The sequence below is a fragment of the Monocercomonoides exilis genome (genome assembly GCF_001643675.1).
Source record: "Monocercomonoides exilis strain PA203 chromosome Unknown scaffold9-1957334, whole genome shotgun sequence".
NCBI classification, from domain to species: domain Eukaryota; phylum Preaxostyla; order Oxymonadida; family Polymastigidae; genus Monocercomonoides; species Monocercomonoides exilis.
Window position 1 is genome coordinate 1,138,801 of NW_027150554.1, and position 137,746 is coordinate 1,276,546.

At 35.9% G+C, this 137,746-nt stretch overlaps 38 protein-coding genes across 38 annotated transcripts; 19 read left to right on the forward strand and 19 right to left on the reverse strand.

Annotated features, from left to right (window-relative positions):
- Positions 1-5,433: 5,433 nt before the first annotated feature.
- On the reverse strand, positions 5,434-6,205 carry MONOS_16528 (uncharacterized protein; the record flags this gene model as incomplete). Its single annotated transcript, XM_067869431.1, has 2 exons — positions 5,434-5,919; positions 5,972-6,205. 2 exons carry the CDS (start codon positions 6,203-6,205, stop codon positions 5,434-5,436), a joined length of 720 nt encoding a protein of 239 aa, XP_067732508.1.
- A 3,950-nt stretch (positions 6,206-10,155) lies between these two features.
- Positions 10,156-11,179, reverse strand: MONOS_17204 (uncharacterized protein; the record flags this gene model as incomplete). The annotated part of the gene is made up of 2 exons (XM_067870101.1): positions 10,156-10,472; positions 10,966-11,179. 2 exons carry the CDS (start codon positions 11,177-11,179, stop codon positions 10,156-10,158), a joined length of 531 nt encoding a protein of 176 aa, XP_067732509.1.
- Positions 11,180-12,468: 1,289 nt separating this feature from the next.
- MONOS_17205 (putative Glycosyltransferase family 25 (LPS biosynthesis protein)) lies at positions 12,469-13,394 on the forward strand. Its single transcript, XM_067870102.1, has one exon. It carries the CDS (start codon positions 12,494-12,496, stop codon positions 13,175-13,177), a length of 684 nt encoding a protein of 227 aa, XP_067732510.1. The 5' UTR covers positions 12,469-12,493; the 3' UTR covers positions 13,178-13,394.
- Positions 13,395-15,825: 2,431 nt separating this feature from the next.
- MONOS_15854 (uncharacterized protein) lies at positions 15,826-16,290 on the forward strand (the record flags this gene model as incomplete). Its single annotated transcript, XM_067868755.1, has 2 exons — positions 15,826-15,930; positions 16,015-16,290. 2 exons carry the CDS (start codon positions 15,826-15,828, stop codon positions 16,288-16,290), a joined length of 381 nt encoding a protein of 126 aa, XP_067732511.1.
- A 9,842-nt stretch (positions 16,291-26,132) lies between these two features.
- MONOS_15222 (uncharacterized protein) lies at positions 26,133-27,079 on the forward strand (the record flags this gene model as incomplete). The annotated part of the gene is made up of 2 exons (XM_067868088.1): positions 26,133-26,526; positions 26,631-27,079. The coding sequence occupies 2 exons, from the start codon at positions 26,133-26,135 to the stop codon at positions 27,077-27,079; spliced, it is 843 nt and encodes a 280-aa protein (XP_067732512.1).
- Positions 27,080-27,396: 317 nt separating this feature from the next.
- On the reverse strand, positions 27,397-28,666 carry MONOS_15221 (uncharacterized protein; the record flags this gene model as incomplete). Its single annotated transcript, XM_067868087.1, has 3 exons — positions 27,397-27,527; positions 28,022-28,219; positions 28,567-28,666. The coding sequence occupies 3 exons, from the start codon at positions 28,664-28,666 to the stop codon at positions 27,397-27,399; spliced, it is 429 nt and encodes a 142-aa protein (XP_067732513.1).
- A 782-nt stretch (positions 28,667-29,448) lies between these two features.
- On the reverse strand, positions 29,449-31,016 carry MONOS_15220 (uncharacterized protein; the record flags this gene model as incomplete). The annotated part of the gene is made up of 3 exons (XM_067868086.1): positions 29,449-29,682; positions 29,759-30,173; positions 30,388-31,016. 3 exons carry the CDS (start codon positions 31,014-31,016, stop codon positions 29,449-29,451), a joined length of 1,278 nt encoding a protein of 425 aa, XP_067732514.1.
- Positions 31,017-33,402: 2,386 nt separating this feature from the next.
- On the forward strand, positions 33,403-33,668 carry MONOS_15219 (uncharacterized protein; the record flags this gene model as incomplete). The annotated part of the gene is made up of 2 exons (XM_067868084.1): positions 33,403-33,409; positions 33,466-33,668. 2 exons carry the CDS (start codon positions 33,403-33,405, stop codon positions 33,666-33,668), a joined length of 210 nt encoding a protein of 69 aa, XP_067732515.1.
- A 39-nt stretch (positions 33,669-33,707) lies between these two features.
- Positions 33,708-34,085, forward strand: MONOS_15218 (uncharacterized protein; the record flags this gene model as incomplete). Its single annotated transcript, XM_067868083.1, has 1 exon — positions 33,708-34,085. One exon carries the CDS (start codon positions 33,708-33,710, stop codon positions 34,083-34,085), a length of 378 nt encoding a protein of 125 aa, XP_067732516.1.
- A 234-nt stretch (positions 34,086-34,319) lies between these two features.
- On the forward strand, positions 34,320-34,706 carry MONOS_15217 (uncharacterized protein; the record flags this gene model as incomplete). Its single annotated transcript, XM_067868082.1, has 1 exon — positions 34,320-34,706. The coding sequence occupies one exon, from the start codon at positions 34,320-34,322 to the stop codon at positions 34,704-34,706; it is 387 nt and encodes a 128-aa protein (XP_067732517.1).
- A 226-nt stretch (positions 34,707-34,932) lies between these two features.
- On the forward strand, positions 34,933-36,708 carry MONOS_15216 (uncharacterized protein; the record flags this gene model as incomplete). Its single annotated transcript, XM_067868081.1, has 2 exons — positions 34,933-35,616; positions 35,827-36,708. The coding sequence occupies 2 exons, from the start codon at positions 34,933-34,935 to the stop codon at positions 36,706-36,708; spliced, it is 1,566 nt and encodes a 521-aa protein (XP_067732518.1).
- Positions 36,709-37,958: 1,250 nt separating this feature from the next.
- MONOS_15215 (uncharacterized protein) lies at positions 37,959-38,483 on the forward strand (the record flags this gene model as incomplete). Its single annotated transcript, XM_067868080.1, has 1 exon — positions 37,959-38,483. One exon carries the CDS (start codon positions 37,959-37,961, stop codon positions 38,481-38,483), a length of 525 nt encoding a protein of 174 aa, XP_067732519.1.
- A 4,611-nt stretch (positions 38,484-43,094) lies between these two features.
- Positions 43,095-43,517, reverse strand: MONOS_10595 (uncharacterized protein; the record flags this gene model as incomplete). Its single annotated transcript, XM_067863056.1, has 1 exon — positions 43,095-43,517. One exon carries the CDS (start codon positions 43,515-43,517, stop codon positions 43,095-43,097), a length of 423 nt encoding a protein of 140 aa, XP_067732520.1.
- Positions 43,518-45,929: 2,412 nt separating this feature from the next.
- On the forward strand, positions 45,930-48,092 carry MONOS_10594 (uncharacterized protein). Its single transcript, XM_067863055.1, has 3 exons — positions 45,930-46,014; positions 46,093-46,187; positions 46,311-48,092. The coding sequence occupies exons 1-3, from the start codon at positions 45,954-45,956 to the stop codon at positions 47,583-47,585; spliced, it is 1,431 nt and encodes a 476-aa protein (XP_067732521.1). The 5' UTR covers positions 45,930-45,953; the 3' UTR covers positions 47,586-48,092.
- Positions 48,093-53,732: 5,640 nt separating this feature from the next.
- MONOS_10593 (uncharacterized protein) lies at positions 53,733-59,304 on the forward strand (the record flags this gene model as incomplete). The annotated part of the gene is made up of 1 exon (XM_067863054.1): positions 53,733-59,304. One exon carries the CDS (start codon positions 53,733-53,735, stop codon positions 58,464-58,466), a length of 4,734 nt encoding a protein of 1,577 aa, XP_067732522.1. The 3' UTR covers positions 58,467-59,304.
- Positions 59,305-59,595: 291 nt separating this feature from the next.
- On the forward strand, positions 59,596-60,249 carry MONOS_10592 (uncharacterized protein; the record flags this gene model as incomplete). The annotated part of the gene is made up of 1 exon (XM_067863053.1): positions 59,596-60,249. One exon carries the CDS (start codon positions 59,596-59,598, stop codon positions 60,247-60,249), a length of 654 nt encoding a protein of 217 aa, XP_067732523.1.
- Positions 60,250-60,312: 63 nt separating this feature from the next.
- Positions 60,313-60,840, forward strand: MONOS_10591 (uncharacterized protein; the record flags this gene model as incomplete). The annotated part of the gene is made up of 2 exons (XM_067863052.1): positions 60,313-60,331; positions 60,386-60,840. The coding sequence occupies 2 exons, from the start codon at positions 60,313-60,315 to the stop codon at positions 60,838-60,840; spliced, it is 474 nt and encodes a 157-aa protein (XP_067732524.1).
- A 492-nt stretch (positions 60,841-61,332) lies between these two features.
- Positions 61,333-62,079, forward strand: MONOS_10590 (uncharacterized protein; the record flags this gene model as incomplete). Its single annotated transcript, XM_067863051.1, has 1 exon — positions 61,333-62,079. The coding sequence occupies one exon, from the start codon at positions 61,333-61,335 to the stop codon at positions 62,077-62,079; it is 747 nt and encodes a 248-aa protein (XP_067732525.1).
- A 2,512-nt stretch (positions 62,080-64,591) lies between these two features.
- MONOS_10589 (uncharacterized protein) lies at positions 64,592-65,521 on the reverse strand (the record flags this gene model as incomplete). The annotated part of the gene is made up of 1 exon (XM_067863049.1): positions 64,592-65,521. The coding sequence occupies one exon, from the start codon at positions 65,519-65,521 to the stop codon at positions 64,592-64,594; it is 930 nt and encodes a 309-aa protein (XP_067732526.1).
- A 7,036-nt stretch (positions 65,522-72,557) lies between these two features.
- On the reverse strand, positions 72,558-72,902 carry MONOS_17206 (uncharacterized protein; the record flags this gene model as incomplete). Its single annotated transcript, XM_067870103.1, has 1 exon — positions 72,558-72,902. The coding sequence occupies one exon, from the start codon at positions 72,900-72,902 to the stop codon at positions 72,558-72,560; it is 345 nt and encodes a 114-aa protein (XP_067732527.1).
- Positions 72,903-77,705: 4,803 nt separating this feature from the next.
- Positions 77,706-78,450, forward strand: MONOS_10588 (uncharacterized protein; the record flags this gene model as incomplete). The annotated part of the gene is made up of 2 exons (XM_067863048.1): positions 77,706-77,864; positions 78,178-78,450. The coding sequence occupies 2 exons, from the start codon at positions 77,706-77,708 to the stop codon at positions 78,448-78,450; spliced, it is 432 nt and encodes a 143-aa protein (XP_067732528.1).
- Positions 78,451-78,525: 75 nt separating this feature from the next.
- On the forward strand, positions 78,526-78,942 carry MONOS_10587 (uncharacterized protein; the record flags this gene model as incomplete). The annotated part of the gene is made up of 1 exon (XM_067863047.1): positions 78,526-78,942. The coding sequence occupies one exon, from the start codon at positions 78,526-78,528 to the stop codon at positions 78,940-78,942; it is 417 nt and encodes a 138-aa protein (XP_067732529.1).
- A 3,849-nt stretch (positions 78,943-82,791) lies between these two features.
- On the reverse strand, positions 82,792-84,242 carry MONOS_10586 (putative Capsular polysaccharide synthesis protein; the record flags this gene model as incomplete). The annotated part of the gene is made up of 2 exons (XM_067863046.1): positions 82,792-83,639; positions 84,098-84,242. 2 exons carry the CDS (start codon positions 84,240-84,242, stop codon positions 82,792-82,794), a joined length of 993 nt encoding a protein of 330 aa, XP_067732530.1.
- A 3,082-nt stretch (positions 84,243-87,324) lies between these two features.
- MONOS_15251 (uncharacterized protein) lies at positions 87,325-87,664 on the forward strand (the record flags this gene model as incomplete). The annotated part of the gene is made up of 2 exons (XM_067868116.1): positions 87,325-87,399; positions 87,461-87,664. The coding sequence occupies 2 exons, from the start codon at positions 87,325-87,327 to the stop codon at positions 87,662-87,664; spliced, it is 279 nt and encodes a 92-aa protein (XP_067732531.1).
- A 2,860-nt stretch (positions 87,665-90,524) lies between these two features.
- On the forward strand, positions 90,525-91,022 carry MONOS_15252 (uncharacterized protein; the record flags this gene model as incomplete). The annotated part of the gene is made up of 1 exon (XM_067868117.1): positions 90,525-91,022. The coding sequence occupies one exon, from the start codon at positions 90,525-90,527 to the stop codon at positions 91,020-91,022; it is 498 nt and encodes a 165-aa protein (XP_067732532.1).
- Positions 91,023-92,144: 1,122 nt separating this feature from the next.
- Positions 92,145-92,486, reverse strand: MONOS_15253 (uncharacterized protein; the record flags this gene model as incomplete). Its single annotated transcript, XM_067868118.1, has 1 exon — positions 92,145-92,486. One exon carries the CDS (start codon positions 92,484-92,486, stop codon positions 92,145-92,147), a length of 342 nt encoding a protein of 113 aa, XP_067732533.1.
- A 230-nt stretch (positions 92,487-92,716) lies between these two features.
- MONOS_17207 (uncharacterized protein) lies at positions 92,717-93,213 on the forward strand (the record flags this gene model as incomplete). Its single annotated transcript, XM_067870104.1, has 2 exons — positions 92,717-92,827; positions 92,890-93,213. The coding sequence occupies 2 exons, from the start codon at positions 92,717-92,719 to the stop codon at positions 93,211-93,213; spliced, it is 435 nt and encodes a 144-aa protein (XP_067732534.1).
- A 1,970-nt stretch (positions 93,214-95,183) lies between these two features.
- On the reverse strand, positions 95,184-96,497 carry MONOS_15255 (uncharacterized protein; the record flags this gene model as incomplete). The annotated part of the gene is made up of 3 exons (XM_067868119.1): positions 95,184-95,531; positions 95,885-96,009; positions 96,116-96,497. 3 exons carry the CDS (start codon positions 96,495-96,497, stop codon positions 95,184-95,186), a joined length of 855 nt encoding a protein of 284 aa, XP_067732535.1.
- Positions 96,498-108,483: 11,986 nt separating this feature from the next.
- Positions 108,484-109,137, reverse strand: MONOS_15986 (uncharacterized protein; the record flags this gene model as incomplete). Its single annotated transcript, XM_067868890.1, has 2 exons — positions 108,484-108,627; positions 108,823-109,137. 2 exons carry the CDS (start codon positions 109,135-109,137, stop codon positions 108,484-108,486), a joined length of 459 nt encoding a protein of 152 aa, XP_067732536.1.
- Positions 109,138-111,530: 2,393 nt separating this feature from the next.
- Positions 111,531-112,625, reverse strand: MONOS_15985 (uncharacterized protein; the record flags this gene model as incomplete). Its single annotated transcript, XM_067868889.1, has 1 exon — positions 111,531-112,625. One exon carries the CDS (start codon positions 112,623-112,625, stop codon positions 111,531-111,533), a length of 1,095 nt encoding a protein of 364 aa, XP_067732537.1.
- Positions 112,626-113,588: 963 nt separating this feature from the next.
- MONOS_12625 (uncharacterized protein) lies at positions 113,589-115,169 on the reverse strand (the record flags this gene model as incomplete). Its single annotated transcript, XM_067865260.1, has 1 exon — positions 113,589-115,169. One exon carries the CDS (start codon positions 115,167-115,169, stop codon positions 113,589-113,591), a length of 1,581 nt encoding a protein of 526 aa, XP_067732538.1.
- A 52-nt stretch (positions 115,170-115,221) lies between these two features.
- MONOS_12624 (uncharacterized protein) lies at positions 115,222-116,867 on the reverse strand (the record flags this gene model as incomplete). The annotated part of the gene is made up of 2 exons (XM_067865259.1): positions 115,222-116,465; positions 116,630-116,867. 2 exons carry the CDS (start codon positions 116,865-116,867, stop codon positions 115,222-115,224), a joined length of 1,482 nt encoding a protein of 493 aa, XP_067732539.1.
- A 1,013-nt stretch (positions 116,868-117,880) lies between these two features.
- Positions 117,881-118,656, reverse strand: MONOS_12623 (uncharacterized protein; the record flags this gene model as incomplete). Its single annotated transcript, XM_067865258.1, has 2 exons — positions 117,881-118,270; positions 118,642-118,656. 2 exons carry the CDS (start codon positions 118,654-118,656, stop codon positions 117,881-117,883), a joined length of 405 nt encoding a protein of 134 aa, XP_067732540.1.
- Positions 118,657-122,797: 4,141 nt separating this feature from the next.
- On the reverse strand, positions 122,798-123,217 carry MONOS_12622 (uncharacterized protein; the record flags this gene model as incomplete). Its single annotated transcript, XM_067865257.1, has 1 exon — positions 122,798-123,217. One exon carries the CDS (start codon positions 123,215-123,217, stop codon positions 122,798-122,800), a length of 420 nt encoding a protein of 139 aa, XP_067732541.1.
- Positions 123,218-124,957: 1,740 nt separating this feature from the next.
- On the reverse strand, positions 124,958-126,100 carry MONOS_12621 (uncharacterized protein; the record flags this gene model as incomplete). The annotated part of the gene is made up of 1 exon (XM_067865256.1): positions 124,958-126,100. The coding sequence occupies one exon, from the start codon at positions 126,098-126,100 to the stop codon at positions 124,958-124,960; it is 1,143 nt and encodes a 380-aa protein (XP_067732542.1).
- Positions 126,101-130,290: 4,190 nt separating this feature from the next.
- MONOS_12620 (uncharacterized protein) lies at positions 130,291-131,323 on the reverse strand (the record flags this gene model as incomplete). The annotated part of the gene is made up of 3 exons (XM_067865255.1): positions 130,291-130,433; positions 130,670-130,760; positions 130,976-131,323. 3 exons carry the CDS (start codon positions 131,321-131,323, stop codon positions 130,291-130,293), a joined length of 582 nt encoding a protein of 193 aa, XP_067732543.1.
- Positions 131,324-131,356: 33 nt separating this feature from the next.
- Positions 131,357-131,744, reverse strand: MONOS_12619 (uncharacterized protein; the record flags this gene model as incomplete). The annotated part of the gene is made up of 2 exons (XM_067865253.1): positions 131,357-131,679; positions 131,732-131,744. 2 exons carry the CDS (start codon positions 131,742-131,744, stop codon positions 131,357-131,359), a joined length of 336 nt encoding a protein of 111 aa, XP_067732544.1.
- A 2,602-nt stretch (positions 131,745-134,346) lies between these two features.
- MONOS_12618 (uncharacterized protein) lies at positions 134,347-135,927 on the forward strand (the record flags this gene model as incomplete). The annotated part of the gene is made up of 1 exon (XM_067865252.1): positions 134,347-135,927. One exon carries the CDS (start codon positions 134,347-134,349, stop codon positions 135,925-135,927), a length of 1,581 nt encoding a protein of 526 aa, XP_067732545.1.
- Positions 135,928-137,746: the final 1,819 nt, after the last annotated feature.

Sequence of the window (137,746 nt, forward strand, 5' to 3'; positions counted from 1 at the left end):
TTTTTGTATTTTATTTGAGTGATTTTTTATGATAGGGTGGTTTTTTTATCCGGACATTTTTTTTATCCGGACAAAAATTTAAAATTAAAATATCTCAAACAAATTTTCAATATAAATAAACATAAATGTGAACATTTGTGTATTTGTATGCATGACATCTATTCCTATAGAAATATTTAAAAACAGCGCTGAATAATTTTTGAAATAAATAATTACTTTTTTTGAAAATCTGACTTTCAATGAATTTTTCTCCGTCAATAAAACGATTCAATTTATCTATTATGGTCATCTTTGAATTGGCACTTTTTTCTTTATTGGCACCAAAATTATATGAAATGAAAAAAGTTAAAAACACATCAAAAAAATACAAAGCTCGAATCAATTACTCTTTCAACTTTTCTTTTTCCATTGTCACGTTCAAAGGGGTCAAATTCATCACTTGTTTCATCGTCATAATTCTTAATTTTTCTGGTTGTCCTTTTCGCTTTTTTTTCCAAAGACAATTCTTTTTCTTCAATTTCCTTTTCTTTTTCTGCATTTTCTTCAATTATCATCTTGTGTTTTTCATTGCACACATCCCTTTCATCAAGGAGTTTTTCTTTCGTGATAGCTTTTTTGAAGAAGTCGAAACAGCGAGAGTGTTAAGGAATGGAGTATTGAAAAGACTGAAGAAGCTTCATTTGAACCGATCCAGAACCATTGCTGAGGACTCTGCTGTTGATGAATGCTTTTTTAATGACTGAAGGGGTAAATGCAGTGTGAAGGGCTTGTGGGAACACATCTGCAACAGCTGTTCTTTTATCAGATGAGGAGGTGGATGATGGGGAGCTGTAATTGTTTGAAAGCTCCGACTTCAACATTGCAAATATTCCTCTGTTCAGCTTCTGTGATATGTGTGTAGTATGTGGAACGAAGGTGACAACGTCTATTTCGGCTTCCTTTAACTGTCTCCATATCGTTTGATCGACCAGTGATGAGTGTGAGTCAAGAAAAACAAGGCGTTGATGAGATTCTTTAAGTATTCGCTATCTTCTGTCAATGATAGCCAACAGTGGAACTGTTAAGGTGTATTTTTTGAATGATGTTTTGTCCATCCAGCTGTTTGTGCTTGGCCAAATGTCAAGCAACGGCGTAAACAGTGTTGTTAGTTCTTTTGGAAGAGTTGTGCTCAGCCACAGTACCACAGACAGAAGAGAGAAACCATCAGCAGCTTTTCTAGTAACGACAATTGCATTCTGCATCCGTTCGGCAGTCTTTTTGAATCCAGCTTGTTCATCCTGCAGAATGAACAACAAAGCCACGTGTAGAAGTTGGAATTCGAAGCGAAGATTCATCTATATTGAAGATTAATTCTTCTGGATATTTGTTTTCATCGTGTAATGATAGTAATTCTGTATACCACGGCTTTAGGATTTTCTGACAAGACGCTGCAAATCTGTTGATATCAACTTTCTTTGGTAGCGAAGACTTCAGTTCCGGATGTCTCTGCATGAAAGCGTAAACTGTCTTCAATGTGACTGTCTTTTTCTTCTTTTCTTCATTTTCTTCTTCTTCACTATCGTTAATAATATTTTCCATCTGAATACAAATGAATATGCAATTCAAATGGGACAAAATATTTTCCTTCAGGCATTTTCATTGAAAAATTATGCACCTCTGAAGATCTTTTTGTAATCAAAAAATATGAATAAAATGGGTTCATTTTTTGAAATACATATGATGTCACACAACATAATGTTATTATATCAATGGCGTTTGCTTTCAAAAATGAAAATCAAATTTATTTGAAATCTGGTTGAGTTTCAAAATGTAATAAGTGAAACAATTTTTTCATGCTTTGTGCATAAAAAGCTTGAAAGTCCGTATTTTCCCCCAAATATCAATTGCAAACCAGATCGCGCGCTTTTCGTAACATGAGGCTTGTCCCAGATCGAGATTCAATTGAAACTTCTTCCAAGAATTGATTTTCTTTTTCACCGCTTATAATTGGTGGGCGCCCAACTTTTGCAATAGGCCTGCCGTTTTTTATTGCTTAAACAGCATGCAATAATGACTTCTTGAAGATTCCACCGTATTTAACTCCATCTACCAGTCTGATGATATTATCATTCACAATGTGTGCAATCCTTTCCAATCTTGAACTATATTTTCTGTAACGTAATGTAGACATTGCTTCCTTCAGCCTCTTCTGCGCCGCTTCAGCTTTCTTTTTCACTAGTAATTTCATATAAATATATAAATATACATATATGCATATACATATGTCAAAATTTTTTTGAAAAGTTCCATTTGTAAAATTTTCATATAGAATTAAATATTCATATTTCGATCAATTTTCTGTTCTCTCTCATGAAACTTTACAAAAATAGAAATAACACAAATCAAAAGATTTTGTTTCAATGGCAGCAAAATATGGTGAGTGAAAACAGAAATTTGAAAAAAATATGATATTTTGTATTTTTTGAAAATTAAACAAATGGAACTTTTCAAAAAAATTTTGACATATGTATATGCATATATGTATATTTATATATTTATATGAAATTACTAGTGAAAAAGAAAGCTGAAGCGGCGCAGAAGAGGCTGAAGGAAGCAATGTCTACATTACGTTACAGAAAATATAGTTCAAGATTGGAAAGGATTGCACACATTGTGAATGATAATATCATCAGACTGGTAGATGGAGTTAAATACGGTGGAATCTTCAAGAAGTCATTATTGCATGCTGTTTAAGCAATAAAAAACGGCAGGCCTATTGCAAAAGTTGGGCGCCCACCAATTATAAGCGGTGAAAAAGAAAATCAATTCTTGGAAGAAGTTTCAATTGAATCTCGATCTGGGACAAGCCTCATGTTACGAAAAGCGCGCGATCTGGTTTGCAATTGATATTTGGGGGAAAATACGGACTTTCAAGCTTTTTATGCACAAAGCATGAAAAAATTGTTTCACTTATTACATTTTGAAACTCAACCAGATTTCAAATAAATTTGATTTTCATTTTTGAAAGCAAACGCCATTGATATAATAACATTATGTTGTGTGACATCATATGTATTTCAAAAAATGAACCCATTTTATTCATATTTTTTGATTACAAAAAGATCTTCAGAGGTGCATAATTTTTCAATGAAAATGCCTGAAGGAAAATATTTTGTCCCATTTGAATTGCATATTCATTTGTATTCAGATGGAAAATATTATTAACGATAGTGAAGAAGAAGAAAATGAAGAAAAGAAAAAAAGACAGTAACTCTAAAGACAGTTTACGCCTTCATAAAGCGCCATCCGGAATTGAAGTCATTGCTGCCAAAGCAAGTTGATATCAACAGACTTGCAGCATCTTGTCAGAAAGTCCTAAAGCCGTGGTATACAGAATTACAAGCATAACACGACGAAAATAAATATTAAGAGGAATTAATCTTCAATGTTGACGAATCTTCGCTTTCGATTTCCAACTTCTTCACGTGGTGTTGTTGTTCATCCCGCAGATGAGCAAGCTGTGTTAAAAAAGACTGCCGAACGGATGCTGAATGCAACTCTCGTTGCTTGAATAGCCGCTGATGGTTTCTCTCTTCTGTCTGTGGTACTGTGGCTGAGCACAACTCTTCCAAAAGAACTAACAACACTGTTTACGCCGTTGCTTGACATTTGGCCAAGCACAAACAGCTGGATGGACAAAACATCATTCAAAAAATACACCTTAACAGTTCCACTGTTGGCTATCATTGACAGAAGATAGCGAATACTTAAAGAATCTCATCAACGCCTTGTTTTTCTTGACTCACACTCATCACTGGTCGATCAAACGATATGGAGACAGTTAAAGGAAGCCGAAATAGACGTTGTCACCTTCGTTCCACATACTACACACATATCACAGAAGCTGAACAGAGGAATATTTGCAATGTTGAAGTCGGAGCTTTCAAACAATTACAGCTCCCCATCATCCACCTCCTCATCTGATAAAAGAACAGCTGTTGCAGATGTGTTCCCACAAGCCCTTCACACTGCATTTACCCCTTCAGTCATTAAAAAAGCATTCATCAACAGCAGAGTCCTCAGCAATGGTTCTGGATCGGTTCAAATGAAGCTTCTTCAGTCTTTTCAATACTCCATTCCTTAACACTCTCGCTGTTTCGACTTCTTCAAAAAAGCTATCACGAAAGAAAAACTCCTTGATGAAAGGGATGTGTGCAATGAAAAACACAAGATGATAATTGAAGAAAATGCAGAAAAAGAAAAGGAAATTGAAGAAAAAGAATTGTCTTTGGAAAAAAAAGCGAAAAGGACAACCAGAAAAATTAAGAATTATGACGATGAAACAAGTGATGAATTTGACCCCTTTGAACGTGACAATGGAAAAAGAAAAGTTGAAAGAGTAATTGATTCGAGCTTTGTATTTTTTTGATGTGTTTTTAACTTTTTTCATTTCATATAATTTTGGTGCCAATAAAGAAAAAAGTGCCAATTCAATGATGGAATTTTTTTATGTTTTGACGAATTTTATTCAATAGATTCTGTAGGAATATCTCTTTTATCTTTCATGTATTCGACTTCATTGAAAACTATATTTTGATTTGATTAACTGAAAAATATGAGAAATATATTCAAAAAAGAATTATTCTTTACCCTTTCCTTTGGTGTGATTTATAAACCCGAACTTTTTTTTATTTTTGTTCGAAATTAAAAAAAATATTTTTTCAAGCTATCATATTTTGATAATAAAAGTTGATATGATTAATAATAAACATAATCAACAAGTTCTCTCTTCATAATTTTTCTGGAATTTTTATGATTTGATTCATCGTCCAAAACATCATCATTCAAAATGTCTGATTTGTGAAATTTTCTTTTTTGGGCTTTTCAACTGCGAAAAGTATTTATTCTTCGTTTTCTTTTTTCTTTTCTTTTCTTTTTTCCATTCTTTAAGAAATTTTTGTTCAGTGATAATTTTCCAAAAAAATCAAACCTAATTGTTCTCTTTTTCAGTGTCACCGAAGGTTCCTTTGGAAGTGTTGATATAACTGAATTCCGCTTTTTTTAAAGCACGCCGCTTTTCTTGAACGAAGAAACAACTGTTGCTGGAAGAAATGCTGTCTGAAGAGCTTGTGGAAGAACGTTGGAGATGGCCTCACGTCGAAGAGAAATGGAAGAATCTTGAGGCACAAAGTGTAGAAAGTTGATGCATTTTTTGAAGACTGAAAACACACCACGATCAAGAGGTCGCGTGATGTATGAACTGTGAGGAATAAAAGTGACGACGTCAATGTTATTATCAGCAAATTTCTGACATATGTCAGGCTGAGCCCGAGAAGAGTGAGAGTCCAAAAGGAGAAGACATCTCTCATTTGTTTTCATTAATGTCTTCCTTCTTTCGATGATTCCAGTTAATATAACCTCTTCTGCGTGTCTTTGAAATATGCTTTCTGTCATTTATCCTTTGTTGTTGTCCCTAACATCAATATATGCTCTCAGAAGAACTCCCATTTCATTTGGTAATTTGTGGAATGGCCACAATACAACGCTTTTGAGAGAATATCCATCTGCAGCAGCTGCGACAACCAACGTGGCATTTGGCATGTTTGTGGGTGTTGCATGAAATCCAGCTGGAACTCCTGTAGGGTGAATCACCAGAGTTTTGAAAGAATCCGATAAGCGGAGTGAAGATTCATCAGTGTTAAAGATTAAAGAAGGTGAATAATGATGAGAATTGTGAAGACCCTGCAGAAGCTCGTAGAAAGGAAGAAGTGCTTGTTGGTTGGATACTGAAAGACGTTGGATATCTACATTTCTTGGCATGGAGGTTTTGAGCTCTGAATTCCTTTTTGCAAATAGATATGGATATGATTTTAACACACTGGCGTTTTCATCAACATCAGTTTCTGATCGGCTTTTTTTGTCGGAAAGGACGGATTCCATCTGAAAAAAATTTATTATGAAAAACGAAAGATAAATAAAAGTGAAATCAAACTAATTTTCTTGTTCTCTTGACATTTAAACTTGTTCCGGATAAACTTTCGATTTTTATAACTCCAACAATAACATTTTTGTCTTCTTCATTGAATAGTTCTGGCCTGCCAGGTTTTGCAACAGCTCTGCCGCTTTCAATTGCTGAAACTGCTCTTATTATTGCTGAACGAGAGAACTCTTTGGTATTTATTGCATCAACGATTCTGACATGTCCGTCAACAACAATACGTGCCATGCGTTCTAATCGATTTTCAATTCTTCGATATTCGAATGACGTCATTTTTTCTCGAAGTATTAACTGTCCACGTTCTCTTTTGGTTTTCACAATACTCATTGAAAAAATATTCTGGTAAAGATCTTTTTTTTAATTTTTTTTTCAAAAATGTTTTTTTTTGAAATGAAAAAAATTAAAAAAAAATTACGATCAAATTCTAACTTAATGAGCCCCGTTGCTATAACCAAATCTCCTCAGGGGAGGCACTAATCAGAAATGGAGGAACTAACAACCCCATCTCCACACCACACCATCAGAGATTAGGTATTGTAATTTAATCTTAATTTCTGACTGCTGGCTTTTCCTTATATACGCAAAACTATTAATAAAATATGAAAAGTGTGTTGATGAGACAAATAATTATAAAAATGTTCGGGAAAAAAAAAATTCGGGTTAATAAATCACCCTATCGTTTTTTTCATAAAATAACTGTTCTTCTTATTTCATAACTTTTTCTTGATTGAATAAGAAATTATATCTTTTCTCAAAGTTTACAACTTTTTTCAATTTCTTTACAACATATCTGTTATCTTATATGAAAAGTACCGTTTTGTCGTTTTTGTCTTTCTTCCTTCTTTCGTCCATCGTAAAGTGAAGAATTGGAATTAGAAACAGGAATTTTTGATTCTTCATTTTTTCCATGGAACATAATGCTGAACTCTAAATTCTTCGAAAAAATTTCAATTTTCTTCGGAAATTGAACTGTTAATGAAAGAATGAAAAGATAAATGGAGATTTTTCTATTGTATATTTTTAGAAATCCAGTGACTGTTCAATATTCATTGTATTCATTCCTTGTTTTCAAAATTTCTCTTGTTCATTGTTCATTGGTTGTGTATTTTGTCTTCTTGATGATTGTCAAATGAGTTATATTGGAAGACGAAACAGAAAGAGCAATATCAAAAAAAAAATTAGCAATTATGTTTGAGAAGAAACAACCAAAGGGTCAGTTTTTTAAAGAAAGCGTTATTTTATCGAAATTCACATTAGTTCACAAACTCCCCATTTATTCCATCATCTTGATTTTTCTTCTTCAACAATCATCCTGATAAATCTATTTTTCAAAGTAATATCTGAAAAATAAAGATGGCCTCTCAATTTTTTTGTGTTTTTATATCCAACATGCTTCAGCAACATTGAGGATTTTTCAAAAGGATATTTGTTAAATTCATTCAATTTGTGATTTTCATCAAATTCTTCATTCCAGAAAAATTGCTTCAATTCTTCTTTGACCATATTCTTCAGCATTCCATTCATCTTCTCCTTCAGCAGACTTTTTTCTTCTTCTGAAAAATCCAGTTCAGGAAACATTTCTTTAAAAAAATCAAATAATTAAAAGCAGTCTTCAATCCCTTGAATAAATCAATTGCACGCATGTTAAACTTGTTCCATATCTATCATCTCCTATATGGGACAGAATTCTTGCTTTGATGAAAAAAACAAGGATTTGTTCCAAACTTTTTCAACTTTCATATCATAACAACTCAAACATTCTCATACAAAAATGTTTAGAAAAATTAAAAAAAAATGAGTAATTTATTCGGAAACTCTGAATGGAACAAAATTCATAAAGCAAAAAATATTGTCCCATATGTTCAAAAAGCAATGTGAATAGAAAGAGTTTATGATAATCCATTCATTGAAAAACAAAGGAATGAAAAAGAGAAAAAATGGATGAAATGAAAATACTGATAACAGGCATGAAAAAAACCATAGCTCACACCACTCTTTCATGCATTGTAATTCAGACAAGAAAATATTACGAAATGCAAAAGAAAATTCTTTCAAGTTCTTTGCAATAGATGTTTTGATCGAATAATTAACAAGAATCTAGTTCATGAAAAAATGACTACATTTTGCACAGTTGCTGTCCATATTCTCTTTCCAAACTCAATCTGTTTTTCTGAAAGGCGGAGACAGGACTCAATAACTATTTGACAGATTCTCTGGATTAAAGAATGGGGCAAATGGAACTATCTTCATTAGGTGAGTATTTTTATTGGCACCAGTTTTTTTATTGGCACCAAAAATTATTTTCATTATCTTCATTTCATTAAAGCTCATAAAATCTGTTTCATAACATAAGTACAATAAACATATAAAAATTAAGCTACACGTCAAATATTTTTTCAAAAAACATTCTCAGAAAAACGATCTAATAATTTTTAACTTTTATATTTCGATCAATACTTTGCTCGTATTTTCTTGACTGATTGTTGTTTCTAGTTTTTTATCACGGTATTTACAAAAACAACTGTATTTTCCGTATTTGTTACTTATTCATTATATTTTGAATCATTTATTTAAGTGTATTTTTGCATTTCACCATTTTTGTTAAAACATGCAAGATTAAGTGAATGTGTTAGTTTTATTGATTTTCATGAAATGTATTATATTTAATAAGTTTTTTAAACAACATATTATTGATAATGGATAACTTCCAATTTGTCAATTATTTGATAAATGCAATACTTTTAAAAGCATGATCCTTTGATTTCTTTTTAATTTTGAATATATAATCGTTTTCAAAACATGTACGATATTCAACAAAGATTATTTTACCTATATCTTTTGACATTTTTTGACAAGACAAACACATTCACTTAATCTTGCATGTTTTAACAAAAATGGTGAAATGCAAAAATACACTTAAATAAATGATTCAAAATATAATGAATAAGTAACAAATACGGAAAATACAGTTGTTTTTGTAAATACCGTGATAAAAAACTAGAAACAACAATCAGTCAAGAAAATACGAGCAAAGTATTGATCGAAATATAAAAGTTAAAAATTATTAGATCGTTTTTCTGAGAATGTTTTTTGAAAAAATATTTGACGTGTAGCTTAATTTTTATATGTTTATTGTACTTATGTTATGAAACAGATTTTATGAGCTTTAATGAAATGAAGATAATGAAAATAATTTTTGGTGCCAATAAAAAAACTGGTGCCAATAAAAATACTCACCTATTATTGGGCATCAAAGAATACAAACAAAAAGTTTGAACTTTTTTCAACTTTATTGTGATAATTGATTGGACGCGCATGTGATAAAATCAACACATCAATTTTCAAAAACAAAATTTTCATCATCATTAAAAACGTCACATTAAAGATTTGTTCAAATTTTGTTGGAAATATGCAATATCAAAAATCCATTTTTTTTAAACAAGGAATATTTAGCTCAAAGAAAACAATTCGATCAAAACAAAGAAACACAAAAAGAAGTGGAAATGAATTTGTTGGCTTTGAACCATGTTGGATATTCTGTATGAGCATTTCAATTTTCTTTTTGATATAGTTTATTATTCCCCCCTTTTTTTAAAAAGGAAATTGAACAAGAACTGTTTATGAGTGAAATCAAAGAAATTATCCAGTATCATCAGGAATATCACAATCTCACACGACTTGCCTATCAGTCTGCTTTGCAAATTGTGAAAAGCAGATTTTTCTGCAATGGATCATTGAAATTTATAATTGTGAGTTTTCTTCGTTTTGTAAGAAAGGCAGCAAGAGAGTTGGAAGCTTTGATGAAATGTGCAAATTGGAAGAAAAACGCTGATGAATATGAAAAAAGAAGGAGAGATGGAAGGAGAAGAGGAGAAGAGGAGAAAAGGAGAAGAAGAGAAGAAGAGAAGATGAAGATAATAATAATGATAACGTTGCGGTTCAATTTGAGTGCAAAGCAAAGACTGCTTTTGCAAAACAGATTTATTCCACTTACAATATTACCTTCCACATTCTCCCTTCCCAACTCCCATGTGCCTGCATCTGATCATGTCTCTCTCTCTATCTTCTCTATCTTCTTCTCTTTCTCCATTTTTCTCAACTTTTCCCACTTCTTTTCCCATTTCTTTCATCTACTGCTTCTCCCTCACTCAAATTATTCAGCGCCAAACTTCCACCGTTTATGCAACGATTAAAAGAAGAACCAGAAGCAGAACCAATGGCAGAGGAAGTGATGTTGTTGTATTTGCTCTACCACCAGTCCCTGAAGACGATGTTCCCCTCCACTGAGTATGCAACGATTTGTGTGGTATCCTTCCAAATGACTGCACATGATGATAGAACTTGCTGTGTTGGTGAGACAGTTGCAGGGTGGCATGCACATCAGCCTCGCCTGGAAGTGTCACACTGGCAAAGGCAGAGGTGCAACCGAAGCAGTCGAGCAGCCTAAACACAGTCGCACGCCGCAGCTCAAACTGTGCTGAAGGAGCAAGAATTGCTGGAAAACAAAAGCTTCATTGACTCTGCACATGTACGGGGAGTGCGATTGCGAAGGAGAGTTGACTGCATGAAGCATCGAAGCGATTGTTTCCGTGGCCGTTGATGATGATAATGATGATGATATAAAGCAGCTTGTGGTCAGGCTGTGAATGCGAGAGGATCTGAGAGCGATTATATTGGACAAAGTGGAGAAAGCTGGAAGAAGAAGCTGGATGAACTGCTCTAGCAGCAGGAGAGACAGAAGAGGAATGCCATTTGCAAGACGTGGGAGAGCTTGTATGAGGGGGCGTAGTGGGAGAGAAAGGATTGGAAGGATGCAGGAAATGGCTGAAGAACAGGGCCGGAAGGAGAATTGGCGCATTGACAGCTTTGAAGAAGACTGCCACCTACCCTGCCAGGTGATGCGTTGCAATCTGTTTGTGAATGAGAAGGGAGGCTGAGAGTGCGAGAGTGACTTGACGTGAGCGAAGCGAATAAGAAAGGTGCCAAACACTGGAATGCGGAAAGGCTCATCATTGGCTCAGAAAAAGAAGAAGTTGAAGATTGAGATGGATGTGGAGCATGTGCTGGTGGTGAAGATATCATTGAATAAGAGGGAGAAGGAGGAGGAGAAGAAGGAGAAGGTTGCAAAGTGTTTTTAGACGAGGGAAGAGGAAGGAGAATGAGATTTAATGATGCATCTTCAGAAGGCAAGCAAAGATGCATCAGATCCAAAGTTTGTCAGAGATTGTGAAGGGAGGAGGGGGAGGGGGAGGGGAAAAAGAAGTTTTGAAAGAAGCATTGAAGAAAGCAGAGAGCGAAAAGTGCTTGGAGAAGACGAAAAAAAATGCAAAATACAAAAAAATAAGAAATATAAAAAATTTGAAGGATTTGTAGAACACGACGATGAAGGAGATAGAAAAGGGGATCCAGCAGAAGAGATTGATTTGTGTTGTGGAGGAAATGGCATTGCGACAGAAGGAAATCAGAGTGCTTGTGGATTCTTCGTTATCAAGGCAGAGTGTCCAAATACGCTTTTGAGGGTTGGAATAATCCGACAGAAGCTGTCAAATTCTGATCGATGCGAAGTCAAAATCGTGAGAGACTTGCTTGAAAGTTAGTCGCATCAGCACCTCATGGAGTTGACTGCAGTTATCGCTTTAAGTTTTTGTACATCAATGCGGTTTCAATCATTACCTCTAAAATCATTTGGCCTGTTGTTTTTTCTTCTGAAAGTATAATTCGAGAATCATTCATCTCTTTTTCCTTCTCACTGCAAGAAAAACCAGCTTAAATAAAACTTTGATGCACCTGAGGAACAAATGACTTGTTAGAACTCATTTTGACTGCTTTTAAACCAAGCAAACAACGATTTCTTTCTCAAAGCAAAGCTACAAAATTTATTTTTTCAACAATCATCCACTTGTCGCTTGATTCTTGGCCTAGCTCATAAGTTGGACAAATAATGTTTTGCAGTTTCCGATTTTTGAAAAGAATAAGGAGTCAAATGGATTTTCATCAAAGAAACCATTCACAAAGGAATAATTGAAGTTTTCGATCGTGATCCAAAAAACTCAACATTTATCTCATTTTCCCTGTACGTGCATCAAGAAGATTTTTATGTGGTCCATAAAATTGCTCTGCAATTCAACCATTCATTAAAAAGATTTTCTTTTTTGAATGAATGAAAAAAAACTTCTTGTGGGTGTCATGAGCACTTTCCATCTTTTTCGTTTGCTTTTCTCCTGAACATGTTCTTAAAAACTATTAAAAGAGATTATTTTCATGTTATTATTTCTTATTGATCGAATATGCAATTTGTCATTTTTTATTTTTCGCTTTCATTTATTTTGTTTTTGTTTTGTCATATATATTCGTATGAAAGCCACCACACGCAAATCACATCAAGTTATGCTTACAGATTTGATTGGCACATGCTTGGTCATTGCTTTTATTTCTTTTATTTTGATTCAATATTTTCTTGATCAACGAAAACAATCAACACTATCTCCAAGACAATGGAAAAAAAAGATTGCAAATATGCGCACTATTGTTATAAATTTGGAACGAAGACCTGATAGAAAAAGACATATGGATTTTCAGTTGAAAGATACTCAACTTCAATACGAATTCTTTCCAGCAGTTGATGGAAAACTTCTAAATTCGACTGAATGCACAAATGAAAGACTTTCATTTTTGAGCCGAATACATCCTCGCACGAAATTCAATTTTACAGACGCTTGCAAAACATTGAGTCCGTATTCCAGGATATATGGAGTTATTGGTTGCTGGCAAAGCCATCTTCAAATATATTTTGACATCGTTGAAAGGGCAAAGAAAACAGGTGTTGATGGGCCTGTTCTTATTTTGGAAGATGATGCAAATGTTCCTGCAAATTTGAAGCAAATACTACTTAATTTAATGCCTCAACTACCTGATAATTGGGATGCATTTTTCTTGGGAAGACATCATCAAAACTGCTCTGTAAATGTGTCTAAAGATTTGTGCAAACTTGATATGTTCTGGGGTGCTCACGCTTATATTTTAAACGGAGCAAAGGCAGCAGAGAAGTTGATAAGTATATCCAACACTGAAATGGTACAATATATTGACGTAGTTTGGTTGTCGTATACTGGAGGCTATTTAAATTTCTATACTGCACACGGTGATCAGATTGTTAAGCAAGACGATGAAGTTCGTCTGAAAAGCGATATCAAATTATAAAAAAGCAATCATCTGAAAAGAAGATTTATCAAACATTTTCTTTTTATAAACAGAGAAAGTTAGATAAAGTATTTATTTTTTTTAACATTTCAATACATAGATTTTCTATTTTCTATTTCTTTTTTTTTGTGGGGAAGGAAGATTTAACTTGTCAGTTGACATTCAAAACTTATTATTTTCTTCTTCTTTTTAATAGAAAAATTGATGAACAAACAGATTTATATATCAATTTATTCATAAATCTCAATTCACCACCATTATTATTATTATTTATTTTTTAAAAATCTCTTGAATCATTAAACTTTAAAGGTTTTGGAAATTACTGAAAGTTATTCACACTCAACCGTTGGATTGGGACGGAAAATTTTGCTTTCAAAAATTTGATACACTTTTCATTAGATGAATTGTGAATAGATTTTTTTAAATTTTAATAAGCCAGATTTATACAAATGAACTCATGTTTATCCGAATAGATCATGTTTATTTGAAAAAACTGAGTTCATTTAAGATTGACTGAGTTCATTAGAGAAACTAAAAATTGGATAAAAAACAAATATTTAAAATTTTATTAAATTGATTGAAAAAAATATTAAAATATTATTTGCATATTAATAATGCAGTTTTGGAAATGATTTTTGATGTTTTCGAAAAATTCTTTCAAAGATCAAAAGGATCAAAACTTTTTTAAAACAATAAAAATCCTTTTTCGCCAATACATAATTCAAAACACATCAATATTACATTCGTTAATTATTTAACTTCTGTGCATGCAATCTACATGTTTTAACATGCGTTTTAAATTGAAAAAAAGAAGAATTTCGTGTGCTATGAAATTAATAATATTCTTTTAATTTGAGATAAATTAGTCAATTTAAAATTGTTGAACGACAAATTGAACTGCCTCAATATATACGCAAACAATTTGTTTTAAGACTTTGATTGGTTCGATAACATTAAAAGATTGATAAAAACAACCGGCCAGTATTTGAAATTGATAGGTTCATATTTTTATTAGTACCCCGTTTTTTATTAGATCCTAAATTTTTTTTTCTCAAATTGCTTCATATAGAAGCTTATACGCAATGAGTATAATTTTAAAACAAATGATATATTATTATAAGGTTGTATACAAAATATTTTTGAAAATCATTTCTTTAGACAAAAGATCTGAATTTTTTAAGTTTTATTTTTTGATCAATGTTTTGCTCGTGTTTCCACGAGTTTCTGAAACCAAGCATTTTCCTTGTTAGCATTGTTTTTAAACTTTTCTTTTTAACATTTTTGATTATTTTATAACATGAGAAACTCTTTTTTTTTCACTAGTTTTCACACCTCTCCTTTTTTTTGTAAAATTGAAATTTTGAAGAAATATGTTGTTGTTTTTTGAATTAATCATACGTGCATGATTTGCAAATTAGTATATCAAATAATTAATGTGATGAAAAATTGAATTAAAAAGTATTTATATCAGAAAATGAAAAAGATGATATTTTGTATTTCTCGTTTTATTTTTCATACATACATAAAATTCAAAGAAAGCTAAAATATTAAACATTACATAAGATAATGCATCGTTGAAAAACAAGCAATCTTATTAAAAACAATTTCCTTTGTTGATATTATCGATTTTCAAAAAAAAGGAGAGGTGTGAAAACTAGTGAAAAAAAAAGAGTTTCTCATGTTATAAAATAATCAAAAATGTTAAAAAGAAAAGTTTAAAAACAATGCTAACAAGGAAAATGCTTGGTTTCAGAAACTCGTGGAAACACGAGCAAAACATTGATCAAAAAATAAAACTTAAAAATTCAGATCTTTTGTCTAAAGAAATGATTTTCAAAAATATTTTGTATACAACCTTATAATAATATATCATTTGTTTTAAAATTATACTCATTGCGTATAAGCTTCTATATGAAGCAATTTGAGAAAAAAAAATTTAGGATCTAATAAAAAACGGGGTACTAATAAAAATATGACCCTATTTTTTTTTAAAAAAAGATAATAAATCAAATAAACAAGTCTTCATAATTTCATTGAATAATGAACAGAGTTCAAACGCTTTTCTCTTTCTATTTGAATAAGCTTATTACACAAGCATTTCTTATTTCATTGTTGTCCGCCTGTCTGGAACATGCGAAATGTTTTTCCGCTCATTCCAAGCCATCAAAGCCGAAAGTTCCATTCTGATTGATTCACAAGGCAGCAGAATTGATTTTACAAATGTTTCCGTGAGCAACGTGGAACTGAAGTGTAAAAGTATTGTTGCAGTGTTGGCACAGACTGAGTGGAGAATCAAGTTTAAAAAATTGAATGAAAGTGGCAGCCAAACAAAACAACTCAAATGCTGTTTCCTTCACTCACTCCTCCAAAGTGCTCCTTCTGAGCCCTCCATCATCAGCTGAATCTTCGGCTAGTCTTTTAGCGCGTCTGTGCAAAACACTTCAATCAAGAATTGTGGAAGCAGCCAGAGCGAAAGTGGAGGAGGAATGATCATGAAATAAAACGAGGGAGGGTTTTTTGAGTGTCGTTTTTCTTCCGACTTGGGGTGTTTCTGCAAGGAAAGTGGAAGAAGAGGCGCAATATTCCTGGATTGCTCATCGATCGCGAGCGATGGTCCTTTGCCGTTCCTCTTGGAAAACACCTCGTTCATGAAGAACAAAACATTTGTTGGAAGAGACGTGTATGTGAAATGCGCGAATGAAAAAATCCAAATTGGCACCGAGCTGTTCGAGATCGATTTCAGAGCACAGTTTGTTCGGGATCTTGCCATGTGGGGATGCACTGCATAAAACAAGGTTGAAGAGCAAGATCTCTTGCTTATCGTGATTGAATGCCAGAGTGAGACAATATTTGCATCTTCTTCAACTAGCAACGCATCTGACATACGCCAGTGTGGTGCAATGAGCAAACCGTGCATTTCGCTGAATTCTACGCTGCCTCACATCATTCCTTCTGTTTTCAGCAATTTGCTGATTGACAAAAGCGCTGAGGTGACATGGGAAGCAAGCGCTTGCGATGTCTCGATCAAGTCGCTGGATGCGGAAGGCGCCAGAAGGAATGTTGTGCTGAACAGCAGCATCGGAAGCAAGACGAAAAGCCTTTGTTCGTGCTAGTTGCGAGTCAAAATCGAATTTCTTTCGTTTTTGTTTGGAAGAGTTTTTTCTTCTCTTAACTCCAGCTTATTATCCCTTGCCAATGGCAACTTGTAGATTGCAGACACAATATTTGCTCAAGAAGCTTCTGGTGGAGGTTCTGAAATTTACCTGAATTGCTTAATTGTTGAAATAAGTGGTAGAAGATTGACGATGTCTGACTGAACTTTTGCCAGCCTCTGTCTCAGTTCTTCGTGCCTGGCAACAAGTCGTGGACAATATTTCTCGTGAACATTTCCGACATGAATTCTGCTGTGTTGTTGGACTTCAGCAATCTGGTGAACCTCTCCATGCAGCAGGTGCTTATTTCCAGTTGCGCACTTGAGCAATTCGCCTTTCTCATTCACAGCTGCAAAGACTCCCAGCTGCAGAAGGTTCAAATCAGAAATGCAGAGAGCATAGCAAGCTTGATTGTGTTTTCCTCAGACGGTTCAGAAGGTTATTCAAATATCCAGTGCTATCACTTGGAATTCGATGATACACAAGTGTCAAGGGAATCTTTTATTTCTGTCGAATGCCAACAAATAAATGCCGAGATGAATTTCTTGGTCATTTCCAACATGATGCTTGGAGAAAGACGCTCTGCGAACATAAAGTCAAATACTTCGTTATTCAAACTGAAGCTGTCATCGTTTCAAAACACAACCCGATATTTACTTATCCCGTACTGCTTTGCGTCTTTATCTTCGTCTTTGTTGCTGGAATTGGAGAACTGCTCGAACAAAAAGTGTGCTTCGCCATCTGAAAAAGGGAGTATTGTAGCGTTGGCAGATTTGGCAGATGCTAGCATGTCTTCGTGTGTGTTTGACGGAGCAGCAAGCGCACCAGAGTTGAGAGCAAACGACGAGCGATAAGAAGAGCTGTGCCAGTGGAGCGGATCGATGGTTGATCTTCAGAATTGCACAGGAAGGATAATAAACACGAGCATTGCCAACTCGTCGAAAAGATGGGTTCCTGTGTTCTGTTGAAGCACCTGTGTGCAATTTGCATTATTTGTCAACAACAGCCGAGTGCAGTGGGTTATTCGTACATAAGGAACAATTACGCCTGCTCTGACCATGCGCTTTTGAATATTCATAGCCTGAAAATCGGGGATGGCTTTCTTCCGAACATTTCGATGTGGATTTCCACCAGTTTGAGAACATTGGAAAAAATAGCTTCAGAAAGAGCATCTCGTTCATCATTCAACAGCTGAATTCATGATATCTTGTTAAGAAGGCAATGCCATATCCCTGGATCTCATTGGCTCTTCGTTCATTCCCTGGCACTAACTCCTCCAGAATGATTTTGTCAATTAATCCCTCCACAGACTCAGAAATATCCGCTGTAAGTTGAACTTTTTGAAAATGAAACTTTAATCCGTGCAGTCATCCCAGCCTCAATCGCAACTTCGGTGTCTGACAATATTGAAGTGGCTGCAAGACCATGCCAAAGAGCTCAAATACAGTGCATCAACTGCACAATTTCTTTTGAAGAACAGCAGTGAAGTTTTATTAAAAACGATGAAAGAATTGCTGAAGGAAGAAGAGAAAGAAAACCGTCTCGATCATCGATTGCAATTGTTATCACATCGATAATTCTTAAGACGCATTTGATTGGATGTATTATGTTTAATGCTCGTTGGAATAAGGTTTCGAATGAAGCGGAAGATTTGAGACAGATAGTTGATGATACAATAAAAAAGGTTCTGAATGCATATGAATGTTGACTATAGAGAAATCGCCAGACCATCAAAGGAGGAAAGCGGAGAAGAATGAAGAAAAGCGGAATATTGAGAGGCTTCGTGAAAAAAACTGATAAATAAATGTGTAATCTATTCAGTCAACGGAGAAAGTGGTAAAGATGAAAGCCGCATCAATCTGCTGATTCGACTGAGTGCTACAGAATTATACGCTTTGTTGGTGTGGATCACTCCACGAACATCAACAGAAACAAATTTTTGTTTTTTTATATTTAATTATACAGATATCAAATGAAAAACATAAAAGTTGGAATGGAATAAAATAATGATAACAAATTGAAATTTGCATTCATTTCTACCTCTGTTTGTCAAATAAATTTTTCTTTAAACATATATCTGATATTGTTTAAGAATAAAGAAAAATCTCTATTTTTTTATAGTTTTTCAATTTTTTTGTTGATAAAAAAAAAGATAAAATACAAAAATATTATCTTTAGTCTTCATAACTTTTTCATAAAATATTTATTTGAGCGTATTGCACTTTATTCAAGTGTCACTCGACCATTTTAAATAACAAGACTTCATTAAAGAAAAACCCAGTTCATTCAAATGTGTTGTATTTTTTCGAATAAAAAGAATCTGTTAACAATTCATCCATTGAACATTATGGTTAGAGGGGACATATCGACTGGTTCAAAAATAGTCTTAAAGAAGATATTTTGCTTTTCAAAACTCACTTTTCTGAACGTTAAAATTCTCAAATAGGAGAAACATTCGATAAAAAACTGAAAATTTTTTATATCTAAAAAGCGATTTTTGTCAAAAATTAATGCTCAAACCCCAAAGATAAATTAGAGAGAATATTTCTTTTAGGTTTTCATTTCGAAAAAGATGGTTTATCCATTGTCAATGTGTTTATTTGTGTTATATTTGACGAAAACTTTTAATTAGATCAACTGATGAGGGTTGTTTTTTAATTTAAAGTGGTGTAGTTTTCAAAATAATAATTCCTGTTGGATTCAAAAAATAGGTTTTCTCATCTTTGAATCACTGTAATTCGAAAACCACTTCAGAAAAATCATAATTGCATTCATAAGTGATAGTCTAAATATATAAAAACGAACAAATCGAAAAGTTTTTCCGGTCGTTATCTGACCACATACCAATATTACTGTGGGTTTAACCTTTTTTTTTGCTTTTTAGCTTTTTCAATAATTTTCAGTGATGATAAGGGTGATTATTTTTGAAATCATATTATTTCATTCAACAATTTCGGTGCAAAAATATTTCAAGAATATCAATAAAAAAAAATTGAAAAGTGAAAAGGCTTATTGAATCTATTATAATTTATGATTCGGTAAAACCGTATGTTTTTAAAACAATTATCATGGTTTTTCTCCTTTGAATCAAAATTTTCTTTCAAAAAAGAACAATCATGGAAAAATCAACACCCCGAAAAAAGATATGATTTCAAAAATAATTACCCATAATGAAAAAAGAAATTTCTCAACCATTTGATGTTTTAAAACAAAGATTTAGAAATATTCAAAAACGTAAACATAATGGGAACAAATCACACGAATAAAGAAAATGATCGATTGAAACTTTTTTTATGATAAAAAATTCATTGAAAAAAAGAACTTATGAGTCCTCTGATTATTTCTCTTTTGTTCACGACAAAATAATACAGATTTTCAGTCCAAACACAGCCAATATAGTTTTCAACGACATATCTAATGCATCACCTTCTGATAACTTTGAATTAGTGAAATCTTTGCATTCATCAATTTCAATTCATTCTCCAGCAAAAGATTCGTGTCGCACAATCGCGTTTATCACTCCTTTTGGAAAAACAAGAGTTGATTCAATATTGGATACTCCTCTTGAACAGAAAACAAAGCAAAAAGGCAAACCTTTATCGATTGATGCCAAAGAAGAAGAAAAGCTAGTCAAACCATGCATTCAAAAAATATGATGAAGGAGATCTATTTCCACAAAGGACATTTCTCGATAATGTGAATCAAACTTTTGAAAAAAACTTAACATACAACTACAGTCGCTATTTCCTGAAAAGGTGTCAGTCTAATCTTTATGAGCAAATTGCAACTCCATTTGAAAGCAAACGGTATGTTGTAACATAAGACAGTGGATTAGAATACAAAAATAAATTGACACAAAAACTTGAAGGAATTAGAGCAGAGCTAATAATCTGTATGGACGAGACAGGCGTCCAAGAGAATGTTGATTCAAAAAAAAGGAGAGTGATTTGCCCAAAAGAAACAGGCAAAGGAAGTGCAATATTCAAGGTTCTTCGAGACAACAGATTAGTATCTGTTATTGGTTGTATCCCATAAATTGGATTTTCCGTTAAACCGATGCTGCTGATCAAAAGGCAAACAATTGAAGAAGATACGAACTCAAAACTTATTTTAGGAATTGATTTCGAAATTTGATGGGGCATAGTGTTTCACTTCATGCATTTTTATTGAAAAATAATTTTCCTTTGATGAACTTTTTTAAATCAAAAAACACAAAAAGAATAGGTCCATTTTTTAACATTCGTGAAATGTTTAAAAACTTTGTGTTTCGATTTCAACGATGCCTGTTTACGGATATGAAAATCTAATATGTTTTTAAATCTGAGAAAGTGAAATTAAGTCAGGAGTTAAACAATTTTTTGAACTTTGAGCAAAAAAAGCTTGAAAGTCCGTATTTTCCACCAGATCATTTTCCAAAGGCTGCAGTTCATCTATTGCGTTTGCTTATTGGATCAACGATTGCTTTTTACCTCACATAAATAAAATAAAAACAAATGTTAACGAAAAAACTCTATTTCTGGATGATGGACATTCTTCTCATTCTTCTCAAAAAGCAATTAACTTATTATTAAATAATAATGTTGATTTGTTTTTTATTTTAACTCATTCTTCACATTTATTATAACCCTTTGATCTTGCCACTTTTTCCATTTTTAAAACAGAAATTCGAAGTCTATCAACAATCGTGCCATCAATAACTCAAGCAAAGCTAGTTGATAACATAGTGCGAAGCTATCAAATGGCTACATATCCATATTTTTTTCGAGCAGGATTTCTTTGAGCAGGAATATCTATTAAATGGGTTAATTCCACTTTTACTGGTGAATAAAACAAAGAACATATCGATAAGCATATTAATCAAATGAATTCAGAAGACAGATCGCAAGAAATTGCAACTGAAAAGCTTACAATAATGAACACGAAAAATTGGATTCATGGATTTCTGAAAACTCAGACATGCTTTCCAAAGCATGAAAGAAAAAAAGAATCAAAATTGGATCTGATAAATATTCGTTATTCACGAGAAAAAGAGAAGATCAATCAAATTCAAAGCGTGTTTTAATGAAACGAAAGAACAACAAAAAATTCAAGTCGAAAAAAGATAACACGGAGAGAATGGGAAATAATGAAAGCAACAGAAGAAAAATCAAATTCAATGAGCAAAGAGGTTACATTCTCCATTCCGATGACACTGACTGTGATAGAAAAAAAAGAAAGATTTTCGAATACTCAAACGAAAACAGCTGCAAGCATGATAACCAATACCAATTTCAAACCAGAGACATAACTTTATTATTTACAAACCAAACAGAAACAGAGACAGATGACAACGATTGTGAATATTTCAATGACAACGATATGAACATCAGTTTGGAATTGATAAGCGATGAAGAAACAGAAAACTGTGAAAGTGATGATGATCTTGATCAGAAGGATAATGAAAAAAGTAATTCTGAGCCCAGTGATGAATGCAAATGCCCCGTATATCACACAAGAAGCATTCGAATTCAAAAATACTCCAATGTCTATCAAAATGACCTTGAATCATCTGAGGATGACATTTGATAAATGAAAGTTGAAAGAGAAAACTTTAACGAAAATAAATCATGTTCATTAGATATTTGTGACTGGCAACAAACTGAATAGACAAACATCGAAGCTATGTTCGTGAACAGATATCAATATCATTCAGAATTCATAAAACAGTTGTTCAAACAAATAAATGTTAGTGTGTTCTTCACAGTCTTGATTATTTATGATAATAATTTTGCACTTTCTTCTTTAAAAGTTTCCTCTCTTTTTTTTTCTTCTTTCCCATATAAATATTCTATTTGCATTTTGACAGATGCTTCAAACAGTTATTATAAGTGATGATGGAAGCCCAAAAAACAAGATAACAACGAAAATTGATGAATTCAATTTTAAAACCGATTTGTTAAAGAAACTTCAAGAAAAGTGTTGATCAACACAAATTGAGGAAAACAGTTTACAGTGTTGCAAGTTTGAAATGGTTCAAAACAAATAATGTTAATGAAAACGATTTTTTCATTAATTTATTTAGGGTGATTAATTAACCCTTTTTTTTTTTTTAAAAACCCGGACTTTTTATTAAAATTCATATATCTCGACAAGTTTCAAAAATTAAAAAATAATAATTCATATATTCATGAATCAGAATATAACACATCTAACCATATTGGAATTTTTATTTATTGTGTTGTATTGATGAATAAATAAATAATTTTTATTTTTGAAAATCCGACTTTTGATGAATTTTTCTATTTTAATGAAACGATTCGATTCATTTTTTATACACGCAACTTAGTTTTTCCATGATGTAAACAATTCTGGTTATTTTTTATTTTCCACAATTTGCTCTTTCTAACGGAATGAAAATCTGTCATTTTCAAAAAATCACAGTCAATGGGACAACTTAAAAAAATATTTTTCATTAAATGCAAAAGCATCTAACTAAAACTAACACTTGCAGTTATGAATATAATAATTATATAAAATTACCACAAAGTTTTATTTGAAAATGATTTTGTAGGGATTTTCAAAAGTTATTTGTTTTTTCTATTGATGGTTTTTTTGTTTATTTTTTTTTGAAATTTGAATAATATTAATTTTTCAAAATCTTCGCTGAATCATTTTCAAATATAACTTTGTGGCAATTTTATATAATTATTATATTCATAACTGCAAGTTAATTCTATGTGACATGATACGAAAAAAAAGAAAAAACTCAAAAATGACAGACATGATATTTTCAATTTTTGTATTTTTTTGTCACTTTTATAAAACAAGTGAACGTTTTTAATAACTTAAAGCATTTTTCGTTTTTAAACGTTATGAGTTTATTTATGTTTTTGCATCATATTTTGCTCAACTTTCCATGAAAATCAAAACACTTTCAAATCATTTTTTTGCAAGTGACAAATTGATCAAATAAATATATTGTGGTTTTGTCACTTGTCAGATCTGTCATATTGTCATTTTGTCATTTTTTGAGATGCACATTTTTTTGAGAAAAAACAGAAAAACCAAAACATTTTATTTGTTTGTGAGGAAAATTCTCATTTGTCACATTTTGATCTGAAAATAAAGAATAAATTTTGTTTGATTATTTTATTGGGTTTTTGTTGTTTTTTAAGTCTTTTATAAAAAGCATTATTGCGTACTCTGTTCTTGTTTCAGTTTTCATTTAACAATTTTTGAACTAACAATTGAAAAAATATCCTGTTTTGAGAATTCATCATTAACATCAACATTTTTTGTTTGTTATTTGTATGAAAGCATGAAACACTAAATGTTATGCTGAATTACACTTTATCACTTTTGCTTTCATTAAAAATCTTTCCAAACATTGATTGTTGTATAACATTTGACAAATTGCTAAGTTTACTAAAATTATAATAAATAAACGTTCAAAGAACAATTCTTCATTTTCAACCTAAAACAAATAAAAAAATATTTCTTTTTATTGAGAAATAATTTTTTTTCTATTTTCAAATAATGTCGGAATTTTTTTAAAAAAATTCGTTTATGAAAGAATATATAGGTGATTTTTTTTTGATATGGCTGATCCTTATTGAAATCAATCTTTCGTTCGAGTTTTGATCAAATATTTTTATATCAATACGGTTTTGAAAAAAAATGAGTTGAAATATGAAACACTTAATGTTTGAGATATTGATATTGCAAAAACAAATTTTGGCAAAAATCCCATTAAGAAAAAAATTTTGATCAAAACTCGAACGAAAGTGTGATTTCAAAAAGGATCAACCATATCATAAAAAATTTCGACGTTTGATCACAAACTAATTTAATAAAGGGTTGGATTTATTAGAAAAACGAAAGTGATGATCATTCTAATATATTGATTTATAAATAATTATTATTAATTGCTTATTAATGTTTATTTGAAATATATAGTTTTTATTTCATATTTTGAGAAATTGATAAAATTTCTTCAAATTTTTTCGATGATTTGATAAACAAAACAAAACTGAAGCTTTCTGAATAAATAAACATGATAACAATAACTGAGATAACGATTTAAAGCAATATCTTAAGTAAAAAACAGTTAAATAACATTATTGAAAAAGAATAGAATGAGATAAGTCGAAATCGATAAATATTAAATGAAAACATTCAATTTTCAGCGTTTCATCATCTGAATAGCTAACATTCATTTTCAATAGTCTTTTCTCCTTCAAATGCGTCAATTTCTTGCACTTCTGAAAATTTTGAGATTTGTGTTTCCTCTTTTATTCCTTTTTTTTAATTTTATTGAAGCGTCCTGTTTTTCGTCTGAAAATGTCATCTCCAATTCCCTTCCCAATCCTTTCATCCTGGGCACTTTCCATATGAATTCGCTCTCACAACTCGATGGTCAGCCTGCACAACTAGATATCCCACTTTCGTTCATTTTGATTCTTTTCCACTTCCTGCCCTGAAAACAACACAAAAACATTCAACAGATAAATATTCATATATAGAAAAATAAATAAAGAACAAACTACCCTTCGATTGTGTTTTGCCAAACAGTATCATTTCCACAGCCATCATCATTCAAAAATTCAATCTCTTCATTTCAGTCTCAGAATGGTTGAATACAGCATTGCATCTTCTTCACAAAATACATTGTTTATCTCACTGGAGAGTCTTCTCTGCCCGTACACATTGTGGTGGATGTCCAAGGGGGTATTTTCTGTTTTTGGCATGATCATCTCCTTTAATAATATTCTCAACCATCCAAAGCAATGTTTAATGTTAATCTCATCAACACCAGGCACAGGAGGGATATGGGGCAGAGAAGAGATGGAAGAGGATTATTTGTTGCAGGGAGTGGTTGTTGAGTGTTTTCGAGAATGTTTATAATACGAGAGGGGTTTTTTGTTGAACCAAATTTGGAGAAAAGGTGGCGGGGAAGGATCAGGTAGAAATATAGAGAATAATATGAATAAACACAGAGAGAAGTGACTGAGGATGATGAATGAGGGTTTATTGTTGATTGGAGAAATGAATTTTGAAAAGAAAGAAAACAGGGCAAAAGCGGGAAAGAAGAAGAATATTCTGAAGTGTTCAAATGGAAGAGGGGTATTTTTTATGAGAGGAGAAGAATGTTATTTGGAAGAGAATGTGAATTCTGAAGAAAAGGAGGGGTTTGATATTTTCTGAGAAGTTTGTGAGCTGAATGGAAGAGGAAAAATAGAAAAGAAAAGAAATTGAGAAAAATCTTCATTTTTGTTTCTAAATGGCTAAATTTTTTTGAAAAGTGATACCAGATCAAAAATCTGACCCATGGAAGGAAATTTTAAATCATTCCGTTTCCATAATTCTAATTAAAAAAACTAACTTTCACAACAATGTTTGTTGGCTTACTGCAAACTTCTAAATGAGAAAAAAATATTTTGAATCAAAAAATTATATATTCTGTTTTGTGATCAAAATTCAAATAGCTAATAAACAATGAATATGTTTTATCTTTTATAAGTTCATGTTGGAATCACTGAGTTCAAAAATGTTCAAGGTTTTCATGAAACAGTTTTTATTGAAAACTTATTTTTCAGTTGATAATTCTTATTTATAATTGAACTGAAATTTGCAACGCACAGAATAAAAAATTTTTTTTATTCTCCAATTAGAGTTTCCACATGTACAAGTGAGCAATGAAACAGGAGCTTTCAAGCAAATAAGCGATTTTTGTTGCAGCAGACGTGGTGCAATTTCTGGTAATTACTGCGCATCTGATTGAGAAGGAGCTGATTGGCGGCCAAACGAAGAAGCTGAAGAGATCAATGGCTGAAAGACAGATGAACAAAACGAATGTCAACGAAAAGAAAATAGAAGACGAAGACAACGCTTTCAGTGCATCAATGAAAAAGGTAAAGAAAAGCAAAAAGATAAAAGACGAACAAAATGCAGCAGCAGAAGAAGAAGAAAAAGAAACAGAGGATGATCAGCTATATGTGCCACTCAAGTCACTTTCAATACTAACTGTGCTGCGTTTGCAGAGGGAGTCCCGGATACATTCGGAAGATGCTTCGTCTTTAGGGGAAGAAAAAGGAATGCAAAATGACTCAAATGGAAATAACGAAGCTATTCTACCTGCAAGTTCTAATGGAATGGCTGCCTTCATCACATTAACAGAGGAAATGGAACAAGATACAGACGAATCCAAGAAAGCCGAAAGTGTGGATGAAGCATCAAAGCGTTTAGCTCATTCCAATGAAATATTCTCAAATCACCAAATTTTTTTGATCTGGTTATGAATTTGGCACGACAAAATGCGAAAGAGTCGCCTGTTTTCAATCTGCTCTGTTTGATGAGTGAAAGAGTGAGCAGAAATGAAGAAGATGATATATTCAATGTTGATCAATTTGAACAATCTAATCCATCTGAACAGACATCTTCATCATCTTCATTTTCATCCTCTCCTTCATCAACACAAACTTCTGTTTTTGTGTTGCGCAAAGCTCCTTCAGATCTCACTCGATTTGTTCCTCCTTCAACCACACTCACACAAGATGCTCCTATTCCTCCCTTCTCTTCTCCTTATTATTTGTATCAGCATAATTTTAACTTCAACGAAGAAAATCCAAACACTCATCTCTCTAATCTCTGCATGCAATCTCAGTTAAAGCATGTTTCTCAATGTTTTGAAGCTCCCCCACAAACATCTTCTTCTTCTTCTTCTTCTTCTTCTTCTTCTTCTTCTTCTTCTTCACCTTCTTCTTCACCTTAACCTTCACCTTCTTCTTCTTCTTCTTCTTCTTCTTCTTCTTCTTCTTCTTCTTCTTCTTCACCTTCACCTTCACCTTCACCTTCACCTTCTTCTTCTTCTTCTTCTTCTTCTTCTTCTTCTTCACCTTCTTCTTCACCTTCTTCTTCTTCTTCTTCTTCTTCTTCTTCTTCATCTTCTTCATCATTATCATTATCATTATCATTATCATCATCATCATCATCATCATCATCATCATCTTCTTCTTCTTCTTCTTCTTCTTCTTCTTCTTCTTCTTCTTCACCTTCTTCTTCACCTTAACCTTCACCTTCTTCTTCACCTTAACCTTCACCTTCTTCTTCACCTTCACCTTCACCTTCTTCTTCTTCTTCTTCTTCTTCTTCTTCTTCTTCACCTTCTTCTTCACCTTCACCTTCACCTTCTTCTTCTTCTTCTTCTTCTTTTTCTTCTGCTTCAAGTCATTCAAAGAATAAACAGTCATCAAAATAAAATTTCCCCGTTCAGGGAAGTTAAGCTTTTTTGGGAGAAAGTTCTTCAATGCGGTTTGAAAACAGAAATATCAAATGAAAATGAAATGAAACATTTCAAATTGACAGAATAAGAAGCGGAAGCGGAAGTGGAAGCGAAGAAATCAGATGGAATTACAAACACAAATACAAAAATGAAAAAGAGGATAATGATGACAGCGCAGATGTAAATGTCATCAGGGAAATCCAAGGGTCGATTGCATATAATACACACTTTAAGAACAGCAGAGTGTTGTTAATAGCGATCTCTTTCTCACTCGAAACCTTCTCGTGCTATACTGAAAAAGTTTTAGAAGAAGATAATGATCAAAGGATAACAAGAAATTGGCTCCTTCTCCCTTCCAGTTCAATGTCATTGTGTTCTGAAACAAAACCACTATTTGCCATTCCCACAACAGCAGCCCAATACTGATCACACATTCCATTTCGTTCTTTCCAGCTGCAGCCCCACCAGCTCCGCAACCTGTCCAATCATCCACAATAGCTTCCGCTGCCCTTCTTTCTTCCACACAGCCGACTGCTTTAACTCCATCCACCGTTTCTGCCACACCTCCATCCCTGTCACTGCTCCTGTTGATTCCACCGAAATTACCAGCACACAGCTTTTCAGAGCCGTCTACAGCAGTGCAAAGTACAGACTCACTGCCTTCTCAACAGTGCTTTTCTCAGAAGGGACAAAGGCTCTCGTCGGAAAGCAGCATCGCATACATCTGGCTTCCGTTATTACAGCTTGATGAAGTTGCATTCCTCATACACCCACAGCACAGACACTTAATATGGAAGATAGCATCAAAACAGCCAGCACGCGTCTGAGATGATTCTCAAGGACAGCGCAAATGGAGTCGATGGATAGCGCACGCACAGAAGATACTCAACTTAATCGTTCGCATCGCATCAAAAAGCCACACCAAATGAAAATGATGTTGCTGAAGACGATGAAATCTGTGAATTGCCACTGCATACAGCATCTGACTGGGTTTTCATCGCCTCTTTCGGCTTCACTGCTTATTCCTCTGGAGTTCAGTATCAATCCAAGAAACGCAGAAACGTATACCACTCCCATCTTTGACAATATCTTCTCAAACTCCCCAAAAAACATTTTGATCTTCTTCTCCGCTGCACTTTCAAGCACCATGTCGAAGAACAGGAAGAAAGACAGCTCGCTTCCTAAAGACTCCTCCGTCACATTCTTCACAGTAACCACACCTCTGCAAATTTTTTTCGGAACAATTCCACTACCCAAATCATCGCTAAAAGCACTGCCTCTTTCTTCTATTTCTCCGAGTGTTTCTCCCCCCAGTCACATATGCACAAAATCCCCATGGGCCTGTCTTGGAAGTACCACACCTTCCCACACAGCGCTGTCATCGATCAAATCTGCCAATATCTTTTCTCTAAATATTCCTTGGATCGTTGACAGCGTTCACAGCAGTTTCTGTTTCAGTCCTGTATTTAGCTGCTGTTGACTTCGCTGAATCGGTACAGACATCAAATTTATGTGCAGCATCCGAAGCGCACACACCTTTTCGTACGTCATTTCCCCCAACGATCCGGAGACCGTTCTCATTGGACTGACATTTCCCATCAATCCCATCGATAAAGATAACTCACATAATCATTTTTCCTCTGCCACGCCTTCCCTTCGGATACCCAACCAGCCGCTGCACTGTCTCTTCAAATAACGACGTTATTTTCTTCTAACCCTGCTTCTTTTATGCGCAAGAATCATTTGCTGTTTATCAATCACCTTCTTGAACAAAGATTTCTTCTAGCTTATCACTGCTCCTTCGCTTAAAACAGCACCATAAGTATCTTCGTTTTCTTCTCCATCTTATTCATCTTCTATTACTCTTTTGCACACACTCCACCACCACCACCATTATCCCCAGCATAGTTCTTCTTCGAACTCTGGCTGAACCCAGATCTCGTCCCCTCTCTTCCACCACCTCCTCCACCACCGTTGTATGTATCTCCCAGAACAATCGCCCCATGTCGCACTTTCACAACAACACCTTTCACGCTTGGGTCTGGCCCACACATCACATCGCTGCCATCCTTGATGACCACTGTAAATTTCTTCTAGCACTTTTCAAACAGACGCGACTGAAGAATCAACGAAACAGAAAAATGGAACCATCCCAACACACGCAGAAACCAACAAAGAAAGCATGGCAAACGGAACCTCCGAAACCGTAAGCTGCATCTCGCTGTCCCCACCCACCAACCCACACTGATATTTCTGCTTCTTCTTATCATTCTCCAAACCCACATCAGTCAACTCCACATTCTCCTTCATGGCAACCAGCTGCTCATGCAGCTCCTTCACTTCCTTCACCTTTGGGTTGTGCTCCTCGCTCAGCTCCAGAATTATCATCAGACTCATCCGGATGATCTTGCCCTTCTCCTGCAGCTGCTCTGCCAGCCCGCTCGTCCACATCAATATCCGCCCGTTGTCGAATATTTTTGCATCAGCATGAAGATCTCCGAATACTGCTTCTCCATCTCCTGCTTCGCCTCCTGGTGCTGCTCCTTCAGCTCCAGGATCTGCCACCCCAGCCCCTCCTTCTCCACTGCCATCTCCTCCACATGCCCCACGTTCTTCTTACCCGTCTTGCTAAGCGTCTGCGCCGCATTCGCCTTCGTCCTCTCCAGATCTTCCTTCTTGTTCTTCAGCTCTTCCCCACTTCACACACTGCAACCTCTCACCCTATCACCTCTTCGTTCAGCTTCACCACCACACTCCTCGACTGCATAGATCACCATATCTGCAGTGAAGGGTCAAACTGATCGTAGATCGACAGGAACGCATTCACATCTGCAGATGCAAAGATCTGCTTTCCCTCTGGATTCGTTCCCACAGACGCTGCAAGTGACGGAAGCTGCACCACCAGCTGAACCAAAAGCATCGCAGAAAGTTCCACATCGTATGCACACACAACACCTCTATACAGCACAGCTTGCCGAACCTCAACATATCCCCACAGCATTTGCAGCGCATACCCAACAGTCGCCTCTGGCACCACAATAAGCAGCCGCCTCTCGATGTAGTTCATCGCTCCTACCGAAGTGTATGACGCCACCGCTTCAGAGGCATCCAAAGGGTCAATCGCAGGTGATGAAGATAAAGATGAAGATGAAGATGGCTTATCATCTCCTGCCACCTTCATCTCTTCGCTTCTCCGCCTCCGGAATGGCGAAGTTGATCGGCGTGCTACTCCTGTTGAAGAAGACGAAGGCGCCGAGTGAAAAGAGGACTGCTTTGCTGCCCCTGCCACAAGAAGCTTCTTTAGATACCCAACCATGTCTGCCAGCAGTTCAACCGGAGGAATAAGCACAACTTCCACATTCGGATCATAAAGGCAAATCAACTGTGAATTTTCGCAGTATTCGAGCGATGGAAATTGATGGAGCATGGTTTCTTAAACCGATGAGCTAAAATGAGAAGAAAAGGATGAATGAAAAAGTAAATGAAAAGAAGAAAGCTTAGAAAGATATATTTCAATGTTTGATTCATGCATGAGAAACTATTTTCTATTAAAATTTTACATAAAGTCAATTTAATGTGAAATTTTATGTTATTCCTCTTATATATTATTACATTGATGATTGCACCTTACAAACAACATTTTTTATATGTTTCAATTGCAATGAGAACTGTTTCGATGAATATTTCCCGTTTTGAAACTTGTTGAAAAAAAATCTCCACTTCAAGCAATATTTAATTTATTTGTGTTCCTATTAATGAAATTGTTTTTAGCAAGAAAATGGGACAAAATATTTCACTTCAGACATTTTCATTGAAAAATTATGCATCAAAGATGTCATTTTTGTGGTCAAAATTTTTGAAAAAAATGGGTTTATTTTTTGATATTCGTGAAATGTTGGAGAACTTCATGTTTCAATATCAATGATGTTTGTTTACAGTTTCGATAATCAAACTTATTTTGAAATCTGAGTAAAGGTATTAAAGTTGTGAGTAAAACAATTTTTTCATGCTTTGTGCATAAAAAGCTTGAAAGTCCGTATTTTCCCCCAAATAAGCAAAAATTCAGATAGAATTATCGAACATTTGAAATGAAAACCAAGAAAACAATCACATTTTTCAGCTTGTCTCAAATATAAAGAAAAAGATTATTAATCAACACAATTAGTATTTAACGGAAAAGATATATTAGAAATCTGCCTTATTCCAACTTAGACTTTGCAGATAAGAGTCAAAAGAATCAATGTCAGATAATATTCATTTTGTTATGGGAACGGAATGATCAACATTTTTTGATCATTCATGATCTTTTGTGGGACAAAATTAAAGTCGAGGAACTTTTCAAAAAAATTTTGCCAAATAAAGGGCAGAACAATTGCAAAAAGGTATAAACGGACTGAGGATGTCATTTTTCATCAATTAATTTCATTCAGACTTCCACAAATATTACGATGACGATTATGTTGCATATGTGAAATCAACTTATCGAAGGAAATATTTGATCCAATCAACGACTTCGTACAAAGAGTTCTCGTCATTTATTTCAGAAATGTTAGTCAACTGTTTTCGCATTTCTCAACCACATTTTCTTCTTCTTCTTCCTCCTCCTCCTCCTCCTCCTTTGCTCGCCTCATAACTCACACAGCAGCCAATGAACTGAGTGTGAAGGCAAATTTGTTTCAAGAGGAGATTAACAAGCAATTGGAGTTATTGAGGAACACAACGAGAAGAATGACACAGAAAGTGCTGGAGAGGAATCAAGCAACTTCAGAGACGTTTTTAAAAGGAGAATATTTTTATGAAGCGGAGTAGAAATGGAAGGAAGATGAGAGAGGATGGAGAAGGAAGAGGGAAGGACAAATGATGAGAAGAATAAAAAGAGAAAAGACGAGTTCGAATCAGTTTTATTCATTGATTATTGATTTCCTCCTATTTCATTCCACGTTTGATGAAGAATCCAAATCGAAAAGAAAGGACTGATGTTTTGTGATGATATTTCAGTTGAAGAAAAAGATAAAGTGAAGAAAACCAATTTCTTTCATAATTTAAAAAGTCATTTAATCGATTTGTTGAAACATTCTTTTTGCAAACTGTTTCAATAAAGTCTTTCAAAGTGTTCTTTATTAATTAGAATAGTTTAGCAAGTTGAAAAACTTGATATTTTTATTTAACAGTTTTATTTTTTATTTTTCACATGGTTTTTTCTTGATCAATAAATACATTTTTCGCTGAAAACATAAAAAGGTTTGGTTTTGTTTTCATAAGAGTAAAGCAAACAATGTTGTGATTATATAAGTCCTTTTCTTCTCAAAAACCGATATTTTTTGAGATGATCTTAAGTTCCACAATTAAATTTATTTTTTAAATTTTTGACTTTTTATATGACATCAAAAAAAATCAATCATATTAAGTGGAATTTTCAAATTCAAAATCGCGCAAATAGGACTGTTTGAACTTAAGTTTCTTCAGAAGGTTGTCAGATAAAAACTGATTGTGTGAATCACTTTCAATTTTTCCTTTCTCTGAGAATAAAAATTTTGAAATGAACTTTCACCTATGTTTCAATGTTTCTTTCATTTCTGGAGTATTCAACCAATTTTGAGAATGTGACTTGAATGCCCATTTTCAGAATTCGTTCTTATAACGGAAGAATCATCCTTTATTCAGATTCGTTTATATTCTGCCAAAACATGCATCTTCGCTTCATTTGCAAAGTTTGTCATCTGTATGAGTGGCTTGTGAAATATTCGCAGTCGAGCGAATCAACGAACGCAAGGAGCAGGTTTGCTCCTCAATAATGAGTATTAATTTAAAGAATGGGTGGTTTAAGATCAAACTTCGCCAACAATTTAATTTTGTTCACATTCCATTGTCCACAGGCAGAATGACTCAAGATACTGTTAGAGTGCCAAATAGCGAAGGCGAGGACAGAGGATTTGATCTTGCACATAGGCTTTCAAGGGTAGAAGACATGATTGAAGAAATCACAAGAAGCCAAACACTGTCAATGCAGTCTGGAGCTACGGGGATGCTGCCAATGAGAAAAGTGAAGAGGGAACGAGCAAGGAGAAGAAGCAGATAGAGATCGAGCGAGTCGGAGTCGGGGGTAGATTTGGATGACATGATCGCAAAGCGGAAACAGGGAAAGCGTGAAAGATTAAGTCGCACATATAGCTGGATGAAGAGACGAGAAGATGAAGAAGATAGCGACTGTGATAAGGAGGAGCAAGATGTACTGGACGAGAAGGAAGGAACAGAAGACTTTGCAGGAATATTTCCCAGGGAGTGGTTGACTCCCCGGAGACAAGCGAGCGAACTGAGAATGTTCATGGATTTCTGTAAAGCTGGATCAATCAGGATGAGAGATGACGTACTGAACACATTTATTCCGGAGATCGAGAAGGAATTTTTCACGGGACACACGGATACAAGCTGGAATGCGCTGGCCAGAACAGCCATCACAACAAAGGGGAGAAGAGATTCACCGGAAGCAAGTTGAGCAATTGAAATCCTCCAGCCGGTTCTCGAATCGGGCTTTGAGGCAGCTAAAGCAATTGCATCACTAACAGTGAAGGAACTGGAGAAGGTGCACCTTATGGAAGAGGAGAAGGAACGATTGAGAGGATTATTTTGTGCATATGCGCTTATCGCCGACTGTATTAGCAGAATTAACCTACTGAAGGTTATCCCCCAATCGGGTTGGGAAAGCGCGAAGGGCTTTTAAGAAGGAGGAATGTCCAAAGAGGTGCCGGATAACCTGAGGAAGCTGGAAGAGAGCACCAGATTTTTTCAAGCGGAGGGAGATGCAACAGGATACGGTGCATCTCCCGATTCCACAACGGGTTTCGGGCCCGCAACGGCCAGAAGTGGGCTCTCTGGAAGTTTCAGTTCGGGCAGGAATGCACAGAGATTCGAGTGCAGAAATCTCCAGAAACGTGTATATGGAAGGAGCTTCACGAATTTCAGGGTAATGAGGAGAACACCCCAGTTTCAGGCACAGTTTGTCCCAATCATCACTGGAAAGCCAGCCCCTATCACTGGATTATTGTTACCAACTCCCCCAAGGATTAAAGGAGGGACAGCTACGGAAACAATAAGTGGGGCCAACAAGTGGTCGTAAGAGTAGAGTGAGAAGAGAGAGCAGCGCTTTGCCGCGAGACAGAGATGAACAGAAAGCTGTCGAATTCAGAAGGAGTGACAATACTACAGGAAGTCCCATTCAAACGAGAGATAGTTACAGGAATGGAGCCCGTGGAAGTTTGCGAGAATATCGAAGAGGCACAGAGTCCGTTCGATCGAGAGAAAAGGATAAATCAAGAAATCTCGAGAGACCACGAGATGGGAACATGGAGAGAGAACACAGAAAAAGGCTCAGCACATCTTCGTTAGACAAGACAGAAGAACGATCGGAAATCCGGGAAGGAAAAAGAGAAGGGAGTCTAGAGAGCTTCTGGGACTGCTATCGAGTCCCTAATTGGGAGCACACTGGAGGTGCGCTCGAAGATAGCTATCGAAGACACTCTCGAAGGAGAAGATTACACACAGATGCAGGTTGGCCACATGACGCCAGAAGTGAAAAGGAGTCAAGCGATTGGATCACCGAAGGAACAACTGCCTGGGAGGCTAGCGAACAGACTGAGCGAGTGGAGGAAGATTGGGGGAGACAAACTTGTAAGCCGTGGTATAAAAGCTCGATGGAAAAGTCCCCAGTCCCCAATCTCTCTCGAGGAGAGAAAACACAGACAAGAGTTTCGGGGAACAACGGAGATGACAAACAATTATTCATCCCTCTTGGAGGAGGAGTTGAAGGAAGGAGTGGTGAAGCCCATAAAGGAGTCGGAGGTGAAGTGGTTCAACCAGACATTCATGGTGCGAAAGAAAAACGGAAAGTGGAGGAAGATCCTGGATTGCAGAGCTCTAAACGAGAAAGTGCAGGGAAAGCACTTCAAAATGGATTCCCAGGAAACAGTGGTGGAACTCCTGGAGAAGAGCGATTGGATGACCACTCTGGACATATCGAGTGCATACCAGTATGTAAAGGTGGACGAGCAATTCAGTCCCTATATGCGTTTCAGCTTTCAGAATCAATGCTACGCTAACGTAGGGATGCCTTTTTGAGCGAAAGATGCTCCCAGAGCATTCACAAAGATAACAAAAAGGGCAGCCTCGTTCATCAGAGAAAAGTGGAAAGTCAAGCTAGTAATTTATCTGGACGACATTTTCCTCATGCACTCAGACAGGGATGCATTGAGATTGATCTCACAGGAGATAGCCCAGTTCCTGAGAAATTTGGGCTGGATACTGTCGGAGGAGAAGCTGAAGCTAGAACCCGCAAGGAGCGTGGAGTTTTTGGGATGGAGTTGGAATTCAGAGAAGATGGAAGTGACGCTCCAAGAGAGGAAGAGAGTGCTGCTGCTAGAGGATATGCGAAAATGGATAGCACATGCAAAGAAAAGGAGTATACAAAAGACGAGAGACTTTGCAGCACTCCTCGGGAGGCTGAATTTTGTGAGGTTACAACACCCACCAGCGAGCTTGTGGATGAAGCGTATGAAATACTTGCTAAGGCAGGCAATAGCCCACGGGGGCTGGAAGGGAACGGTGATAGTCAACCCAATGATTCTGGGAGAATTAACACATTGGAGGAAAACCCTGCAGGAGAACAGACCAAGATGTCTGAGGAAGAGAACAAGGCCAGCAGTACTTACAACAGATGCTTCAGAGCTGGGATGGGGTACAGTGTTAACAATACCGACAGAAAACAGAAAGGAGAAGATATATGTCCACGGAAGATGGACCCTCCAGGAGAGTGCGTTAGCGATAAACGAAAAGGAGTCCAGAGCAGTGTTGAGGAGATTACAGAGAAAGGGAGCATGAATGAAAGAACAGAGGATGTACCATATTTGTCTGAAGACAGACAATATGTCCACAAGATGGACAATACAGAAGAAGAGGGGAGCGCCATCGCTCATTCCAACACTGAGAGCATTGGAGAAGAAACTGAACAGCCTGGACATAATAATACAGACGGAACATCTCCCGGGAGAACAGAATATGGAAGCAGATGCACTCAGCCGGATGGCGAGAAAGCCGGACTACACACTGAAGGGGGAGAAAGTTGAAGAGATATTGCAAATAGTCGCACCGAGAACACTAGATATTATTTCAGTACAGATTGCTCCGGTGCTCTGCAGAAGTACTTGGAGACTATCCTCCGTGAGAAGGAAGAAAGAGAGAGGAACACCAGAAGACGACATAGTGCTAGTCCACCCGTTCCTGAGAAACATTGGACGAGTGATGAAAGAGAAGATGAACGAAGCTCAGAGGGATCTGACGATTCTGATTCTACCAGCCTGGCGGGGGCAGACCTGGTCCCCGCTGCTGCAGCCTGAGCATTTGACAAAGACCCTGGGGACCTTTCAGGAGTGCATGACACCGGGAACGAAGATGAGAAGGGAAGGCTGGAAATTACCCCCAGGAGAGGTAATAAGCGTTATACTGGAGAAGAGAATATTCAGGGGAGAAACCTCTTCTTAACATGGGGAGAACACGTGGGAGCAAAAGACATAGCAGCAGCAATACTGAAAAACCAGAAGAATGAAAGGGATACGTGGAGAGCGCTACGAAGATTTAAGCAGTTTCTTGATAGAGAGAGCATGGATGATACCGACCCCCTCACAATTAGAGATTCCAAATGGATTTTGGCAGAGTTAACTGGAACGCTTTCAAACACTAACCTGTCTTGTGTAGTCATTTATCAGACAGTACGGAAAGAACTGATTTCTGTTTATCTCTTCAGAGAGACGAAGATTGATGGGAAGAATATAGATATATTTAAAAAACTTATATGGGAGAGAAGCCGAGAAAGGGCAAGCGATGCAAATCAATGTGGGACATTCCAATAATCACAAATTGGGTAAAAGCTATTTTCAATATGACAGACCCATAAACACTTCAGAAGAAAGCCCTCATCCTCATTATGATCTTTGGAGCGTTAAGGCCAGCAGAGCTGGAGAGAATGAGAAGTGATACAACGATATTCAAGGATAATACAATACTTACGCAAGGACAGATCAAAACGTCTGGAGGTGAGATTATCAAAGTTATTTCAAATAACCACCAAAACCCACGTATCGATGCAGTTGAAGCGCTCCAACGCTGGATGGATTTTTCAAAGACATCTTTTTGAGACAAGCATATCTGATTTGACATAGAAGGGAGTAGACCTGATAACCTGCAGAGGATCAAAGAAGAATTAGTGGCGGTCCTGAGAGAAAACTGAATACCAGACACATTTACCGCAAACTCGATAAGACACGCTGTGATAACACATTTTGCAAGACAACAAGATGCAGATTGGAAAGCAATCAATATGTACGCGAGATGGGCGCCAGGTTCTAGAGTAACCCAGGAATACTATACCGCGTTACCGGTGCCAGACACAAATTGGATCCTGGAGACAATCGGTGGATCAGTACCCCAGAGGGGAGAAGATTACAAGCCAGATAAGAGTGGAGATTCGAAGGAGGGTAAGCCCGAGATAGCAGAGGCAAATACGAAAGATCGCACTGAGAAATTACCAAAATCTGGTATTGAAGAAGGGAAGAAACCTACGAGAAAGCGATTAAAAAGAAGAGAGAGTCTTCTGAAGGATGGAGGAAAGAAAAGTGAGACGGTTCAACCTCGATGTTCTACACCCCGACAACCGAGTCGTCAGAAGACACCCCCCATAATCCCCAGCAGCATCTGTGAGCTGACTGGAGAGAAGGATACAACTCCACTGAAGAAGAGAGGCAAAGATCGGAAGAAGCATAGTGGAAGAATCATCGTACAGATAGGGAATGACATTGAAGAGGTAAGGGCCAAACCGATGTCGCCTCAAAGATATCCCAAGTAAGGGAGGGAGAAGAGACAAGGGCCGCACCTTCATCCGCAGTCCCTCCAAACATCCGCCTCACTAGACAGTGCTAGGAAGGGGGTTTTAGATCACATGCACTGAGATAGGAGGGATTTCGAGACTCATTATCGAGGAGCAAACAAGCTTCTTGCGTTTGTTGATTCGCTCCATTGCGAATCAATAAAAACGCAGTGAGACAATATTTGCTCCGGAATAATACGAACGCGGATGGATAGATGATACGCGGATGGGTGCGAGGAAGAGCGACATGCTAGTGAGAGGATGGCGAGAAAAAAGGGGAGAGACAGAGAAAGAGAGAAAAGAAGATCAGACGCCAGAAGTGGTTTCTGCACGTCGAAAATCTGGAAAGACACAAATAGAATGAACAAACAGCTTTAATCAAAAGCTCTCTCCTCAACACGATAACGATTGTTTTTTACACAGAAGAATCAGATTGGTCTACATAGTGCGCGATGATAGGGTTTGCTCTGACGATGCAACAGAGGAGCGGGAGGCAGAGCATAGTACACGCAGTTATCTTTTCCACGCCTCGCGAAAGCGAGAGTGGTTTTTCTTTCTGCTCCAAGATTACTCGCCTCACCGGACCCCTGCACTGACTGCAGAAGACAGCTCCGAGGGGCAATGTCCTTTGCCCTCTGGTCTTCGTGACCAAGGCAAAAGGCGAAGTCGGTGGTGAAGTGAAGCGGATAATGCATTATTTCATTAAACAATTATCAATGTTATTGTTTTGAATTTGATCTCACCCTTTTTTCCACGTCATTTGGGAGGGCGAAGTTTTCACTCAAACCACCCACACTTTAAATTAATACTCATTATCTCGGAGCAAACCTGTCTCACTGCGTTTTAATTAAAATAAATAATTTGGAAATTTCTCTATCGAAAAAAACAAAATACAATCTTGAACAAGAATGCAACCGTTTTTCAATCAAAAACATTTCAATCCTTTGATTTTAAAAAAACGTCAAGTTGATATAAGTTTTTCTCGGTCATTTCAAAATGACTGGGTTAATTTATACTTCGTTGTTGAAACTTGAAATAACACAAACAATATGAAAAGATCAATTTATTTCACATTATACACCAAAAATTATTCAAGATCGAAAAAGTTTAAAACAACATTGAAAAACTTTAATTCAACATCGAAAATTATTATTTAAAATCGAAAAAGTTTAATTCAAAATCGAAAAAAGTGAATTAGTGCAGAATTTCAGTTAAAGTCAAAACCCAGGAAATTTTATTGAAACAAATGTTGATAATTACTATTGTTTATTTATTGGAAATGTTATTCTTTTTTTTTAACAAATGTTTTCTTCGATATAGGTTGATATCAATCGATTCTTTTCTCATTTTAAAGATTGAAAATGTTTTAATTTTTCAGTTTCCAATGCAATAAATGAAATACAGTCTAAACCGGATATTATCACATCTGTTTTTGCACGACTTTTTGTGACTATATCCGATTGTGATTATAAGCGATGTGACTTAACACAGAAAAAAATGATATTTGATTTTTGAAATAATTAATTTTGGGTCTATTTTTTTATATTTGAAAAAATTTGACAAATACACATTTTTCAATAGAAATAAGAATTTTTATTGTTTTGTTATGTTATTCAGACTTATTTAAACATTATTTTGAAAAATGGATTTTTTGAATTTTTTGATCAAAAAACCGATTTTTCAATGAAAAAATCACCCATCATAATTAAAAATGTGACTATCTCTTTTCAGCACTGTGATTATATGCGATGAAAAATGAATGAAAAATAGGCCAAAAATGTCGGTGCATGGAAAAATGTGACTATAAACGAATGTGATTGTATTTGATGTGATTATATCCGGTTTAGACTGTATTTCAATATCTTAAAAGAATAATTCATAATCGAAAATTAATAATTCAATTTCGAAAATGAATATTTTTTAGATTTGTGGAATGAATAACTTGAGTTTTGTGTTTTTAATTCTATTAATTTGATTTCATCAGTTCACTTTGTTCTTGAGTATTTAAAAGATGATGCATGTCCTTTATAAAAATTTCATACGTTTTGATTGAAAGTATTTTATTTTGAAGTTAATTTGAAAAGAAAATGAATTCATTTTTATAATAAACATTGATGATTTTAATATTTTTACCAAAGAAGAAAATTTTTTTCTATTGGGAAAAAAAATTCTAGTGTTTTTTTACAATAAACGGGATTTATATTTAAATATTTTTATTTTGATATTCGAAAGAATGAATTTTTTTGAAATTTCTATCATTTCAGTGATGATTTTCGAAAATGGAAAAAAAAATTCAAAAATTGATTTGATTCATATATCTATTAAAAAAAACAGTTATTTAAGGATTAATATTTGATTGATTAAAAAACAACTTGAAAATTTCTAAAATCCATTCTCGAGATAAATTAAAATTTTCGGTTTTTAATGAATTTCGAAACTGAAGTATTCATTTTCGAAAACGAATTAATAAATTACGAAATCGAATTATTAATTTTCGATTTTGAATTATTTTTTTTCGAATTTGAATTATTTTTGGTGTATCAAGAGATTTGATAATTTATATAAATTGAAAAAATGTTAATGCTTGAAATAAATTATTGAATATTATCTTGATTTATAAAATTATAAATGACATATTGTTTGAAGGAAAAAAAAAAATACTAATTTTTATCAAATAAACTAATTAAAATAACTCAAAAATTGTTTAAATAAATGCATCGTATATTTTTGTGAAAATAAAGAATTTTGAAATAAAACACCAGCAAACATAATGTATTGAGAAAATGCACAAGAAATTTTATTGTAGATCGAGTACGATAATTGAATATAGAAAGAATTGAACAAATTTTAATAAATAATATCAACTTAATTAATAGCTGAATATGTATTTATTTGAATCAAAATATTAACTACAGTAAGTCATTAGTATAAATACCATATAAACAAAGTTTGGCTTATCATTGAACAAATTAAATACCAACAAACTTTAAAAAAATATACAATAAACACTGCAGTTATAGCCCCATTTTTGAAGCTTTTAAAAGTGAGGCATAACAAACAATAATAGAATAAATTTCATTCCAAAAATAACAGACTGTAACCTTTTCTTTTGGAACGTTCGCTACCAAAAAAGCATGCTTGAGACAAAACAGGTATCTGGCAGACGTATTCATAAAATTATAGTTGTAAATTAAAAGAAAGATAAATTGTTATTAAAGGCTTCTTGAAATATTTAATGCAAACCTCTCTCGCAAGTTGTGGTTGAGCTTGCCAATAACTTTTCACATTCTTATGGTTATGATCAAATGTGAAAAAATTATTTTGTCATGTGAATCACAAATATTTTTTAACACATATTGATTTTTTATTCACATATATAAAACAAATCGTGATATGATATTTTATTTTTATTGTTATCTTGTTTTCAATATTTATTTTTGGATAATTGATGAATTAAACAATTTTTATGAATACGAATGTATTAGCGTTTTTGATTAAAAAATATAAATAAATAATAATAGGCATAGTCAAATTTTGAATGAGAGCTCTTCGTTCTTTGTTTGCAATAAGTTATTATTTTTTTCAAATTACACAAATATTTGCCAGTTCCAGGTTTGCCACTGATGGTGATCTTCAAATATGTATATATGAATTATAAAAAAATGGTTATTAAGTTTTCATTGCACACTTATTTATTAAAATAATGTTGAATGAATTGCCAATCATCATATGAACATTCAACATTTTATTTCTTGCGATGAATCAAAGATTAGGAACGTTTCAGAAGTTCAACATGCTTGAAACGTCACGAATGGTTTGCAGATGAAGAAATACACTTGCAACAAGACAAAGAAAGGAGAGGAAATAATTAAAAATTGAAAGAAGTACATTGAGAAAAGGAGGAAAGGAAGAAACAGAAATGGGAAATGCCATTTGTTTCCATTTTTTTTTTATGGATAGAGGTAAAGGGGCAAACAGAAAGTGAAAAGGATGCAGCTGATACTGCTAATTAGAAGAATATTTTTTTGTAATGAAAAAGGAAATCATATAAAGGAAGATTTCAATGAGCATTTATGAATATCTAATCACAAACCTTCATTATTCTTAACAACAAATAATCTCATTAATTCACTTCTTCATCTTCCAATGCATTTCAATTTCTTCACACAACTTCTTTGACTTCATTGTTGTTGTCATCGCCTGTGAATATCTTCATTTTTTGTATCTGAATCAGAGATTGCTGGAGAAATGAAATGGAAACAAAGAAATTTGTTTGAGAATTGATACTTTAAGCGAATGTTGAAAATGCATTTTATTTTATTTTATTTTTTTCGAAAGGGAAATGAAGAGAGGCAAGAAAATTCAACAAAAAAATAAAACTTTCGGATCCGTTTTTCATCTGAAATTGGAGCTTCACAGACTTTCTGCTTTGAGATTGGAAAGGCAAACATTTGTGCCTTCATTGAAATGTCTGCAAAGAGAATGAAGGTTGCTGTGAATTTGTCATTTTGGCCAGCCGAATGAGCAGATGACAGCAACTGCAGCGCTCACCAATTCTGAATTGATCTTCTCATTTGTCTCTCAACAAATTCATCTGATGAAAGACCAGAACGTTAATTCATTCACAATTAGCATAACTTCTTCATCTTCTAATTTCAACCAAACTTTTAAAGAAACCTTGTTTAATCCTATTCCCATCGATCGATAACGGAGAGCTTTCGCAGCTGGTTGATCTTTCTGATCCGAATGTGGATGTCGTGTTTGTGTCACCGGTGAAGCTGTCGGCAGACGTGGTGGAATACCTGAAAAGGCTTCTTTAAGCCGAGGCAGTGCAGCAGTCATCTCTTCACTCAGCGCCTTTGCCTTCTTCCCCTTCTTTTGTTGGAACAGCTCGCCTGACTGGTTCCCCATTCCTGAGGCGGAGAAGCGAAGAGAAGAAATCTTCAGAGAATGAATAGCCATCTTCATCTTCATTTTCATCATCAGCACACGCGATTGGCCTTTCTGATGCATCTGTAGCAGTGTTTTGTTAATTTTTATCTGCAATAAATAACATCGATAGAAGGCTGCGGATAGTAGAATCTGAAGAAAACGGAGCGAATGAAAATCACAGATTATCGTAACTGATGGAGCAACAGACGCTTCGAGGGATATCTAGTGGTTCGGTGGGCTGTGATGTACGGGAGTGTTATGTGTGTATATAATGTGGTGCTTTCGACGATGCTTTCGGTTCCGCTGGTGGCGCAGCTTCCGTCGCTTTCAGCGTTGGCGGGTACGAAGTCGTGGAGCAAGCGGATCTTTGCATCGGCAGATGTGAATGCGTTCCTGTAGATCTACGATCTATTTGACTCTTCACTGCAAATATGGATCGCCGCAGTCAAGGCGTGTGGTGGTGAAGCTGGAAAACGAAGTGTTAGGGCGAGGGGTTGCAGTGTGTGAAGTGGGGGAGATTGTGGAGAAGTGGCTGAGGATGAAAAATTGAGAATGTGGCTCTTTCTCCTTGAGTGATTGATCCAACAATGTTGGGAAGGAGAAGAGGATGAAGAGAAGGAGAGGGAAAAGAAGAAAATGAAGAAAATGAAGATGTCAAATTGCTCATGTATTTTCATTATTTCAAAGGAGAAAAGATGACAGTGGGCAAACAATTGTTCTCTTTATCGTTTGCTTATCCTGCATTCCAAACTCTATTTGATTCTGTTGTTGAGCCACAATTCTCGAATGGAGATTGAGTGATGCTGTTTACGCTAAAAAACACATCATTTCCTAAGCCATTTGTTGCTGTGTTGCTATCAAAGAAACAGAATGTGATGAATTTCACTCCACTCATCCAAGTGAAGGTGTTTGTGCAGCACAGCCCAGCTCCACCATAATTGGCAGAGGCAGTCAGATTGTTATTTATAAACTGACAATCATTAACCAAAAATTGAATTGGCTTTGCAGAAGGAGGATTGCCAAATGTTAAAGAACCTGTTGAATCGCCACCAGAATTTGAGATGCACTTGCATTTCGTGAACAGGAATTGGCAAGTTGTGGTCATGTTATCAAGCCTGAAATACCATCCAGTTCCAATACTTCCTGTTATTGAACAACTTTCCACTCTGTTTTCTGAGAATGAATAAACAGAATTTGATCGTGGACTTGTTGCATTGACTGCTCCTCCTTGTTGCGCTGTGCAACTTGTGAAATTAGATTTCGTGATGTTCACATTTGACAAACATATGCAGCATAATGCTCTACCATGATTTGTATTTGAACATTCGTTGAATGAGCAGGAAGTGATTGCAAGATTTGCATTTGCACAATAAACATGAAGTGCACCGCCATAACTTGATCCACCAGTTGAATCATTCCATTCGCACCATTCAAATTTATGGCTGCTCTCATCAAAAGAAGTCAACCTTTCAAGTCTCTTTCTATCAGTTTTATTTTCCAACATGATCCACAGCAGCATTTGGAAAAGAGCGTGTTTGATGGAGGAAAGATGAGTTGAAGGCAGAGAGAGAGAGTTGGATGAACTGTTGAGAGAGAGGAGAGGATGGCTCCATTGATAGCATTGCGAGAGCATTGGAAGAAAGAGAAAATGTTGCAAAAAGGATCAGGATAAGGGGACAAAGAAGAAGAAAAGAAATGCAAGTTTCTAAGCTGCCACGTAGCATTAAGTGCACTTTTGCAGTTATTCATGTTTTAGACAATGAAATTGTTCGGAGCATTTCACTTTTCCACTTAGCTTTTTTTCTCCAAATTAAAATTGCATCACCTGTGCATTCCACAACAAAAACATATAAATGTCAGTGAAAGTGGCATTCAACTCACAAATTCAATTTATATTAAAAATTTTGCAAGCTTTATTTGACGTTGTTATGTTTCATTTCCAATGAAAAAATAAAAGATAAAAATTCATGAAAACAGTTTTTTAACCAATAAAAGCAACATATCATGCTTCAAAAATTTAAGTAGAATGAAGAATCGTATTTATCAGATGGATTTTTGGTAAGATTTCTTCATTATTATGAATAAACCAACTTTTTTTGATAAAAACTCACTTAATTTGCAGAAAAAGAAATTGCATCAATTGTGAATGAAATCCATTTTTCATCTTCTATATCAAATGTTCTTTATTTATAAAAAATGTTCAACAAAAGCTTTTCTTTTAAACAAACATTAACGCCACAAAATTAACAATCATAAAAGAGAATCATTTTGTATTCTGCATTGTTTCCATCAATTTCAAAAAATATCAAAAGGAGCAATTTTTGTTGTTGTATTAACAATGAAAGAAACAAACTAAAAATAAAAGAAAACCAGAGAAAGAAAATTATTTTCAGAAACAAAATTTAAATTTCTATGGAAAAAAAAATATCCTAAATCCAAATATGTTTCTAAATGAAATTCAACGATTTTTATCAGTATTATAGTTCAAAGATCAAAAAGAAATCCATTTTTCTTGTGATGAAATTGGATATGGAAAGGGGGGAAGGTGAAGCGACTCCTTCTCAAGTTATATTGATGGGTTTTTATTTTTTTGATAACTCTGCGATTTTCTTCTGTTAAAGTGAAAAATCTTCTTAAATTATTTGTTATGAAAAAGGAGGAAATCTGATGGATGGCTGCGCCTGCATTGGACAAAATGAGAACCCTGAAGATGATGGCAAACTGCAGGCTGAGCAATGTGCAGAAAAATATGTGTGCTTATTTCTCGATTTATTTGAATGTGAATTTGTGTTTTTGATGTTGGCTCGTGGACATTTTTGAATTGTTTGCTAACTTAACAAATATTTTGCTATATGTTCTGCATTGAATCAACAGATGGATGGGACGCAGTCGTTGATTGCAAACGAGGAAAGTTCGAGCGCGATAGAGCTGAAGGAACTTGCTGAGCAAACAAATGATGGAAGAGGCATTCAAAATGGAGCGGTTCCAGCAAAGAGGATTGCGTCGTTGGACATATTGAAATCGTTTGCGGCTCTGGCGGTTGTGCTGAGCCATGCTTCAATATGGCAAAGGCACCAGTACGATCACTACATAAAAAGCAAAAAACTTTCATACTGGATTTGGGCAAATCTATATTGCGCACTTGGGCGTATTGGGACGCATATGTTCATGATGGTGACAGCGATCATCATGCTGTCTCCGAAAAGGCTGAATGACAGCGCAACAAGCACGATGAAGTATGTGATTAGGCGAATGGTACAATACTCGTTGTGGATAATCCCGTACAACTATAAAAAATTCAAAGGCGCAATGAAGTTGGAAACGCCGTTCAAGAGAATGCGTCAAATACTGTACATCTTTATTGTTGATGCTGGTATGCTTTGGTATTTGCAAATTGCTATGAGGATGCTGATGCTTGTGCCCTTTTTGAGGCAGGCAATGAAATCAACGAGCCGGAAAGTACTTGAAATGACAATACTATCTATTTTTATATCGCATCATGCACTGTTCATTTTTCTGATTGTTATGCAAATAGGGGAATCTGCAGATGCGTTTGTAGCGATGTTTCTGACGTTTCTGTTGGGGTATTACTGCTGGACGGTGATGGAGTATCAGCGCAATCCATCGGCAGCACATCCGAAATGGGTAGAGGAGCCGGGGTATCTCCCAATTCTGAGGAGAGTGAACTGGCAGAGCAAAGTGACAGCGTTGGTGGGATTTGGGGTGTTTGTGTTTGCTTCATTGTGCACCTGGGGGCTGGTCGTGCTGACTGGGCATTATGCACATAACATGGAGTTTTGGAGATTTTTCGGCTATAATGGGATGTTTACGGTTTTTGCGTATACAGGGTTTGCGTGTGGGATTTATGCGTTGACGAGCAGATGGAAGCCCACAAGCAGATTTGAAAAGTGTGTGATGTGGTACTTCAGTTCGACGGGGTCGTGCACATTGGGGATTTATTTACTGAATGAGTTTGCAATCTATAGGTTTGTGGCAGATTATCTGTTTCCGGAAGTGCTGAAGAAGTCTTTCTACGATGTGAACCCATTGTGGTTCACTCCGCTTCTTTGTGTGAGCGTGTATTTGACAACATGGATTGTGACTGCACTTTGGCAGAAAATACCTTTTCTGAAAAAGCTGGTAATGTAAGATGCTGTATTTGAGAAAACAGCATTCCACAGAGCGCTTTTGAAAAATGATTGAACATCACATCTGTGCATATTCGATCTTTTATATATTCAATAGTTTCAATCTTTTGAACTTTTATTTTTGTAGTTAGAATTACAAAATGTTAGATTATTCTTTTCTTTAGTTTTTATATTGCTCCTATAGTTTTTATGATTTTGCTCTTTTCATATTAATTTGTGTTTGAGCTACTCAAGTTAAGAGGAGCTATTTTGTCAGTATTATCTCACGTCAGTTATGCTTCGTTTTAATTATTATTGTCAAAATTCGTTTTATTTTAAAGTCATTTGAATTCATTGCACTCTCAATTGCAAAAATATTTTGTTTGAACTATCTTTTTATTATTATTATTATTCGAGATAAATTAGATGTGAGAGTTTCATTTAAGGGGGGTGAAAGAAGAATTTAACTTCACCTCTTTTGATCACACACATTATCTAAATATACGAATAATTATTTTTTCTTTGAAAAGCTTAATTTTTGTTTTTTGTGAGTCATGTGATTAACAGTTTTCGTGTGATTATCGCAAGGGTTCGGAAAAGGGAAAAAAGTTTGAGTTTTCATCGATTATTTTTATTTGTCACATAATGATAAGAGTGAAGATGTTTTTACACCATTAATAACAGGTATTTATCCAAAAGATCTTTGAATCCATTAATTATCTATCAATATATAAGTTGGGGAAATGATTATCTATGTCTATTCCAATGTGTCAATTCAGGCTCCTCTGACTCTTAAGTGTTTGTATCCCATTCGAATCTGGTGAAAAAAGGTGAAGTGAGGAAAATGCGCTTGAAAAACAAATTGCACTTGAAGAGAACAATTTGAAATGGGTTTCAAACTGGGTTTTGGGTTGGTATTGCATTTGGAAAATATCCAAAGTTAATTCAAAAAAGCGTGAATGAAAACTCGGTTGGTTGAGAGAAAAAAGAGAATGAATATTTTCTTTCACATTCAAAAAGCAATCTTTTTGATTTTCAAAAAGACAATAATTTTCCTTCTTCTCTTTGATCTGAAAGTTTGCAGTAATCTGGTATTTTGTATTGTTTTTTTCATTTGTGACTTTCCATCATTTCTTTTCGTCTTTGTGATCTTGTTCGAATAATGAACTGGAAACATTTTTCTTCAATGATTTCATTCTCTTTCTTTTCGTTTTCATTGTTCGTGGCGTTTTCCTGATTTTTGTGGATGGATTGAGACTCATCATCATTTGGCTCTTCGATATGGACTGGTCGTGAGATCTCTTCGTTTGCTTTTTCTGTTTCAAAGCATACTGGAAAATATGTTTGTTTTCTGATGGGAACAATGGAATCTTTGACGTCTTGGGAAATTGTGGATTGATGAACGTTGGAAGAGTGTTGTATTGTTGCATTAGTCTCTCGATTCAATGAAATTATCTATGACAACATGATATTAATATGTGGAATTATATTTGAAAAAGCTCAAATGTTTTGTTTTCGAATCAAACTGAAATTTTATATTTATATCAAATTTTTGTTTTCACTCACGAAACTTCACTAAATTAGAAGGAGTTTTGTGATAATGCTATTTATCACTTTCGTGTGAAGTTTCTTGAGCGGGAACAGAAAAAAGATCATTGCAAGAAAATCATTTTTGTTTTCAGCATTAAACCTTTGCGATTTTTCAAAAAGAATAACACTTGTTGGATATGAAGAAAAGCTTGACAAATGTGTTGATTCTATGGGATAATCTTGTGAATTTTGCCATATGGGGGAAAATTGAACTTTCAAGCTTTTTTTGCACAAAGCACTCAAAAAAAGTTTCTCTAAAAACTTTGCATATCTTTTTCAGATTTAAAATAAAACTGGATTTTAATTTAAGTTAACAGGCATCATTGATTTCACAACATAATGTTTTGAAACCTCATACGTCTTTCAAAAAATGAACCCATTTTTGTTGTGTTCTTTGTATAAAAGAGTTAATGAAAAGAGCATAATTATTCAATGAAAATGCTTGAAGAAAAATATTTTGCCCCAATTAATCTTCATTTTTTTTCTATAAAATAAATATTTTTTGAACAATTTCATATTTTCAATCCAGGTTTTCATCATTCAGGGAATCGCAAGTTGTCGATAAAACAACTCAAACAATAAAAAAATTAAAATAACAAGAATAGATCACTGACCCAGTTAAAAACTCCGAAGAAAGGGTGAAAAATTTGAAGGTTGCGTTTATTGACTAGTATTTGATTAAAGACAAGTTTTGAATAACAAAAATTTTTGATTTTTGATGATATTTTTTCTTATATGATTTTATTATTGATTTTTTGTGATCCAGAAAAAAATATGTCTGAAATAAAAATTATACAAATTTATATGAAAATATTTCTTCATAACGTCATCAAAAATTGGACTTGCCAAAAATTTGTATTTTTCATTTCACACACTTTCATATCATTTTCAATATTTTAACTTTTTTGTTTCGAATTTTAGAAACACGTTTTATTTATCTAGAAAAATCAAAAAATGGAACAATTATGTGAAAAATGGGAATGTTAAAAAATGTTTTCGTGAAATGACAGTTCCTGAAAGGAATAAATATTATGTCTTTGACAAGTGATCCACATTCTTTAGCGAAGATGGAACTTTGGATTGGTCTTTAAAAAGAGTTCTGAAAGAAAAGCATCCACAGCACAGAATTCACCGAAAAGAGTTGAAAATGGAAAATGATGGAGAGAATTTTCACTCCCGAACCTTCAGAAAGTATGGAGAAAAAAGATCAGTGTTCAAAAATAGAACATTAACAAAATCGATGAATGAACTTGGAAAATTTTGATTGATCACATTTCTTTTGTGGAAAGGAGTTTCAGCAAAGCATTTTCATAAAATGATAGGAGTTTATTATGCGGTTGTGAGTTATTGGTGCAGTGTATTGAGAGGTGCCTGTGCCGATCAAATGAGCATTGATTCAATTGTGTTGGGCAGGGAAAGAAAGATAGCAGAGTTTGATGAATGCATGCGGAGAGGGAGAAAATATAAAAGTTGGAGAAGAAAAAAGAAAACATGAATCTTTGGAGAAATGGAAAGAACGAACAACTTTTCAAAAATTAAAAAGCTGTGCGTTTTTGTTGTTCCAGATCGTTCTGCAAACATTCTCATTCCTATTAAAAAATCTCACATTCTTCCGGGAACAACAATAATGTGTGACGAGTGGAAGGCATACTCCACTTTGGAGAAAATAGGATACATTTATTAGACAGCTTGCCATAAATGCATTAATAGCATCTTCTTCTGGTTCTTGTACAAATACCATTGAAAGATTGTGGTCGTATTTGAGAGGGTTTCCCCCATGCACGTGATTAGAGAGAGATATCTTAGAGATTATTCAGCTTTTTATATAGTAAAAAACACTCTCAGAATTTATTTTTAAGAAGAAATTGGAAAGAAAATTTATTGGAAAAAAAAGAAGAAATGGAAGAAAAAGGTGAAATTGAAAACAAAGATGAATCCGTTCCAGGTCTGGATGATAAAGCATACATAGAATCGTCAGATGTGGAATCTGATTACAAAAGCAGCAGCCTTAGTGTTTTGATGGAACAAATGCATCGCATTTGACAGATGAAGAACAAATTATATTTTTTTTGAATTTTTTTATTTTTTCTTTTCTTTTTTTTTTTTTTTTTGAAAAAAATGATATCACTCACTATCACATTTTTTGAGAAAATTAATAATTCATTTTCAAAATTTTTGTTTTATTTAATAACAAAAAAGTTAAAAAAGCTTCATTATGAATCGAGATAACTTCAAAAATTATCAAATTGTTTTGTCCGATATTATGTCAATTTTCCAATAATATGTGCATAATTTATTGCAAACTCAATGAGACCAATTATTTTCGAAAAGTTAAAGAAAAACTCAAATACCCTTTGATAAACTCAGAATTAAAAGGTTATTTCAAGAATTATTAATCATTTCACATTTCATCCAATAGAAGGCCCTTGCAACAAGGAAATTTTTAGAGAATAGTGCCTGTTGAAAGAAAAGGCTTGCGTTAAGTTTTTCTTTTTTTTCTTTCTTTTCTTTTCTTTTCTTTTCTTTTTTTTAAGAGAACATCAAACTGAAGACAGTCTAAAAGAAACGAAAAAGAAAATATAATTTGTGATTTTTTAAAAACAAATTTATGAGGATGTTGCGAAACAATTGGAAATGAGAAAGAGTTTCACTTTAAATTGAAAGCTCCAGATAAAAATAAAGACAAGCTCGGTAATGAGCAGAAGACCCAAGAAAATTCAAAAATAATGAAAAATAAAATTCTCTTTGGAACTTTTCAAATAAAAAAGTCAACAATAAACTTTCATTTTCTCTCATTCAACAAATACAATGCATCTTCCAAGATAGCTACAATTCCGTGCTCACAAATAGCAGCATGAAAAAGAAAACAAAAGAAAGTCTCTCATCTTCAACTTGCTCAAGCAAATTTTAATGAATTAAAGGTTGTAATTACTTGAATTATAAGAATTGAAAATAAGCGCTTAAATCAGCTCCATTAGCCTCAAATGTTAAATCTCTTCAAAATGAGCAGATATCGCAGGTTATGCAATAAAATTAGCCCTCTAAAAACTGTGACTGCAAATATATTATTACTTAAGTTTTGCTCAAAAACTTGCAGTTTCGTTGACAAAAAAATGTTAAATAATAAAATTATTAATGCAAAGAAAACATGCCAGAAAGTTTTGATAAATTTATCTTCCATTGTCGATTTTTTCTGAAAAGAAAATGAGTATTTTCCCATCAAAATATCATTTGCCAAAATAACCGAGTTGTTGCAAATGAGAAGGTGCAGTATCTTTCAAAATGCATAAATTGATGACATGTATTCCATTTTCACGTATGAAAGTCGCTTATGCGCAGGTAATATGGATAGGAAATGAATTCATTCGTGACTTGATGAACAGAACCACAACTCGAAACTTCATAGAAAATAAACTAATTGCATGCAATGCCTTTTATGTGCATTTGCTTTTGAAATGCCAGCATTTATACAGCTAGACCATTCGCAAAATGCACTGCCCAAAAACCACAATTATTTGGTTCTTTGAAATTACCTGCGTCCAAGGCAGCCAAGTCATCAAAAAATATCTACACCTGATTTTCCTTTGCAAATTGCATCAAAAGCACGAAGGAGAAAGCAGAGAGGCATCATGTCACTCAAGAGAGAGCAGAATGAGTTTGAAATAATTTGATAAGCACCATAACTTTCTCATCTGAAAATGAAATCAATTGAATCCCATCCAATGAGCACCTCTCAAAATGCATACCAAAAAGAGTGACGTTTTTGGAATATTTTTTGCAATCCAAAAATTGTTGTTTTGCAAAGCATTATTCCAAATATCCCCTTTTTCTGTTTTCGTATTTTTCAAATAACCAGGGAAATACGAATATAGCAAACTTCTATCTGGTTTGTACATATGTATTTTTAATAGTCTCACGATATTTTGAAGCCTTTCAGTCATTTCTCAGCGTAGCAGAAGTGTTTTTGTAATTTTTTGCTTTTTAAAAAAATGGCAACTGAGACGCTCAATATTGCTGGTACAGGTACAATTAGATGGCGTAAAACGAATTGTGCTGAAATAAGTGCTTTAGACTTCGTTGTTGGCCCTTGGGAACCAAAAAGAAATTCAAAATTTCCATTCGGGTTCAGAGTGTGCTTATTAGATATCTCCGCATGATAAAATTACCAGTAAAAATCATGTCCTACGATGCCCAATTGCGCTGCATGGTAGAATAAGCACCTGAAAAGTTCCCAGCTGAAAATGGATTGAAACGAATGTTAAAGTCAGGATTATATCGAAGTAATAGGCAAATATATCAAATTTAACAAACATAGATAAATACACATTTTATCCGTTCCTTTTGGAAACGACCATTCATCGGAAGCACAAGTGGAATTGGAGTTTTCAAGACAATAGACAAACAACAGAAAAGATAGAAAACAAGGCAGAAACAGCCAAACAGACCTTTTCCTATGAAACAACCATGTTCCCTTGTATTCCATTTGGTTTGATGAAGGCAGAGAAGGAGATAAATCTAATTAAAAATCGAATGAAAAAATGTTTAATTTGGCTTAACAACTTATTACAGAGCAAGATCGATGATGAAAAAGAAAATTAAAATCCGATCGGATGCAGCAAGAGGATCGCAGACTGCACAGTTAGCAGCGCCTGACAGCGGAGTCGGAGAAGAAGAGGGTGAAGAGGCAGTGAAGGCGGAAGATCCGTCTGATCAGAGGCGTGTATTTTGGATGAAAAGGGACAGAAAAGAGCAGCAGGAAGAGTCAGATCAGCAGATTGGGGAACAGAAAAGAGCAGAAGTGTTGAAGAAGGATTTTTGTGTGGGTAGAGAGAGGGAAGTGAAGGCGATGGAAGAAGAAAAAAATGGAGAGGGAAATAAACAAAATGAAACAGGGCTGGAAAAGGAAAGGAGCAGAGTAAGGTTTGAGGATGGGCTTGGGAAAGGGGGAAATGAAGGGAAAAGCGAAATGGGAAGGCGAAAAAAGGCAGAGGAAAATTGCGATAAGCAGCGTAGAAAGGTCTATAAATTTAAAGATATTGGATTTTTTGGTAAGCCAAGGGAATTAATAGCCCAGGAAGAAAGCGGCAGAGGAAAGGAAATTGAAGGAAATGAACATACAGATAGATTAAAAGGGCAGATTCGGGGTTGGAAAAAGGGAAAGAAAAGGGAAGATGAAATAAGTTTGAGGAAAGATCAGAAGGCAGAGAGGAAGAGAAAAATACGGCCAGAAGAGGATTTGGGAGCGGATTGCAGACAAAATACGGGGAAAATGGAAGAGGAAGAGGAGAATGGAAGAATAGGAAAGATATCATCATCACCATCATCATCTTCTTCTTTGACCTCGTTTCATTTAACTAATTTGTATTCATCTGCTCCGTCAGATGAAAATAATGCATCTTTTGTTGCAAAAGAGAAAAAGAGAAGAGAAGAAGGCTGGTTGGACAAAGGCAGAACAGCAGAGACTGTGAGGGAAGCAGAAAAATGGATGGAAAAAGCGAAAATGGAGAAGATGAAGATGATTGGATGCATCTTTGAAGAAGAAGAAGAAGAAGAAGAAGAAGAAGAAGAAGAAGAAATTTCGAGTGAGGAGTCAGAATCGATAGATTTGTGGAGTTTTTGTGGAGGAATAGCAGAAGAGGACAGTTTGTGGGGAGAAGGAGGGGTTGTTGCAGTGAGAGGAAGATGTCAGATGAGAAGGGAGAGAACGAAGAAAGGAAGAAGGAATATGAAAATGAAAATAAACACGAAAAGGATGAAAAAGAATGCGCTCAAAGGAAAAGGCGAAGAAGCGAATGAGACGAATGACACACAACAGCCAGCTCACACACAGACATCTTCACCTCAGACGAGCAATGGACACAGCCATCATAACCGTCTTCATTCAGATTGGAATGCGTCTTCTTCACTGCAGAGTGGAGGAGCATCCAGAAGAGCCAGAGGAGATGAGGAGGAAGAAGAAGAAGAAGCTCTGTTGGCTCCTCCTCAGCCAGACAGCACACAACAACAGCTTCTCCTGCAGAATCAGCAGACACAAACACACACCTCAACAACAGCTTCCACATCTTCTTCGTCTTCTTCGTCGTCGTCTTCTGCTTCTGCTTCTGCTTCCTCTTCTGATTGCGCTGTTTGTGCTTCATCTGTTCAGCCAGAAGATTCAAATCAAATGGCAGATGAGCCAAAAGATGAATATCTTCAGTCAAATAAGCATCCCTCTTGTTCAAGAAGAAGAAGAAGAAGAAGAAGAGAAAGAGATAAACTGAATGAAGAGAAGATGAAGAAGGCTTTTGAGAGACATGAAGAGAAGATGAAGAAGAAGACGAAGGGGATGGCGGTGCTGCTGAAGGCTACGATGGAGGAGAGGGTGCATGCGGATAAAGGGGAAGTGTGGGGAAGGAAGGGGAAAGAGAGAAGAGAGAGAAGAGAGAGAAGAGGAAGAAGAGAGAGAGGAAAGAAGGGAATGAGGAGGCATGTTTTTCTGGCAGAAGAAGATTTGAGCAGATTTGAGAGCGAAAAGGGGGAGGAAGAAGAGATTGGGACATTCTGTCATTTTGATGGGAGAAGATGGAAAGAAACAGGCAGCAGAGCAACAGACACAAAAGAAGATACAAAAGAAGAAGAAGAAATAGAAGAAATAAGACAATCACATTGCCACTCCGAGGAAGAAGAAGAAGAAGAACAGGAAGACAAGACTCTTCTAATGGAATCAGCTGATTTGGAAGACATTTTGAGAGAGGAAGATGATTGTGCTAGTGTAGTACCAGAATATTGCCTCAATGAAGAGGAAGGGGTAAAGGAAGAAGAAGAAGAAGAAGGAGGAGGAGGAGGAACAGAAATGAGAGGGCAAAGAAAAGCAGATGGATACTTCTGTTTTGGAGGAAGCTCTGTTTTGAATGAAATTGCTGAGAAGAGAGAAGTTATAGATGAAGAAGATAAAGAAGAAGGAAAAGAAGAAGAAGACGAAATGAGAACTGGCAATGAAAGTTCCACTTGTGCAGATGGATTTGCATCGGAGGTGTTCCAAAGGCTGGTGGCTGAGTTTGCGTGTGCAATGCAGGGGATGGCAGCAGAAGGCGGAAGAGAAAGAGAGAAGGCGAAGGGAGCGGAAGAGAAGAGCAGATGGGATGAGATGGCTGTGCAGGGGGTGTGTTTCAGAGGAGAGCGACTGCATCCACTTTTGGTGCAGAGCACTCAAATGGCACTGGAGTGTGTGAAGAAGTGGATGGGCGTGGAGGCATTTGTGGAGAGGGGCAGACACACAAACAGCTCAGAGGACGAAAAGAGAAAGACAGCACTTTCTGTGAAGACTGCCTGTTTGCCGTTTGAAATGCATCCACTTGTGTTTGGAGTGGACATGGGCACAATGCCAAGCAGAGCGAATGGAAACAGCAAAGATTTGAGTGAAGTTCTGGTAATGCCATTGAAGAGCATTCCCAGTGATATTGTTAAGCTACACACGCTGTTCTGGCGGCTGTTTGCGTATCTGCCTGAAATGGAAGAGATGGAAAGAGGAGGAGGAGGAGGAGGGAAAGTTGAAGGGAAAATAAAAGGGATTCGAGTGATTCCGTTCTCAGAGGCGGTGGGTGCGCTGGGCGAGGCTGGGGCGTGGAAGCTGATGCGTGTGTGTGGAGTGATATGGGAGGAGTCAGGAGTGCTGGAGAGGATGAAGAGAGTGGAAGGAGATGATCTGTTTGTGGGGGATGAGAATGAGGAGGAAGATGAGGAGAAGGAGGAAGAGGAAGAAGAAAAACCAGATGATAGCGGACACAGTGGAAGGGGAGTTTTGAGGGAGTTGGAGAGATTGATGGAGGAATGTGAGAAGAGGAAGGAGTGCGAAGAGACAGGGAGAATGCTAAAGAGGTTGCACTGGCTGACTGGGAAGATTAGTAAGTTGGAGAGAATGCAGGAAAAGGAAGGGGAAGGGAGCTGGGTGAGATGGTGGAAGAAAGAGATGGAGGGAGATGCAGAAAGAGGAGAAGAGATTGTTTTGGAGAGGTGGAACAGAAAGAGAAAGGAGGACACGAGAATTGGAGCAAGCGAAGAGGAAGAAGAAGAAGAGGAAGAAGAGGAAGAAGAGGAAGAAGAGGAAGAAGAGGAAGAAGAGGAAGAAGAGGAAGAAGAGGAAGAAGAGGAAGAAGAGGAAGAAGAGGAAGAAGAGGAAGAAGAAGAAGAAGAGGAAGAGGAAGAAAAGGAAGAAGAGGAAGAAGAAGAGAAAGAGGAAGAAGAAGAACACGAAGATGAAATCCAAAATGAACAGAAACTTGAACAGACAGAGCAATCTGATGCTCAATCAACAATACGTGCTTCGATTCCATGGGAAGAGCTGAGATTCCCGCCAATTGTGAAGGTTCCGATGGAAGCATGGCGAATACTGAAAGTATATGGGAATGAAGAAATGAAAGAGATGGCTAGGCGCAGAATGGAGAAGGAGAATCAATCAACGTCTCTTTCGAATATATTGGACACACAAATGACTCAAAGACAAGACGCCACAAGCACTTCAATTTCTTCAAGTGCTTTATCTCTCGATGATAGTTCATTTCTATCATCTTCTTCATCCTCTCATCTTTCATCATCTTCTTCGACATCACCTTCTTCTCCAACAACATCCTCAGCAACTTTATCATTTGAACATTCAAAGGAGGAAATAACAAAGGCGATGAAGGATTCCACATGGATTGATCTGCTTTCTCAACAATCTCCTTTCGAACAGTGTGAAGGAGAAGTTGGAGAGATGATGCCATTTCTGCTGATGCCACCGATTGTAGCTCTTCAGAGTGTTTGTGGAGAGAAAGGAGCAGAGAAAGGGAAACTTAAGCCAGCGTTTGTGGAGATGCTGAAGGTGATATGTGAAGAGAAGGGAGAAGGAGAAGAGAGGGAGAATGAACAGGAAGGAGAGGGAGAGAGAAAGAAGGTGCCTGAATTTGATGTGCAGAGTGAAATGCATCTTCAATTTTTGAAGAAAAATGCTTCTTCTTCTTCTTCTTCACAGGACGAAAAGGAAGAAGAAAGGAAAGCAGACGAAGAGAAAAGAAGGAAACATGAGAGATTTGATGAGGACACGAAGGCTGTTGTGTCAGCTGCATTTGGAGTTCGAAGGAAGAGAGTGAGTGAGTGGATGCACATGTATCGGTGGAAGCAGGAGGAAAGGGCGAGGAAGAGGCAAGAAAGAGAATTGAGACTGAAACAGAGTCAGAAGGAAAGCGCATCAACAACAGAGAAGAAAGACGATCATCAGTTTGAATTGGAGGATTTGGAAGAAGATGATGAAGAAGGTGAGATTTCAGAGAAGGAACAAAGAAAGAAGGGAAATTAGAAGTTTTGATGTTTTGAGAAAGAGTAAGGAAATATTGGCAGATATTTTATTTCTAAGTGTTTTGTATTCATTCTGCAACATTTGAGATATCTGAAGTTCTTCTTCCTCATTCTCTTCATTCTCTTCTTTTTCTTTGATTGTATTTTTTTTTCCTGCTTCTTCTGTTGAGTTTGGGAGATTATATGAATTTATTCACACTCATTTTTTAGGGATACATCAACAAGGAGAGGAGAGCTTTTCTTTTCTTTCGAAGAATTGTCTGTGTGTTTTGTGTTTGTTATCCCTTATCCATCCACCTTTTCCATTTTCTTGTGTCTTCATATGCTTCATTGAATTTCTTTTTTTGAATTGGAGCCCATATTCATGATTCTTTGTGCAATATTTGTATTTTTCATTTTTTTGTCCTTCTTTTTTATATTGTTGCTATGAATGTTCCTTCAGTGCAGCTCATTTCTCAGCAGAAGTTATGCAAGTGAATGTGCTTTAATTTAATTGCCCAGTGTCATTTTCTTGAAATTGAATTGTTCTCATTTGTTAAATGCGGATTTCGTGCTATTTGTTTTATTAATCTGATTGAATGATGTTGCTAAATTATATTTTTGGGGTTCTTTTTTCATTTTTTTCTTTTTGCCTTTCTTTCTTTTCTTTGTCCTTTTCTTGTTTTGATTTGAGATACCTCATCGGATCATGCTTCATTGTTCTTGTTCTCTTTCATCGCTTCATGCCCAACCCTGAAAACAATTTGCTGTTTTTAATGCAATAATATAATTCCAAAGTTTCATTTCGAAAATGACATTTCATTCATTGTTAAATTAACAGAAGAATTAACAAACTTAAAGTCAAATTTTCTTATTTTTTCCTCGGATTATTGAAATTTCTTTAATAATGGAATTTTGTCAGATATTTATCATGATGTGTGTTTTAAAAGTTAACAAAATCTTTAAAGCACCACCTCTTCAACAAGAAAAAAAAAAAAAAAAAAAAAAAAAAAAAAAAAAAAAAAACAAATATTCATGTTTTATTTCAGAAAAAATCCAAAGTATTCATCGAATCATAAATAACAATTATTATTGTGCAATTAATGTAACTGTAAATCTTTTATTGTTTTGAGAAAAGAACATCAAATTGAATGATTCTTTCGTTAGTGATATTACATATTGTGCTTTCAGTATATTCAACAGATGCAACTGAGGCGTATGCCAAAAAAGGTGAAGAAGGAGGAAAAGGAACGTTTGCTGAACCTGTTGGAACGATAAGTGGTGCATATGCTTTATTTGATAACAAAGAAAGTGTATCAGGAGATGCAATAAAAATTATACATACAGCTGATGCTCTTCCAGCAGATCATGTTGAATTTGCAAGAGACAATGGAATAAAAATTGTTGGAGTGACCGATGATGGTGAAAATGAAGCAGAAGTTGAATTAAATTGTGACGCCAAAATTGGAAGTGATTTGTTCGTATGCAAGAAAACAGTAACATTTGATCACGTAAAATTCGGTTTCCCATTTTCATTGGATGTAAATGAAGATCCAGATAATCCTGAAAATACAGAAAAGAATCAACAAGGAGAATCGTTCTCGTTGATTGTTGAGGATGCAAATACAGTAGCTTTAACAATTGATAAATGTAAATTTATCAGACCAGGGACAATAGGAAGCGAAGATGTTGCAAAAATTCATCTTGTAAGAGTTGAAGCAGGAAAGTTTTCAATGAACACTGTTGAATGCACACATGACACCAATAAAGTGACATTTTCGGCTACTCCGTTTTTGATTGATTGAGTAACAGAAGTTAAATTGACAACATTGACATTGAGCAAGATTTCATCGAGTACAAGTGCTGCGATGAAAATCACAAGTACAAGTTAGGTTGAGATTTCATTGGATACATGCACATTTTCAAAATGTGCATCAACAGTCGATACAACAAGCGGAGCATTGTATGTTAAGAGCGAACATATTGACAGCATATTCACTATTGAGAACAACGGTATTACAAAATTCGATGGTTGCACATGTGCAAAAGGGAATTCAGGAGGTCGATATCTGGAAATGACAGCAATAACCGAAGCAACTCAATTATCATGGCCCGAAACAGGAGATAATTTGGTATTCACTGGATGCACAGCAGGAGATGATGATTCCAAAAAGAATACAGGAATATATTTGGATGTGCCAGATGCTCTTCACAGAGCTATTGCTGCAGCAATGAAGATGAGCTTTGCTGCAGGTTATGTAGTTGGAGAAAATGATTGTGTAGTTGCAGCGAAATTTGGAAATGATGATATTGACTTCACTGCTAAATATTTCGATGCAAAGCCGTTAGAAGTGTATGTGATGAAAAGTGGAACCGGAGATGGAACAGAGTATTAGAAACCTTTGAATAGCTTAAGTGCAGCTTATACAAAAGTGACTGAAAATCAAAGCGAAGGAGGTTATATTATCAAAATAATCAAAGAAACGAGCCAAGATAATATTCTTTCTGCAGAACATGTAGAATTCAACAAAGAAGAAGGATTAATAATTGTTGGTGTAACCAAAGCTAATGAAGAAGAAACAGAAACTGAAGCAACACTTGCTTGCATAATCGAAATTGGAAAAGATTTATTCACTTGCAACATAAAAGTCGAGTTTAGAGGAATCTCCTTCTTATTCCCAATGTCATTGGATGAACCCAATTCTCCAACTCCATCAAAGAATGATCCCTAACCAGTTAAAACATTCTCATTGTTTGTTTCAAAAGGCGAAGATGCGAAATTGAGCATCAAAAGCTGAAGATTTGTTAGACCAGAACCTGTTGCACCGACAAATGATGAAGAAAGTTCAAAAATACATCTTGTGAAAATTGAAGAGGGTTCACTATCAATGAAATCTATCGAATGCAAGGGCGATAACGAAGTCAAATTCGAAGAATCATTGTTTGTTATTAATGGTGCTTCTTCTATTGAATTTGATACAGTTGAGATCAATAAAGTGAGTGTAACAAATGGAGCAGCAATTATCATGCAGGATGCCACTGATAAAGTTTCGAGTGTTAAAATAGAAGGACTGAGCATGAACGAGGTGAAATCAGAAAAGGGATTGTCAGCAGGTGTTAAGATCAAGATGGTTGATAGTGGTTCAAAAGTGGAAATGGGAAAAGATAAGAAATGTTCATTCAAGTCGTGTGTTGCAACAGCAGGTAATGCAGGAGCAATTTTCATTGAGATGAAAAAGGCAGATGATCATTTGAAACTTCCAGGGGAAGGCAAACTTGAATTAGCAAACACGAACAAAGGGAAAGATTCATCGGTGGCATCGTTGTGCATCATTGCAGAAGACTTTGATGACTTCTGCAAGAAGGAAGGTTCGTTTGAGTTTGCGAAGGATTACAACGATGGTAATAAAGGATGGATTGTGGGAGCAAAAGAAGAAGGTGGTGATCTTGAAGATGTGTATGAGAAATACTTGAAGAAAGAGGAGCCGAAAGAGGAGCCAGAACCAGAAAAGAAGAAGTCAAATGCAGGAACAATTGTTGCAATAGTTGTTCCTATTGTGGTTGTGGTGATTGTTGTGGTTGTGGTGATTATTGTAATTGTTGTTGTCAGGAAGAAGAGGTCTCGGAACTACTAAAAAATGGAGGAGTGAAGTCAGTGATTGTTGTTGATGCACAATAATAAAAAATGTTTAAAGAATTCTTTTTCATTTTTTTTAAAATTAAGTTAAACCCGTGATGCTGATGTTTTGATTTTTATTATGCTTGTTTGTTGATTACAAACATGCAATCTTTTATCTGTTTCCTTCTTTTCTATTCTTTTCCTTTATCTTTTGATAAAATTAATTTGTTGGCTTTTATTTATGGCAAATTGCCATACACTATTATCATCATTGAAGCTGTAGACAATCTTTGATGAATATATTAGCAAAACTTTTCAACAAATATTTATTTTTTGAAATCCTATTTGACTTATCGTGCATTTGTCGTTCAATAAAAAGTTTGCGATTTTTCAAATTATCTTTTGATCCTTGTTGATAAATAAGAATGTCTATTGAAAAACATTTTAATGATAATGTTCATTGAAAAATATATGTTGAAATATATTGGCTTTTAAATGAAGAGGAATTCAAAAATGGCTAATGTTGATTTGAAATGAAAGTTTATTGTTGAAATATTGAATATGAACAAAATTTATTTATTTATTTATTTATTTGATTTAATGAAGAATGAATAATCGAACGAAAAGTGATTCTTTTCCAAATTGATTTAAATATTCAATAAGATTGTTCAAGTTCTTTATCTTTCCATCTATTTTGTCCATCAATTTAAAGCACACATAAATTTCTTTTCTTCTTTTTTTCCCCCAGTCTATACCTAATTTTGCTGATCTATTTATTTTGCATGATAACATTCCTGAAAATTGAATTTGCGAGGAAATCTAATTCTTAATTATTACTGATCAAAAAAAAAATTTGAGAGAGAAAATAGATATCCAATTTCTTCTCTTCATATTTGAGAGACCACTGCTTATTCGGAGCTTTTTTTCTGCAACTCATTTGAGTTTCAGCCGTTCGTGTTTATTCTGAAATCTCAAGTCTTTGCAACTGGGCTCTTGTTCTAAAAATGAATGTTACTGATTCCTGATCCTTCTGCTCGCTTTTTGAAGAAGATCTAGTCTGAAACTCACTTGATTTTCCCTGGAAAGTTGAACTGCTTTGCTCTTTTCGACTTTCACAGCGGATCTTTGTGATTCTTCAAACATCTGACTCTATTCTTTCTATTGATTCGCCTTCAGACTCAGCCTCTGAATGAATTTGTGTGGAAATTTCTTCGTTCGTGTTTTCTGATTCTTCATTTTCTGAGTGGCTTCCTTCTCTTTCCCTTGCATTCTCATTCATTATTGCCAAAATAACGTTTGCCATTGATTTGGATAATCGACTCTTGAAGGAATGCTAGACCAGCGTGTTTGTCCTTGGTGACAATCGTGCCAACTTTGCAATTTGAGCTGGTGGAATATCATCCATTGTTAACTCCGACAGAGTTGCCGCTTTGAGAAAGAAAGGTGTGAATTTGGTTGGAATTCCTGCTTCTTCCATTGCATCCTTCGCCAGCCTTCTTATTCCGGAAACTGTGAGTGGCTCAAAGGTTTCTGTGTTAAGCAGCAAATGGGAAGTTCTGCTATTCTTTGTTTGAACAATTTCCCATAACGTTCAAATTGCTGAAACTGGGCAAATGAAAGGTACTTCTGACAGAAAGTGAACTGCGATTTCTGTTCTGGTATTTGATGTTTTTAAGGAGGTATCCAATTAAACACCATCCTCTGTAATTCTTGACTGGGACATGTTCACCCTTTCCAATTCGGTGAACCTGCAGGCCGAGAAAAGCATTGTTAGAGTAATAACTTTGTGTGTAAGTGCTTTGAAAGTTAAATCGATATTTGGTCCCAGTTCATGATAGTATTTAAGCAGTGTTTTTGGATTCCATATCTCAGGCACTGTCTTCTTTCTTGTAGTGTCAGTCCTTCTGAACGATCGAAAAAAAATTCTTATAATTGGAATCTTTCCCAAGGCTGTGTTGAATGCGAGCAATGAGAAAAAGGAAACCACTCTTCTAATCATCTGAAGCACAGAAACTTTGACCCCTTTATTCTTTAATGATAAAAACATATCTGCACATTTTGCAGTCCACTCTGGTAGATTGTCTGGTATTTCTGTGTGCGAATGCATAATTTCCATTGTTCAGCAAAATGTGCAAATCCGAAAAGGTATCCATCCCATGTGGATTGTGCAACGCCTTGTATGCATTGCTCACCACGCTCCTCTGAAATCTTTCGTTCCTGAAAAGCTTGCTTCCACTACTGTTGACCTTTTCTTTTGAGGTATTCAGAAGAATGAGCCTGAGCTTCCCAGGAGGAAGACATACTCATGCCTTCTTCATTGATGGGCCTTCCAACAGTTTCTGGTTGTTGTAATTCAGCTTCCGACTGGAGAAGTTGCCGTTGTGCAAAAGAACTTCCCAGTTCTGGCCTCTCCAGTTCGGCAGGAGAAGAACAACTTGAGCTCTCTCCTGCTGCGATTTCCGAATAACCATCGGAATTAGCGGAATTGGAGGATGAGCAAGAACACATTCCTGACGCCATGGAACTGATTATCCGTCTTCGGATATGCGGCTTCCGATGATGCACAATCTTTTCTCTATATGATTGTGTTGAGGTGCGAATGCATCGACTGTTGGTCTGACTTTTGTTAATGAGAGAATTCTTCGGAAAGCTTCTTCGGTTATTGAATAATCCCCTGCACTTATCAATCGAGACAGTGAATCCGCTCTGCTGTTCTTCTGCACCGGAATGTGATGAGCTCTCAGATGAATTCCCATCTTCTCTTTCCACGTCCACATCCTGCGAAGGATTGGCCTGAGGGTCTTTGCAGTTCTCCACCGATTGATGTTGAAAACAACAGAGCTTTTTTCCGACCTCAGTGAAAGTTGAGAAAATAAGTTTGTTTTGATAATCTGTGAGAAATTGCGGAGTGCCAATAACATAAAAAACTGTTCCCTGAAATTTGATGATTTGTTGTGAGCGTATTTGTGGAACTTTTCATGCCAGTCCAGAATTCTGTTGTTGATTCGAAGTGTCGCCACCATAGCTAGCTCCGATGCATCAGTTGTTTGTGTTGCCTGAGGAAAAAATAATGGTTGGAGTTGTCGAGGCTTGTTCAGGTTCAGAATCCGTTTCCGTTCCCGTTTCTCCTTCAGCACAGAGGCATTCATCATCATCATCCAGCTCCATCCTGTTGTCCTCACATTCTTCTGGAACAGACAATGCAAAACCACCATCAGGAGTGATGCGTCTTGTCTGATAAAGCGAACTGCATTTATCTTCCCAATTAGTGAAGCGAAATCTTTTGTACGAACTTGTTTGGCCTTGACGCTCTTTTTCTCCCAGAGACAGAGGAGAGCTGCAAGAGAAAAAGCTTTGTCTTTTTCCAATCTCGCTGTGAACTCCTCTGTATCACAGTCGAAGCCCAAATAGGTGAATCTCTTCGTTGGTTCCAACTGGCATTTGTCCTTGTGAACCATTAGTCCCAAACTTATTAGGAACAACATCATTTGGCTCTTTATTCTTATTAAATACTCATTGTCCAGGTGGAGTATTATCACATCGTCGAGATATGCAATCATTCTCACGTTCCATCTTTTCTTTGTAACTCTTGTTTCCTTCCTCAGAATCTTTGTGAAAATTTTTTGTACATCCATAAATCCAAATGGCATTCTTTCGAATGAATAATCTGTTCCTTCGAACATGAAACTGAGATACGGTTTCAAATCTGATGAGACGGGGATGAGGTAATATGCTTGAACCAGATCCAACGTAATTGCATGATTGTCTTTCTGAATGAGGTGTTCTACAGTTTTCTCGCTCTCGCATTTTAAGTGCAAGCTCCTCATTGCAGCATTTAGTGGATGACAATCGAGGATCTGACGCCAGGCTCCTGACTTCTTTTTGAAAAAAAACACATTGTTTCTGAATTTGACCTGATTCACAGAACTTTAGTTGATTATGCCTGAATCCAGTTGTTCCTTTAGCACACTTCTGAAAGCTCTCCGCTGTTCCTCGCTCATTCGCTTTTCTCCATCTTCCCAAGCTCTTTCTTTTAATCTTTCTTTTGCTTTTTTGTCCTTCCAACAAGCATGTGCTCCAAGTCTGATTGATTATCCTCCCTTTATCTTGTCCCATTCCTGGGAAACAATGTAGTTCTGCCTCTAATTATTATTTGAGCGCTTATTAGCATTTCTTGTCTCCCTCGGAACACACTGAAAGTCCCCTGCTCCATGTCTCCGCTGTCCTTCTTTGGGTGTATCGAAAATGTGGTTGACTTCGAGGCGTCCGGGGCCAACTTCCAAAAAACCGCCTTCAACTGAAGCCCTTTGCCTGCGTTGTTCTGTATGATGATCTTCCGACATTATCTGTTCTCTTTCGAAAATTATCCCCTCTGTGGAATTTTGAATTTGCTTCTGTTCAACACGAACCTCCTCCAAAATGTCTTGTTGCCTCTTTATTAATAAGCATCACGTCGTATCTGCCACCATCTTTCAAGCGGCTGAAAACCCATATCTGCCTCGGATCCGAGCTCTTCTGGCTTTTTGAATTATCTGAGTCACTAGTCACAAAGCATCTTTTGTTATCTCACGAGTTAAATCTGGTTTCGTCTTTATGTTCTGAATGGATAATAACATTGCTTTGTTAGCTGGAAATAAACATCTTTTTGCCTACTCGCCAGCCTTGTCCAATGCGTCGCGATACCAGAACTGTGACCTTACTGCTACCGGTGGGCAGAGATATGGAATATCGGATATAAATTTATTTTGATTAAGATCTATCAATATTATCGATATATGTGCATCTGGTGGTTGTTATCATCTGGTATAATAAGTTGGAATAGGTAATGATAATCAGATAGAGGTCATGAGGAGATTGCTGATATTCTTAGGGGTTATCATGATTAGATATTCAGTGATGTTCAATAAAGAAGGAGTTATTGATAGGTGTAATCGAGATACATCAATAGCCGATATACCATATCTCCAAGGAGGAAAATTGGCTATAAGATTAACTGAAAATGTTCAAGTTGGTAAATTAATGGTAAAATTGTATGTTATCGTTGGTGAAATACATGAGTTGAACATGAGTTGAACATGTGATGTGAGCGTGGGTGAAATCGCAAATATAAATAATTTATTTTGTTTTTTGTTTTACAGTGAATGGGTCAGAAGAAGATATACGTAACTGTGGAAGAAGCTAAAGCGGCTCAATAGAGACAAAATTAACAGTTTCAGGAAAAACGCAGGGAAGAAACTAAGTATTTCAACGAACATGTATCTGAAAAATAGAAGAAGTTGATTTAGATATTGAGGAGAAAGCTTATCGAAAGTGATGAGCTGTTTGATGAGTTGATAGGAAAAGTTAATGGTTAAGTTGAATGCGTTTATTTTTTGTTGGAAGAGTTTATGGTTGCTTGCCTGGACCGGGTTGACTGGGTAGTTATTTATGATACTGTGGCATGGAAATATTGGGTTAAATCTCCGAGCTTTTCACCTGCACTGGGTGCACCTGGTCAATTTCATTCTCCAAAATATGTGGGCAAACGGGCAAACTGAGCAAATTGGGAAAAATACGATTAATATGCAAATAGATGAAATATTACAGACTACACACGTTATTTGTATCTACAGTTGAATCAAACAGTGTACACGTTGATGTCATGGTGAATTGCCAACATCTATATTTTTCACAAAATTTGGGGCTTGTTTTGGTGTATTTACTTTGAAAAAGTGTCAATCGGTAGACCGGATACCGAATTGTGGAAATATCGAGATGCTTGGGGAAGGTAAATATTGGCTAAAATCTCCGTGCTGGAAGCGTGTCCTGGTGTCCTGGTGGACCGGATCTTTTAATTTCATCTGAAAAGAGCTGCCAACATGCCATTTCTTCCAACATGGGTGTTTTCCACCTTATTTGTCGTGCTTTTGAGGAATTCTATTAATTTTCGATCATGTTGTCATCTTGCCACATTGCCACATGATATCGTTGATGGAAAATAACAAGTGGCATACATCAGTTATATCGTCAGTGGAACACATCAGTTTGCAACTACGTTGCTCAGGAGACTTTGCCTCCGTTGTCATTATTTCAGGAAGAAATTTTTAATTTTTGATGAGACAAGTTACTTGTCACAGTTTGTTCCGATATGATTTTCAGTGAAATATCGTTTATTTTGCATTAAAAATGATGTAAAAGTTGTGAATAACAGGTGAAAATCGTTTCAAAACACGTAATTGTCTGCACACGCAGCACAACACATCGATGACAGAAAGTGATGCTGTAATGATATCTTCCTTTGCATCCGTTGTTGGAATAGCTCTTGTGTTGAAATTGGAGAGATCTTTTTTGAGGAAATAACAGAGAAGTTATTCATTGAATTCATAATCGAAAGAACTTGTGAAATCCTTGAAGAATGTGAGATTGTTCTTTTTTTTTGAGTTACAATTACAGACAACATATCTCCTGTCACCAATTTCATTCTTTACCGGGTATGTGTGATTTGTCACAAATATGAAATTAGCTACGTTCTCGGCTGTTCTTCTTGGCTGATTCTTCTCATAGATTCTGATTGTCGAATCCGTGATAATACTCTTCAATGCATCAAAGAAAGCTGTTCGATCATCTCCAACATTCTTCAATTCGTTAAGTTCAATCAGTATTTTTCCTTCAACGATGGAGTTGAACTGTTCTGTCAGTTCTGCAATTTCTGTGACATTTGGACATGAATATCCTGCTTGCAGTTCAGCAAGTACTTTTGTCCAGACATTCTTTCCAATACCTTGCAAACCTTTGAGAACAAGTGTTGTTTCTGCTTTTTTACCAGGATTATGAACAATTGAAGCAATCCAACAGAGGATGCATCGATAGAGTTCTTCGTTATTGTTGGCGATAACCTCTCGTGTGAAATCCAAAATGGTTTGACGATTTCATCGTTTTGTTCATTTGCCATTTGGTATTTGAACCCATGGAATAGGGAGAATATTAGAGGGTTATCTGAGAAGAACTTCATCTCATCGATCGATAGAACATGTGAGTACTGTTCGAAAGCTGCCTCAACTGTGAGAGTTTTTTTATCATCATGCCAGAGTTTTATTGTTTTGAACAGTTTGTACATTGCTGATTTTGTCTTGAATGTTATCGAATAACAAGAGGAGTGAATGTCAAACTCTTTCACAATGAATTCCATCCTTGCTTCAACAAACCTCAGAACTTTTGTGAGATCTTTAGCGACTTCAGACAGTGGGGAGTATTGTTTTTGACAAGCGTTATCCCTGATTGCAGAGAATGAAAACGATGAGTTGAGATATATTTCATGAACAGTGATCTCTCGTGGAGGTTCTTCCTTTTGCTCATTCTCTTTTCTGGGAAGGGGAATGATCATGTCGTTGTAATATGTTGGATTCCATCTCTTGACAACCTTTAGTTGAACAAATGGATGTGACTTGTGATTTCTGTTCCTGTTTCGTTTCTCTTCATAGTGAGTGATTGCATTTGATGTTGGAGCATCTATCTCTTTGATTTGAGTAAACCTGAATGACGTGCTGACTTTTGACGTGAAATTTTCGAATTCTGACGGACTTGGAAATTCCATTACTTCACCGTAAATATTTTTTCTAATTCTCTCATTGTCTTTTGAAAGTGTTAATATTATTTTTATTCTAATAATATATCCTTTAAAATAATTAATAAATAATATCTTTGTATTTTGTTTTTATTTTTGATCACACAAATAACTTGTATTTCACTGACGTATTAGTCATTTGAGGAATTTAAAATGTCATTGAAGGTCACTGACGTCAGCTTCAGTCAATAAGCAAATGGAAATACTGTCGAAAGGTTTTCAAAGTGAATTGCCTGACGAGTTGGTTTCGAGCCTCAATAACCCTCTAATTGTTTGCTTTTCAAAAAATGCATTTGATAAAATATATTATTTTGTATTTGATTCATTGCAAAAAGAAGCCTATGAAACAATGAAAAAGAAAATGGAAAAAGCGAAGTGCACTTTTTTTCAACTACAAAAACGCATTAACTCAAAATATGGAACAGGATAACGTCATATTGGAAAATGAAATTCAAGATTCATTTTTTGTAAATTTTTCCAAGTGTTCATTCATCCAAAAAAGAAAAATGAATATATATCAAAGCTCAAATTTGAACTGTTGGAAGATAATTAATGGATCACTTATGAAATTACGGACGAAAATGGATGTACAGGGAAAGATTGTCACAAGAATTTCCTTTGCCCTGTATCCAAGGATGGATATGCTTGTGGTATATCAGGAAGGAAGAATTATTCTATTACTAAACATCACAAATGCGATTCACTGAGTTTTCGAGAATTTTTGAATTTCAAAAAACAGATAGATTTACCCATAACCTAAAGTTCTCAAGAGCGCTCTATATCATTTGAACGAGATTGTTCACCAAAAGAATTGGAAAAACATTTAATTTCGATGATTGGAAGGTGCAACGCTTCTTTTTTGTCTTCATCCAAAAGGAAGTTAATTCATTCATATTCTCCTTAATTCGAGCCGATCAAGCTAATCCTTCTATTTCACATATGTCAATTTTCCCATACTTAACACGAAGGAAAATTTCTCATTTGATCATCAATGAAAAAACTGACAAAGAGAAGGAAAAAAAGCAAAAAGTTTCAAACAAGTAAATAAGCGTAATGTTTGATGGAGCAACTGCTGCTAATAAAAAGTATATGGGTGAAAATTTTTGAAAAATCACCACAGATCAAAATTTTTATCCCATTAATTTTTTAAAATTATTTGTTTCCATTTCAACACTCCTGCAGCACTTTTATCTGTATAATGTCACATACGAACTTATTTTCATAATCAAAAAAAAAGAATTTTTTTTATGAAAATTAAAAATTATTGTGATCAACAAGATTTTGTGTTTATTCAAATTTGAAAAAGGAAAAGCAAGTTGGTTTTTAATTCAATTCATTTTATCGAATGAAATAAGTGCTGGATGTTTTTCCTATTTGAAACGGATGATGTTTGTCACTTTATATTTGCAATTCATTTATATTTGAGTCTTTCTCTTATCCAGAAGGCTTATTAAGTGCGATGTTGGAGTGTTCTTCATTATCGTTTATAACTTTTTGTGATAAATCTTTTGTTATGGAAAATTCCTGTTCTCATCATCAATAATCTTATTAAAAGTATCTTTTGCGAAATAGATCGATTTTCTTCAAAAACGGAAGTATAATTTTACAAGAATTCTCTTCTATAAGATGTCACATTCTTTTATCTTAAAAACAAACTTTTGTTATCATGAGAAATTCTGCTTCAACAGATCGGGCTGTTTTATATTCTCATTGTTTTCAATTATTATGAAAGAGCCAAAACGAACAGATTGCAAACTACACCTTCAATAACATGTCTGTGAACAGTGTTTAATGCATTTATAACAAATTGGAGCATTAATGCGAATCGAGATTTCCGTAAGTGGAGAGACGATTATAAATAGACTGATCAAATTATTTTTGCTCTTTCATCTTGATTCACAATCCAGACCGACGTTTCATCGGATGCTATTTCCTTGGTCTTTTCTCCTCATGCACAATCCTGCCAAACTCCTGTGTTGAATGATACGATGTGGAATACTATCTTTGGAGATAACTGTTGTAATGATCTCATTGCATCACAATCACGATTATCAATCAATTGTTATTTGACACCTTGCAACTATACAACTAACAATATCATTTCTTTTCCTGACTTCTTCTGGCCAATGATGAATGCTTCATCAATTTCAAGGCCACCTAACAAGAAAACCATTTTCACACATTTTTCAACATCATCATCTTCTTCTTCCTAATCTTCTTTTTCTTCTTTTTCTTCATAGCTTTCTTTTCATCTTTTTCTTTTTTCTTTTTCTTTTTTCCATTTGTTTTATTCATTAAAATGCAATATATAACAACGCATTTTTAACGTTAATTTCATGTTTATTGTTTTTTAAATACTGTCAATAAAAACGAAAGACAAAAGAAACATGATCCGAAAGGCGGATGAGGAAAACGAAGAAGAGAGTGAATTTTAAAGAAAGAGAAAAAGATGGTATTCAGCATGATAATATTGATGGAAATGAATAAGTGTGGAGGTGAAATCGAAGGATCGATCTCACAATATCCAATCGATTATTGGAGCATGATATTGATCGTAAAATCTTTTTTCTCATAACTTGTTAATGATGTGATAAAAAAGCGGACAACAAGGCGCAGTTCCTTTCCTCTCCCTCTTCAACGGTTTTATCTTATTTTTCTTCATCACTAACTACACATTTCCATTTTGCAGCTTAAAGCAGACAGTCTCTTTCATCTTGATCCTCCCTTAAAACAGCTCCACAAAATCCTTCAGCAGCCGCACAATCCAGAGCGACAAGGTCGCTCTTCCTTCTTCGCAGTTCTAGATTTCACAGCGTTCGCTCATTCCCTAATAAACATACCAAATGCTCCTTCGCAAGATTGTCCAGCTCATTCTTCAGCAGCTCACGTTGTCAGTTCACCATCTTCGCAACCTCGCTGTTCTCAGACGCCTTCATGGATCCCTGCAGGTTAGCTACATCGCACACATGTGTTAGCTGCAGGCGTGGAGTGAAGAAACCATTGCGCTGACAAGCTTCCCACACAAACGCAAACGACTGCAGACAGCAGCCAGATAGCATGTGGGTATCTCGGAAGATCTGCCACTGCAGCATCGTAGGTGTTTGCAGATTCTGTATGCACAGAGAGAAGAGATTCCTGCTCAGAACACATGAGCCCTCTGAACGCTGACGCCGACGATGTTTGCTGTGATGCTGATTTCGATAATATCGATGTGTGACTGCAGCATTATGCATCATACAGTGCCTTTATCACATCCATCTGCTTAGCAGCTTCTCCTTGGTAGAAGGAGGATAGAAACTTCGAATTATCTAAAAAATCTGCATTCCTATCATTCACATTGAAAAATGCTTTTCGTCTCACTCATTAAAAATCAGGACGAAAAATACCTAACATTTCATCTTCATTTCTTGTTTCAACTGCACAACCTTCTTTTTCTCATTTTCATACTCATTTCTCTGCATCTTCTCGCTCCTCAAGGATAGCCAGTAAAATCCGTTTGCGAAACATAGCCACACTTCACCTCCTTTTCCCTTTCTCCTCTAGGTTTTCCTCCTTGTTCTTCTGCACTTACACACGTCTCGAGTCGAAAATTTACCGTTAAATGCGTTCTGCTTCACCAAAAATACATATTTCACACAAGGAAAAAGAAACAATAAAAATAAACTGTCGTTCTTCGGGGTCTCATTTGTATTTGATATACACGAAAGGCTGATATCCAATACAAATAATTACTGCATTCCACAAAAACTTATTCTCTTCATTTCTCCTCCTCCGGAAGTGTGAAGCAGATCATTGTGTTAATATGAATGGAAAAAAAAGTAAAGAAACAACCGACCATGCAGCTAACGGTTTTTTGTATGAAAACTCTTTGAAAATATGATCAACATTTATACACACTTTCTTTTGAAATACATTCCTAAATGATGAAAGTGAATTTCACATTTCGATCATTAACATTTTTGGTTTTTGTTAGGAAAGATATTATTGTTTAATAGCTTTTGCAAATAAATAAAAAAGTTCATTGCTTTTTATTTTCGTCTTCTTCTTAATTCATTGGTAATATTAAAGGTGAAAATTTAAATTTCTAAATTTCAAAAAGTTGGAGATAAAAACCTTTTGTTAGCATTATTTATTTACATAACAAATTCATTCAGATAACAGTTGTTTTGATTCAAACAAAAGAAAAGCAAAACTCATGTTATAGTAAAAATTTCACAGCACAATAAAACTAAAATTCGTTTCAGAAAAACGTGTGGAAAAAAAAACAAATAATCAAATTATCAAGTAATAAGCAGTAAATAACTCAATGAAAGTTAAAAATATAAAGACGATATATCCAATTAAATGAGAAAATGTGTTAAAAAATCTACAAAGAAATAATAACGGTCAACGAAATAGATGTTTCGTTTTTTTGTGGGACAGATCAGACTAAAAAAAAGTGATTTTTCAAAAATTTTCACACATATGGAGGTGAATGTTTCCATTTTGTCTTTGAATTTTTCTCCGTTTTTTGGGGTCTTCATGAATCGTGTGGAACTACATCGGAGTTTTTTTTATTCATTCAACAATTAATCTCAGAGTTTCGATCATTCAATGCAGTGATCAGAAGTTTTTGCACTGATGGTTTTTCTTCACAGAAAAAGGCAATAATTCAATTCTCTGAATTCGATGAAACTTGCTCATGAAGTTCTGAAATCAACAGATACTCGTTTTTTCCAGTTCATATTCATTGCTGCAACCATCTAACAAATTTGGTCATCATTAATGCTTTTTCAACAATACCGTTTTAAATTTCTATCAAACAAAAGTTTCAAGATTTTGCACAACGATCCCATTCTAAATCTGTAAGAACACTCTTGAAAAAGCGCATTCCTTCATTCGTCACAACAAGATGGACGAGCCTGTTCAAAATTTCTTCATTTATTAGGAAAAAATTCCATGTTGTTGTTAATCAAAAATTTATGGATTATTCAAGTGCGCTAGATATAATCAAAACTGAGTTGTTGCTTTTCCTTCTACAGAATCTTTATTTGAAGTTTGAAAAAGACAGAACAAAGCTTTGCCAAGTGTTTCCTCATTTACTCGATTCATTTGATTATCTATTTTATATTTCCAAGCATCATTTTGTTTCAAGATGCAAAATGGCACAGCGCAATCGCAAACATTATCATTTTGTTACATAATTATTTTTTAACAGGAATTCGGGGGGAGTACGTGTCACTTTCTTATGCATTAACCCCAGAAGGAATACAACTATTAAGAAAACACACATTTCCGAAAACTCAACTTTCTTCATCTTTTTCATTGGAGTGTACTATTCAACAATCCGACTCAAATGAAACAATTGTGTTTAATCAATCTCAATCTTCCCCTGTTTCAATTTTCCTTCCTTGGCCTTTTCCATTAAATATTTCGGAAAAATCATATTTTGTGTTAAAAAATATATATTCTTTCGATTCTTCAACTTCCTTCATGAATGAAGATACTCATGACATTTATGATCTTTCAATGCCTAAAAGAAAACAAGTTTGCTTCGACAAACAAAATTCATCAATTAAAAGCAATAGTTTGCAATCAATATTTCTTCATTTTTTTTTAATTTTTTTTTTTAATTTTTTAATGATTTTTAGGTTCGGAAAATAAAAATGAGGAATTTATTGAGATCGAAAAACTTTTAAAAGAAATTGAAGAAAAAGAAAAAGATGATTTAACGAAAATTGGTGAATTGAAGGGTTTGGAAGACAGTGAAAGCGAAGAAAGCGACGAACATGGACTAGCACAAGCAGAAAATGATTCAATAAATGATGTATATGATTGTTTATTTCGTTAGGAATTGGAAACAGAAGATTCTTCATTTATACGGGAAGATTTTGCTTCATCATCAACATCTCCTTCTTCTTCCATCTCACAGACTTTGAGATCTTCTTCTTCTTCTTCAGAATATTTTTCAGATATCGATACTGAATTGAGAAATGACTCCTATCATTGTGCATGCATCATAGCTGGAGAAGAGACGTTTCAAGATGAAGACGAAGAAGAAGTACGGGAATTATTTTCGACAAAGAAAATAGATTTATGTTTAGAATTCAACGAAGAGAAAGAAAAAACTATTTTGCAAGAAATACAAAATTTGCTACACACAAACTGGTTTCCTCGACTTTGCAGATCATTTACGAATTATGCTCGGAGTGTGCTTAAAGATTATGGAAACAATTCTATAACTGCTTGCAAGTTGTTCTTTGAAAATCAGATGAAATCGAAGCCAGAAGAAATAATCGAAAAAGATCCAGAAATCTTTAACAATGTAATTGCTGAGTCTGGTTATCTCCAATCGTTGTATTCAGGCTTGTGTTTGTCACTGATCCTATCTCCATGCATCGAAGAAAGCTGCGAGAGAATTATTTCAAAAATCAAAAACATAATTGGAGATAAAAGAAACTCGATTAGCTTACAAACTTTGGAAGCATTACTTCATATTTAACTTTAATCACTGTTTTGTATTTGTCTTATAAAAATTTATTTCATTTCATTCTATTTTTCAAGTTATTCTTATTGAACATGCAAAGCATATAAATCATATTCAAGAATAAAACGCTTTCAACGTGATTAAATGATCTTTAAGTTGCGAATGATTTCTCTTTATATATTTTTTAAAAAATGGAAAATCATACAGACATATGTTTTTATCTTAATATAAAACGTTCATTCACTTTGTCTAACATCGCAAACTTGTGGTTTTATGTTCCTGTAATGAAGGACTTTGAAATTGAAATTTCATGAAAGATTGTTTCAAATGAACAATGCAAAATGAAAACAAAACAAAAAATGGAGATGCACTTTCTCAGCATCATCAATTCAAACTTTTATTATTAAATGAACATTGATCTGGTTGAGTGTTAGCATTTAGTCATTTCATTCGATTGATACAGCTTGTGGAATGAAGATTGCTTCACTAACCTTCATTCAAGAAATTATTTATTGCCTGATTCATTCCTTTATTCTTCTCTTCCTCTTCTAAAAATCATTCGATTAACAAATCATTCCTTCTTTAACTATTTTGACATTTGCAATTCTTCCTAGTCCATCCAAAAAAACAACACAGCAATGCCATTCTGTGGAGAGAGCTCCGCACGATCAAAACATTTTTTAACCATTTGCATCTTGTCAAATGCACTAACAGTTTCATGTTTTGGAGAAATCTCAAGAATCCTTCCCTCAACAGCTGTGTGGATGAGCACTGCTGGATCATTGAGAAGATGATTCTGCAGGAAAAGCTGTCACTTAACTATCAAAACAATATTTTTGCCCACGAGCTCACACTAACAGCGGAGACATTCAACCTCCATGACGAAAAACTTTTCACAGAGGCTGAAATGCACTTTTTGCAGAGTCTGTTCCATTTGACTTTCAATATGGGTGCTGATCCGCTGGGAAACAATACGTTTTGGAGATCGCGTGGCAGACGATCAGTTTTACCGAGGAGCATAATGTGTTTGAGATCGGGCGAGGAGAAGAAGCAACGGAAATACGCTTTCTGGTGCAGGCGCCCATCGGCGAGGTGGATGCACCAATGCAATCGATTGTGCTGCAGAACGAAGGTGGGACAAGTATTGACTACAGATTCGACCTGGCTGACGTGGAGCGGCTGAATGCTTCAGCGTAGGATTTCCCTCTGTTTGAGTGCCATGTTACGAGGGGTATTGTTCCTGCGTATGCGAAACAGATGATATGCTGGAGCTTCCGTCCACTGATGCAGAGGGGATATTTGGTTAGGATTCCGATCAAGCTGGGAAGCAGATACAGTTCAATGAATGAGATAAACGAGAATGTTGGAGGAGGAGCAGTTAAGAGAAGGAAGTGATGGACAGAAGGTATCACATACATGGAAACTGTAATGCAAGCTCTGCTGGCGGGAGACGGTTTCATCGCGAAGGAAGGTGCAGAGCCGCTTGTACATGAAAAATCGACAACAATTCTAGGCTCCTCTTTTTCCTCTTTCTGCTCAGCAATATTTATAGCAGCATGAGCGAATTAACTTTATGAGTGTGACAGGTTGGAGCATGGAGCGGAGGCTGGTGCACCTGGCGTGTCCGCGCACAAAACCGCATCTGGCGCTGCAGAATAGGGTGAATGAGAAAAGAGAGAAGAGAGGCATCCTGCATGACTGGAAAGAGAGCCATCCGCTGATCAAGTTGCAGGTTTAAACGATTCAGCCGATCAGGGGAAAAATTGCAGAATGAGAGAAATGTGTGTGTGTTGTGAAACTTTCAGCGATGCGTTCGGTTATTTTGGTGAATTCACTTCTGCAACTTTCTCTTTCGATGAATTCGAAGTGGAATTCTTCAATTGCGAATCAGAATTCTTCATCGTCTTCTTCCATTAATGGTGTTAGTGCAAGTTCAGAAGTTAATCAAATCTTTTCTTATCATCGTTTCCCTTCAGCCCGTCGTTCATCTTCTGTGAATGGTACTTCTTCTTCCTCTTCTGTTGTTTTTTCCAACTTTAACTCAGGCAACATTGACGACCACTCCCCCATCGCCTAGCTCTCCACACAGCACTCTCAACTTTGGAAAAATCAAAGGGATTCCTTCTTCTTATCCTGTGCCTTCTCGATCTTCCTCTTCCTCCTCGCTGGCAATTGCCCCGAATCAACCAAGCATCCGCAAGCAGCCACCGAGAGTGAGTGTCATTGAGCGCATGACGAAATCTCGGGGCATTCAAATAGCCACCAGACTTAAGTGGATCCGGACTGTCCTGGAAAAAGCAAGAAACGAAGAGAACTAGTTTCTGTTGGCGCTGGCAAGGCAGCCTGTTGAACAGCTTTCAGCAGCTGCTGTGTTAACACTGCAATTGCGAAAAATGGTCGGCAGCATTCTGCTTAATGAAACAACGAAGCAGGCGCTTGATGTGGCATTCCAGGCAAAAGCAGAGTGGAAGGTCAGGATTTTGCAGAAGGAGAAGGAGAGAAAAGCGTTTGGGATGAACAACCTCACTCCAACGACGTCCGCCATGAAAGGAACTCCAAGAGAGTACAAAGGGAACTTGGGTCCGCTGAGAGAGTCGCGAAGCAGCAGTGCTGGAGGAAGGAGGATGACTGATGCAGAAGAAGTGATCGGAGTGAATGTGTCTCTTCCTCCCTTGTTGAATCCGTCTTCTGGCTCTTCTTCTGGTTCTGGTTCACTTTCAGTTCCATTGTATTCTCTGCAGGGAATAGTGCAACAGTGGTTTATGCAATCACAGGAGATTCAGGGAATTCAATGGCTTATTTCAACTTGAGAAATGAATAAGAATTACTACGTATTTCGTCTGCAACCTTTGGGGATGCAGAGTTAAATGAAGGGGAAGAGTGCATGAAGGGCGGATGCCATCGAAGGAGAAGTTTTGTCTGTTGGATGGGCTGCAGAATTTGGATGGAAACGATTTGGACAGAGGGATGAGGGGAATGCTGGGCTAAGGAGACGAAGATTGTGAATGGAACGGCTGTTTCAGAGAGCCATATCAGTAGATATTTTTGAGAGTGTCATTCAAAAATAGCTCGACTATCCGATTTTCGGAGCTGCATAAAGCTTCTCTTCTTTTAAAAGTGTTTCCATTTCAGCCACTGCTCAGTGCAAACAGTAATGGAGCTATTTCTTCTGTTTCTGCTTCATTGTCATCTTCAGTTATCACTTCTTTATCCTCATCTTGCTCCGCTGTTGCATGCATTTCTGGTTCGTTATTCTCTTCTCGTCCTTCTTTTCTCCTTTTTCACTAAATATTTATCATCACAAAAATTTCTTCAATTCTTTTGACCACATTTCCTTTCAAAATATATTATAAGATCAAGAACTTCGTTTTCTTTCACTTTGCTCATCTGTCTTCCCTCTTTTCTTTCTTTTCCATTTTTTCTCTTTCTAATTTTTGTTTCTGCTTTATTTCTTGACAAATGCTCTTTTTCTTCATTTTCCTCTTTATCCCCGATTCCGATGATGAATGCAAAGTGATCCAATCAATTGAAGCAATGATGATGATGATGGGGATGGGGATGAATTCGTGTGATACGATGTCGATGAATTTGAAGAAGAAGATGATGATGAATGAATAGAACGAGTTGATTAATTGTTGGAAATAAAGAAGATAAGTGTCTATTTGCATCAACTGAGAAATTCATTGAAATTCTCTTCTTTTATTTCTTTAATGTTCTTCTGGTGAGCAGCATCCACTGAATCTTTCACGCATTCAGTTTGAATTTCTTTCTTTCAAACATAAAAATGAAAGAATTTAGCATTTTTTCATTTCTCCTTTCAAATTCCATCTCTTCAACATTCAATTCCCCTTTTTTCACAAAAAATCATCTTTCCTCAAAAATAATTCTTCGCCAAAGGTTGATTCCAGGCATCTTCATAATATCTCGCATTTCATCTGTCTGTCTGTATTTTTCCTTTCCTGCTTTTCTTTTTCTTCTTCAAAGCCAGCTAATCCCTCGCTGTTTCAACATCCTGAATGAAAAAAATAATAATCACTTCAAAAATATTCAACAAACCTTCTAAACATTTTTAAAGGCAATGTCTATATTTAATCCTATTGGCAACTGTTTTCTTCAATTCAATTTCATAATTCCTTCCTTTTTCAAGTGTTTCATCATCTGATTCTCCAATCATCCTTTACATCAGTTGTTTCTCCATCAAGTGCATCGATTTCTTGCTCTTCTGAAAAATGTGAAATTCATGCATTCTGCTCAAATTCCATCTTTCTCATTGAAAAATATTCTGTTTTTTCGTTGGAAAATATCATCTCCAATTCCCTTCCAAATCCCTTCATCCTGGGCACTTTCCATATGAATTCGCTGTCCGATCTTGATAGTCGGACTGAATAACAAGAAATAGTGCTTTTATTCATTTTCGATCATTTCTATCTGCTGCTCTGAAATCAGTGCAAAAGCTGTAAACAACCAGATATTCGTATAAAGAAAAATAAACAAATAACAAACCTTCTTCTCTATTTAAAACAGAAAATCCTTCTTCAGCGCCTTATGTGTCCACTAAATTTTTGTTTATCCAAGGAATACTGCTTATTTGAAATGCGTAGCTCTATTTCTTCAATAGTTAAAAAATTAGAACAAAAAGAGAAATAGAAATCATTCCAATTCTTAAAGATACTATCTCAAACTTACATAGAAAAATTGCGTTTCATGACTGAAATAAATGGTATTATTTCTTTTTCATTAACAACAAAAATAAAAATTTAAGCAAACATGTCAATATCCATTTCTTTTTCATATTGAAGTTCAATATATTCAGAATATATGGGTCAAGCAATTTATCAAAAAATAATAAACAAATCAAAAATTTTCCAAAAAATTGTAAAGCCCAATTGCTGATCTTTGATTTTTTATAATTTTTTAAAAATTGTTATGGAACAAAAAAATTAAAAAATTTGAAAATGCATTAATATATGATAAATAATATTTTTTAAATGAATGCTTTTTTAGAAATTTTTTGCATTGGACTCCAAAAAACAAACGAATTTGAAATTTTTAAATACTGACGTGAAAAAACTCCAGTGACGGACGTGAAGGGAAAATCTTCTTCACGTCACTCAGGTTTTGATTTGAGTGAAAAGAAAATATATTGATTGGTTATCAAAACCGTTAATGATGACAAGAGAATTGAGAGCTGCAAATAACGGCAAATAAGTTAACTCAGAATCAAGTGACAAAGAACCTGTATCATTATGTATTTCAACATCTTTGAGTCCATCAACAAAAGCAAGAGCGAGAGTTGGAGACATATCAGCGACACCATCTTGTGTGAGAAGATTGTGTGGTTCAGCTGCCATTGTCGCTGATGTATTCTCTGTTTTGAGGTCAATTCCGAAGATGTCAAGAACACTCTCAAGTGATGAAAGATCTGTGAGCTGTCTGTAATTGTTGAGGTGAATGTATTTGGTGATGATTTTCTTGAGATCTTTCATCTCTCTGTATGAAGAGTCAGCATGAACAACAAGCCTCTGTTTTCCATCTCCAATACCCACAATGATGTCGATATAGTACTCTGGACTCGTGAAAACTTTGGTTTGTGACGAATATTTAAGGGGATAACAACACGGCTCATAATAAATGTGAAGACCTCCATGAGCTGTTTGTACAAGTCCGATATTTCGGGGTAGTTTCTCGAGAATTGAATTCCTGATGGTTTTCGTTTGTTCAGCTTGAAGGGATTTGTTGATATCAACATCAACTACATAAAGATCCTCACATTTGCTGATATCGATGTCTGTTCCTGTGTACCATTAGCCCCACTTCTTGTCAGGAGATGGGTCATTCTTTTTGAAAAATTGCACATGTTCAATGAATGCAATTAATAAATTTGAAACTTTTTTTGAAATTTTTGGAACAGATCCATCAAAATACCATCATTAGGCTAATTCGAATATTCAAACCTATTTGATGTGAGAATCAGTGCATTGTGGAGTAATATGATGGATTTGCTTCAAAAAAAGATAAATAATGATTCAATTTTGTTTAGTGCAGTTTAAAAACAATTGCGAATTTTCAAAAATTATGACCCATATTTGTCTAATTTTTTTTGAAAAGTTCCTATTGTTTAATTTTCATAAAAAATTTTTTTTCATATTTCAATCAAATTTCTGTTCCCACTCACTGAACTGCACCAAAATAATAATATTATTATTATCAAGATTTTGTTTTCACGACTGTTAAATTTTGTGACTGAAAACAGAAACTTGATTGAAATTTGAAATTTTTATTTTATTTGAAAACAAAACAAGAGGAACTTTTCAAAAAAATATAATGTTATAATATTTTTTAAAACAGGTTTCTAGCAAAATTACCATCAATGAACAACTGTGAAAAGAAAAAGAACATTTCTCGATTTTCAAGAAATTTGCTGGGGGCGCGTTAAGCACCGATGGTATAAAAAGAATCATGAAAGGAAAACAAAACAAAATAAAATAAAAAGTTTTCAAAAAAAGATGTGTGTTTGATTGATTAATTAATCTCTCACAAACAGTGAAAAAAGGAAGGAATATAAATACGGCAATCACTTATTGAATTTAAAAAAAGATAAATACAAGCATAACTGACTGTTATTTTGAAAAATTACAAAACATAGCATAACAATTAATCTAGATAACATCAACTTCCGGGAATTTCACCTTTCCTCTTGTTCCAGAAAAAAATTTGACGAGTGGATACTGCTGTACTTCTGGATCATTTCCCCATCTATCCGCAACACACTTTGCTTCCCATTTGCATGATTCGTACAGCTTATAATAAGTATCTTCTGATCTTTTAAGAATGGCATTTGGCTTTCCTTTGTAATCGCGCTGGACAACTGTTTGCATACACACGTATGATGCTAAATACGTTCTAATGCGTTCACGCTTTGTGTCTGTCGCAGGCACGTAAATGGCCGGGCTTTTCAACACTATTCCTTCTTTAATGCGGTCTTTTATGTAACGCTTTCCTCCCACTGACAACATGTATTTGAACTCTTCAAACGCTTTTCCAACAATCGGGCTCCTCTTCGGCGCTATCAAAAATCCCATCTCAATGTGATACGCGGGGTGCCACCAACTGTTGAACGCAAATAATTCTGCCTTTGCTTCTGTTATTTCCCGATAGCTCTCCTCCAAAAATGTTTCATTGCAAACATATATTGTCGCATCCATCCATATGCCCCCGTAATCGTAAAGCGTTTTAAGCCGATAATAGTCGGCTTTGTTCGCGCTTGGAAGATTCTTCATTTTGTATTCAATCTCATCTCTTTCCATGTAAAAATGAAGCGTCGAGTCCGTGATGAATATGAGAGTGAAATCCTTGACTTTTTCCTTCAAGTTGTGCAAAAGATAGCGCACTTCTCGATTCAATTTGCCTTCCCAATAAAGCCAGATGATTTTTGGAACTTCATACGAGTCGTCATCCTGAGCATGCGCATCTGTTTTCATGGCATATCCTTCCTCAACCAGTGCAGCTACAGAACAGAAAAAAGGAATAAACAACAGCAGGCACATCCAAGAAAACGCTGTTATTTGAAATAAAATTGAAAATGTGTTCAAATTTATGCATTTAATAAAAGCATTGACAAAATCACATATCAATCTGACAGGACAAAATGAAACAAAGCACACTTCCCAAGCAGCTGGGGCTGAAGATTTCGAGAACGATTTTATTTGATCTCATGCATAACTTGCTCCAAAATCAAAATTTCAAAAACTTCTTTTGATCGACAAACATATGTATGTGGAAAACCCAAAAATGAAAATGGCTCATTTATTTATTAAGAACAAAAGATCATCAAAAGAGAAAGAAAAATTATGTGTCAAATCAGAAAAAAATTGATTTTCAACAATTCCACACAAACAGAAGCTTTTGTGGAAATGCCAAGTTGAAACAGAAAAATAAGCGATATTCCAAGCATGATGAGCAAACCTCGCTCGAAGGCACAAAAAGCAGAATTTCTGCCAAATGTGAAAATGTGCATTCGAATTCGAGAATAAATCGTCCCAGTTGCAGAACTTGTCTCGCATCGCACATCAAATTCTTCCAAAGCACTGCTCCATCTGGAAGCATTCATTTCCGATGGGTCTGATTTTTCAGGCAGAATGTATTGTTGCAGATTCAAAAGGGAATCCATCAAAAGAGGAGAAGCCCAAAGACGAGATTTGTCGTTCATCTGACTTCTTTCCCTTTGCTCTTCAAGCGAGCAGAAATGGATTTTGACGATGGTTGTTTCTGTCATTGGCTTGAAGTGATTGGCTTCAACAGCAATTTCATGAGGCCAAACGTTCAAAGAATCTTCCAAGAAATGATTATTGAGATTGACATTTTAATTAACAAAGCTATCTGGAACGAATGAGAAATCGGAATTTCTCGAATTTCTTCTTCGTCTTCTTCGTCATTGATGTCTTCTTCGTCTTCTTCGTCTTCTTTGCCTTTGAGGTTCATGAAGCGAATTTCAAGCATCTCTTTCGCGGATCAATCAAACCCCATCAGATTGTGTTTTGGCAGCATCATTTCCTTCAAAATCGCAAAATGTGTTGGGAGCATCATTGGAGCCAGCAAACATGTTGAATTTGAACCCGATCATTCGAAGCGAATTGCTAGCCAAGATATGATGCAAGCACGCAGACGTCTTGAGCGTTGATGATGATGAAGGGAAATATGTTTGAAGAGCGATAAAAGAAAGAAAGAAAAAGTTGATGAGTTTTTTTTGCCAGCTATTTGTATTGCTCGAATTAATTGTATCTTCTTTGCCTTCTTCGTAATCATCTTCGCCTTCGCGTTGTTCACCAACCACTTCAAAATCTTGTTCTTCCAAAAAATCAGCTTCTTCGGTTTCTTCATCTTCATCATTTTCTTTGTCTTCTTTTCCTTCTTCAGCATCTTCGGCTTCAGCTTCAACTTCATTCAGATTCGCATTAACATTCTGATCTTCAAATAGCTTTCTTGATCTTTCACTTCAGTTGTCGAGCAACAAATCCTTGTTTGTTTGGAAAGTGCCTTTCTTTCGAATCCGTCACTTTTATTGACAATGTTTCCAGTGAATATATTTTCATTTCCCTTTTCCAAAAAAGTTATTTGTTTTCATAATTGTTTTCGATGTGAAAGTTCTTCTCCAATTCTCAAAAATGCAACAATGATGAAGCAATATCACCATCATCATGATCGTTAAAATTCACTTCAATTCAATCTGGAAATTGTGTTTGTTTCCTTTCCCCAGCATTTCTTCTTCATTTTTCGTCATCTGTCTCCTCTTTCCTTTCACTCAAATTCAATCTTGGAGATTGCAATATATCGGAAAAACAATGGCTTTTCACACAGACATTTCGTCATCTGCAAGTTCCTTTGCTTTCAAAAGGCTTCTTCGACATTTGTCTGCCTCTTTCTCTTTCCAGAAAATATGTTTTCAAAATGACACAATCATTTCATTCCGTTTTCATTTCATCCCTCCAGCAATGAATGCAACTGAACTTGGTTGAAGAATTCCAACATTAAATCTCCTTGTTTCCTTGTGCCAAGGGGAAATGAAAGGCTCATTCATTCGGCGCGAACTTTGAGCAAAGCCATCTGAGGGAGAAAAGAAGAAAGCAACTGAATCAGCTTCGCACTTTTGAAAAATTCTATCTAGAATGTGAAATAAACGAAGTGAATTGGTTGTTTTATTTATTGTGAAAACATAAAAAGGAAATAATTATGAAGACAATTTCTGTGTTGATAAAGAGGAAAAAGAGGAAGAATGAAGAAGATAATGAAGTAGGGAAATTGATGGAAAAGATGAAAATGGCTATGGTGATGATTGTGATGAAAATTGAAAATGAAGGAAACCTTTTCGGTTAAAAATGAATCGTTTCCTTGCATTTTCAATTCATATTACAACTCTTCTGTTTCTAATATAAAAGCTTTATTTGAGCTAACTCAATGGCTTCCACCATCTTCTCCTTTTGTCATGCTTTTTTTATGGAAGTGTTCTATAAGTAATTGATGGACATTTCACAGTCTGAATCTTTCCTAATTGAATCTGCTCCGAAAACTTATTGATCATGGAGAGGAAATTCACTGATTGGGATAACATGTATGCAATTCCTTAAAAAAAAAAAGCATCTTCAAATTAGAAATCTGCATGCAAATGCTTTAAACTTTCTTCCTCTTTCACAATAACAATGGGCAAATGCATACTTAACGGCAATTTTCAAAACAATGAAAAAACAGTTTATAAATATAAAGGAAGTTATTTAGTGTAAACCTCCTCATCACCACACCAATGACGAGCTTTTTTAACATGAGTGACTGACAAATTGATAATCACTTTATCACTTTTTTATTTGATCTAATGTTTTTTTTCTGCTTCTTAATCCATTCAGAAAATAAAAATTTGATATCTTTTTTCATAAATATTTATTTTAAATTTGAAAAAAAAGTCTTTTTTCCAAACTTGCACTTCAATTTTAAATTTTGGATAAGAATTTTGATCAAGTCAGTTAATGATTTTTATGATCGTCACTTTTTCAGATCTTTTGTAACTTTCCTAAAATTTGTCACTTTCGTTACTGTCAAGTCACTTGTCAATTCTTATTGCCAAACATAATATTGGTTTCTCGGATTCGATAAATGGAGGTTTTTTGAGCATTGATGAGATAATTATGGTATTTTCGTCATAGGTGTCTAAATTTTTTTTGAAAAGTTCCACGACTTTAATTTAGTCCCACAAAAGATCAAAAATGAACAATATATATTGATCATTCCGTACCCATTCTAGTTTGAAAATGTTATTTGTTGTTATTTATTTCTCTTTTAATTGAAAAATAGGATACAAAATTGTTCATATCATATAAACTTTTAACTTTATTATGAAATACACACTTGTTAGCAACTGCTATCGAGCTATTTGAATCAAGTGAATTGCATGTTTTTATTTCTTCATTTTCATTTCATCTTTTCGAATATTCTTTATGATTTTATGAACAGGAGCTGAGATTTTTTTATTTTCCTTTTTGAAAGATAAATAATATTTGATTTGCTTGAATAATTGAATTTTTTTAAGAAATTTTCAAACAAGAAAAATGCATCAAAACTACACTCGTAACAATCGAAAGCTATTCGAAAAGTTGAATGTATTGAGCGATAATAAATGTTATCATCCAGATATGCAACATGAAATGTTATTATTCAAAACAAATCTTTATTGTTGCAAACTCAAAAATACAATCTCTTCTCTTATAAAGATTCAAAAAGTTTGTATCAAACTTCTTGTTTTCATATCAGCACGTGTTGTTTTCTTCGTCTATTTCACAGTTCTGGAAGCGGAGAAGAGAAGAGAAGAAGGCTGGATGGGACAAGCAGCCAGTATGCTCTTCATCTTCATATACATCATCAGCGCTTGCAATTGATTCTTTATGTGCATCTGTAGTGGAGGCATTATTCACGTTGGAAGCATCGATGGACGACATCCAAAGGCGGCTGCGGATTGTGGTTTCAGATACGACTAGCCCTGGGTGACGTGAGGTTAAAAATTCGTCACGTCCGTTACCACTTTTCCACTTCCAAAAAAAAAAAAAAAAAAAAAAAAAAAAAAAAAAAAGCATTGGCTGTTGTTTTAATAATTTGCCTATTTTTTTTGCTGAATTCGGATAGATTTTTTTGTAATATATCAAAGATATTTTATTTCTAAAATCCCATTTTTATATAATTTAAAAATGGAGCTTTCTTTGTATCAAAATCAAATTAGAAATTCATGTGCATAAGATGATGGTTTGAGTGCAGACTTTTCGTTACTTTTTATAGTTATTCTTTCGCCTGGAATAGTTGTGCCAAAGCATATGCTTATCCAATATTTATATGAAAACATCATTGTTTTCTGAATACAATGCAATTTCAAAGAAATGAGTGTAGAACATCTGTTGTAAATATGCTGGTTTGCAGATAATATTGTGCTTAATTTTTTCATTTCAATTTTTTTTCCAATTTTTACATCAAAGAATTGGTGGCTAAAGTGGAACGGTGCGAAAATAAAGATCAAAAACAGAAAATCGAAAAAATGAATGAAGAATAATTTGGATCAATTTTCAAGAGAGAAATGGCGATGGAATTGATGATATGATAGGAGTAAAGAAAGTTACGATGGAAAATGCATTTTTGCTGTTAAAGTGTGTTGGATATAATTTAATAATTATATTTATTTTAACAGCTTTTTTTTAATGAATCTTCGTTATGTTAAAAAGATTTGAGAAGATAATTATTGATGAAAATGAGAAAAAAGAAGAAAAGAATGAAAGATTTATATTTGGCCTATGCAAATGCTTCATAATGCCTCACAGTTATTAAAATATCTGTTAGGAATTGCTTTCGATACGTGTGTCTTGACTTTTGATAACAGCTTTGAACAATGATGAAAGCGAAGAACCATTGAAAGAAGAAAAAATGGTCTTATTAGCTTTGAATTGCAATAATGGATATAAGTTTGTTCATTTTCTCCTTCTTTTTTGTGATTTTGTATTTTTCTTGTATTTTTTCAACAGAAAATTGAAAAAGAAGTTTTCCTGGATGAAATCAAAGAAATCGTCAGATATCACCAGCGACATCATAATCTGACATGGCTTGAGCATCAGTCTTCTTGGAGGATTTTGTTTGAAGGATTTTGTATTGATCAAAGCCTTGAAGGAGTGATTGTGAATGAATCACATTTCACAATAGATGAAGCAAAAAATTGAAAGAGCTGATGGAAAAGCATATTGGAGGAGAGAAAAAGAAGAGAAAAATGGTAGAAAAGAAGTGAAAGAAAAACAAGTTTTATTGAAATAGCTCCGAACGTTGGAGCTCTATTTTCTCTTTTTCCAATTGTGGAACGAAGAACTTGCTGGACTCATCAGCAGCATTGTGAATGTATTTCGAGCAGCGAAGGATAATAACAAAGGAATAAGATAACGATTAATTTTTTTAATCAGAGTAGCAGCAAAATATTGATATGTGAAAATTGATACTTTTGCAAATGAAGGCACTATTAATCTATTTACGGAGGAAATGAATCAAATAATTTTGAAAGATGAAACTTGTTTGAAGTTATTTGAATATCTTACTGAATTTTTCAAGGAAATTGAAAAAAGCTGATGAAGAAGTGAAAAAAGACAAAGAAAAGCGAAGTGTTTGAAAAGATGGAAGAAGAAGGATATGAAGATATCATCTCATGCTTTCATATACTTCTTGATTTTCTTTTCAGAAAGTTTAATTGTTTTTTGATTTTGAAATTCTATGATTATTTAGTGAATTATTGAGAAATTGCTTTGAGTCTAATAACTCAAAAATGATATTTTTCCATTTTCATTATTTCGTCAAAATAGAAAGCAATCATTTTCTTCTTTAATAGCGATTGTATTTCATTATTTCAAAAAAAAAGTGAAACGGTGATAATAAAACAAAGTTGAAAATGCTTTTTATGAATGAATAACTTTCTTATTTTCATTGACTCTTCAGAGACATTTTCCTAAAATGAATTGAAACATTTATCTTCTTTAAATTGTTCTATTTTGTATTATTCCTTTCATTATTATTATTCTCCTGATGGCTCAACTTCTTCAATAGCAATTTCAACACACCCTGATTGAAAACCTTCGCCCACTGTGCCCACAAACATAAATTTTATTCTCTTCATAAATGCAATTGTGAATCTTATTGGTGTTCTTGGTATTAAAAAAGTAATTTTTTTTCTGTAACGTCACACATGGTTACGAATGAGTGCAAAAAATAGTAGAAAGATGGTTTTTGATATTAATAAGTTTCGTCTTTTTCCGATGAAAATTGTCGTATCACACGAAGCGAAAAATTTGATGAGTTGATCAAACAAAGAACTATTCAACAACTAAATAGTCGAATTCACAACTTCGAACAATCATCTATTTATTAATCAATCAATGAGCATTCTTCAGAATCATTTTGAGATTTGTATTCAGTTCTTTTATAAAAAATAAGAGAATTTCCAATATTAATTAAAATTGTCATGGTTGTGTGAATTGAAAATAATTAAAGCTATCAAATAAGAAATTTAGCTGGTTTGTTTTGATCTTCTGCTCCTTTTTATACTTCATTTATTTCATGACTGCATGTGACGTCAAAAGTCACTGACGTCAGTGACGCGTCAAAATTCCGATTTCCGCTTTTGCGTCAGTGAAAATTGAATAATAATAATTATTATTTGTAATTTTCTTTTCTTTTCTTTTCTTTTTTTTTTTGTGACGTGGAAAAATCTGTCACGTCCGTCAAAAATCGAAAAGGTCACGTCAGAAGTCACCACGTCACCCAGGGCTAGATACGACTGTGGTGTTTGCGCAGAACATGCCGCTGTCGCTGCGGATGCTGCGAGTATATGCTGTTTTGCTGCAGGTGGTGCTGCATAGGGATATGTTGTGTGTGTGCCTGCTATGTGGCACTTTTGGAGAAGCTTTCCGTTCCGCAGGAGGCGAAGCTTCCAACTCTTGCAGCTTCTGTGGGAAAGATGTCTGAGAGCAAGAGGTTCTTTTCTTCAGCGGATGCGAATATATTCCCATCGATCTACGATCTGTTTGACCCGTCGCTGCTGCCGTCTGCGATAGCGCGGCTGGTGTTGAGATCGCCTCAGTCGAGGCTTGCGGTGGTGAAGCTGGACGACGAAGTGAAAGGGCGATGTGTTGCAGTGTATGAAGTGGGGAAAATTGTGGAGAAGAAGGTTGTAGGTGGAGGGGCTGAGGATGGAGGAGGTGGTTCTGTCTCCAGCAACGATTGTGCTGGCTGTGCTGGAGGAGCGAAAACAAGTGGAGGAAGGAGAACGATTCAATGGGAGACTCAGAGGAATGTTCGATCATTTCTACAACGAAAAGTTTTATAGAAATGATTATTTCTGTGAAGCTGTTGTAAAAAAATGAGCGAACAATTTGTCAATAATTGAGAAAAAAGACAAATGTGATGAAGCAATGGGAAAAAGTTGTTTGATTTATGCGGAGTGATAAAAAGAAGAGGAGGAAGAGGGAGGAAAAATTGAGTGCACCAGGAAGAAGGAGTGAAGAGGTTGTTCTATCTGGTCGATGGCTGATGAACAGTGTCTTGAACCAAAAAGGCAATCAACGAATGATGCGTGTGCGAATTGCACACGGGCAGACTTTTGATGTGTTGGGCGAGCTGAACATTCCGCTGTCATGAAGTTGTGCTAAGACGCAGGTGAAATGGTGGAGATGCAGCTGAGGAACAAAGCCGAAGAGGAATCTAACTTTGGAGTCGTGCGAGATCCTCGTGCAGCATGGGATAGAGAGTGAAGCAGTGATGAAGCAGGTTATTGTGGAAGACTTGGTAGTTATGTTTATCGTACTTGTTGAGTGACTCGAGTACAAAGCAGAGGAGTACGAGTTTGTGATTGATATCTTTATTAACCAAGTTGAGCTGATCCGCCTTGTGAATGAGCACACTGTGATGAAGTAGCGGAGACTGTGCTGAGGAGTGACAGCGTCTGTTGTGATGGAGCATAGATGATTCTGCGAAGGTGAAGTTTACAACTGAGAAGGAAATTGAAGATGCATGACAGAGCAGAGAAGGAGAAGAAGCAGGAAATGCGAAGGAGATTCTGAGCAATTGTTCAGCAACACTATCAGTGCATGCGTTTGAGGGTGTGTTTGATGGGGCGACTGATGCGGACACGCAGCTTATATGGTTTGGTGAGTGAATGGAAGCAGAGGTGCAGAAGGATCGGAGGCGGATTCATTCAAAAAGTCAGACAAGAGGCTTGGTACAGAAGAAGTGTTTATTTGAGAAGACAGTCGAATGCAGTACAAACAATAGGGGAATGCTGCTATGACGTTTAGTCCGCCATTTCTAACAGACCAAGCTTTCTCAGCGGTTGTTCCTATGGATGCTTCCATGGCATTGAAGATGGCAGCAGAGGATTTGCATTATAATTCTATTTCTTCTTCTTCTTCGTTGTCGTCGTCAATTTCTATTTTTTTGAGTGTCTGTTCCTTCAACACATCCTCCTCATCATCTCAAAAATCTCATCTGTCACATTCCTCTTCTTCTCTCTCTTCATCAGCCTCAGCGCATACATCTCTGGAAGCACCTGCTTTGAACAGTATATCGAATGCATGTGTTCTGACGAGTCACCCGTTAATGTGCTTGTTTCATCGGCTTTACGGCATTTGCACAGCTCCATCGACCTCCTCATCTCCTGATGCGACGAATGGGAAGAGTGTGACGAAGGAATTGGTGGATGCACATCATCAAGAGGAGTGGGGGATTTGAACAGACGAGGAGGCGAATAGAAGAAGCGCTTCTGCGACGAGGTGTGTAAAGATGGAGAGTACATGCCAAAGAAAAGCGGCGGCGCATCAGTTGCTGAAGAATAAAGAGGCGCAATAAGAGCAGATGAAAGAGAAGAGGATGAAGTGGTGGAGATGATAGCAGACGAAGTGACTTGAGCTGGCAAGTTTGATGAGGCAGTTGGGGCTGCAACAGCAGCAGATCGTTGGAAGCTTCCTAGATGAACCAAATGAGACGGACGAGATGAAGAGCTCACCTGTGTGAGAGACTACTGCGATGTGGCTGAGGATGTGCGGGTGTGGAAAGAGTTCGTGTTCAAAGAGGAAGACAATGATTGAGATTGAGATTGAGACTGAGACTGAGACTGAGACTGAGATGAAGGCTGAGGTTGTCGGGTGAGTGCGGGGCCAGGCGAGGTGGATGTTGACATCTGCTGGATGGGCTGAGAGAAGGAAAGAAGAGCAGAGAAAGAGGAGGAAGCGAGAGATGTTGGAGAAGTCAGAGAGGCCAAGGAAGAAGAAGCAGAGGAAGATAAAGGTGGAAGGGAAGAAGACGAGGACGACGACGAAGAAGATGCAATGGATGTAGTTGAAGATCCCCCAAGCACAATCGCAGGAGCCAATAGTGATGCAGTCACAGAAGACGATGTGTCATCAAAGAACGAGCGAAGCGTGGCTAACGCAAAAGTGGTAGAAAATGGAGCGTTTGAGGTGCTTATCTCAGAGAGGAGAGCTGTTGATGAGTGTGTGCGTGCTATTGAAGTGGTTGTTTGAGTGATGGCAGGTGCAGGGAAGACGAGGGCAGTGGCTGAGACAGAGGAAAATGGGCATAGGTGTAAATTGTTCCACTTTCAGTTTGCATTTTTTCAAATTTTGAATATTATGGCGTTAATCTACATAATTTAATCAAGAGGTTCAAGGAGGGAAATTTCGAAATTCGATCAAAAAATTTTCAACAAAATTTTCAATTTTGGAGACCCATAATATTTTTATGTTGATCACTGCAAACTTAAAATTCGATTTCTTGACTCCTAAAAGTTCAAATGTGTTTATTAATTCAATTATACAAGTGAAAATATAGTGTATAATGTTCGCCAAGATGAATATCCGTCTATATTATTTTTTATGTTGCTAATTCTTAAAGATTAGGTTATTAAATTTTACACAAGCATTCGTGCAGTTATAGATTTTCACTTTTAAGAAAAATAGATTACAACTTTATTGAAATGAATGTGCATGTTTGATTGTTGAATATTATTTTTAATTATGTGATTTTTATAAGTATTTTCTTATTATTGATTTATATTTCATGAAAAGCAACGGATTCGTTGGAACTGTGATGAAACCCCGTTTTTGAAATGAGGAAAGGGTATGTAAAATGATGAGAATGCGTTAAATATGTTCGAGAAATGTTCGGTTAAGACATAATATTTGAACGATAGAAATAAAGAAGGAACAAAAAAAGAGAAGTTAAAGTTCGTTGCATTATGTCTGGACGAAGAAGGAAAGATAAAAGCTCCACAAGCTGATTATTCGATGTGCTGCGATGCTGAGAAGGAAGATGCTCAGAGCTGATGGGAGTGACAATGAAAACAAAGGATGTACTAAGTTAAACGTGAATACTGGAGCTTGACTATTGAGCTTGGCATTTATGGAAAGTCGAGTGAAGAGGATTATGAAGATGAATTATGGATTGCAGATATTGTGATGAATAAATGAAATGGGGTGAGGAGTGTTTGAAGGTGTGATGATTGCACGCTTGGAAATGTTGTTGGTGATGTTGAAGGAGGTGACAGATACTATGTGTTTTGGAGCAGAAAGGATGAGAAAAGCAGGCAGAAGAAATGAGAGACGATGGTGAGAGGCAGGCTGTGGGGAGTAAGGATGAAGCTGAGGAAAGGATGACGGATGGACATATGTCTCATGGAGCAGATGTGTTTGTTGAGTGAGGTTGAGGGGCAGTTTTTTTTTATTGGAAGGGAAATGAAAGAAGAGGGAGATAGAGAATATATGGAGTGTGTGGAGTTTGCTGAAACAAGAGAAGGGAGGTGAAGGGAAGGAGTGTATTTGAATTGTGTTATGAACAGAGAAGATGGAATTGTCTTCGAAAATTCACAGAAAATTGTTTTGTGATGTTTTGAGAGAGATTTTAAACTCTGTATTCTCTGTTTTGTTCTCATTCGCATTGTTGATTTCTTTTTCATTTCATCTTTTTCGATCATTGCTGTTTATGGTTTATTGTTGTTCGTGTAAAATTATTTTTTTTTCCTGTTCTTGACAAAGAATTCACAACAAGCTCGATTATAACGATGAATCCACGTTTTATTCTGGCTTCGCAAAGCTGCTGACGTTTGCAAACGCATTTATAAAAGAAATGAGTGTGAATTAGCAAAAACTTGCTTGAATATAAAGCAATTGGTTCGATTATTCATCATTTCAAAAGTAGTTAAAAATAAAAGACAAAATAACAGCAATGAATAAACAGCGCATTCAAATAATTTGTAAAAAATAACAAAGCTGGTTCAAAATATAGCTACTGACTGGATCAGGAATTATGTATCACCATCTACGTGTGTGATTCGATATTTGTGGCGCAGCGCTCGAATCGATTTTCTTTTCAACAGCAATTATGAGTGACTGTGGTAAAGTGGGTCCAAATAACAATTTCACGATAGGACTCTCTTATTCAAACATGGGATTAACTCTTATCTTTGCAAGCTTAAATAATTCTTCATCAACAGGCATCACAAACACATTCCGTGATGGATTTCTTGCGGCATAGTTAAAATATTAGAAAGCGCACTTGTCCCAATCACGCTCACTGTCTTCCCTCTCCCCACGATAGAAATCTTCTTTTCCCCAACACTGATCGTTGTTCCTTCGCTCACATGCCTTCCACTCAGCACTGTGATTGTCCAGCTCAGCTGCGCCATGCTCGACCCCACTGCACGTCCCACAGTCTTGCAAGGTGCTGCCTCACTCATCCCACACAGATTGTTTGTGTCATTCCCGCCCACCCCAACATACCGATCCTTTATCCCTTCCTTCACCCAGTCCTTCTTTTCTGTGTGCTGATATTGCCAACCGCCCGACTAATAAGCGTAACATAATCTACTTTCACTGCTGTTTATTGTATATGATTCAAAGAATGGGTTATTCGATGTTTGAAAATGATTGTAATAATCGTAATACATTACATCATGGCCATACGGAGCGGAAGCGTTGCAACTGCAATCATGGAAGAAGAAGAAATAACAATAATGATTGCTGCTTGGAGGTGTTGATTGATATGGATCAAATCCCATTCCTCCTCCATATGACACCGCTGAGCACGAAATAAACTGAAGGCTCCTCATTTTGAATGCAGCCGGAACACTTTGGCAATACATCCCTCCACCATGTGAACCTGTAAGAGAACACAAAGTGAAGAAACACTCAAACACACAAGCGCTCTCCCCGTTCCCACTTTCTGCTCCAATACAGGCAGTTTCAGAAACCTGAAAATTTTCGAGATAAAGTCCTCCTCCCACTCGATCTGCTTTGCAATTCTGAAATTCACAGCCGCTGATCCTGACACATGACGAAATTGATAGAGCATATATCCCTCCTCCATAATAATTTTTTGCAGCACATGCATTGAATGAGTTGTTCTCAATATTGATTGAACTGATCAAACGACACAAAATTCCTCCCCCAGCATAATATGCATAGCAATCATTGAATGAACAAAATCTCACTGAAAGTGTCCCAGATGCCAGATTATACATGTAAATCGCTCCACCATTTGAAGTTCCATTACTGGTGGATGTCGATGTTCCATTTGCTTTTGACCCATTCCACACACACCAAGTGAACGAATTCGCCCCATTGTCTGCTATCTGCTGTCTCCCCGGTTTCGATGGATTCCCTTCAGTCCCACTGACTGCAACATTCTGAGAGCGAATGCACCTGGTAAATGAGGTGTTCGAGGCAGCCAATGAAGATGAGGGGCTGTTCAGCGAGGGGACAATGCCCCCATCATACGCATCACAAACTGATGAGAATGAGCAGCTGCTCATCATACAAGTGGTTTGGGTTGACGTAGTTGTTTGAGATGAACATTCCGATGTTGCTATTGATATGTTGAAAAATGATAATTTGGAGAGGGATACAAGAGGAAAAGAGGGCGATGAGAAAAAATTGGCAAAAAGATGAGAAATGCAATTCGCTAAAGAAATTATTCCTTTCCATTCTTTTGTTTTTCCTATGTCTCTTAATGTTTTGTCAAAAAATATCCCATAAAGCTTCAGTTCTTCTTTTCTTCCTTTTCTGCTGCTGCTTTCGTAAAGATTAATTCGAATCAAATACGAACAAATTCTATTTGCTATTCTCTTAAACATAATTTTCCTCATTTTAAAAACGGGGTTTCATCACAGTTCCAACGAATCCGTTGCTTTTCATGAAATATAAATCAATAATAAGAAAATACTTATAAAAATCACATAATTAAAAATAATATTCAACAATCAAACATGCACATTCATTTCAATAAAGTTGTAATCTATTTTTCTTAAAAGTGAAAATCTATAACTGCACGAATGCTTGTGTAAAATTTAATAACCTAATCTTTAAGAATTAGCAACATAAAAAATAATATAGACGGATATTCATCTTGGCGAACATTATACACTATATTTTCACTTGTATAATTGAATTAATAAACACATTTGAACTTTTAGGAGTCAAGAAATCGAATTTTAAGTTTGCAGTGATCAACATAAAAATATTATGGGTCTCCAAAATTGAAAATTTTGTTGAAAATTTTCATGATCGAATTTCAAGATTTCCCTCCTTGAACCGCTTTGCTTAATTATGTATATTAACGGTGTTTAGTTAAAAAATTTCAAAAGTGCTTACAAAAAGTTGTACAATTTACACCTATACCGGAAAATGAGGATACTGTTTATGAAGGAGAAGAAGAAGTAAAAGAAGGAGGAGGAGGAGAAGAAGAAGAAGGAGAAGAAGAAGGAGAAGGAGAAGAAGGAGAAGGAGAAGGAAAGAGAGGAAACAAGGGCTGGAGTTGAATGGCTTGGGGAAACGAATGAAGATGAAGCATATGGTTGCGAAGGAGTTATTGAATGTTGTGAGCGAAGAGTGGGAGGTGAATGAGGAAGGGTGGAAGACGAGGAAGTTTGTGGAGTTGGAGAAAATGCATGCGGTGCTGATGTTTGCGTGAAATGTGATGATGATGAGCACGACAGTTTCGCAGAGGTCGACATAGGTCTACATAGGTGCTGATGCAAGCGACAGGATCGATCGCGTTGCAAAGTGGCGGTGTGAAAAGGACATAGAGCATTGCACCGGGGCATGATGGCACTCTTACGTAATTTTGTTCGTTACGCTTCTTGCCGAGAAAAGTGTTTGTGGTATATCAAGTGCATTTGATGATTAGGTCGTCGAACATGTGTTACAGCAGAGAGTGAGAGCTCATGGTGGGGTGAAAGCAGAATGGAGGGTGCTGGAGGCAGAGTGGAGAGACAGGGGATATATGTCGCAGGATGCGGAGAAAGAAGTGCTGCTTGAGTTTCTGGAGTCGAAGAATCTCTAAAGAAAAGATATGGACTTGTTGATGATTTTATGGTAGTTAAAGGAGAAGAGCGCATCTGAAATTGTGGTTTGGATCCTGTTAGATGTGTAAAGGATTATGCTGTGGCGGAAATGCATGAGACAATTATGGTGAAAGGGAGGAAAGTGTGTTGGAGTTTCGCCATCTGATCAATGTGCATATTTTTGTGTTTGGAATAGAAGAAGAAGAAACGATGATGAAGAGAGAATGAAAATGGAGCGAAGAAAAAGGGATGACGGAAGAGAAAAGATGAGTTTTGATAATTCTGTTCAGCATTTACAGAAATCATCGATGAATTAGATGTTAAACTTGAAACAGAGACAGTCCAACCACTTTGATCATCATTTCCTTTGATTTTGTTTTTCTGTCCAGCAAAGTTAAGCTCATCACTCATCGCAATCATTCCATTCGCAACAACTTTTTTTGTTCCTGTTTTCCTTGTGAGAGAGCGCTTCATTGTCAAACATGGGAATTGAACAATTCCACAATGTGAGTGATCAGATGCCTCGGTGCTTCTCACATATATTTCTTCTGGAGTGGGAAGGAGATAGATGCACAGAGGGATAGCCCCGCTGGTGTTTCCGTTGTAGTATCCTCGCACTCTGTCAACAGAATCCAAAGAATCTGTCACGCATGTAATGTTTTCTGATTTTGCAGTTTCTTCCAGATTGGGTGAAATGACAAAGATATCTCTTTTCCATTTGGCTGTGTTTGTTCCAAATGAGGAAGAAATGAGGAAATTGGGATTTTCATTCAATCATCGAAGAAGGATTCATCTCCCAAGGCCATCTGTTGCTGAACAAAAGCATCCATCAAAATTGTAGCCTTTCACTTTCACTTCATTTCCATTCCCAACACACAGCATCATCGACCCTCCGTTGGCTGATTTTGAGCTTCCGCATCTGAAAATGTTTTCGAAATCATATCTTTGTCTATAATGAAATTGAAAAAACAAATGTTGGCTATAAACTGCGAACTATTCAATAAAAAAAGCATGATTGAATAATAAATAAAAATTAAATATTTTTTGTTTAAATAAAATACTAACTACTAAATTTATTAAATTTTAAGATGCATCGTATATGTGTGTTCTATTATTGCAATCATGTTGAGTTCAGGCTCATAAAGCAAAAGAAAAATGCTATTCAAATGAAATTTTGAATTAACATTGAAAATCAAGTTTGTCAGGATAAAGAATCGAAAGGCACCTTGTTTATTGCATTTATTAGCAATCGCAAAGTGGTTCAATCAAGCGAAACACTTTTTCATTGAAAAACTGATATAAAAATTTTGATCAAAAAATCTGATTTATAATTTTTAGCTTTGAAAATTTTCTTCTTTGAAAGAAGTTTGCTATGAACTTGATTACAATATTCTGCAACAAACATTTTTTAATGAGAATTATGGAAACGGATTGAAAATAATTTAACAACCATGGGTCAAATTTTTGATCTGATGTCACTTTTCAAAAAAAATTAGACATATAATAAAAATTCTGAGAAGAAAGATAATAGAAGACGAGGATGTATTAGATGAGATAATGAAAAGAGTGGAACAAAAATAAGTGGTGAATGCAATTGTGTGTGAATGAACGTGAATATTTTTATCAATTGATGTTAAGCTGGGTCATTGTTTGTTGGTTTATGTTTGACTTTTTGAACACACCATGGTAATACATCACTGAATACAATGAATTCGAGAAGAGGTGCAAATAACATGAAGAAAATTAACAGTGAGCATATGACAGGGAGAATCGGGTTTGTTTGAATACAAATCAGAACACAAAATGGAAGGAATAACATGTAGTGAAAGAACAGTATGTTTACAATATCGTGCATGTGGTATGTTTGTATATGTGTTTTAAAATTAATTAAAAATAAAATAAGGAATCTGCGTTGTTTTGAGTGTGATTGCATTATGTCAGTGTATTATGTCAGTGTATTATGTCAGTATATTATGTCAGTGACTTAAATAATATTGCATATATTGTCATTAGAACTTGATTGATTTGACTGCATCAAGTGGCATTAGATCGGTCAACATCCAATGAGATCGATCTAATGCCATTAAGATGCAGTCAAATTGGATGTGACTCAGTCACATCCGATCATTTCCATTCTGGGTTTCAAGATCAAAGTATTTTTTTTTTTAAAAATGATAATAAAAATTGATAATTTCCGTTTTATTTTATATCATTTTGATTGAATTAAATAATTTTTCACTCTAAATAGTTTTTTTATTTTGTTAGTAATAAAAAATTGTTGATATATTTCGGAAAAACCTAAAAATTCTAATTGTTTTTGTTTGATATTAATTATTGATGATTTATAAAAAATGATATAAGAAAATTTCATCTCATTTTTCAATATTAAGAACTAGTTTCATTTGTTTTTCACATTTCTCAAAAATTTTCAGAAAAAGAAAAAATACAAAAAAGAAGCTTTCGAATCATATATTCTTTTTATTTTTCATTCGAAAAGAAAAAATATCAAAAAATGATTGATTCATAAACACATAACAGTCAAGAAAACACAAAAAAGTTTAATTTTTTATAAATGTTGAAAATTTTTCAAAAAAACTGAATATGAAAATGTTAATAATGAAATATATTTACAGTTTCATCTCGATTTTAGTTGAAAAAGTTCGTTGCAGAGTCGCAATGATAAATAAATCAAGTTTTCAAATTGCTGAATTAACTAAAGAAAACAACAAAAAATCAAACAAACATCAAAATAATGTATTTTAAACAATAACATATTGAAAATTCAACGTTTACAAACTTGTTATAATAAAAATATTAATAAAACAAAAAAATGCTCGATCACAATTCGTGATCATAAAAATCACAATTTCGCCCTTTGTGAGATTGAGGGAAATTCGAAAAAAAATTAGCAAAATTCGATAAACCAGACAAAAATTGATTTGACTGAGTCACATTTTCGCGACTCAGTCAAATCAATCAAGTTCTAATTAAGACTGCACAGTTAGTCTAGTGGTATGGTCAAGTACCTTGTTAATGAGAGGTTACGGGTTCGAGTCCGGGTCGGGCCAATAATGTTTCTCAAAAACAAAGTGTAAGATCCTTGTGGGCTGGCCACCTACATGTCCACTAAAAGCTGGAGGTTATAAATAATGGTGCATCTGTTCCAATAATAACAATTACAATAACAATAACAAAAAAGCTTTTAGGAGCTTTCTCAAGAAACCTCCAGCTCAGCTTGAGTTTTGCTATTTTATTTGTTAACCACATGTTACCTAATTGAAGCGTGTATCCTGAATTGATTATAAACGATAAGTAGTAATGTGTTTGTTCAAATAGCTGCATGTGTGGAATGGGTTTATTCAACAAAAGTCTCAGGTCAGAAATGTCACCGGATAAATTCTGTGTGGAGAAAATGTTCTAAAACCCATTCCAGAAAGTGTCACCGGATAGTGTGACCAACTTCTTGAATGGAGAAAATGTTCTAAATCCTATTCTAGAAGTCGGTCACTGTCACCAGAACTGTCACCGGATGAGATTTAATCGGCGAGATATTATCTGGTTGACAGATGAGTTGAACAAAAAAATATGAAGAAAATGATTTGTTCTTTTGTTCTAATTATTAAAAAATTATTATTATTTAGCGAAATTCGTCTTTCATGGTTGGTTTTATTTATGAAAAATTTAAAAAATAACGGGTGTGATCATTGTTAAAATATGTTCTTTCACATATCTCCTCATATAGCAAGCTAATTTAAATGAACTTAGCGAAATGCAAATAACATGTTTGCGTCTGTTTTTTCTTCTGTTTTGTGGTTTAATTAATGTTGCACAGGTTGAAATTATCAAAACATGTTTGAATCTTGAAAAAAGATGAAAATTTTGGAAAATAAATTGACATATGTTTATATAATGGCTTGAAATGTTCTCATCAGAATAAGAATTTCGATTTAAAACTGGTATCATTTTGTTTCTTGAATAAATAATCGATCACATCAATAATTTTAGATTAATATTTTTTAACAGAAATACGAATTGTCTGAGCGTATGTGCCTTATTGAATTCACTAGTCATTGCAAATGACATAGTGAAATATTTTAATTGGAGCAGAAAAAAACTATATTATGAACAAAGTGATTGAAGAAGAGAATTTAATAAAATAAGCCAAAAAGAACGAAGGAAAGATTGAAAAATTGGTTAAAAAATTTTCCAAATCAAATCATTTGTTTTTTAATGAGTTTTCAGAAAGCCGATATCAATTGGTATGCTTTGTCTGCTATTAGTTGCGTTGATGAAAGAGGAAAATGAGGAAGCTCAAAAAGAAGTGGAGCAAACACTTTCAGCGCTGAATTGCATTAACGAACAATATGTTTTAACGTTTTTGTTTTGTTATTGACGTTTTAAAATTTCTTTCTTTTTTTATGAGGAAATAGTGCATGAACTGTTTATGAACGAGATCAAAGAAACCATTCAGTGTCAGCAAGAACATCGCAATCTGACTCGATTTTCCAATCAACCTTCTTCATTTCATGATAAAAAGTTTTTTTTTTGGATATAAGCATGGAAGAAGTTCTTTCAAATGTACTTCATTTTTTTTTTGAAACACTTGAAAATTTGTGATGATGAAAAAAACTTTATGTTTTTTTTTCAGTTCATATCTTGTTTCTAAACAAAACAAAACAAAGTTTTATGAAATCTCATGTATTAAAATTCAATGATATATTAACTTGAATGGAAGATAATTTTCGAAAACTCGATTTGGCATTCCACAAAAAAATCAAATATTTTTTGTTTCGTTCTTCATTCATCTCATCCACAGCCATATTCAAAAAAATAAATGTTAATTGATGATCTTTTAAGGAATAAATATTTTATGTATTTTAAAACTTAGAAACATAATATTTGTTTCAATGAAAGAGGCTTATGAACCAATAGCAGCTGATCTTCAACAACTCTTTCACATTTTATTGAATTGTACAAACATTTCTATTTTTCACGTTTCTTTTTATCCAATTAATTTGAAAATCTGCTAATTCATTAGATTGCGTGTTTCTAATTCGCAAAAAGCAAAATTTATCGTTAAGAATTGTTTTTAACTGATTATAATCAAAATCACAAATATTCAATATTTTAAATCAAAAACTCTCAACTGAAACAAAAATTTCTTCATTATTGTATGTGCTAAATATTATGTAATACTTGCGTAATCTCAATCAAATGTAGTTGAAAAATTGGATATGATTCAACCACTGGAAACAATTTGGAAGTTTTTTATTTATCAAAGATAAAATTTCCAAAAAACTAATAACAAACATCCTTGCTCAGCAAAATTTGAAAATCATATAAAGAGATACAATAAATTGTGAGTTATGCAAATGATCATACACATTATTTTTTTAAATTTTTCATAAATAAAACCAACCATGAAAGACGAATTTCGCTAAATAATAATAATTTTTTAATAATTAGAACAAAAGAACAAATCATTTTCTTCATATTTTTTTGTTCAACTCATCTGTCAACCAGATAATATCTCGCCGATTAAATCTCATCCGGTGACAGTTCTGGTGACAGTGACCGACTTCTAGAATAGGATTTAGAACATTTTCTCCATTCAAGAAGTTGGTCACACTATCCGGTGACACTTTCTGGAATGGGTTTTAGAACATTTTCTCCACACAGAATTTATCCGGTGACATTTCTGACCTGAGACTTTTGTTGAATAAACCCATTCCACACATGCAGCTATTTGAACAAACACATTACTACTTATCGTTTATAATCAATTCAGGATACACGCTTCAATTAGGTAACATGTGGTTAACAAATAAAATAGCAAAACTCAAGCTGAGCTGGAGGTTTCTTGAGAAAGCTCCTAAAAGCTTTTTTGTTATTGTTATTGTAATTGTTATTATTGGAACAGATGCACCATTATTTATAACCTCCAGCTTTTAGTGGACATGTAGGTGGCCAGCCCACAAGGATCTTACACTTTGTTTTTGAGAAACATTATTGGCCCGACCCGGACTCGAACCCGTAACCTCTCATTAACAAGGTACTTGACCATACCACTAGACTAACTGTGCAGTAAAACTTTTCTGTATTGAGTGTGTCATTTCAAATTCATCACGAAAATTTCATAAAGAACAATCTAATCGAAATTATATCAATCTTTTTCAAATTAGGATCAACTTTTTTTGTCGTTTTCAGGAATTATCAAATCTTCCATGTTGATCAAACATTATTTTAACTTTTTGTATATCTTTGTTGAAAGAAAAAATAGTGTTGCCAAATTTCAAAAGTGTGTTTGTTATGTTTCAATTAATCTGTTTCCACATTGTTTTTCTTTGTTTAATCTGTTCAAGTAGCAGAATTCGTTTGTATTCATTTTTTGTGTTTTCTACTATGTTAATCAACATTTTTCAATTTATAGCAAGCAAATTTGGTGTCTAAACAGAAATCGAAGTATTTTTCAATAATTAAGTGTTTATTATGATTATAAAGTGAAATAATGAAATTCACATCCATTCAAATAGTAAATTTCAAAAATTTCCAATAAAAAGGAACTTTTTACATGTCATTTTATAATATTTTGCAATGAAATCATAAATAAAAATAAAAATAATCTTTGACAGCTTGATTTTGTTAAAAATAAAATTGAGTGAATGTGTTTCTCCTAAAAAAATAATAAAAGCATTAATTATGACTTGATAGCAGCTCCTGTAACACGCTGGGCGTGATTCTTTTTTCTTTCTGGTGAGTTAATGAAGCAGAAGTGGCAGTTGAGGAAGAAGCAGAAGATGAAGCAGAAGATGAAGCTGAATCGTAAGAAAAAGAAGAAGGAGTAGTGGCAGCAGGAAAAATTGAAGGAAAACAATCAGATGATGAAGAATTGAAAGATCTAATGGATTTCCACTGATTTGGTAAATGCCATGATTTGGAAAAATCTTCATGATCATCGCTTTCGATTTCTTTTTCTTTTTCATTTATTATTTTCTTATTTCTTTCTTCTTTTTCAATGATCTTCAATTTTTCTTATTTCTCAATTTCATTCTTTTCTGAAGAAATTCGAATATCTGGTTCTTCGTCGATATCAGAAGATTCTAAAATATTAATAATTGATATTTGTATGACATCAAAAATATTATTTTGCACTCTTATTTTCAATAAAAAATAGAGAATAAAAGAAATGCAGGCCTTCTTCTTGAACATAAAGTGACGTGCTTCTTGAGGCAGGTGAGTGATCTGGATTGAGTCGATTTTTTAGTCGAATTCTATATTGTTCATTTGATCTTTGTTTTGCTTCATGTCTGTGAATGTTTTTACCTTTGAAAATCTATGATAATACACAGACTTGCTTCCATGTCGCTTGTTGTTAGTGGGTTCTGTAAAATATGGAAATTTGTTAGACATGCTGCCACAGCAAAATATCTAACAATTTTGTCAGTATCAAATAGCCAGTTTTTTCAAAAAACAACAAAAATCGTTTTCATTCTCCCAAAAAATCTTTCGATAATAACCCTATGTTTCGCCAACTCTGGGGTTCCTACTGGTTTTGAAATGACTGCACCAAATTCCGACTTTGCTCCTATATATGCAGAATCTGCAATAATTTTTGATCCTCCAAGTTTCGAACAGAATATGGGATAATGGTCCTTGAATATGGTATAGTCATGGGTTGAACCCGGGTAAATGTCACTAATTTTACTAGCAGTTCCAACTTTTTCAAATTCACTCCAACTTCAACCTTTGTGCAATATATATGGTGTTTTCCACTAAAGTATTTTTTTCCACTTGATAATGTTCCTTCTGGTCTGTTTGTGGGGATTATCGTGCAATCCACAGCCAGCGCCACATCTCTTAATTCGTCAACACGATCAGGCCTGTATGTTAAAAAAATATCAATAAGCGGAATTTTGATATCTCTGACAATGCTGTGAAGAAGTTGTGTTGTTGCTCCAAGAGTTTCATAGTAGGATGATGCAAGTTAATGATTAAGAGTTGTGGAACCCAGACGAAGAAAATTGAGTAGAAGAAATAGTTGATCATCAAAATTGTTAATTGATTTTTCTCTTCCTCTGTTCTGAATTGTTTCGTGTTGAATAATTCAAAGAAGAAGATCAAATTCGTTTCTGGTGAAACCAGTGAGACGAAAGAACCCTCGCAAAGGGTCTTCAATACGTTTTAATGCAAATTGGATTACTGTTTCTTTTTTGATTTCTTTCTTAATTTCAACGTGTTGCAAAAGTGCGATTCTTTTTTCTGCATGTTCCAAAATATCCAATATTTTGTTCTGTGACATTGCAAAAAACACTTTTTAACTGAAAATTGATGACAATTCCATAATTCAAAAATCTGTTTGAGGATCAATTTCCCAACATTTTATCAATTGAAATTCACTGAATCAATTTGAAATTGATTATGACTTATTGAAATTAGATTATCATAAACGCAATTTTGTTTGTCCATAAATAAAATTGATAGAGATAATTTGAAAAAGGTCTAGTCTTAAATGACAATATTTGAAATATGGGTGATTTTTTTTGATATCATAAAAAATTCCGACGTTTGATCAAAAAATTTTTTCGTTAAGGGAGGGGTAAAATAGAAAATATTTTTGTAAAATTATACGAAAATATAGTTCAATATATTATTATGATAATTTATTTGTTGATTTTAATTTGTTTCAAATTGTTTTTATTTCATATTTTGAGAAATTGATATAATTTCTTCAAATATTTTCGAAAATTTGAAAAACATTATAAAACATAAGTTATCTTGCTTTAAAAGCATGATAATGATTGTTTCAAAACTCAATAAATTAATTTTTTTTAAAAAAAGAATTGTTAAATGATGTTATTGAAAAGAAATTTCAAAATTGATGTTGAAGATCCAAATAAATATGTTGAAAACAAACAATTAGCATAAACACAAAAACAAAAATATGATAGTTATACAAAACATTTATCGGATAAACAACAATTTATAATGAATTATAATTAAGAAACAATTAATTCTTTGGAGAAGTTATCTAAATAAATTGATCAAAGTTAAAAAAATAACTAAGAAAATATTTAAAAAATGAGAAGAAATACGAAAATTTCTGTTTTTTCCACTTAAAAATGTTTTTCTTAAAAGCAATTCTCTTTTATTCTCCTTCATCCTCCTCTCAGGCATAGCCTTGCTTGAAAGCTGAGTCCTTCTTTAAGAGGGCTGTTCATTTTTCATGCAGACTCTACAAACATTCCTTTCGTCTGAGATGATTGATAATAAAGAAGTGGGTATGCTCATTTATTCAACTCCATCTGTGTTGTCTCATTGCCTGGCATGCGTCTCCACATCGCAACTGAATCCACTTTTGCAGATCTTGTATCCCTACAATTCACTTTCACTTTGTTCGATGATTCTTCACTTATGGCAGTTTTCCCGTCTGCTCTGACCGACTCAACTGCTTTGAGCTAACCTGTACCGGAACCCAGAACAGAATTTAGACGGGAAACTGCAAACAAGGCCACATTACGCTCTAATGCAAAGGGCAGGCTCTGGTGTGTTCTGAGAGGAAATGTTCAACCGACTGCACTGCCGGGATGCGTATGAACACCAGCTGTGTGAGCAAAGAGTCGGCCGAGCGAAGAGCCGCGATTGTGTGTCTCCACTGCGAGAAGTCATCATTGCGCTTGCTCGCATGCATCCTCAAATACTGCTTCGCCCTCAGAAACGCCTATCGAGGAAAGGACCTCTTTCTCCAGTGCTCCTCAATCCCCGAACAGATCAACGAGTCCCTCTTTTCCATCGAGTTCACACAACCTTCTCTTGCTGCGAGCACATCCATCCAAAGCTCTGATTCCTCTCACACCGATCCCGATCACGACTTTAACATTTTGCCCTTCATTTCTTTTCTTCCGCACCCACAGGATATTCCTCTGCAAAGACGCAGGCTCCTCTGCCAAGCTATGCTACTCCCCGCTTGGCCTCTATTTCTCCTTCTCCGCAACCTTAATTTATATCTTCCTCCAGAATTGCCTTTCCAACATTCGAATTTGGTCTTACTCAAACAATCGTGTTTTTGTTCACTTTGCATTTTCCCGCTCGTTGATATTGCATTTTGCAACAGCTGCATCCTCATCTCATTCCACTCCTCTTTCCACTCCTCCTTTGCTTCAATCAACTTCTAAGTCTTTTGCCTTTTCGATGAATTCCTCCGTTCATCTTCCTAATTCTTTTCTCTCTCAGAATAGCACATCCACTTCTTTTAGTACGATCTTTTCTCTCTTATTTCATTTTCTCCTCCTTCAGTCCTTCACAGCCTTGTACGTGATTGAAATTGGATTTGGCAACTCTGTTGAAAATCTCTCGCAACAGATCTCTCCATAAAAGCAGACAGCCCCTTTCTTCTTATTCTATGTCAAATTTGTCATGAAGCTCCTTTTGAATGATGAATTCCTTCTTCACTCACATCTTACTCTCCAAGATCAGCAGTTGTGCACATGCCAAATACAGTGAGTTCGCCAACAACAGCCATGCCGTTTGGAATTACCACTTCTCCCACGGCAACTTCGTCTGCTCCGATGCCGGTGGACTCAACATCGCTTTCATGAATCCGCTTGTAACATATACACCGTTGTTCAACGCCATTCACTGTCACTCAAAAAGCATTCCCCCTGGTTCATATGTTCCTGCTTCCAAGCATTTTCAAATTGCAAAATATCTTCTTCCCAAGAACCGAACTTAACAAACGCTGCAAGAATGAAAATATTAGTGCAAAAAGAGAAAAAGAAGAGTTAGAAATGTTCTTTACTTCGAGCGACTTCAGTAAGAGCAAATAAGAGTCTGTTGCAGAAAATGAAGGAGTTGGTGACTTCACCGGAGTTCCAACAAGAACAGAAGGGGCTGACAATTGTGTGTGTGTGGGAACAATTAAAGAAGGAGTAGCAAATGTTGAGGAGGCTGTGATGATTTCAATGAACAACTTAACAGAAGACAGTGTGTTGTCGAAAGAGTAAAATGTCTGCTGCTGTTCATCTTCAATATCACCTCGTCCTTTAATTCCCATGTCCCTCCTCTTTTCTGTTGATGCCTGTGGAAGTCTTGTGTCGAAAGTGCCAACTTGCATTGTGCAAAATTCGTCTTTCTCCTTCGTCTTTTTCTTCGCTTCTGTTCTTCCCGTGATTCCCTTTCCTCGTCTCCACTCTTAACTTGATTCTGAAATCCACCTTCTTTGCCTCTTCCATTTGAACTTGAACTTTTCTCTGTTCACTCCTTGGTGGTATCATAAAGCGAGCGGATGAATGCGATGTTCCTTACCACTCCTTTTCCATCCTGCTGCTATTCCTCATGCGATGCCCATTAACTTCGTTCAACACAGCCGGAGCGCGGAAGCCGTATGAAGTGCTGAAGCAGAGCGGAATACGCCTCTGGGGAAGAGGAAAACAGTTCTAATCCACATTCAGCGAAGCTACAGAATGCATTGACTGCGATGGTGATGATGATGAGAATAAAGAAAAAGGAGGAGGATGGGAAGAAGAAGATGATGATGAATGGAACACAATAAGCAGAAAACAACGATTTCAAAGCGGGAAGAGGACGAGGAATAAGAGAAAGAAGGAGCGGAGGGTTACCGAAATCCTGAAGCAAATTCCAAAGAAGACACAGAATCAGAAGAAGTTAACAATTTCTTCTCAGGTGGCAGAGGTTTAGATGAGATCTTCATTTCTCTTAAGGTATCCTTTGCATCGTCTGCATCCTACGGAGCAGAGCAGCAGAGGCCAAAGTGATAACACAATTCAGCCAGCGCTGTGCGATGGTGCATGTCCAGAGGAGAAGTGGCAACTGTTGAAATGTTCAAAGCGCGCCAGATACAGGGAGGTGGAGTTGATGGCTTATCGTCAGTGGGGTTGGGGGAGAAGAAGAAAAAGAAGAAAAAGAAGAAGAGGAAGGACGAAGAATGAAGATGAGAAGGGGAAAAGAAGGAGAAGAAGAGAAAGATTGTGAAAAGCAAGAAGAGGAGGAATAAGAAGAAGATGATGATGAGGAACTCTCATATTGTCGCACAGAAAAAGAGAAGGTCGAACCAAATTCTTTCCCATCAAAAACATAAACAATAAAAAATCAGCGCTTCTTGTACTGCACATCACGCAACTTCCATTCTCTCCCACGCCTTTGACGTCCCTCATCTAATTTTAATTACCATTTCCAACTTCCTCTTCCTTCTCTTCTTTTTCTTCCGTGACTGCGTTCACAGTTCTGGATAAATGTTCATCCAACAGCTTCACAAAACCAGAAGAACAACCTTTTTTCACTTGAGATGTGCTTGGTTTATAAATTCTTGCTGAAAATGCACAAAAAAGCTGTAAAATATGGCTTTTTCTTATTGTTCAGCGACTGAGTTGTTTCATCCATGTGATTTTTAATCAACGCACTGAGAATCTGCATCAGATCTTTGTGGCTTATTAAAGTGGGTTTGTGCTTTCTTCTTCTTCTTCTTCCTTTTCTTCTTTTATTTGATAGAACGCAGTGAGCAGGATTTGCTCCGAAATAATGAGTTTGATCTTAAATTATGGGTGGTTTGAGTGAAAAACTTCGCCCTCCCAAATGACGTGGAAAAAAGGGCGAGATGAAAAAACAAAACAATAGAATTAAAATTTAATAATAATAAAATAAAATAATGCATTGTCCGCTTCACTTCACCACCGACTTCGCCTTTTGCCATGGTCTCGAAGACCAGAGGGCAGGGGGCATACCCCTCGGAGCTCCCTCCTGCAGGCTGTGCAGGGATCCGGTGAGGCGAAAATTAAAAACGGAGCAGAAAGAAAAACCACTCTCGCTTTCGCGAGGCGTGGAAAAGAAAACTGCGTGTATTATGCTCTGCCTCCCACTCTTCTGCTGCATCAGCAGAGCAACCCCAATCATCACACACTACATATTAAATATTCAATTCTTCTCTGTAAAAACAATAATAGTCTTGTAAAGGAGTAGGATCATGCTTGAACTTTTTATTTATTTCCACGTTTCTCAAAAAAGGTTCTAGGTGCGCATTAATATCTTCGGGCGGTTGATCTTTTCCTCTATCCTTTTATATCTCGCCCTTTTTCTCGTCATATTCCTCCAAATATGTTTCTCTCTTACGCACCCAGCCGCTCTGAGTCTCTCCATCCGCGTTAGTTTTATTTCGGAGCAAATCCTGCTCACTGCGTTCTATCAATTCGCAATAGAGCGAATATACGAACGCAAGGAGCAGGTTTGCTCCTCAATAATGAGTTTTGAAGTCCCTCGTTCTCCTCTCTCCTCTGATCTTAAACCCTCATGCCTAGCACCTTGTCGTGCGGCGGATGACCAGAGGGACTGCGGATGAAGGTGCGACCTCAATCCCTACTCCCTCCCCCTCCTGCGCTGTTTTCGGGGGGTTCTCGATCGAGTCTTCTGTACTTGAGCGGGCATAATAATTTGTCCTATGCTTCTCTCTCCGCGTTTCCCCCGATCGGTTTCGAGCTTCTTCTGCAAGGCAGTTTATCTACCCTCCGTAAGCTCCATAATGTTGCGGGGAATTATGGAGGGTGTCTCATCACCCCTGGTGGGTTGTGTTATATCGTCCTCATGATGCGAACTCTTCTCTCGAGTCGACCCTCGTCTCTTCGAATTCTTTCTCTTGCTCGTCTCCGCTTCTCCCCCAGATTGTGATGTTTCTTCAGGATACTCCTTTGTTTCAGATTCTGTATTCTCATTTGAAATTTCTTCTCCTTTGCTGTCCTTCTCCGACTTTCCTCCCTTCTCTGCCAGGGGTACTGGGCCACCGATTGTATCCAGGATCCATCTCGTGTTCTGAACTGGTAACACGGTGTAATACTCCTGGGCTACTCTAGAGCCTGGCGCCCATCTCGCGTACGCATTGATTGCTTTCCAATCTGCATCTTGTTGTCTTGCTAAGTGTGTTATCACAGCGTGTCTTATCGAGTACGCGGTAAATGTGTCGGGTATTCCGTTCTCTCTCAGGACAGCCACTAATTCTTCTTTGATCCTCTGCAAGTTTGCAGGTTGCCTCCCCCTGAGATCGAACCACACATGTTCGTCTCTAAAGGTTGTCTTTATATAATCCATCCAGCGTTGGAGCGCTACAACCGCATCGATACGTGGGTTTGGATGCTTATTTATAATAACCTTAACAGTCTCTCCCCCTGATGTCTTTGTTTGTACTTGTGTCTGGACTAGATTCTCTTTAAATATCGTTGTATCACTTCTCATCCTCTCCAGCTCTGCTGGCCTTAGAGCTCCAAAGATCATAGTCAGGATGAGAGCTCTCCTTTGGAGGGTCTGTGGGTCTTTCATATCGTGAGTGGCTTCTGCCCATTTCGTGATGATTGTCAAGTCCCACATCGATTTGTATCGTTTGCCTCTTCTTGGTTTCTCCCCCACATAGGTCTTTAGAAATGTCTCTATGTCTTTCACGTCAACCTTAGTCTCTCTGAAGAGGTTAATAGAATCCAGCACCTTCCGTACTGTCTGATTTATCACTCCACTTGAGAGGTTTGTATTCGAAAGTGTTTCGATGAACTCTGCCATAATCCATTTAGCATCTTTCGTTGTGAGGGGGTCAGTGTCATCCATGCTCTCTCTATCTAGAAATTGCTTGAATCTTCGCAGGGCTCTCCACGTATCTCTCTCACTCTTCTGATTTCTAAGTATTGCTGCTGCTATGTCTTTTGCTCCCACGTGTTCTCCCCATGTTAAGAAGAGGTTTCTCCCCTGAATATTCTCTTCTCCAGTATAACGCTTATTACCTCTCCTGGGGGTAATTTCCAGCCTTCCCTTCTCATCTTCGTTCCCGGTGTCATGCACTCCTGAAAGGTCCCCAGGGTCTTTGTCAAATGCCCAGGCTGCAGTAGCGGGGTCCAGGTCTGCCCCCGCCAGGCTGGCAGAATCAGAATCGTCAGATTCCTCTGAGCTTCGTTCATCTTCTCTTTCATCACTCGCCCAATGTTTCTCAGGAACGGGTGGACTAGCACTATGTCGTCTTCTGGTGTTCCTTCCTCTCTCTTCCTTCTCATGGAGGATAGTCTCCAAGTACTTCCGCAGGGCACCGGCGCAATCTGTTCTGAAATTGTATCTTGTGTTCTCGGTGCGATTGACTGTAATATCTCTGCGACTTTCTCCCCCTTCAGTGCGTAGTCCGGCTTCTTCGCCATCCGGCTGAGTGCATCTGCTTCCGTGTTCTGCTCTCCCGGGAGATGTTCCGTCTGTATTGTTAAGTCCAGGCTGTTCAGCTTCTTCTCCAATGCTCTCAGTGTTGGGATGAGCGATGGCGCTCCCCTTTTCTTCTGGATTGTCCATCTCGTGGACATGTTGTCTGTCTTCAGACGAATATGATCTATCTTCTGCTGTTGCATCCACGCTCCCTTTCTCTGTAATCTCCTCAACACTGCTCTGGACTCCTTTTCGTTTATCGCTAACGCACTCTCCTGGGGGGTCCAACTTCCGTGGATATATATCTTCTCCTTTCTGTTTTCTGTCGGTATTGTTAATACTGCAACTCATCCCAGCTCTGACGCATCCGTTGTTTGTACTGCTGGCCTAGTTCTCTTCCTTTGATAACTCGGTCTGTTCTCTAGCAGGATCTTCTTCCAATGTGTCAACTCTCCTAACATCATTGGTATGACTATCACCGTTCCCTTCCAGCTCCCGCGGGCTATTGCCTGCCTCAGCACGTGTTGCATGCGCTTCATCCACAAGCTCGCTGGTGGGTGTTGTAACCTCACAAAATTCAGCCTCCCGAGGAGTGCTGCTAAGTCCCTCGTCTTTTGTCTCCTCCTCTTCTTTGCATGTGCTATCCACTTTCGCACATCCTCCCGGAGCAGCACTCTCTTCCTCTCTTGGAGCGTCACTTCCATCTTCTCTGAATTCCAACTCCATCCCAAAAACTCCACGCTCCTTGCGGGTTCTAGCTTCAGCTTCTCCTCCGACAGTATCCAGCCCAGATTTCTCAGGAACTGGGCTATCTCCTGTGAGATCGATCTCAATGCATCCCTGTCTGAGTGCATGAGGAGAATATCGTACAGATATATTACTAACTTCACTTTCCACTTTTCTCTGATATATGACGCCGCCCGTCTCATTATCTTTGTGAATACTCTGGGCGCGTCCTTTGCTCCAAATGGCATCCCCACGTAAGTGTAGCATTGCTTTTGGAAGCTGAAGCACAGAAAGGGACTGAACTGCTCGTCCACTTTGACATGTTGATAAGCACTCGATATGTCGAGCGTGGTCATCCAATCGTTCTCCTCCAGGAGTTCCACAACTGTCTCCTGGGAATCCATCTTGAAGTGTTTCCCTAGCACTTCCTCGTTTAAAATTCTGCAATCCAGGATCTTTCTCCACTTTCCGTTCTTCTTCCGGACCATAAATGTCGGGTTGAACCACTTCACCTCCGACTCCTGTATGGGTTTCACCACTCCTTCTTTCACTTCCTCCTCTAAGAGGGATAAATAATTGTTTGTCATCTCTGTTGTTCCCCGAAATTCTTGTCTGTGTTTTCTCTCCTCGAGTGAGATTGGGGATTGGGGACTCATCCATCGTGCTTTTATACCACGGCTCACTAATTTGTCTCCCCCAATCTTCCTCCACTCGTTCAGCCTGTTCACCAGTCTCCCAGGAAGTGGCTCCTTCGGTGGTCCCACTGCTACGCAACTCCCCACTTCTGGTGTCCTTTGACCAGTCTGTATCTGTGCGGTCTCTTTCCCTTCGAGAGTATCTGCAGTAGCTATCTTCCAGCTCTCCTCCAGGACGCTCCCAATTAGGGACTCGATAACAGTCCCAGAAGCTCTCAAGGCTCTCTTCACTACCTCCCTCTCGGTTTCCTGATCGTTCATCTGTACTGTCCCGTGGGGATGTACGGAGTCTTCCTCTGTGTTTACTCTCCCTGTTCCCATCTCGCAATCTATCGAGCTTTCTATCTCTATCCTCTTCTTTCGGTCGGAAGGGCTCAGCGCCTCTTCGTTGTTCTCGCAGACTTCCACGGGTTTCTCCCCTGTGATTGTCTGTCGATCGATTGGGATCTCCCGTAGTACTGTCATTCCCTTGAGCTCTGACAGCATCATGTCCGTCCCTGTCTCGCGGCGAAGCGCGGCTCTCTCTTCTCTCTCTGTCTCGCGGCATAGCGCGGCTCTCTCTTCTCTCTCTGTCTCGCGGCGAAGCGCGGCTCTCTCTTCTACGCCCACTGGCTCGTTCCAGAAGCTGTTCCTGCTGCTGATTCTCCCTGTGTCCTCGGGGGGGCTGGAGGAAGGGGGACTGTGAACGAGGGGGCTCTCCCAGCTGTTGCTGGGGCCTGTTGTGGTCGAGTTTGTGTTGACCTCCTTCTTTGTTTGAAATTTGAGAAGCTTCCTTCGAAACCTTGCTTCTGGAATTGTCTGTAGGCAAAACCTTGAGCGTTCCTGCCTGTGCTGTACCTCCCTGAGCGCCCGCCCCTGACTGGGGCGGGGCCGAAGGTTGTGGGAGAAGCGGGGGATGCTCCATATCCTGGAGCATCCCCCCCTGGACGAAAAAAGCTGGTGCTATCCACCAGTCTCCTGAAACTCTCTGGGATGTCCTTGGACATTCCCCCGTCCAGAAAACACTTCACGTTCTCCCAGCTTGACTGAGGGATAACTTTCAGCAAGTTTATGCGGCTAATACAGTCTGCTATTAGGGCGTACGCGCAAAAGAGCCCCCTTAGTCGCTCTTTCTCTTCTTCCTCTAGGCGTGTCTTTTTCAATTCTCTTGTAGTGAGGGCTGCAATCGCCTTCGCGGCTTCAAACCCCGATTCCAGGGCGGGCTGAAACAGCTCGATAACCCGGGCGGCTTCTGGGGAATCTTTTCTTCCCTCCGCAGTGACCCCCGTCACTGCTAGGGCGTTCCAACTCATGTCAGTGTGTCTAGTGAAAAAGTTCTTCTCCGTCTCCGGGATAAAGGTGTTCAGGATATCATCATTTATTCTGATAGATCCGGCTTTGCAAAAGTCCATGAATCTCTTCAGTTCTCCTGCTTGTCTCCTAGGCGTTAACCATTCGTCTGGGAAAATTCCCAAGAAATCTTCGGATCTATCTTGCTCTTCTTCCCGCTTTTCTGTGTTTTCGGAATCGCTCTCGCTGGTTTCTACATCGTCCCATTTCTTCATCTGCTTACGTCCGCGACTGCCCCTCAATCGCTGTCTGTGTCTCTTCTTTGCGATCATCTCTGTGTCATCAGATTCGGACTCAGATTCGCTTGATCCCGATAGAGATCTTCCTCTTGGTCGTTCCCTCTTCGTCTTTCTCACTGGTAATATTCCTACTGCTCCCGAGCGGCTCGGAACTGCTCGACTTCTCGCCATTTCCTCAATCAAATTTTCTACTCTTGAAAGTCTAATTGCAAGATCAAATCCTCTGTCCTCGCTGTTACTGGTTTCCATTCTAACAGGATCCTGAGTCATTATTACTGCGGACAATGGTGTGTAACAAAGGTTTATTTGTTTGCGAAGTTTGATCTTAAACCACCCATAATTTAAGATCAAACTCATTATTGAGGAGCAAACCTGCTCCTTGCGTTCGTATATTCGCTCTATTGCGAATCATTTCATCTATCCTTTTGATGAAAAAAACTTTGGTCTCTTTCTTTCAATTCTTTTCCTTTCTTTTCCACTTTTCCACTTTCAACATTCATCTCTCCTTCTCTCTCATTCTCAATCTCGTTATTCTCCATTCCTATGTCATAATCAAATCCATCAACAACGTCAACTTCAGCCTCCTCTTTTTCTTTATTCATTCTGCTATTGACTTCATCCATTCCTCCTTCTGAAGTCTCTTTCTCACTCTTCACATTTTTCGCATCTTTTTCCATTTCATTCTTCTCCTTAACCTCCAACCCACATCAACAATCGCGCCCCATCTCCAATTGTGAATCCTTTGTGATTAACAGATTGTCTTCTTCCACTCTTTTCCTTCCTTCTGAATCGCCTAACAACGACCAGATCATTTCACACGTTTGCATCGTCTCCCACGTTGCTGTTTCGCACAGTACCACAGCAACTGTCGTTAACTGAATTATTCTCATATCTCCTATTTTAATAAGATTTAGCAGCAGTTGTCAGAATAACTTGAACAGCATGAGGAAGAATTTCAAAAGATTTCTCAAGGGAAATGTTCGATTCTCACACAACCACAGTTGATTCTTCAAGGTGTTTCAGGAAAAAGATGAAGAAGAAGATGAAGAGAAAGATGATGAATATCATCGAACAGTAACAATATCCAGCCAGCCTTCAAATTCGTGCTCGTTGTTGGGGAACTGGAGGCGCTCAAGCTGTTTCACACACATCTCAGTAAGAACTCAGAGCTTCACGTATATCTCAGAAGCTCCGGCCATATCTTTTTCTTCTATAAAAACTGCCCAGACGAATGAACAAAAAGCGGATAAAGGATATTCATGCAGAAGACAAGAGCAGTCGAACATTGCTCGTTTTTTTTCAGCGCGTGTGGCAAACTCTTTTTAAGTGCACTCCAGGCTTCCAGCTAGTGCTGCTTTGAAGAGTGGTAGAGAAGCGTGATCAACATCGATAAGAAGACAGAGAGAGGAGATAAGCGCTGCTGCAGTGAGGAGGAATAGAAGGAGAAGGAGTAGGCAGAACCGGACTTTGAGAAAATAGTGGATGCTGCGAAAATAACGATGCAAAAGGCAACGCATATAATGTTGTAGCATTCTCTTCCGTTGTTTGAGCGAGTAACTCATCGAGCTGCTCAGGGCTTTCATGCCATGCAAACGGCACAGTCAACTCAACGTCTTGCAGATTGAGTTGATTCTGCAATGAGCTTGCGGACTGTTGTCTCAACGCTTCTCTTTTCGAATCAACAACTTATTCAAATTCTTTTGCGGATCTCTGAAGAAATGATAGAGGGCTCCGTGTCAGTCAGGCAAGGCTCATTTGAAACAGAACGTTTCATCGCAGTCATTTCGTCATATGGGCTCATGAACACTCTTTCGTGATCGTAGAAATTGTCGACCCGATCAGAAATCGCGTATGAACATAAACTTGATTTGAGTGCAAAATACACAGTTTGTCTTTCGAATTCTGCTTTTTCCTTTTCTGATTGAGAAAAATCAGCGCGCTTTATTTCGCTTTGCAAGAAGCACACAGTCTCCAGCAGCTGCCCTTCCAGTAAAATTTCCTTTGACGCTTTTCTCTTTGGATTGAGCCTCTTGTCGTATGCAGATATGCCTCTAGCCTCTGCTGTTTTTGAGTATGCTCCCTTAAAAAATGTTGGAATAAAAAAATTGTGAAAAGAAAGTTGCGATAAAGCTGTGCTTGTAATACATGTCCTTTTCCAACAGCGGAAACGGCTTACACATCTAATCCCACTTTGATGAAGAGAAAAATATCAAAGATGACAAAAACGATAACGAAAAAGAATTAGAGGAGGAGGAGGAAAAAGACAATGAAACAGATGAAGAACAATATAATTTCACTGCTCTTTGAATTCTATCAGATCCAGTTGATTTTGGTGTTCTGGCGAGCTTCACTTGAATTTGCATGATCACGCTTGTATGATCTTCTCTTTTTCGTATGTGATCTCGAGAAACTTCTTTATGATCTTGTGGATGTTTTGTGTTTCACATAAACTGTGAAACTTGGCATTGTTTTTGGTTCAGTGAATTTTTTGAATCGGCCAACTCCTTCGAGCCTGATGAATGATGATTGGATGGAGAAGCATTTACAGAAGAATTATAAGCGATTCCCTTGTTGATAATTTGGGGTTGGTTGTTGTTGATGATGATAATCAAAGAGTGTGAAATGCCATTCGAACAATAAACAACACTCAAAGAAAAAGCAGTTTTTTCAGAAAGGTGTTCCATTAAACTCATTGAAATAATGCGCACCTTTTTTCAAAAAAAAAAAAAAAAAAAAAAAAAGATAAATGCCGAACTGTTTTCATAAAAAAACAAACAAAATTAGAAATTGAGATAATCTGAAAATGAATTGTTCAAATGATGGAATAATTGGAGTGAACACACGAAAAAAAGCACACTTCTTATATATTTTGCAAGCTAACAATATATTTTTTTTACGGTCAAATCAAATATTCATCAATTGTTAGCAATATCGATAAATTGATAATCTTTTTTTATTTTTCAAAAAAAATATTTTGTAAATTGACATGATCATGCGTTGTGAGCATTTCATTTTTTTTTTGCTCGAAAGAGCATAAAATGATATCAAACAACCATCTGGTGTTGGAAAGTCCTTCTCCACTTTTGCCAAAAACGCACAAATAATTTGGTTAACTTATGATCAAGAATTTTTAAAGTTTAAAAATATATAGTCGGGGACAAAACCCGGGACAAGGACAAAACCCGGGACACTTCAGTCTAGAATATTTTTTTAGAATGTTTATTAAAAACAATTCCAAATCATGAAACATTTCTTGATTAACTTTCTTGATTTCATCCGATGAATGCATGTCAAAATAATGGTCTCTTCAATAAAAAATTATATCAAGGAGAATGATCAAACTTCCACAAATCATATAAAAAAAGCAAACACATTATCGCCTCTCCCTTTCAATAAATTATCATAGATAAAGACCTCAGCAGAGATTAACAGGCTCCCTTTCAAAGCGGAAAAAATTGATCATTTTCTGAAACAAGATGGAATCAAACATTCAGATTTGTGAAAAGCAATAATCAAATCCCATTCATCCATCTACAGGCATATGGCTTCAAAAAAAGCAGGGCGTGATCCTCAACATGCTGGTAGAACAGGGCTATTTTATAAAGAAGAAATAGAAGAAATAGAAGATTGTGCAATTGCACAAATATCATCCACTAACAAATTGACAGTTTCAGACATTATCAGATTCGTGTGTTGCTTTTTGTTTGTTTTTATTTTTAATTGTGCATTTTTTATAGTAAGAAAATGTGATGATGAAGAAAAAGAAGGAATGCACACAAACGACTGTAGTCAGGAAAATCAGCAAAAAATGGGCACGCAGGTTGATAAAGAAAAGTGGATTACTGAAATTAATTAAACCAACTTTTATAGATCTTCATCGCCTTCAAGCTTCCACAATAGAAAATATGAGGAATTGGTTTTCGTCGTTGAAAAATGTTATTGATGATTATAATAATTCATCAGATTTAATTATCAATATGGACGAAACTGGCATCTTGATGAAGCAGTCGGACGAGGAAATAGAAGTCACAAAAGAATCTCAACATGCTTTTTCACCAGAAGCACAGAGAAGGAAAAATGCTACATTATTTTTTTCGATTTTTGCAGATGGGACGTCACTTGATCCAATCATGCTATGGCCTTCTCAGACAATTTCCGAGGATTTAAAGGAATTGAAGTATCATCGAATTAACTGTTTGGCAAATGGGACAGGCTGGATGATAAGAAGAGATTTTGAAAAGGTTATGATAGAAATATTATTGCCAAAAATTAATGAGAAAAGAGTTGAGCTTCAAAGACAGTCTTCCTACGCTTTGATTACACTTGATGGGCATTCCTCTCGCCTAAGTTTTCCAGTGATATCTTTGTGCAGAGATCATTTAATCCATTTATTGATTCTTCCATCACATACAACACATCTCACTCAGCCGCTGGATAGGTTTGTATTCGCGCATTTCAAAAACAGCCTAAAAAGAGCATTCTCGGTTCCTTCTGATTCGTCAATTTCTTCTTACAGAAAATCATTAATTCCAGCAGTATCAGAAGCGGTTAATAACTCTCTCTCTCCAAGAATTGTGAAAAAGTCATTTGAAGCATGCGGAATTTTCCCGTTAGACCCTTCTGCCGTATATCAGTGCCTCCCGCAGAACATTGAAGCCTCTTCGATAGCAGAAAAAGTGGTAAACAATTCTTCACTTTCATGCAGTATCAGCATGAAATTAATAACAGGAGATAATTTTTTCGAAAGCTTTTCCATGCAGTTCGAAAAAAAAAAAAGAAAAGTCAGCAAAATAACTCAGTAACAAAGCAGGATAGTGCAATGTCTGAGGTGAAGGAATTATCTAATGTTAAGGAAAAAAGCTCCAATGAAACAGGACCTGTTTTAAAAGTCAACGAAGAAAATTATGGAATAAAAACAATTATTCGCGATGATGTTTCAACAGAACAATCTGATAATTCAGAGGATCGAAAAGAGCAACGAGATACATCAGAAGAAGAGATTCTTTTCCCCAGTGAAAAAAGGAAAAGAAAACTAACTTCAGAGAGCGAAAGGGGATCTATCTTCAATTACAGTTAAAAAAATATCTCACGTGATAAGAAAATTATTTGTTCAATTCATATTTCAACATGATTCAACGTTATTAAACAGTGCTTTGTTTTCTATTGCTTTTTAAGCGACAATCTTTTTAAACTGATATTTTAATTGCAAATTCAATTCAGATATTTTCATTTGGCTTGTTCGATCCACCTAAATACACGAAAAACTCGATAATCAGTTTATTTTTCCATATAAAAGAGATGAATTGTGTCAAAAAAAGCTTGATGGAATATCCCGGGTTTTGTCCTTGTCCCGGGTTTTGTCCCTGACTATATTAATAAGATCATGGGCGTTTTTGTCATTTTATTTTTTTGCTCAAAACAGCATAAAATGATATTTTCAGCTTGTAAAGTTCAGAAAAAGTGACTTTCGATGTTGACCAAAATGCACAAATAATTTGGTTTTTTATGATCATTAATTTTGGAAATGTGATATTTGTTTGAATATTATTCATTTAATTTGTGAATATTATTGCTTTATTAATGCAAACAAGTCATCCAAAATTTGTTTTGATTTTTTTATTGTTTTTATATAGGTGAAAAATGATTTTTTTATTTTTCATTGAATTTTCATTTCAAATGAGAAAAATATCTTTGAAAAATTAAACACGAAAAAATATTTTGTTTTTGAATGAACATGTTTATAATTATTGTTCTATTCAATATATAACTGTTTTGATATCAATATCTTCATTGTTGAGTAACAACAAAGGTTGATGAATATTCAGTGATGAGAATAACATAAAAATAAATTCTTTGCTAATTCGATAACAATCATTTAACAAAATAACACATAAATAACATTAGCGCTTCATTGTATTAATCATCTGAAATATAGAAAGCAACATATAAGCTTCTTATTTTGTTGCATCACTTTCAAAAAAAAATATTTTTACCACATCGACAGCAAAACAATCCACATTTGTCAATTCAATATCAATTTGTATGAACAATAAAAGATATAATAAAAAGCATTACAATATCAACAAATACATGGTGTCATAGTCAATTCAAAACACAAAAGAATACAAATGCTTTAGGTGCAAAAACAAACTTGACTGTTTTTCTTTTGTTTTCCATCAACTCGACACTTTCTAATATTTCTCTTGTCCAAACTCAAAAAGATCAAATTCAACAAAAAAAAAAGACAGACACAATGATAAAACATCACTTCACACTCTCAACAACTCTCCCTTCCAAAAACCTCACTTAAAGATCAATGAATTCCCTCACAACTCTCTCTATTAATGAATCTCGATATAAACATATATAAGCGGGACAATAACCAAGAAATAAATAGGGACATATCAGGGACAATAACCAAAAGAAAACAATCGGATTCTAACTGCTGTGCACCTGGGAGGCTGTTCGTCGTATCCAGGTCCGAATAAAGCAGCCCGCAGGCTGCAGTATCTAATACGAACAGTCATGTCCAGCACCCTTCCGATAGAGTGCCAGCTAAGCAAACACAACAACTAGTTTCTTAAAAAGGGACACCATTAATACAATTTTAAGATTCATTAATAGAAGAAGAGTCAAGAAGAAGCTCAAATCTTCTTGAAAGAAGATCTTGAGAAGATTGAGTTAGAAGAGAAGAGTTTGATGATGTGATATCAGAGTGAAATGTCTTTCTTGAACGTTGAACTTTTTCTTTCATTGTCGAAGATTCGAGGGCAAACAGAAAGCGTTGAGGAAGATATCCAACAGCTGAAGCACAGACAAATGAGCCCTTGCGTTCAAAGTATAAATAGTCCTTCATGTGTGGAACAGACAATGATGGCCATGAGATTTGTTGAGATGGTTCATATTCTTCAAAGTACCTCTCATTCTCAAAGTCATTGACAGATGTCGAAGATGGTGAAGAGTTTGATGATGATGTTGAGAAGTTGTTCGATTGTGAAGTTGAAGAAGTGGATGTCGAATTATTCATATTGTTTTCGAAGAAGTTGATCAAGTCATGAATTGTGGTGATGTGTTCATTTGATAAATTGTTGTCAATTGCATTAACTAACACACCAAATTCACTATCACAGATATTCTTTCCATGGTGCTCAGCGAAAAAGTTGAGTTGAGTGTTTTTCATTTTTAGAAGTTTGGATTGTTTGGAGAGGATTAAGTTAAGAAGGAAGCGATTTCGGTTGTGTAGACCCGAATCGCAGAAGAACTTAAAAGTGTGAGTGTGTGAGAAGAAGTTTCTTTTGATCACAGATTCCAGACACTCAATGACAAATCTGTGATCATTTGAGAGGCAGTCGGAGAAGAAGTTGAAAGTTCTTTTTATTTGTTGATTATTTATTTTTTGAAGTGAAATCACAGTGAATTGAGAAACTTGTTGATAGTTGAAGAATTCTTGTTGAAGTTGGTTCTTTCTGATGGGGAGTTTCCATTTCTCTTTGAAGTCGAAGACGAAGACTGCTTCTCCCTCTTTCAGATTATCAACAGTTGATTGATAATGTTTTCGTTGCATTTCTGCTACAAGACGATGTTGACGAAGAAGTCTGAGTGTATGAAACTCAGCAGAAGAAAGTCCATTTTAGTTTTGAGATGACTTTAATTTGTTTTCCAGATAGTTGAGTTTCTCGCACATGCCGCAGAGGTCTGTACGTCTTTTCGCTTTTGAGAAGTTTGTTGTCAGCTTGTGGAAGTGAGATAATGAAACTTTGATGTCTGTTTCATCTGAAAACTCTTTCCATAATTTCGTCTTGGGCTTGAAGATTAATCTCTTTTCATTAAAAGAAAAGATGCCCGTTTTCTTTCTTTTTTCTTTTCGTGCTTCCAATCCATAATTTGTTGAAATTGACGAAGAAAGTTGTGGAATGGAAGAAGTTTGATGTGATGGAGTGATCAACGATGATGATGGAGTTGAATCTGTGTTTGCATTGTTGTTATTAAAAGATTGAGAAGAGGAGGAAGAAATAGAGGAACCACCAAATTAAATAGTTGGATGTGTAGATAGTGAGTTTTCTTTAACGTTGAATGAAAGTGAAGGAGTGTAACACTGTGTGTAAAGATCTTTCCAGGACTTAGCCCAATTGTCACTATCAAATGTGTTAATATCTTCATCGTTACAAGTGATCCACATCTTTCTTATTCCTTCCTTTCTTTCCACAACAGCAATGAGATGACCATTTCTGTTATCAAACTGTTTGTGAAGAACTTGACCAATGAAATGATAGAACGTTGTTTCTTTGTTGTGTTAGTGAAATGTTGAATCTTTTTCATTTGCAAATCCTTTGCAAAATGAACGTTTGTTCGGCATGTCAGTCTCGATTAAAAGTGTTCGAGAAGGTGGAGAACTGGCAAGAACAGCACATTCATGAGAAAGGGTTAGAACCTCTGGAAATGAAATCATTTCCTCTCACCGAGCTGCGCAGCATTTTTCTTTGCACTCATAGCAATATACGCTGTTTTTTCCATCAAGTATTTCAGTTGAAAATAGAGAAGATAAATTTTTGTGAGTAGATGATGAATTGATGATTACGTTGTTTTCAATTTTATCGATTTGTGATGTGAGTTTTTGACATTTGACGCATTTCCTGTGTGAAACTATAACAGGATTAAAACTATCATGCTTTCATAATCCGTCTTTTTCAAATAGAGTTTGAAGATAGTTGAAAGCATCTGACACATTCTGCTGCTGTTTGCTTCGGTATCCACAAAAATTTTCCCATCATCTTACAAACGATGGGATCCACGAATGCACTTTTGATTTATCTTTAAGGATTTGTCTGCAAATACTCAAAATTTGAGAAGATAAAGTCTTGTTTGAATGTGATTTTGTGAAGATCGTTGGCTTTTGTGAAGTGATTGAAGAAAAACACTGAAGAAGAGATGCCAAGAAACATGTGTTTCCAAGATTTGCTAACCCTTTTGTTGCTTTTAATGGAATATTAGGTGTGGATTTAAAATCAATTACCGTTGATTTGGATGAAGAAGAAATTAATGAATCAATATTTGTTGAATTGTCGCTTGACATGCATTTTGAATTTGGTAGTTGCGCTGAAATGTTGTTCTCTTTTGTGAAAGATGAGAAAAGATTTTGGAATGCGCGAGGAGGAATAAGAGTGGGTGAAGTGACATATTCCATCAGTTGACCACTTTCCCAAATATTTTCGTTGTTAAAAGATGAAATTGCTTCATCTGCTGGAGAAGAATTGATTGTCTCTTTTCTTTTTATTTTTATCGAAGAGGAGGATGAATGAGGAGTGGAGGAAGAAGAGGAAGAAGAGGAAGAAGAGGAAGAAGAGGAAGAAGAGGAAGAAGAGGAAGAAGAGGAAGAAGAGGAAGAAGAGGAAGAAGAGGAAGAAGAGGAAGAAGAGGAAGAAGAGGAAGAAGAGGAAGAAGAGGAAGAAGAGGAAGAAGAGGAATAAGAAGAAGAAGAGGAAGAAGAGGAAGAAGAGGAAGAAGAGGAAGAAGAGGAAGATGATGATGACGTTTGAGTTTTTTGTTTTATTTGTTTATGAAATGGTATTGGTGACGGAGAAGTTCGACTGTGATGAAGTGAATTATTTTGTTTGCTTTTTGTTGTCCTTCTTTCAACCCGAAGTTGAGTACTTATAGGATCGTTCACCAGATAAGATGGGACATTATTTTTTAAAGAAGGTTCTGCAGATGGATAAACATCAGCATTGTTGATTGAAGGAAAAGATTTTTTTAATGACGAAGATTGTTTTTTGTTTGAATAATTTTTTTCTGTAATAATAATATCATCCCATGCAGATTCCTCTATGAACTGTGCGTAATCTGGTACATTTTTTGATCTTTTCTTGGCTGATTGCAATGACGTTGATGCTTCTGTGGAATGGGCCAACATCCAATTGTTGCCCTTTTCTCAATCTTGTTCATTAAGACCTTAAAAAAAAAAAATAATTGAAAAAATAAAAAAACAGTAAAAATAGAAATTATAATAAAATTATTTACAAACCACTTTAACATGATGGTGGGTGAGGCAATTGTGCTGGTTTTAAAAATACTTGGTTTTTTGAAAGAGTTTGTTTTGCATAATTACACTTTTTTTCAGTGATGTCAAATCCATAGTCCAGAAGCTCAGATAATGATGCGTTGCGCGTGAGTGCTTGAAGGATCATCGTTTGCGTGTGAAATTGTGCATGCTTACACACAATTGAGAGATCTTTCAGAAGCATTTCGTAAAATTCTAAGTTTTCATTGGAACAAAAAAATAAGAAAAATTAACAAATAAATATTATAAAAGATAAATAAAAGTTATTCACAATCAAAAAATCTTGAAGTCGAAACCATTCAAGGATTTCAGTAAATCATTAATTACTGAAGATGATTTTCTGTAGTTGAAAAACAAATAGACGAGCAATGAATCAACGTCATCTCCACCGATGCGTTGTATTTCTTTCCAAAGAACGTTGCATCGTGAATTTAGAGTTGACACCTGTTTTGCAAATGACATTTTTGTGATAATCTCAATATATTATGGAATTATTATAAATAAATAAAAAAATGACAAGTCAACTTTTACTGATTTTTTTTGAATTTTCAATTGAAAAATTTCGATAAACAGTAACAAATATCAATATTTTAGCTCAAATAAGAAATTTATGTTTCAGATTTTTTCATAAATTCAAATTGAACGATTAAAATAACAAAACTATTTTCTGATGACTTATTTGCATTAATAAAGCAATAATATTCACAAATTAAATGAATAATATTCAAACAAATATCACATTTCCAAAATTAATGATCATAAAAAACCAAATTATTTGTGCATTTTGGTCAACATCGAAAGTCACTTTTTCTGTTCTTTACAAGCTGAAAATATCATTTTATGCTGTTTTGAGCAAAAAAATAAAATGCCCACAACGCCATGATCTTTCGACATATTTGAAATTTAGAAAATACAAAATTTTGTTCTATATTAATTTTCAATTTTAAATGTTAATTTATTGCAGATGAAAAAAATTATCAGCATATGTTGATGTTTATTTTTTTCTCAAAAATTCTGTTAGGTTAGAAATTTATTATTTGAGAAAAAATTTATTTGCGAAAAAGGTTTTTTTATCTTTATCAAATGAATTTATATTACAGCTGGAAACGAATTGATAAAAAACCAAAACAACATAAAAATGTTAGCGTCTGCAGATTGTCGTTTTATTTATGAATAACAAATGCATTGAATTTGGTTTCTTAAGTTATGAAAAAAAAGTCTGTTCTATTTCATGCGCTAAATGGTACAATCATTTGAATAATTCGAAAAATATTTGTCTAAAATAACTTTAATAATTAAATACTGAACATATGGGTCATTCTTTTTGAAAAGTCGCAAAAGTTTAATTTTCAAATAAATCAAAAATTTAATATTTTGCCCAAAATAATATCAACATACACCAAACTTTACTAACATATAATCTATTTCTGGAAAATGCTATTTCAAACATTCTTAAGAAGATTAGTGAGTGGAAACAGAAATTTGATTAAGATATGAAATTTTTTATTTATTTGAAAATTAAACATTTGCGACTTTTCAAAAATAATCACCCATATAATACATTTTTTTCGTTTGAGTGAAGAGGTTATGTGCTATGATGGAAAAGAAATAAATGAACATGATGATTGAAAATGTTGTCATTTTATTGCACTGGATGCAATTGAGGAATTTTTCCGTGAACTGTGATTTTCGCATTTGTGGAACGGAAGGTAGGTGTTTGAAGAGGAACAAATGTTGAGGTGAGGAGGGTGAGGGAGGCGTCTTGGAGGAGGGAAATGAAGCCGGTGAGGGCAAACTCGATGGTGGCACATGGGGCATGTTGGTGTCTGCCACAGGCATCGACATCACTTCCACCATTTGAGACTATAATGTTCAGGGCGATGAGGGGGAGTCAGCCATTGAACACAGCGTTATCAGCTGTATTGCTGTTCCACACTCTTTTTACTTGGGTTGTTGAACCACAATTCTCAAATGGAGATTGTGTTATGGAATTACCATCGAAGAAACAGAATGTGATGAATTTGAACCCGCTCATCCAGGGATAAGTTGAATAGAAGAAAATTGCAGCACCTCCATAAGATTTGAAGCAGAAAGATTGTTATTGATGAACAGGCATTCTATAATTGGGAATTGACTTGGTTTGTTGCTTGGAGGATGATAAAATGTTAGAGAGCCAGCAGAATCACCACCAGAATTAGCAATGCACTTGCATTTGGTGAACAAGAATTGTCAGTTTGATGGAAAGGCACCAATATAGAAATACCATCCAGTACCTCACGAATTTGTGATAGAACAATTTTCGACTTTGTTTTCTGAATGGTAATAAGCAGAATTTTGCTGTGGATTTGTTGTATGAACTGCTCCTCCATGAGCAGCAAATAATTTGAAATATTGGATTTCATGATATCAATATTCAACAAACAATTTCAGCACAACGCTCCTCCAAGATCATCGGTTTACCAATTATCGAATTAGCAAGAAATGATTGTGAGATTGGTATTTGTACAAGAAACATAAAGTGCACCACCATGATCACTACCACCAGTTGAATCGTTCCATTCGCACCATTCAAAGAGATAGCTCTTCAAATCAGTAAAGGATAATCTACTTAGTTTCTCTCTGTTTGATTCAGATCCATTATATTGTACAAGAACATTTGATAAAAATCATGTCTGGTGAAGGAAAGAAGCGTTGAATGCACAAAGAGAAGTGTCAGGACTGTTGAAGTTGGGTAGGATAGCATAACAAATGATAGTTTGTTCACGATGAAATATTGAAACAAATTTGAAAAAGATAATGTAAATAAAGAAAACTTTTACAGAATCTTTCTTTATTCACAAGAATCAATGTTAATCATGACAATAAAAAATCAATCCACACGTTTTCAAAATTATTCTTTCGAAAAATCTTGCAGAAAATTTTGTAAAACAATGAAATTTAAAAAGGTTGTTAATAAAAATCCGGATAGCATTTTTTCGCATTGGCATTTGAAAACTTTTATAATTGTGTAAACGAAATATCAAAATAACTCTTCAGTTGTTAACTTCATTCCAAAAACTAGAATTAATGAACAACTCACATTGAGAATAATCAAAAATGGGTTGTTGAAGAATTTCTAAAAAAAAAACTTTGTTTTCATATCTTCAAATTTTGATTTTGTTAATAGAGATTTTTATTGATAATATTCATAAAAATGTTATTTGTTAGAATATGTTAAATAATGTGTTTTTGTTTTTGAGAATAATTCTAAAACATATTGTGACAATCGTTTCTTTAACAAGTTCAATTATGAAAATATATTCAGTTTATTGATATTGGTCTCTTAATTGGCATAATATCGTGCAAAAAATATTTTTCAATTAAAAACGATATTTTTATATGACAATTTTTTGTTCACATTTTCTTCACTTCACTCCTATTTTGAAATAGATTCCACTTGCATTTTAATTGGAAATGAAATGAAATTTCTTGATTAATGTGGTATTTACCATTGCATCTTTAAAAAAAAAGAAAGCTAGCTATTCTTATTGAAAACATTATGACAAAATAAAACAAATAATAAAAAAAAATTATTTCCAATATCTTAATCTCTGAAGAAAGATATGGAAAAATGATGATGGTATTGAAATTATCTTCCAAAAAGTTCAATTGTATTATTAAAAACAGATATTTTAATCACACAAACATTTTTTATAGTTTAATATTTTTTTTTTTTTGAAAATAGGAAGGAGTGGTGGAGAGAGAAATATTTACAACAAAAGAGTCTTGAGAATCAATTTGATAATTCAGGCTCATCGAGAATAAATAACTTTTCAAAAAGAGCACACTGTGATGGACATTAATATTTTGCATTTAATTATTGCTTGATGATGAGGAGATTGTTTTTAGGCTCTTTCTCCTCTTTCAAGTTTTTTTTTTTACAACAGGATCCTCTCATTTTTTCGTAACAAACCTTCATTTATCATCAATGAGAACAAACAGGTTTCTTTCATAATGTGATTCCCCATCCAAATCGTTCAATTGTCGAAAAGTTTTCAATTTCATCACAAAAGCACCTCATCGCTGTTGAGCTCCCGTTGCTTTGCTTTCTTCTCCTTCACATGGTCAAAATAACGCTGTGCAGTCTCTGTCTGCATTTCTGTGTCTCTCTCTGGATCATTCAGCAGAGCAAGCGCCGAAGACGCACCTTCCACCAAAACAGATAGTCCGGACACAAAGTCCTCTTGGTTGCGCAAGAGATATTCCACAAGCTGTCTCTTCTTCGTTTCCAGCGCTACCAAAAATTCTGCATGAGTCTTCTCCAAAGCGCTGTACGATTCCGTCTCTCATTCAGAAGTTATAGAATCTTCTCGTTGCCTTCTGATCGTTATTTCACAAGCTGATTGATCTCTTCATTCACATCATTAAACTTTATCTGAAAACCGATTCTTCTGTCGAGAGAGTCTGAAAACTCTGATGAAAGTCTACGCATTTTGTCGATTTTTTCGGCTGAAACATCCACGCTTTGAGTCGTCTAAGTCAGCGATTCAACAATTATTATTATCCGATAACAAAGTTCAGCATCAAGTTGATACGCAAAGGCAGTCCGCCACTACAAAAGCTGAATAAAGAACTCTTGAATGACAGAGGCAAACGAAAGCACAACTGACGAGCTAACTAACGATGTATAAAATAAAATGACAAGGTTTGCAATCAGCGGCTCGGGTGGCGATTGGATCAGAACAGAACCTGATCGCGCAATTCCCATTGAAATCTTGTCGAGTGAAAGCACATTCCGCGAAATTGCTCAGATTGAGCGGAAAATGGTGTTGCTGAGACTGGTCCATATTCGCTCACAGAAGAAGTTGAAGAAGAAGAAGATGAAGGCTGCATGAATGCCATAATTGAGGAAGGCAGCGAGGATTCAGTAGATAATGGAGAATATCGATAGTTTGAGAGTCCAGAAGTTGAAGACGAGGAAACAGAGTCAACAAAGGCAGAGGTGTACGTGTTGGTTGAAGAAACTGTTATTGACCCTGATGAGACTGTTGCAATTGAAGACGTTGAGCCACCAGAATGTGAAAGACCACCGCCCATTCTGTTGAATTCGATTAGGCTAATTTCATCTCCTTAATGCTTCTTCGCATCTCCTCTGAAACTAAATGGAATCTTCTTTTCAGACAGCAAATCGAGGGAATAAGGCTGTGACGCAGATGCGCTTGCTCCAAATGAACTGAATTGTTGTTGTTGTCTCTGCTGTTGTTGGATCACTTGTTGAGAACGGGTGTTTTCTGTTGACTTCAGCGTGGACAGTCCATACGACAGGAGGATGTGCAAAACAATGTTCAGCGACTGCCCCCACACTGTTATCTTTTTCATTCCTCTAGTTGACACTCTTTCTCCGCTTCGAAAAACTGCTTTGTCAGCTCTGTCTTGTCCATCTTCGAGTGTGCCTGGTGGATGTGTGTTGTGAGCGATACAACAGAAACAAACCGCATTTCACACTAGCTACACACATATGGCCGGTCATCTGGAACTAACTGAAGAGGAGTTGTTGGATCGGGAGTTACTCGTGACTCCACCACGGCAAACTTGAGCTGCTGGTTCTTAAAAAAGAAAATAATATTCTGCTCGTGTGTCAATGCACGAACAGGCTGATGCGAGCTGACAGATGAAAACGATCTGTGGTTGAACCTGCCACATGCACGGAAAGAGAAGGAGCCGTTTCGAGAATGCCCAAAGGACTGGCGAAAAAACGAGGCTGTTGTGCTTCGTGATGTTGTTAATGAAAAAAACACAGAAAAAGAGACAAAGCTCCGTTATGGTATCTGCTGTCCAGTCGACTGAAAAAACATTGGAGCTGCAGACTGAATGAAAGGGTAAAAAGCAAAAGTCGTAAACGAAAATGATCAAGTTGATGGTGCATAGCCTGTTTTGATGACGGATTGGTCAGAAAACAACGAGGCAAAAGTTGATTGTCTGTTTCGAGAGAATGAATAATTTTGCAAGAAAGAAATCTGATGCTGGGCAATATGCTCCAACGGAACGTGTGGTGGACTCTGTGACAACTGTGAGCTGTTCGGAGGAGACACAATCAAAGAGGGCTTTTCTGCTGTTTGCGTTGATGAGGCATGCCTCATCCACTGAATATAAAATGATTTTTGAAAGGAAATCATTGCAGCAGTTTTGAGCCTCCCAGCCGAATTGATAATCTTCGACGTGGCTGCTTTACAAATACTGATATTTCCGTTCTTTCATCATTCCATCCTGCACCACCATTGAACCCAGATGAATGGTGTGAATGTGAAGCACCATCGCTTCCTTCTCCCGGTTAAAGAAATAGCAACTCGTACAGTTGTGAAACGTGCAAATTAGGCAATTCACGATGATGAGTGGATGAACACACCGCTAACTCTGCTCGTCACGCACTTAAACAGGATTGGACTTGTACAGAAGATCGAAAAAATAAAACGTCGGTTAAGCTCTTCCACAAATTATGTGACGCTCTGCAAGGAATCCACAACAAATATCGTTTTCTTCAAAAAAGCATACCTTCTTGATAACTTATTCCAGATATGTGGAGGCATTTTTTCAGGTTCGGCATTGTCAATCTGCTCGGAATGTTCAGGGTTGTCTGCATCAGCCCCCATCTCGTCATTTTGCAGAATGTTGTTGGTTCAATACTGCAGCGGAGAGAACAGATCTGTCTTCCCAAGAAGTGTTGTAGCTGATGAGGCATTTTCCTTTTCTGCAAGGCGGAATCCTTCCATTTCTAATGTCTCAAGTGTTGTTTCTCCAGACATCATTGAAAATATTCTGTTCAACGTCTCCGAATGAGGATCATTGATTAGAGAAATATTTGTATCGTTTATTCTGATTTGAACTTTTTCTGTTCTCTGGTATTTTTTCCTTGAATAATGACATTTCTTGTTTATCAGTTCTGACAACAAAATAAACACAATATCATCTTCGAATTTTGCATTGATTTTTTCAGCAGTTTCAAGCCCCAATTCTTGTTCAAATGATTACGATTCTTTCAATCAGTTCTTAATAAACTTCTTCAAGAACTTTTCCGAATGAAAGTTTCCAAAATGACACAATTTCAAGATATGAATGTTTAAATCAGTTTGAACTTCAAATCTCAGTCTGAGTGTGCAAAATTTAATTTTATCTTCATTAATAATAAAGAATAAATAACGAATTTTCATGTTTGGAAATTTTTGTTATTTCCATAGATCATGGCAATTTGGGCATGAATTGTTTTTGTTTTGTTCAACACAACTTGATCAAAAATTCAAATTGGAATAGGAAAATGAAGTTTTTTGGATCGCTCAAAATGCACAAGTTATTTGTATATTTCTGATCAAATAGCACCGAAAAACATTTTTTCCTGTTTTCATTTTCTGTTCATCTTGGTGAAAGAGGTTGAGAACAGCACTGAATTCATTATTTGATATTTCATAATTTTGTATTTTCATTATTTTTAACTATCTTTAATCAATATTTATTTCTTGCTGAAAAAAATTGAAGAATAGAGATTTTTCTATGTTCAATACTGGAAGAAAACATCGTGGAATGAGCAGGAAGTCAATTAAAGCAGACGTTGACAACATCGAAGAGTTGTTACAAAATATGCCATACGATAGAGCCTTGATTGTGTTTTCGAAGTTCATGAACGAAAACGATTTAGGTAAATTGCTTTGTTTTGATTCCATGAAATCACCTCTTTGTTTGTTTTTTTTTTATTGAAATAATTCTAAATATTTTTTCATATTTTTCCTTTGTGTGAACAATTTTTTCCTTATTTATTAATTTATCTTTCTTTCGAAACCTTCAATAAAGCACCTCTCACATGCCTTGTTAAAGAATTGAGATTTGCATTTAATGATGCTTCAATTCCGATAAAGAATAAGATGATACTAGCTCTTACGCAAAATTACTCTCAAAAGGAACTACGCAATGAATTCGGATTCAATATCGAAGTTTCCATTTATGATGATGCTGATTGGATTCAGCACAGAAAAAGAAAGCTGCTAACGAAGGAAAATTCATGCAGAAGAAGGGAAATAAATAACAATATTAGAGAGGAATTTTTGCTAAGTTCAGATGATGAAAGTGAGATGTCGTCGAGCAAGAGATATGACGAAGAAGATAGTGGAAAAGAAGCATCTTCATTTCTCCCTCTTCATGCACAATCGTCTTCTTCATCGTTGCCTTTATTTCCTTCTCCTTTCTCATCTCCACCTTCCATCTCACCTGACTCTCCTTTCAACACATTTCCTTTATCCTCATTCGTTCCTTTTTCTTCAGAGAAAACTTCTTCATCTATCGCTCATTCTTCATCAAGTGCATCTCTTCCTTTACCATCTACTTTATCACTTTTTCATGAGCCTTCTCTAACAGAGAAAAAACTCACCAAATTACCAAAAAATATTTCTTCAAAAAATATATCGATTCCTTCTTTTTCAGTTCCAGTCTCATCGGTTGCATCTCCACAGGATAATACATCAACGATCTCATTAACTTCATTCTCTTCGAATTCTTCATCCATTCATTCAACATTGCCACAATTGAAGAATAAAACTGATCAATCAATGATGTTGAAATTAACATCAATTTCAAAAACGAATAACTCTTCGGCTTCGAATCATTCTCAGCCATTATTATCTTCTTCATTGCATTCCTCCTCTTTCGAAATATGTCCACTTGACATTTCTCCAACAAGCCCTCCTCCTCCTCCTCTATCTTCTTCTTCTTTATCCTCACCCAACCCCTTCACTAACCTCACAACTTCACGAATGGTTTCCGTCTCCAATGTCTCTTCTCCCACAGCCTCCTCTCCAACCCCCGCATCCCTCCAATCCCCTTCATCAACTTCCTCTCCCTCTTGTCTTGGAACACCTCTAATCCCCTCCTCTTCTTTATCTGCTTCTGCTTATCACTCATTTCCTCCACATAACGGAAGCAATATTAACTCCAAAATAGATCTTTCAAATGAATCACATTTTTCTCCTGCGAACACTTCTCAATTGAAAAATGAGACCAATTCATCTTCATCTATTTCCTCATCATCTCCTTTAGCATCGGCTTCCTCAGCAACAACAACTTCAGCTCAGCCTTCTTCTCTGTCTCCTTCCTCATCACTGGCTGCAGAAGCTATTTCAACTTCAACTTCTATCCAAGTATCATCAACTTCTGCTCTTCCTCCTTTGCCTCTGTTATCATCATCTTCCTTTTCCTCTTCCTCATTCTCCTTTTCTTCCTCTTCCTCTTCTTCTCCTCATCCTTTTTTGAATTCTATTCATTATTATTCATTTATTTCATCATCATCTTCTTCTGTTTCCTCCTACTCCTCTTCCTGTTCCTCTTCACCTTCCTCTTCTTCATTGCAACTTCACCAAACTTTACCATCCACGCAAAAAGATCTTATTCCTGCATCTTTTTTCTCTTCTTCTTCTGAACTGCCTCGCACTTCTTCCTCTTCCTCTTCCTCTTCCTCTTCCTCTTCCTCTTCCTCTTCCTCTTCCTCTTCCTCTTCCTCTTCCTCTTCCTCCTTTCCTTCATCTCCCTCATCTCCTTCACCTCCCTCCCCTCCCTTTTCAGCAACAGAAGACAGTTCAATTCATTCATCAGAATGTTCTATTGAGTCTCCATTCCAAAATGAAAAATACACAAGAACCTCTCAAACAGTTATTCAATAATCGCTTTTTGCGAACTCTTCTTCCACAACTGCTGTTGCATTCACAGCATCTACTCCTTTTGATTCAAATTCTTCATCACCTTCAGGAAACTCATCACAATCATCATAGCAGTTTTTGAACGCGAAAAATTCAACATCTGACACATATCATAATTTTTCTTTGTCCTCTCTGAAGAATTCTCCATCATTTGCTCCAGAACAATCATCTTTCTCACAACCACAAACTGCTCCAAATGAAAAAACAACTTTGCCATCTTCTTTAATTGATGGAACAGTTGATTATCTTAATAATTTTCAATTTGAAGCTGAAGAAAATATGGAAAAAAGAAAGAAAGATTCAAACGAATTGTTAAAACCGTTTTCAAATGCACTCAAACGAGATGATGAAATCGAAGAGAAATCACGTTTATGTGTATTTCAACAATTGGAGTCGAAAAGAGGGCTTGTAAACACAGGAAGTGTCTGTTCATTATCTTCTATTTGTCAATGTTTCGCTGCACTTGACATTAACAGCAATCAAGTTGCAATAATGAACGATGAACAAGCAGAGTTCATTCAATTATTCGAAATGCTCCGGAAGTCAAAAAAGAACAGCAAAGTTTGGAATGGAACAGTCATTTGGAACTTTTACGAATTGAAAATTAGACCAAGAAATGTGGCACAAAAACTGACTGATGTTTTTGATCAAATGTTGGATATGTTATCTGAAAAAAAGAAAAAAATCTATCATATGTTTTCAATCTTCAGCCAAAACGTTCGTAAATGCACTCATTGTGAAAATTTCTTAGTCTCGGATCGTGAAACAAGGTATTATTTCACTATAAATGGATCTGACATTATCGGAGGCCTGTTAAAATTACTAACAAACATTAATCTTATCACAGAACAAAGAAATCGAAGGTGTAACAGGTGTGAAACGGACCAACCTTGCATTCCATTCGTGCGTTTTGTATCATTTCACGATATTCTTACAACTAATCACAATGATAAATAGACTTTTCGGGTTCTCGCACATCCAAAATCGATTGTGTTTGTTGAAAAGGGACAGGAACCGAATGACTTGGAAATAAAAAACCCATTTAAGTTAAAGGAAGAAAGGGATCTGATTTTGAAGGATATAGAGCGATCTATCGTTTATGATTTGGTTGGTTGCATTATTCACTCAACAGCAATATACGAACAAGGTCATTTTTAAGCCTCTGCGACACAAAAAATTTTCAGGTTATTTGTCGGTCGAGCTGGGAAGTCTTCGTCGAGAAAAAAGAGGATATTAATTGTTTTAATTTTCAAATTTGCATTAACTTTTGAGAACAAAAAACATTTTGTCAATTTTCATTTTTTGAATTAAATGTTCATTAAAATATATCTATGTTATTTGATGAAATGTGAGTAAAAATTTTAATTTTTTATGAGAAATATATAATAATATTTATTTGATCAATTAACAAATTGTTTTATTTTAAGTTATTTCTTTTCCTGAAATAACCGTGCATTCTCATGTGCATAGTACAAAAAATGCTACACATTTCTATAATATCAACAATAAAGAACAAGGTATTAATTCCAATTACCCTTTTTTTTCACTAATTGAAAATTTTAAAACAAAAGAGCACAAAAAATGATTATTTCTTTTTTTTCAGAAAAGAGAATAGAATAACGCATAGAGAAATGAGTAAGAGAATGCATCAGAATATCAATCATTTTCAATTTGCGATAGTTTTCATTGCGCATTCCATTTTTAATTAGCCTTTGTGTTCATGACAATGAAAATACAATTCTCACTGTTGAGAATTCTTCATTTACAAGATGCAATTCTTCTT

What these genes read in the sequence shown, in the direction of transcription:
- MONOS_17205 (XM_067870102.1), top strand. Translation starts at nt 12,494, where the DNA reads ATGCGCACTATTGTTATAAATTTGGAACGAAGACCTGATAGAAAAAGA.
- MONOS_10594 (XM_067863055.1), top strand. Translation starts at nt 45,954, where the DNA reads ATGAAATTGGATATGGAAAGGGGGGAAGGTGAAGCGACTCCTTCTCAA. An exon ending in TTCTCAAGTTATATTGATGG is followed by an intron (nt 46,015 to 46,092) that starts GTTTTTATTTTT and finishes GTTATGAAAAAG; the next exon opens with GAGGAAATCTGATGGATGGC. An exon ending in AGCAATGTGCAGAAAAATAT is followed by an intron (nt 46,188 to 46,310) that starts GTGTGCTTATTT and finishes TTGAATCAACAG; the next exon opens with ATGGATGGGACGCAGTCGTT.